The 141,347-nt window shown below is 45.2% G+C and overlaps 3 protein-coding genes across 5 annotated transcripts in view; all 3 read left to right on the top strand.

Moving 5' to 3' along the window:
* The first annotated feature begins 2,305 nt into the window (after nt 1-2,305).
* On the top strand, nt 2,306-18,591 carry KLHL36 (kelch like family member 36). 3 transcript variants are annotated; one of them, XM_008139723.3, is made up of 5 exons: nt 2,306-2,821; nt 4,966-5,044; nt 9,736-10,809; nt 12,304-12,461; nt 13,286-18,591. In XM_008139723.3, the coding sequence occupies exons 2-5, from the start codon at nt 4,982-4,984 to the stop codon at nt 13,839-13,841; spliced, it is 1,851 nt and encodes a 616-aa protein (XP_008137945.2). In that variant the 5' UTR covers nt 2,306-2,821; nt 4,966-4,981; the 3' UTR covers nt 13,842-18,591. The 3 variants fall into 3 exon arrangements, with proteins under 3 accessions (XP_008137945.2, XP_054565993.1, XP_054565994.1); XM_054710018.1 differs by lacking the exon at nt 2,306-2,821 and adding an exon at nt 4,421-4,484; XM_054710019.1 differs by lacking the exon at nt 2,306-2,821 and adding an exon at nt 4,518-4,695.
* Nucleotides 18,592-39,109: 20,518 nt separating this feature from the next.
* USP10 (ubiquitin specific peptidase 10) lies at nt 39,110-103,625 on the top strand. Its single transcript, XM_054710017.1, has 14 exons — nt 39,110-39,223; nt 62,387-62,455; nt 74,432-74,492; nt 77,836-78,876; nt 89,218-89,309; nt 89,794-89,903; nt 90,307-90,362; nt 90,595-90,698; nt 91,563-91,659; nt 92,346-92,523; nt 95,383-95,548; nt 98,852-98,996; nt 100,984-101,049; nt 102,615-103,625. The coding sequence occupies exons 1-14, from the start codon at nt 39,203-39,205 to the stop codon at nt 102,800-102,802; spliced, it is 2,394 nt and encodes a 797-aa protein (XP_054565992.1). The 5' UTR covers nt 39,110-39,202; the 3' UTR covers nt 102,803-103,625.
* A 36,316-nt stretch (nt 103,626-139,941) lies between these two features.
* The window catches only part of CRISPLD2 (cysteine rich secretory protein LCCL domain containing 2), a 69,631-nt gene continuing 68,225 nt past the window's right edge, over nt 139,942-141,347 (top strand). Inside the window, exon 1 of the mRNA XM_028142909.2 lies at nt 139,942-140,118. The gene's annotated coding sequence lies outside the window, so the exon portion shown is untranslated. The remainder of the gene's footprint in view (nt 140,119-141,347) is intronic.

Genomic DNA, 141,347 nt, shown 5'->3' with positions numbered 1-141,347 from the left:
AAATGAAGGAGTGCATGAATTTGTGTAATGGCGGAGATTTGTGTGTCAAGATACAGGCATAGAGCAAGATGTGGGATTTGCTTTGTGTAGGGTAGAGAGGGGTCAAGGAAGGGTCGAAAATGGGTAAGTAAGGCTTCAGAGTACAGGCGATGCCTGAATAAAGTACTGAAGGGTGAATGTGTGTTTGTCCCCATAGAAAAGGGGAGAGAGGTAGGGGACAGCAATCCAGGCAGGGACAACATCATTTAAAAGAGCCTCTAGGCCCATGGTCGGCAAACTGCGGCTCGCGAGCCACATGCGGCTCTTTGGCCCCTTGAGTGTGGCTCTTCCACAAAATACCACGGCCTGGGCGAGTCTATTTTGAAGAAGTGGCGTTAGAAGAAATTTAAGTTTTAAAAATTTGTCTCTCCAAAGAAATTTCAATCGTTGTACTGTTGATATTTGGCTCTGTTGACTAATGAGTTTGCCGACCACTGCTCTAGGTGATTCCAGGGCTAGTTTTATCCTCACTCCCTTTAATTTTTTTTTAAAAAAATTTCTATACTTTTGTTTCTGAACAAATAATGATATTTAATATAAACCCTAGTTGTCAAAAGTAAAAAAAAATCCCATAACTGTAACACTTTTCAGAGAGATGCAGGCTGTGGATGGGCAATGGACTGAACTAGGAATAGGAAGGCCAAGGAGACCAGAGCAGGATATCTGTCTTACCGACCCCATTCACAGAGGAGGACACTGAGGCTCGGAGGCAGAGCTCACTCAGAAGAAAGCGATGGAACTTAACCTGTGCCGCTCTGCCCCGTAGCCTAGAGACACACAGTCCTTCCCTCACTGCACAAATCCTTGTTGCATCCTTGCTTAGCACCCGAAGTGATCCATCCACACCCAACCCAGAAGGCAGCCTCCGTGAGTGGTGCTATGGAGATATGGAGAGGGAGGCGACAGAGCCAGCCTAGCCTGGGGGAGGGGGGGCGGCACAAAGTACCTCGCTGGAACCATCCATGGAAGGGGCTAAGTGGAGTGCTGTGTCTAGAACAGAAGGGACAAAGAAAGGCCTCGGGGATGTACCTGGTCGTGCTGACTCCCAGCCCTTATTTTTCCTTCTTTTCTGACACGTCTTCAGTGGCTGCATCTAGCCATGCTTTATGCAGCCCTGAAAGATGCTCTAGATCCCTTCAGGAGAAGACAGGGAATAGAAAAACAGGAAGAGAGAGAGGTTTTTTATTTGGTTTGGTTTTGTTAAAGTTTTATTGAAATACTAGAGGCCTGATGCACGAAATTCATGCAAGCGTAGGCCTTCCTTCCCTGGCTGCTGGCACCGGCTTCCCTCTGGCACCTGGACCCAGGCTTCCCTCACAGCCCCGGCTTCATCAGGAAGGACGTCCGGTCTAATTAGCATATTACGCTTTTATTATTATAGATAAGTCATATAACGCTCACCCTTTTAAACTGTATAATTGAGTGGCTTTTAGTATATTCACAGAGTTGTTTGATCATCAATAAATACTAATTTCAGAACATCTTCTTCATCCCCAAAAGAAATCCCTTATTCTTTAACAGCCACACACACATCCATATCCCCCCTCCCCCCAGCCCCTGGCAACCACTAATCTACTTTCAGTCTCTATGGATTTGCCTGTTCCGGACCTCTCATATACATGGAATCATACACATGTGTCCTTCTGCATCTGGCTTCTTTCATTAGGTTAGGTTCAAGGTTCATCTTTCTGTAGCAGGACAGGTTGATTGGTGATGGTTAGACCCATTCATTCCATAAATAGTCACTGAGTGCCTACTGTGTGCCAGCCCTGGGGGCTAAGCCAGAGACCCTGCCCTGGAGGGTTTCTACTGGCTGGGGGCGGAGGGGGAGGGGGCGACAATAAGCGAATGAAAAAGAACGTGATTTAAAATATTAGACGCTGAAGTGAAGTGTAAAGCTGGAAGCGAAGAGAGAGGGGATGTGGCTATGTAGAGCATGTAGAAGGTCAGGGAAGGCTTCACCCTGGGATGAACGCAGGGGGCTTTCCAGCAAAGACTGAGACGAGGTGAGAGCAAAGATGCCCTCGCGGTGCCCCTCCAGCCCTCAGCGCCTGGGCACCGTCACGTCCCCCAGGGGACCTCGCCTTGCCCGTCCACGCCGTGCGCCCGCGCCTGGCACAGTGCGCGACACCTACTAGGCATTTCGCGCGGCCGCGGCGGCCCCGCGCGCACCCCGCGCCCCAGGCGCAGGCCCCGCCTCGGCGCCGCTGAGCCCACCCCCTCCCGCCGCCGCCATTGGCCGCGCGCGCCTCCGCCCTCGGCCTCGCACTTCCTGGCGGAGCCATGGCTGCGCACCGGGCCGGCCCCGGGGCTGCGGAGCCCGCGCCCCGCCGCCCCGCCCGCCCGGCACCCCCGCCGGGAGCCCCCGCGCCGCGCCCGTAGCGCCTCCAGGTGGCCTCGGGCCCGGACCGCCGCGCGCCGCCGTCGGGGGGCGGGGGCGGGCCTGCCTGGGAGGACCCCGGCCCGGCCAGCGCCTCCCCGCCCGGCCCCCGCGGCGCCCCTTTGTGCCGGGGCAGGTGTGCGGCGGAGCGGGGAGGGGCGCCGCCCGCCAAGGTGGGACCGGTGCCGCCTGGGCGACCGGCCCGCGCGGCCCAGGTGAGTGTCCCCGCGTCCCGCCGGGGGCGCCGGTCCGGGTGGCGTCCCGGCTCCGCCTCCTCTGCCTCCTCCGCCTCCTCGCAGCCGGCTCGAGCCTGCCGGGGCGGCCGTTGTGCCGGCAGTTCCGCCGGGGGTGCCGGGTCCGAGCGAGCGACAGCAGCGTCCCCCGGAGACCCTGCGGGCGACGGTGAGTGCTGGCGGGCAGCCGTGTACATCTCCACGACGTGTGTTTGCCCGAGCGCTGAGGTCGAGCAGGTTCTGGGTCGAAACCCGGGGAAGAAGCTTGGAGAAGAGGCTCCCTGGGGACCCCCCGGTCCGGACGTGGCCGCGGCTCCCGTGTTTACGAAGACCTTGTAAGCATCCTGTCCAGGCGGATGAAAGCACGGAGGCAGCAGACACCCAACACTTGTAGAAATCGGCCCCAAGCCTCTTGCCCGGAGACAAAAGGGAACCTACACAAGGGGAAACTCTCTAGAAATCGTGGCCTAGAAAAGAAAGCTTTTCTCACGGAGCCTCGGATTGCCGCCTGGAGCGGGTGGCGAGAGGGACCTGCCGCTTCCTGCGGTGTGACCTTGGGTGAGCCCCTCCTCCACGGGAGCCTAAGTGTCAGAAGCGATGGTGCCACCTGCCTCGGGTGAAGGAGAAACAAGGAAGTCAGGGGTGTGCAGTAGGCACTGCATGAATGTGCTTTCCTTCCCTTCCCTCTCAGAGTCCTCCAGCTGCTGAGGACCCCTCGGGAAGGACAGGGGTGGGTACAGATGGTCATTGTCACAAAGTTGCTAATTTGTCAAGTTGTCCCTTCCTCCCTCCCGGGGAGCCGGACAGCGTGGACTGTGCCTGAAGTTATTCCTCCCTTGGGGTTACTGGAGCCCCCCTCTGCATGTCCCAGATTGTCTTGAAACAGTGCTGACTTCTTGTTATATTGTGTGTGTGTTTTTATTAGCAAAGACTGTTTTGTTCAGTAGGTAACAAATTGACTCTTTTTTAACTCGGCAGGAAAAAGAATTCTTCCTTAAACCCTCAGTCCCAGCATGTAACTTGTACCCCATGTTGCTGGCTCAGCCCCTCCTCTGCTTCCCCCGGCCCCCCTCCCCACCCCCCCAAGTCTCCCAAAGGCTGGCTCTGTGCTGTCAGTGAGTCGCTTGGCATTTCAAAGCTGGAAGAAACCTCAGTGTCACCTGCTAAACAGGCCCATTTCATAGACAAGACCCTGAGGTCTAGAGAGATTAACATGCTCCATGCTCGTTTATCCTGAATGTTCCAGGCAGGGCAAAGGCCCAGCAGGTTTCCTGCCCGCGCGGGCTTTTGTCTTGTCTCTTTTTTAATTTTTATGGCCAGGTGGAATAACCTAGGGGTTAAGTGCATGGAAGGCACTGTGGGTTGGAATCCCAACTCGGCCAGCTTCTTCCTGTGTGACGCTGTCTAGTTACTTCCCCTGCTGCTATCGGTTTCCTCCTCCACTAACTGAGGATAATAATAGTGCTGGCCTCATGGGGTTGTTGTGGGGATTAAATCAGGAAAGCACTTAAACCAGTACCTGTGTCTAGAACATGCTTTATATATGGCAGTCTTCACTGCACCACATCCTCAGCTTCACCATGGTATTTTAGAAGTATGACACTCATAGACTGGGTCGCATTCAGCAGAGCATCACAATCAAGGGCTCAGGTTTGGTTCCCAGCCATTTACCAGCCATGTGGCCTTTAACTCAGTATCCTCATCTGTAAAATGGGATATGTGACGTCAGCCTGGCCACAGAAAGCTTTTCTCACTCATGGCACACGGAGCCTCGGATTGCCGCCTGGATTGGTGGCGAGAGGGACCTGCCGCTTCCTGGGGTGTGACCTTGGGTGAGTCCCTCCTCCCCAGGAGCCTAAGTGTCAGAAGTGATGGTGCCACCTGCCTCAGGGGTGAAGGAGAAACAGGGTTAAATGACACAGCACATGGAAAGAAATCTCGTCGCTTGGTTCCAGGGTCATCGTCCGGGCTCTGAAATAACTCTTGTCACTATAACCTTATTCTAGCCAAGAGGCTTATCTATGTGAGATCAAGCATCAAAAGGTAGGTGTTTGTAGGAGGTGGTTTGGCTAAAAGACATGGTGTCAGATTTTAGATGCCAAAGGAACACTTGCTAAATGTGTCCGAACAACCTGATTTTTTTTCCACTCACAGCATGAGTTCTCTGTAGTACACTGCTTTCCCTCCCTCTGTCCTCTGTGTGACTGCTGTCACCGTTGTTGTCATTGCTGTGGTCGAGCAGAGCCTGCAATGAATGAATGACCTGGAGTCATCACTGCCCCTGTGTGCTCAGAAACCCTGTTCTTGTTGTAGGACTGTGACCGCTCTTATGATGGAGGGAAGCCGGCTGACGAGAGTGTCTCGACCCTACAAGATCAGCGAATCTTCAAAGGTCTGTGAATGGTCGCTCACCACCTGTGCACATTGCCTAGGAAGTGTGACGCTTTTCTGATGAGCTCGTTCTCAATGTATAGACTGGGTTTCTAGTGGTAGGTAGTGGTGTTAATCGCCTTAGAGGTAGCACAGGCCAGGAGTGGAAGAATCATAAAATCAGAGAGCTGGGAGGGCGAGGTATGGGAGAGACACAACTCAACTCATCTATTCTGCACCTCAACCCTGACATGGGTGGGTCAGGATAAAAGCCATGGGATTGCCATTCCCCACTTGGGGGCTCGAACACTCCAAGGACAAGTCCATTGAGAAACCAGCACCGACCTTGTAGTGGGGGCAGCACATTGCAGACCTGGATGTTAAGGGCCCAGGGTCTTCCCCCGACATGACTTCCTGGGGCCGTAGGAGTGAGTAAGAGTGGCTCCCCAGGGCTGGGCTACCAACCTGTGTCACACTGGGTGTATCAAAACCACCCTGGGAGAAGGTGAGGGTGTCCCATTAGAAATGCATGTCTGGCCCCACCTCGTGCCTGCTCAGTTAAACCCCGAGAGCTGGACCTGGGAATCTGTGCCTTCATCAAACTCCTCCAGGGCCTGGGAGCAGCCCTCTCCCCACAGCGGCATAAGTCAGGATTGGGGGCCTGGTTTTCAGGACAGTCTCCACTTCCGCCTGCCGCTTTGGACACGTCAGTACCACCCTCTTTTCTTTAAAAGTGGCCCTTTTTGGAGATTCAAGTTTATGGTTACCTTAGATCATTTTCAGTGAGGCCAATATTTTCCCCAAGGGGGTGGGATTGGTTTTTGGAGGTATGGAAAGACTCACTCTTTTTTTTTTTTTAAATATATTTTATTGATTTTTTTACATAGAGGAAAGGAGAGGGATAGAGAGTTAGAAACATCAATGGGAGAGAAACATCGATCAGCCGCCTCCTGCACACCCCCTACTGGGGATGTGCCCGCAACCAAGGTACATGCCCTTGACCGGAATCGAACCCGGGACCTTTCAGTCCACAGGCCGACGCTCTATCCACTGAGCCAAACCGGTTTCGGCAAGACTCACTCTTTTTATGATTAAAGCACAGCTGTGCATATAGTACACGCATGGACAAACAGAATGTATGTGGTGTTCACAATTTCATGGGGAATATTAGAAAAAAAATCTTAAAAGAAGATTGAAAAAAAAAGATTGAGAAAGACCACATTAGATAAAGGGAGTTGTGGAAAGACCCTGGATTTGAGAAAAAAAAATGAGAGAAAGCGGTTCTACAGATGTGCATACAAGAAAGCGGGGTTGTCATTTTCAGGAGAGGTCTGTCTCCTGAGAAGCGGTTTCCTATTTCCTTTTGCGTGTCCTGGGAAGGCTTGCCAAGCCTGGCTTTATCTACTGTGAAAACCCAGGAAGGTCTCCCTGCTGTCTCAAAGGGGCTTTGTTTCAGAGCTTGGCTGCGGAGACAGTGTCACTTTCTAAGTTTGATAGCGCTGGAAATCGTTCTCGCTGAAAGCCAGACTCCGAGTTGGTTTCTTTCTGAATCAAAGCTTTTAGGAGTAGGGTTCTCTACCCCTTGCTTGATTGCCTTTATAACAGAAATGCTATTAAGTGTACCTTGATTTTCTAGACATTAACACACCCATGTAGCCTGTACCCAGATTTAAGAAAAGAAAAAAAAAAATTACCAAATCTCTCCAGTCCCTACATTGCCACTCTCCGGCTTCCACCCCTGCAGGTGTGCCTGCCCTTGAACTTGATGTAAATGAACCAGAGGGCAGGTGCTCTTGTTGTGCCTGGCTCCTTGCACTCAGCGTTATGCAGCTGAGATTCTCGCCCAGCTGGTGTGTGTAGGGGTAGATGGTTCCTTCCCAGCGCAGTGGAGTCTCCTATCGTGTGACCACCGCTGTTCATTTAGCTATTCTAAAATGTGTCGGTCCATGTTGATGCTGCATTCTTCTATTATGAAATACCCCATACCTGCTGCGTCTGTCCAGTGTGAGCTCCCGAGTCCGTGTTTCTCCACCCACCTTGCCTGGCCTCTGATAAAAGCACTGACATGGAAAACAAAGGAATAACCGGAGTTAATATAATACCATCAGAGAATGCTGGAGATCGGGGCTTCAAAATCATACAAAATGCTGCAAGTCTGTTACTGATGTCCCTTTAAAACTGGGGAATCGTGTTGTCTGCTCTTTGAAAGTTCTGTCTGCAGCTACACCGAAATAACCAGGTACAGAATTAAATGCGCCTGCTTAGCACGGAGACCCGGTTTTAGGAGCAGCGCTGCCCTCTTGCCTGCCCTGGCTCCCTGCAGCAGATGGTGCCCCTCGGCAGCTCTCATCCGGGCTTTCCCCGATCCCCGCCCCTTGGAGCTGTTTCCCTTTTTACTCAGCAGCGTGGGGTCACGTGTGCCCCAATTGAAGTGTAGAGTCTCAGCAGCCTCCTCAGCGTAGAGACGACCAGGGGCCCAGGGTGGGCAGACAGCCCACCTGATGCCCCACACTCACTTCTCTCGGGACACCGAGCCTTTACTATTACAGGGGAGCCTGCTGCTGCCATGCTTTATAATTTCCCTCCTTCAGTCCACACCTGAGAGGGGCCCCAAGCCAGTGTGTGTTGGAGCCCAGACCATCCCTGCTTAATTAGAAGCCAAAACCAGGCCAGCCTGGCCCTCTGCTGCTAAGCAGGATACACAGAGCTATCCGTGTATGGGACCCAGGAGAAGCCGTCCTGGAACATGAGAGCAGTGAGTCTGGCTCTCTCAACTTGAATGGGAAGGAAGCTTTCGTCTGGTGTCCTCATCAGAATGCGAGGCCCCTGTCCGTGCCTGTGATGTAGGTGGAGCGCTTGATGTTGGAATTATCCAGGCAAGGCCAACAGGCAGGACCCCGGGGAAATAAGGGACCTCAATTACAAGTGTGTTAGAGGCAGTAAGGAGCAGATTTGGAGCGGGGGAAGAAATGAAAGCCACTGCTGTAGGATACATGTTGACAAGAACCTGTAAGAATTCGGGGACCTGGAAGCCAGTCACACGGCTGCTCACATCTGAGCCCTCAGTCCATCTTTCTCTTCTCCTTTTCTCACTTTCCCCTTTTCAGGCTTAAGTGCCCAGCCAGCCCCTTTCCTCAGTCGCCCTCAAATCGACGAACTCCCTAGTTGATGTTTCTGAAGGCCTGTTTTTCCCATATTGAATGTTCTTGTTGTTTTTACAGTGATGAAATAAGCAAGCATGCAGTATCCTGAACGCCCAAAGCATAATTAGTTCTCCAAGGATTTAGAAACTGTTGTCCAGGTCTGACATAGTTTTGTACCCTCAAAAGCACATGGCAGGCATATAGCACGGAATAAGTGTCTGCCGATCTGAATCTGTGGAATGGGTTCCTATTCATTATTCATATTAATTGATTTGTTCATTGTAGTGTAGCATGGTGATTACAGGTCTGGGCTCTGGAATCAGACCTACCTTCAAATCTCAGCTCTGCCGCCATCACAGTGGGGCTTTGGGCCAGTTTCTCAGTCTCTCTGGCCTTAGTTTTTCTCATCTGGAAAATGGGGATTATAATAGACGTTCTCTTGGAGGGTTTTCATGATGCTCGAATGAGAGTGCATGTCAAGTGCCCGGCACAGTGCAGGGTACACGTAAGCCCCCAGGAAAAGACGGCGTCTCTGCATATCACATTCAGTGTATCTCTTTCAACCCTGGCAGTGGCTGGGGAAGCCATGTTTCTGGAATGAGGGTCTCCAGAGCACTTAGTTTGGATCGCTAGAAATGGGGGTCTCTGTAGCATCGCCACGTGCCTTTCTAAGACACAGAGAAAGCTGTCTTCCCCGGCTCAGAGCCTCAGTGGGGATTGCTAATCACAGCAGCTTCCCTCGGGCAGGCTTTTTGCCGTGACACCCCCGCCCCTCGGCCACCTGAGTGGTGAGTATCCTCATCCTCACGTGTGACATGAGGACATGGAGGCTCAGAGCCTCCTCGTGGCTCAACCAAGATCGCATCGCTAGTAAGTGGCAGAGCTGGATGCAAACCTCGATTCTGTTTGACCTTAGAGTCTGCGTCCGAAGCCACTTCTCTATCCTGACAGGACAGCGTTTTTCAAATCTACTATGTGCCCCTGAGCCACAGGAAGGAAGGGAGGGAAGGAAAAAAAGAAACCTTTTAGGAATTTTATTTATAAAGAAGGAAAAGAAAGATAAGAGGAAGAGAGGAAAGAAGGAAGGGAGATTGATTTTAGGAATTTTATTTACAAAGAAGAAGGAAGATATATCCGATACACATAAACACCCTCGTTTCCTGCAATGCACTGTATTTTGTTTCCCAGTCTCCTTCAGTCCACTGTATTTATTTGTTAATCCTCACCTGAGGATATGTTTTCCCATTGATTTTTAGAAAGAGGAGAAGGGAGTGGGGGAAAGACAGAGAGAGAGAGAGAAGCATCTATTGGTTGCCTCCCACACATGCTGACTTGGGCTGGGGATCGAGCCTGCAACCCTGGTATATGCCCTTGACCTGAATCGAACCTGTGACCCTTCAGTCCATGGGTCAACGCTCTAACCACTGAGCAGCTGGCTAGAGCCATTCCACTGTATTTAACATGCTGGTTGTGTCCCACTAGATTGACTCCTGCAGCAGCGAGGGGCCAGGTTGGCATGCTTCCCCTCTCTGGGCCCGGGTTCGAGCCCCTGACACGTGCTCTCCCACAGGTGTACCGCTGGTCTGAGCACTCGACCACAGTGCTACAGCGGCTGAACGAGCAGCGCCTGCGTGGCCTCTTCTGTGACATCGTCCTGGTGGCCGACGAGCAGCGCGTGCCAGCCCACCGCAACCTGCTGGCCGTGTGCAGCGACTACTTCAACTCCATGTTCACCCTGGGCATGCGTGAGGCCTTCCAGAAGGAGGTGGAGCTGATTGGTGCCTCCTACATCGGCCTCAAGGCCGTGGTGGACTTCTTGTACGGCGGGGAGCTGGCCCTGGATGGTGGCAACATCGACTACATCCTGGAGACGGCCCACCTGCTGCAGATCTGGACTGTGGTGGATTTCTGCTGCGAGTACCTGGAGCAGGAGGTGAGCGAGGACAACTACCTGTACCTGCAGGAGCTGGCCTCCATCTACAGCCTCAAGCGGCTGGATGCCTTCATCGACGGCTTCATCCTGAGCCACTTCGGCACACTGTCCTTCACCCCTGACTTCCTGCAGAACATCTCCATGCAGAAGCTCTGCGTGTACCTGAGCAGCAGCGAGGTGCAGCGGGAATGCGAGCACGACCTGCTGCAGGCCGCCCTGCAGTGGCTGACGCAGCAGCCGGAGCGCGAGGCCCACGCCTACCAGGTGCTGGAGCACATCCACTTCCCGCTCATCCCCAAGAACGACCTGCTGCACCGCGTCAAGCCGGCCGTGTGCTCGCTGCTGCCCAGGGAGGCCAACTGCGAGGGCTTCATCGAGGAGGCTGTGCGCTACCACAACAGCCTGGCGGCCCAGCCGGTCATGCAGACCAAGCGCACGGCGCTCCGCACCAACGAGGAGCGCCTGCTGTTCGTGGGCGGCGAGGTCTCCGAGCGGTGTCTGGAGCTCAGTGATGACACCTGCTACCTGGACGCCAAGAGCGAGCAGTGGGTCAAGGAGACACCCCTGCCGGCCCGACGGAGCCATCACTGCGTTGCTGTGCTGGGGGGGTTCATCTTCATCGCTGGCGGCAGCTTCTCGAGGGACAATGGAGGGGACGCAGCGTCCAATCTTCTTTATAGGTATGACCCCCGCTGTAAACAGTGGATCAAGGTGAGATTAAAGCCAGATTCTTTCTTTACTCTTGAGGACTTTTGCTCTCTCTTAACCTAACCTTGACTGCCCCTCCCTTCTTTCTGGCCTTGACCCGTTCCTGCTTCTGAAGCAGGTGTGATGATAAAGTGACGAGCCACCTAATTCCCACCCTCCCCTGTGCCTGGTTGGGGGAGTGCGGGCTGACCTGCAGGGTCGGTCTAGAACTTCCTGCACCTAGAAACGCTCTAGGTCTGTGCTTTTCTCATGTAGTAGCCACCAGCTCTGTGTGGCCGCTGAGCTCTTGAAATGTAGCCAGTGGGACCGAAGGACTGAATTTTGTATTTGATTTCACTTTCATTTACCTTTGTGTGTAAATGGCCACACGAGGTTAGTGGCTACCCCATCGGCTATCGCCGGGCTAGAGATCTGACCCGTAGTTCAAACCTTCCTCCCGTGGCTCAGAGTCCCGGCCACGCTCCGCTTTCGGAAAGGTGTGGAGCTGGTCTGAGGAGGCCGTGGAGGCTCACGTCTCCGGCAGGTACGGCGGCCACTTCTGGGAAGAGCGTGGGTCTTGGCGGCAGACCTGAGTTCACATCCCCATCTGGCTAAGTTGCAGCTGGGAATTTCAGACTGGTCCCTTGCCTTCTCCAACTTTCAGCTTCTTCCTCTGGACATGGGTGGGAGAAGGGCATTGACCTTCCAGGTTCAGGGGTTGTATGTAGCTCATGTTGATTGGCCAGTGCCTGGCGGAGGTGAAAAAGTGTTCCTTTCCCCCCACAAACACCTCTCCGGACCACATCCATGACAGTCGGCCTCAGTCTTTATCCTCAGACCTCAGTGGCTCTCCGTAACGTGGTGTTGTTCTGAGCTCAAATCTCAGAATGGACTCTGCTGACCTTTTGATTTTATTCGCGAAAATCTAAAACCACCCACCACGGTGGAAGCACTTCCCGGCTTTGGAGCCCGTCCTCCAAAGCTCGGTGCCGGTGGCAGCCCGAACGATGGTCTCCTGCAGGACTGTGTGGACTTGTGTGTTCTGCTTGGATTATTTAAAAAAAAAAAAGTTGGGTCTTTTGCTTTTCAATTTCCTGTTGAGTTCCACTTTCTGCCTGTTAACACAATGGCAATCAGCATTCATTAAAAACCTATCTGAAGGGTTGGCAAGAGGAAAGATGAATGTTTACTTTAAGAAATCACTAAGTCAGCAATGATGAACTGTGTGCCCTCAGAATTCAAGTACATGAGGCTGGCCATGTGGCCAAACAAGTTTGGGGAGCTGTGTTCTCCAAACCCCTTTTGGGGATTCGCAATGTCTCAAGGGTCCTTGGGGACGGAGAAGTCCCTCCAGAAGGACCCTTCTTTCTTTAAGTTTAACTCCCTTCCGCCAAACTCACGTGGCCACCGCCTCCCTCTCTGGGCTGTGCTCCACAGAACCCCGTTGGGAAGTGGTGCTCGATGTTGATGCTGTCCAGGGTTTGGGGAAGGGAAGGTACAGGTGTCTCGCCTCCGCAGGTGGCCTCCATGAACCAGCGCCGCGTGGACTTCTACCTTGCCTCCATTGAAGACATGCTGGTGGCCGTCGGTGGCCGGAATGAGAACGGAGCCCTCTCTTCGGTAGAGACTTACAGTCCCAAGACCGACGCCTGGTCCTACGTGGCCGGCTTGCCAAGGTAGTTGGGGGTTTTGTGCGAACTCTTCAAATGGGACGACTTTTGGGTTACAGTTCAGTTCACCTCACTTTCTGGATTTTAAGGCTTCTAATTCCAGGACAAGTCTCCTGGCTTGTAAATAACAGAGAGTGGACCATGCGAGGCAGAGGGCGAGTCAGGGCTCCTGTTTAGGCTGACCTCGTACAAGTGTCAGCGCTGCCGTTAAGACAAAAGATCCCTCAGTTTCTGAGTCTGTTCACTTCCTGGGTTTCAGTGGACAGGTACCCACCATTACAGACCCACACAGAGTGGTGTCCCTGCCCTGAGGTCCCTTGTGCTCCACTGCTTCACCCCTGTCCCCTGCCTCCGAACTGCTGGCCACCACTGGCATTTCCTGTCTCCCTAGTCTTGACTTTTCAGAACCTTATGGGTGGAGTTGTACTTCACTTCATTCCCCGTTTGCTATATAACTTGATCAGGTACATGTGTGTGCCTCAGTAGCATGCTGTTGCTGTTTCCAGCCCTTACGAGAAGGAAAGCAGTCTTGTGATGATGCCCATTTCTCAGGTGGGGAAATGGAGAGGGGGCAGAGCTGGGAATTCTTGCCCAGGCGGTCTGACTGCACAGCTGTCTGTTTACCTCCTGTGCGGTGACAGCTGCCATCTCTAAGGCGTTCACGGGGTGCCCGCTCCCTGCATTAGCCCCTCAAATCCTCACAAGCCCCTCACAAGACGACAGGTTGTCCCCGTTTTGTTTTGCGAGGAAAAGACTGCAGCCTCGGCTCCCGGAGGCCCCGCCCAGGACAGTACTGAGCTCCCTCCCTGTCTCCGCCCACCCCTCCACAGGTTCACCTATGGCCACGCAGGCACCATCTACAAAGACTTCGTGTACATCTCGGGGGGCCACGACTACCAGATCGGCCCCTACCGCAAGAACCTGCTGTGCTACGACCACCGGACGGACGTGTGGGAGGAGCGCCGGCCCATGACCACGGCGCGGGGCTGGCACAGCATGTGCAGCCTGGAGGACCGCATCTACTCCATCGGGGGCAGCGACGACAGCGTGGAGTCCATGGAGCGCTTCGACGTGCTGGGCGTGGAGGCCTACAGCCCGCAGTGCAACCAGTGGACCCGCGTGGCCCCGCTGCTGCACGCCAACAGCGAGTCGGGCGTGGCCGTGTGGGAGGGCCGCATTTACATCCTGGGCGGCTACAGCTGGGAGAACACGGCCTTCTCCAAGACGGTCCAGGTGTACGACCGCGAGAAGGACAAGTGGAGCAAAGGCACCGACCTGCCCAAGGCCATCGCCGGCGTGTCCGCCTGCGTCTGCGCCCTGAAGCCGCGACTGGAGGACAAGAAGAAGAAGGGCAAGGCCAAGAGGCACCAGGACCGGGGCCAGTGACCCCGCCGTGCCTGCTGGGACCTGGTCCCCGCCGCCACCTCCCAGAGTGTCTGTAGACCAGCAGCGACTTCATAGAACCCTGGAAGCATTATGTATCCCTTAGCAGCTTTTTTTTACTTTTATGATTCGTAGTATTTCTATAATATCACCGTAATCGATTAAATATTCTACGTAACTTTACATATTATCTTGCTTGAGTAATTAAACCTCGGCCCAGACAGGAACTATCCCCTTATGTCTATACAGGGCTTCTCTCCACATTACCCATTTTGGGGGATCCTGCAAGCCACCCCCCTGAGAGTAGCTAGGGCAGGGGTTACGTAGAAATGTTTGCAGCGAAACTAGAGGCTTCGGTGGAACATTTCAGACCCTCCAGCCCTGAGCCTCCCCAAACCTGGCGGAGCTTTTTAAAATGCAGATTCCTGGGCCCCGCCTCAGAATGACTGCATCTAAAACTACCGGGAGTGGTGAAGGGAGTGGCTGGAAACTATTTAACCAGCTCCTGGAGTGACTGAGCATCAGCCCCATTAGGGAATCACTGGCAGGGTCAAGTGCATTTGTTTTTATAAGTGGGGTCACAGGGACCTGGAGAGGGTGAGAGAGTGACCAGGGCTCACCAGGTCAGCTAGGGGCACCTGGACTTCTCACCCGGGAGGTATCCCCCTTAGGATTTTCTTATCAAGTGACTGTTGTTTCTGCATACTCGGTTTTCCTGGTTAGTAATCTTCCTGAATTCTAAAAGGGTTTAAGTAATCAGGGAAGAAGGGAAAACAAGGCCTGAAGCTCTTTATAAACATTCTACAATTTGTGCTTTTTTTTTTTTTAACTTTCTCTTTTTCCTGGCACCCACTGTTTCTGATGTACTGAGCCCCCAAATCTACATTTATTTCTCAGGAAAGAAAAAGGCAGCACCCTAGAATTTAGCATTGTTCTCTGACTCCATCTCCTAGAAGCATTTCTTGAAAGCTTTTACATGAGTGAGTGCACGTTAACCCCTCAGAAGGTTGTTGAGTGTCTCACCAACTCAAGCCACAGGCCCTGGTCCCAGCCACCGGCTGCTAAGTAGTTTTGTGCTGCTGGGCAAATTCTTCAATAAGTCGTGAGCTGTTTTCCTCATTCATTAAGCAACAGGGTTAGAGGAAATAATGGCGAGGCTTCTCCCAGGGGTGAAGCTCTTTCCGTCTGTATAAGCTATTAAAATATTCAGCACCTCCTTTTGAGATCTGTGACCACCCTGCACTGATTTCTGCAGTTACTAGAGCATCAAGAGTGTGCCCTTTAAGAAGAGTTTGAGACTACTGTCCCAAGACACTGTGTAACACTAAGTATGATGGGAGGAAAGGAATGTGATCAGTTTTAATCATAGGCCAAAGGAGGCATTAATGATCTATACCTTGGCAGAGATGAGCAAATTTCAAGATGCATTGGTAGCATTGATGTTAGAATAAGAATCTCAATTAACTTTATTTTATTTTTGTCTCTTTACTGCACTTCCTTTCTTTCAAGGTTTTCCATGATTTTTATAGCCACCAGGAGAGCTGTGAGTGGACGTTTAAAGCTTCATTACCCAAATCATGGCCCTCTGTTGCTAGTTGGGAAAGGAGTCTGCATAGTTAGCTAGTTTCTCGTATATGGGAGTCTCTAGAGGCTTACACACTGTTGAGAAGTTCTGCAAGGCATGCAAACAAACCAAAAAACTACACTCTTACTGTGGCTTGACAACCCTTCTGGGTATTAAAGGCTCTGAGAAGTCCTGCATTAACTTAACATTCCATCAACCAGCATCTCCAAACTTCATTGAGCCTGGAACCCTTTTTTGTCTCATACCCAGTCTCAGCCCTCCACGAAACATATTTTGCAGAACTTTTACAAACGTTGGGATAGCTTAGCCCCTCCCTTTTCCAGGAAAGGGCTCATTGCTCAAAGACCCTTTAGGAGGCACAGAATCTATGGTCTGTTCTCCCTTGCTCAGCCCAAGTCAAAGAGGTGGTCAACCAGAACCCAAGGGCAGGAGGGGAAGAGCTCATAGACCCTTTGTGCCTTGGGAGACAGATGACTTTGACCTTGGGAGTGGCCAGCCATCAGTTTGGAGCCTAAGCCAGCTTGTTTTATTTTTGACCGCCAGGACGTGTCCCAGGATGCCGGCCTCTGGCCTCTGTTCTGACTTGTGCCTTGGTCTTACAATGTCCTGCACCTCATATTTTGTGACGTCTCTCCTCCCGCTATGAAGGCACTTTGTAATCCACACGGCTTAGAAGCTAATATGGAGGTGGAGGGGACATTTCTTTAAAGGTAGACTTGATAAGGAAGTGTCCTCTTGCGAACCAACTTCAAATAATTGGTGGTGGCTCCACTTACACTAAGAAAGTTCCTTGGGGTCAATGGCGGGGCCAGCATGGTTTTCGCGGTCCGTGTTTCAAGATGGAAATCACCGCTGTGCAGTCCAACTAAGAATGGAAGGAAATGGCTTTAACTCGGTTTGGCAGGGGGCCATTTGAACTGCAAAATCTTGAAGGCGTCCTTTCCAACCAAAGTGACAATTCTTGCAGGCTGCCGTCTTGAGACGAAAACAGCAACATTTGCCACCGTGTCAACAAATTGTCAGTGCTTCAGGCGGAACTGTGAGAGTATCTGGATCGTTTGTTTTCATCTTTCAAAATAAGTATGGTGGGCTTTTATTCAGATTTTGTTGTTTGTCCTGTTTTCCCTCATTTTTAAAGAACCAGAGTTTTAACTTTATATTAGTTGTAGGTTTTGAGTTTGATCCTCATCCCAGTTGGAACTTGTTTGCTTAAGACATAAATGGAATAATGGGAGGGGATAGAAAAGCTGGAGAAACCCTTGTTCCTTAGAGTGGTCTTTCTGCTGTCGAAGCTGTACAGAGACTGTCTCAGCAACCTGCTTGTATGGATGGCTCAATCAGTATTTTTAACATTCTGCTACGTTAGCTAGACTACCGGGTAGGACTTCCAGATTTTGATCTGAGCAGGAAACCCACGTGTGTATTATATTCTGAATGTCCCTCCCCTCACCCCTGACTGACAGGTGACCTGACCTCATGATGACTTAATAGAAACCCCAGAAGCCAACCCTAAGAGGTGTTCAGTTTGGGGTGGAGACCCAAATGCCAGAAGGGGGTGAAGTCCCTCCCCTGAGGTCCAGGGTCTCCCTGTGTGAGTTCAGGTGAGTTTGCCTGGGGTTCAAAGTCCCTGGCTCCAAGTCTGGGAGTGAATAACCTTTTGGTGGTTTGAGCAATGCGGGTTGGGAGAGGACCCCCCACACACACACAAACACCCCCATATAGAGCTACCAGCTTGTCTCTACCCTGGTCCTCCATGGCATGTGGCTTGGCCAGCTCCAGCCCAAGCAGTACCTCACAGGCCTTTTAGCTCTTGGAGTTTTTCGCTAGAATCTCAGACTGCTGGTCCCTAACCTGGAGAGGCAGTTCCAGCCATGGCCTGGCCATCCTCACTGTCTCTGCAGATTCTGAGTATCTTCAGAGGGAAGGAAGGGGGCAGTGTCCTGGCCTCCAGGACAAACTTCTGGAGCATAGGGCCGCTCCACAGGTACGTGGAGATCCTGCAGAGTGCGTCTGCCACGCCTGGCAGTTTTTAATGTTTTTTGAAATGTTTTGATACTTTTTGATACCATTTGCTAATAACCGTTTTGTAGGTTGCCTGCCGGGGTTTTCCACCTCACCCCCTGATCCCCACCCCCTTGACCTTGCACTAGACAGCAGATGTCCCGTAGTCAGTGCCAGGATACTGCCCGCCTCATGTGGCTTTGTCTTGGATCTTGCTGTCCCCCGTGGCTGTGGTCTGATACAACTCTTGAATTTTGTAAGGTCACACATGGCCAATGAATATGAACCATGACTGTCTTGGGCCCCCAACTGAGCAAGAGGGCACGGTTAGCCAAGAGGACACTCACTCCCTTAAGACGTCCCCTACTCCTTCCAAAGCTCCTACCTCAGCAGTGTGCACAGAGTCGAAAAGATACCTGAGGACAGATCCATAGATCACCTTTCTCATACGGGTTATTTCTCAACCCAGGGCATGGCTGGGGTCCTGATCCACTCTCATCCACCCATTCTTTGAAAGAAACTTTAGCATGAAATCCACGAAATCTGTAACAGTGAACCGTCTTGCACTTTATGGAATTATTGCCCTCAGCATTGGAGGTAGTTTTTTTTTTTTGTGGGTTTGTTTTTGTTTTTTTAACATGGGTAGAATTTGTGGCTTCTGATGATGTTTTGGGGATCTCAAGAAATTGTCTTTTGGTTGCCTTAGCTAAAAGAGTTGAGTGAATGTACAAATTTGGTGGGCAGCAGGGAAAACCCCTTGCAGGTTAGTTCTTTGAGAAAAAGAACACCCTTTCAAAGTTACTGGAGGCCATCTCTACAGGTTTCCTTGAAACTGAAGGACAAATAAAGTCCTTTGGAATCAATCGAAGTTAATCATTACCATCAGCCTTCTGTCAAAATTAGTAAGATATTTGACAATTAAGTAATTCATTGGGTATGTTCTGGCTACTAATGCTATCAAAATCTGTAATCATGTGCTTTTTTTTTTTAATTTGCTGCTTTTGTATTTGTAATTTTATGACACTCAAAGCTTTTCTGTGTCTTATTTCTTTATAATTAATTTCCTGCACGTTGATGTTTTTTCCTTTAATTCCATGGAGAGTATTCATTTCTCAAAACACATTAAAACGATTTGCCTGCTAGGATATGGCTTATTTTATAATTGCATTCGTAGTCTTGTGTGGTTATTGTAATGTTCTTTAGTCCTATTTTCTCTGCCCAAATAAAAAAGAGCCCCTTGAAAGTTGAGGCCAAATATAATTTGGCAATTACCAGACTGCCTTTTAGTGTTGTGGGGTGCTGGGACATTTTGATTCGGCTTTCATTGTTCTTCTAATTATTATATTTTGTGAGGAATTTCATTCAGATCCTTGATTGCAGCACTAAGTTCTGTGACCTGAAATGAAACTATTTGCTTAAATTTGTGTTATTTGGGGTAATTGACTAGAAAAGGAAACTAGAAACCAGAGAAACATAGTTTATGACAAGCAATTTATTATCTTTATCAGAAAGATACAATAACATCTCTATAAGAACAGAGGTCACCCTAGCCGATTTGGCTCAGTGGATAGAGTGTCGGCCTACAGACAAAAGGGTCCCGAGTTCAATCCTGGTCAAGGGCACGTACCTTGGTTGCAGGCTCCTCCCCAGCCTGGACCCTGGTCTGGACTCGTGCAGAAGCCAACCAATCGATGTGTTTCTCTCACATAGACGTTTCTCTCTGTCTTTCCCTCTCTAATCCACTGTCTCTAAAAGATCAATGGCAAAAATATCCTGGGGTGAGTATTAACAACAACAACAACAAACAAATAAATAAAGAGATCTATGGGTGTATAGATTTAGGTAGACTAGCCTAAAGCCTCTTTCACTATGCTGTCCTATCCTGTTTAATTCCTAAATTAAAAAAAAAAAAAAAAAGAACACAGGTCACCTTTTCCCCGCTTTGGGCCCGAGGTGGTGCCTCTGCCGTGTGGTTTTGCCAGGCCAGCAGACAAGCCCAGCCACAAGGGGCCCCTTTAGCAATTCAGCGTTGGGAGGAGGATGGAGCTACCTGCCACGCCCGTCACACCTGGAAACTGGATAAGAATTTGCCTCTGAGCCAATGGGCTGCCCCAAATGGGACACTGGCCGTCAGATTCTTTTATTTTAACCTCAGAAGAAGCTTAGGTTAGAAACGAGACATTTCGAGAGGAAGAATCCAAGGCTCGGGTTAATGATCTTACCCAAGCTGGATGACCTCCCCTACCCCGCTGGTCAGTGCTGGAATCGGTCCGGATTCTCTTGAATGTAGACCCTTAGACAAGGACTTGAAGGCAGGTGGTTTCTTTGGGAGGTGGTCTCTTCGGGGAGGTGGTCCCCAGGAAGCCCAAGTGAGACAAGGAAGGAGGAAAAGCTGATCAGAAGGTGCGTTAGCCCGGCCAGTGTCGCTCATTGGTTGAGTGTAGACCTATGAATCGGGAGGTTGCGGTTTGATTCCCAGTCAGGGCACATGCCTGGGTTGTGGGCTCAATCCCCAGGAAGGGTGTGCAGCCGATCAATGATTCTCTCTTCATTGATGTTTCTCTCTTTCTCCTTTTTTCTTCCTCTCTGAAATCAATAAAAATATTTTTTTTTTAAAAGAAAAGGAAAGAAAAAGAAGGTGCTTTATCTATTGCCAAGTAGTAAGTCATGGTTTTAAGTAGTGGCTTAAAACCATAATAATAAATTATTTTTGCAGACACATCTGAGGGTTGACTGGGTCAGCTAAGCAACTCTCACCGGGGACTCACGTCGACCCAGCTGGTGGCTCCTGGAGGCTCGCTGCACGATGGGGCCTGTGGGGGGACTGAAACCGCTGGGCTCAGCATCCCTCTCTCTCTCACTCACTCTCACTCTCTCCCCTTCCCTCCCCTTGGGTCTCTCTCACATGGTCGCTTTACCCAAATTTCTTATGCTCCTGCTCTGCTCCCAGAGCGAGGGTCCCAAGTGTGATTAGCAGCCGCCCCATGGCCTGGGACGTCACGGAGTGTCCCTTTGCTGCATTTCGCTCCTTGAGGCCATCATCACAAAGGCCCCCCAAATTCAGGATGGGGGACACAGATGGCATCTCTTGCTGGGGGAGTGTCAGCACATTGGAGCAGCAGGTGTGTTCCTGTGACATCTGCCAGAGGAAGGAGAGAGGACGCGTTTACTGGCCTCTGCCCTTGGGCAGGGCTCTCTCAGAAGCCTGGATGCCCTCTCCTCCAGGGGAGAGGGGGGGGGGAGAGAGATTGAGGGGAATGGGTAGAAGGAGGGAGACGCTCTTGTCAGGAGGCATCAGGAGGGCTGGGCTTTCATCTGGGCCTGGATGATACTGGCCAGGAGCAGAGACTTCCCTGGTCAATTCCTCCAGGGAACGCACCACAGCTGCCCCCAATACAAACTACACCTGGGCTTGGTGGACGGAGAGGACACAGCTGTTCAGTGTCTGAGAGGCCTCGGGGCAGCAAGAAGCACGGTGTGTGAGAGGAGGGCGCTGTCGGGGTAGCTGAGCCTGCCCTGTGCCCCCACTGTGGCTGTGGCTGGCATCAGAGGACAGCGGGCCTGTGTCAGACACAAGTCTGCCAGCTCAGACCCCTCTCTGTCAACTACTGGAAAGTGACCACCATTTAAAGTCCCCACGTCCCTCTAAGATGCAAATATGTGAGCTGAAGGGTTAACCAGGGGAGTCCTTAACTTTCACTCCACCATCAATTGAGATTGCTGTCCCCTAACTCAGAGATGGCAGAGAGGCAGCAGGTACCAGACAGGTAAGTCTGCATGGGGCTTGGGTCTGCAGAGAGGACCCAAACCCATCTGGTCAGAGCCCCCACGGACAAGGTCCTCACCACACACCGGCTGAGGCCGGGCCATTGTCTCAAGGACCTGCCCATATTCTTGAATTAAGACGAGCTCACATACCACCTTCTCCGTGGAGCTTGCTGGCTTTATATTCAAGAAGGTGACACATTCGCTGGGCGTCTGCTCTGTGCCAGGCAGGCGCAGCTGCAGATGCTGGGGATATGGTGGTGAACACGGCCGCAGGGGCCTGCCCGAGGCCGACTCCTCGCGGGGGAGAACAGAACCACAGGCAGGGCAGGTAGGGACAGGTGGTACGAATGGACTAAAACTCATCCAGCTGTTCCCTTTAGGTGAATACATGTTATGTATGGGAATTGCATCTCAACAAAGCTTTACGTTTTTTTCCTGTGAGGGGAGTGTGCACGGCAGGTGAGAGGAACCAAGGGCACTGGGCCTGAGAGGAAGTGGTGAGAAACGAGAGCTGGGCACAGCTCTCAGAGGAGGACCCGATCCCCTTCTTCCAAGGGAGGTGTCGTCTGCCCTTTCCTTTGTAGAGGGGAGGTGAGGGGCCAGGATAGAAGCCGGGAGACACTCTTGTCAGGAGGCCTCTGCCTTCATCTGCGCTGGATGATGCTGGCCAGGGGCAGAGACTTCCCTGGTCAATTCCTCCGGGGAACGCACCCAGCTGCCCCAGTTACAAACTACACCTGGACTTGGCGGCTCAAAACAACAATTTAACTAGGTAGGCGGGACCCAGCTAGGAGATCCTACTGCTCCAGCCGGCGGCTCTGAGGTACAGCTCCACTCAAATGTCTGCTTTGGGGGAAGGCTGCCTCAGCAGGGACCACTGGACACCCGGCCTTTCCCACATGGCGGTCTCAGAGAGGTCTGAGGAGTTCTCAGCTGGCAGCTCAGGGCAACCGAGAGAGAGAATGTTCCAGGAGACAGGAAGTCAAAGCTGCCCAAGTCCTTTTCCTAAAAGTTAAATAAGGAAAATGTACTCTGTGTGTGTTCAGGAATCTTAACAAAGAGCCAAGTCATTATTCACTGCAAAATGAAAAGCCCAGCAATGGGTGAATAGATGAGCAAAATGTGGTCCATCCGTACAGTGGGATATTACTCAGCCCAAAACAGGAACGAAGCGCTGACACAGGCTACAGCATGGATGAGCCTTATGCTGCATCAAAGAAGCCAGACACATAGGACCACATATGGTATACTTCCATTCATACGCAATGGTCAGAATAGGCAAATATATAGAAACACAAAGTAGATTAGCGGTTGCTTAGGGCTGGGGTAGGGATAGGAAGGGGTGAGGAGCAATAGCTAAAGGGTAGGGTTTTCTCTTCGTGATGATGAAAATGTCCTAAACTTGACTGTGGTTGTGGTTGCACATGTCTGTGATTATACAAAAAAATCATTGAACTGTGCCCTAGCCAGTTTGGCTCAGTGGATAGAGCATCGGCCTGCGGACCGAAGGGTCCCAGGTTCGATTCCGGTCAAAAGCATGTACTTTGGCTGCAGGCATCCTCCCTGGCCGGGGCCCTGGTCAGGGCACATGCAGGAGGCAACCAATCTGTGTTTCACATCGATATTTCTCTCTGTCTTTCCCTCTCTCTTCCACTCTCTCTAAAAATCAATAGAAAAATATCCTCAGGTGAGGATTAAAAAGAAAACACCCAACATTAAAATTGGGGACAAAAGGGTGAGAATAAAGGCAGCATTCATTTTGGGCCTACTGTGGGAGCGATTCTGTGTGTGCAGACCTCAGGGAGTCCTCCAGGGGCGCTCTAGAGCAGTGGTCCTCAAAAGGCGGTTCTAGAAATGGCCTGTTAAGCATCATAGGGAACTTGGTAGACATGCAGTTTCGCAGGCCCTACCCCAGAGATCTGCTGAATCATCCCCCAGCAATGTGTGTTTTCACAAGCTCTCCTGGGGAGTCTCAGGCATGCTCCACAGAGAACCACTGCTCACTAGGGGGTTCTGTCTCCCTCCTCCATCCACAGGCGTTTCTGGGCTAGGAGTCTCTGCCAAACTGCTAACAGCTGTGCCGGGTTTGCACTGGCCAAAACCTGAACCACAGGCTTCTCTCCGGCGAAGCACAACCCAGTCCAGGGGGAGCTGAAACTTTCAGCCTGAGAAGGCTGGAGAAGGTCTTGGAGCAAATCTCTGCAGGGGCCACACACCTGCTGCTTCCCAGAGAGAGGGAAGTGTGTTTGTGGACTTCCTGTTGACAGGGCAGGAAGCCCTTATGCGTGACCCAGCCCTTTGAATGGTCTCCAGCATCCGCAGGTGTGGCAACTTCGTGCTCTGCTCAATGCGATCATTTCGCCAGGCAAGCCACAATAGTGATTCATCCTCCCTGGAAGTCACAGCCCCACCCTTTCAGTCCTCTAAAGGTGCTAAAAGCATGTCATTCGTATACGCAGTTCTAAACTTCTAAGTGCAACGAAGCTGTGGGCCATTTTGGTTCCGGAATGAGATGAAGAGACCTGGATTCCAATCCAATGTTTATAACTAACTAGTGGCCCGGTGCATGAAATTCATGCATGGGGGGGGGGTGTCCCTCAGACTGGCCTGCACCCTCTCCAATCTGGGACCCCTCAGGGAATGTCTGACTGCCAGTTTAGGCCCGATACCACAGTCGGACATCCCTCTTGCAATTTGGGACCACTGGCTCCTAACCGCTCACCTGACTGCCTGCCGGCCTACTCGCCCCCAACTGCCCCCCCACTGGCCTACTCACCCCCAAATGCTCCCCTACCCCCCCCCCCCCCCCCCCCCCCCCCGCTGGCCTGATCTCCCTAACTGCCTCTGCCTCAGCCCCGCCACCATGGCTTTGTCTGGAAGGATGTCCAGAAGGTCTCCTGGTCTAATTAGCATATTACCCTTTTATTAGTATAGATAGCCTCAACCAAGGCTTCACTCAGTGTCTCTTCTATTTTCAGAATGGGGACCAGATCACATTTCTGTGATGTGGAAAGAGCATGGGCTGTGGGTCAGGAACTTGGATTTTAGCCTTGCTTCTGCTGCATGCTACCTGGGCAAGGCACCTCATATCTTAAATCTGTTTCTTAAGCCATAGAATGAGATGGTTAGAGATGATTGGTGGCCCTCAGAGTGTGACCTGCACAACCTTTGTCTCCTAAGCAGCTACCTAAAGGAGTTCTGGTCAGGAAAGGTTTGGGGGACTATGGAGGCAATATCCTCCCTCCTGGAGGTTTACATGAGGGTACACGTTTGTATATTACAACCTCTCAAAGTCCCATCAAAGATACTTGTCTAACTTTGGTTAAATTTATATTTCCCAAGCTTGTTTGCCCCTGGCCCTTCTCCCTTTCCCTCTATTAATAACCACAGAAACTGTATAAGACACAGTGCCATTTGGGAAATGGGAAGCTAAAAGATTTCTGTGTCCCATCAACTCTGACAGCCAATGACTCAGTGATTGTCCTATCGCCCACAAGGAAAGACGCCATGACGATATCAAAGAAGAGGGTTAGTTGACTTTTTAGGATATATTCCCCATGGAGGACTATGGCTTGATGTGGTTACTATGTTTTAAGGTCTGGCTTTCAAATTTGCAAATCAAGAATCTTGATTTGACTAATGTATCTGTGATGGTTAATTTCATGTGCCACAGTGTCCAGACATTTGGTCAAACATTACTCTGGGTGTTTCTTTTTTAAAAAAAATATTTTTTATTGATTTCAGAGAGGAAGGGAGAGGGAGAGAGAGATAGAAACATCAATGATGAGAGAGAATCATTGATTGGCTGCCTCCTGCACATCCCACACTGAGGATCAAGCCCATAACCTGGGCATGTGCCCTGACAGGAAATTGAACTGTGACCTCCTGGTTCCTAGGTCGACGCTCAACCAGTGAGTTGTGCCAGCCAGGATGCCCTGGGTGTTTCTGTGAAAGTGTTCTTTGGATGAGATGAACATTTAAATGGGTGGCTTTTGAGTAAAGCAGATTGCCCTCTAACATGTGTGTGGGCTTCATCCAATCCAGTGAAAGCCTTAATAGAACAAAGAAAAACTTCCCTGAGTAATAGGAAAGTTACCAGCAAATGGCCTTCAGACTTGAACCACATCAGCTCTTCCTGGGGTCTCCAGCCTGCTGACTCACCCTGCAAATTTTGGGCTTGCCAGCCTTTATAATAACACTAGTAGCCCTGTGCACGAATCTGTGTGCCCGTAGCTCGCCAGTAGATCGCTGCTGCCCTCCAGTAGCTCTCCGCCTGCTACACCCCTCCCCACCCCCCACCCCCATAGCTTGTTGCCCTGCCCCTTCCTGTAGCTCTCTGCTGCCCGCTTGTAGCTCGCTGCCCCACCCTCCTGCTAATCCATGATCTGGTCATTATGCAATTTGCATATTACATCTTTATTATATAGGATGAGCCAGTTCCTTAAAATCTCTCTCTCTCTCTCTCTCTCTCTCTCTCTCTCTCTCTCTCTCACACACACACACACACACACACACACACACACACACATCCTATTGGTTCTGTTTCTGTAGAGAACCCTGATTAATAGGGCATCCACAAGAAAACAGATTAAAAGACTCTGCACATGAGCCAGACTTTGAAGGACAGCATTTAGGGGAACTCCTCCCAAGAGGCAGACTTTGGCTGATGCAGCTGGCCATCCACTTTATGGAGAAAGAAAAGTAGGCTGAGATAAGAACGCGTATAGATTCATGGGCAGTGGCAACTTGCTTGACTGGTTGGTCAGAGACTTGGAAGAAAAAGACGACTGGGGACAAACAGGACTGGAGAGGAGGCATGTGAATAGGTGTGCACAAGTGGGCACAGAGTGTGTAGATCTTTGTACCACATGTAATATTCTCTGAAGGGCATTCACAATGCAAGAGGCATTGAGCAACTGAGTAAGCAGAATGGCATTGCCAGTAGATGCCAGCCAGTCGTCCTTGGCCACCCTAGTGCTGGCACATGGCACGTGAACAGAGTCGTCATGGTAGCAGGGACAGAGGCTGCGCGTGGGCTCCGCTCGCCAAGGCTCATCTAGCTGCTGCCACTGCCAGGGACATGGGCCAATGCTGAGTTCCAAATATGGCACCATTCACCACGGAGACCCACCTCCCACTTGGTGGCCAGTGGGTTACCTTATACCCCTTCCACCCTGCAAGGCTCAGCAATTCATCTAGGCTGGAATTGACAGTGCTCCGGGTATAAGTGTGCCTTTCCCCTCCACAGGGTCAGACTAGACACTCACCACATAGGTCTGCTCTCGGATTGGAGCGTACACCATCGGCTCCCCTGAGTCTCCAGCTCGTAGGCGGCGGCTAGTGGGACTTCTCAGCCTCCATAATCACATGAGCCAATTTCTTATAATAAATCATTGTATGTTTATATCTATTGGTATCCTATTGGTTCTGTTTATCGGGAGAACCACCCTGACTAATACAATGTGATAACTTGAAATGAGGAGAAGACCTTGGGCTTAAAGATGTTCATTAACATTCTTAAGAATGAACAATTAGAAACAATTTATATACATAAGACATGCACAGGACAGAATATTGTACTATCACTTAAAATAATGTTTATGCGTTTTTATTCTTAATAAAATGGAAAAATAACTACATTGATGTTATAGGAAATACAAAATCAGATATCCAATAGTAATAACAACAATAACATTCTCATTTCTTGAGCAGTAACTAAATGCCAGGCACTGTCTTGGGTGTTTAATATGCATCATTGAACTAAATTGAATTCTCACCATTATGTTAAATATATATATATAGCCCAGCCAGTGTGGCTCCGTGGTTGAGTATCGGCCTATGAACCAGGAGTTATGGTTTGATTCCTGGGTCAGGGCACATGCCCAGATTATGGGCTCAATCTCTAGTGTGGGGTGTGCAGGAGTCAGCGATCAATGATTCTCTCATCATTGATGTTTCTAGCTCTATCCTTCTCCCTTCCTCTCTGAAATAATATATATATCTCACCTTGGAGATTACACACCAAAAAGCCAACAGTGTTTGTCTTTGAAAATAAATGAGTTTTTTCTTCTTTGCCTGTCCATATTGAGCTTGTATAGCCTTTATGATTGGAAAGAATTAAAACAAACTGGATTTTTAAAAGATGGATCCTCAGTCTCCTGCCTCTGGCCCTTCATCCAATTAGTTTGAGATCATAGTACTATTGGGGGTAGCCTATGACCGGTGGTGGGTACCCGCCTCCCTCTCTTGGAAGGCTACTATCCCCAGAATCTTCTGTCGAAGTTAAATCCAAAATTATTGTATAACTAACCTATCAATAGTGATAACAGCAGCAACATCATCTTATATGCAAATCACTTTAATTGTAGAGCACGCACAGCATAGTAAGAACCTATCAAATGCCAATTACACTTTTTATTATTTTTTAAACTTCCATTAAAAGAAAGCATCTTAAATTGGAAAGAAATAATCCGTGTCACAGGCCAGTTAGTCAGACACTGTTTTTCTGTTTGGAGGTCCCAGAATGATCGTCATCACATTCACTCCTTATGAAACACTTACCATGCACCAGGCGTCCTGCAAGGTGCTTTGCATTTGATGTCTCAATCTGTATACCTCGCCGCTGTGCTGGAGGTTTGAGTTGTTATCACAAGATTACAGGGGAAGAAACAGACTGAGAAAAATCAAATCACTTGCTGAGCGGGCAAAGCCAGAATTCAAGCCTAGGAGCAGTGAACTCTGAAGCCGGGAGATCTGGGTCACCATGCTGCGTTGCTGGTGGCGACGTGTTCTTAAGCTCTGCTACGACGTTCACACAAAGGTGTGTTGATGGAAACGAAGAGAAAGACAAGACATAAAGGCTGTGCCTCCAGACCAGCACTCCCGTTCTCTTAGCTTGTGTTTCTGTCATCAGATTGAGAGCAACCGGGGAAGTTCTGGATGTAGTCAAATACCTCCTCCTAGACCAGTGATGGCGAACCTATGACACGCGTGTCAGCACTGACACGCGTAGCCATTTCTTGATGACACGCGGCCGCTGAGGCAGGCCGCATGCCGAGGATGAAACATTTGCGAAATAATGTTTTTCCTCAAAGTGACACACTCCCCGAGTTATGCTCAGTGTTTTGGCGAAGTTTGACACACCAAGCTCAAAAGGTTGCATCACGGTCTAGACTGTCCCGTCTACCCAGTCCAACAAATCAGAAATGTGGCCTTAGGTGAACATTGCCTCTCTCTCACCTCTCACATCGGCGCTTTCGGTTCTTTCCCGTTAACTAGCTCCTCTGCAGCAGCCGGTGCAGGATGGCTGCGTTGGGAAGTCTATGGACTTTCTTTAGTTTCAGGCATGGCCGTATCCAGGAGCCCAGAAATTGTCTCCAGCTTGGGATTCAGTTACAGGTTCTTAACTTGTGACGTCCTCCTGTCTCTTTGTGCTCCTCAGCCTCACCACCTTCCCACCTCACCTCCACTGGTTTCCATGCCAAATGCATGTTATTATCCCAAATGGGGACACCAAATGGCCTTCGATGTCGCCTCAGACTGCTACAGCATCGCCTTCACGTCTGACTCTCAAAGGCACTGGGAGACCCTGAGGGGACGTTAGGAGGAAACCGAGGCTTCCAAGCGCTGGACTTAACCCAGGTTCACCTGCTGCTGAGTCACGGGTTATTGTTTTTCTTCAAAATCTCTTGATTTTTGTTATGTTAACATAAAAACATTCAAACCTGTAAAGAATGTTTGTGTGTTTATTTGAGCCAGACTTGTCAACAATTGCGGGGAAGCACTATCTCAACAGATTGGGATAATGCTCCAGAGAATAGCAGGTTTTCATCTATTTTTATACAAAGCGATCAAAGAGGGGACGTAGGTGGGTTACGTGAAATCCATTGTGATAGATTAGAGAGGCGGGAGAAAGCAAAGCGGGGGTGGGGGGTAGGAGGGCGGGGAGGGAAGCGACCTCTGGGATTGGATAAAAAGTAAAATGATAGACACACACTTAGGTGGGTGCAGGATAGTTAATAGTCAACAATTAACATGATAACAATAACAATGAAGGAATTTGTGGTATCTGTTCTGGCGCTCAGCACAGTGGGTTGTGCCCTAAGGGGTCTGGAAAAAGGGAAGTTACAAGTTACCCAGACATTTCAAGGATATGTTATCATAGATGCAAAAAGACAGGCTCAGTTAAGGTAAAGGTTGACCCTGTCAGTGAAGATACCGGCCTAGGAGGTGACCACCCACCATCACTGCTTTTAGTTAAAGTTTAACTGCAGACCATCCGTTACTTTAGGTCTCTGAGTTTGGGAGACCACCTGCAGGCCTCCCCTGAGCTTGTCAGGGCAGCAAGTGGCCCCTTTCTTCCACAGTTATAATAATCAATCTTGCCTTTAGAGTAGCAAGATACTTGTTTTTGTAGGCTAGATGTGATTGAAAGAATGCTTCCCTCCCCCCGCTCCCCAGCTGTCTGTGTGGCAGAAAAGAAAAACCTACATTAAGTGAAAATCAATGAAAAATAAGAATTTCTTGGATGAATGGGAATGAGAAAGGTTTGGAGGGGTGACTAGATCAAGAAAAATGAAAGGGCATTAAGTAGCAATGCCGCCACTTTAACTTGTTAATAATGTGAATGCATTGCGGTTAATGGATCATTTTACGTGGTTTAAATTGCTGTCACATTCATCACCCCAGCTGGCCTCTGTATCTCCCCTATGAGGCGGGCAGGACGCATTGGAATCTCCTAACTATATAGGAACTGAGTGACAGAAAATCAGTGAATCTTCCAAGGTCTTAGACTGACGTGGAGTCAGAATTAAGAATGCAATCAAGACCCCTGGTACTTCTCAAACTGCCAGTTCCCGGGAATGTAAAGTACAGCAGGGGGAATACAGTCAATTATATTGTCATAATTGTGCATGGCGTCAGATGGGTACTAGACTTATGGGGGTGATTACTTCATGACGTATAGAAATGTCTAGTCACTATGTTGGACACCTGGAACTAATATAATATTGATTGCCAATTGTAATTCAAAAATGAATCTCTAAAAATGTTCTTAAAAAGACCGATGGTACTTCTTACACTTTCTTTACTCCCTTTCTTCCTTCCTTCCTTTCTTTCTTTCTTTCTTTCTTTCTTTCTTTCTTTCTTTCTTTCTTTCTTTTTTTTAAAATATATTTTATTGATTTTCCACAGAGAGGAAGGGAGAGGGATAGAGAGCTAGAAACATCGATGAGGGAGAAACATCAACCAGCTGCCTCCCGCACACCCCCCACCGGGGATGTGCCCGCAACCAATGTACATGCCCTTGACTGGGATAGAACCCGGGACCCTTCAGTCCGCAGACCGACGCTCTATCCACTGAGCCAAACCGGCTTCGGCTTTACTCCCTTTCTTTAGCAATTGTTCCCCTGGCCAAGGTCCTGTTAATGTAAAAAACATTCAAACCTGTAAAGAGTTTTTGTGAGTTTATTTGAGCCAAACTGTCAACAATTGCCAGGAAGCAATATCTCAATGGATTGGGATAGTGCTCCGGAGAATGGCAGTTTCTCATCTATTTTATACATTGCCATCAAAGAGGGGTCGTAGGTGGGTTACGTGACATCCACTGGTGATAGATTAGAGAGGCGGGAGAAAGCAAAACCCGGAAACCACTGGGATTGGATAAGGAGTAAAATGATAGACACATAGTTAGGTGGGTGCAGGAACAATTAACATGATAACAATGAAGGAATTTGTGGTAACTGTCCTGGCGCCCAGGCCCATTGCCCCAAGGGGTCTGGAAAAAGGGGAGTTACAAGTTACCCAGACATTTCAAGGATATGTTATCATAGATCCAAAAAGACAGGCTCAGTTAAGGTAAAGGTTGACCTTGTCAGTGAAGATACCGGCCTAGGAGGTGACCACCCACCATAACTGCTTTTAGTTCAAGTTTAACTGCAGACCATCCTTTGTGGTTACTTTAGGTCTCTGAGTTTGCAAGACCGCCATGCAAGCTTTTCCTGAGCTTGTCAGGTTAGCATGTGGTCCCATTTCATCCACAGTCCTTTTAGAATTTAGATGGTGGTGTCTGCAAGCTGGTATGCTGTCTGGGGACAGTGCTAGACCCGGGGAAGGACAGAGACAAGGAAATAGTGCAATGTAGAGGAGAGGAACTGCATTATACAGGTACTTTCCTTAAGAAGAGACTTCAACTATTGAGTTCTGCCATCAAAAATTAAAAGAGAGAGAGAGAGAGAGAGAGAGAGCGCAAGAGAAGGAGAAGAAATAAAAGGGTGAGCAATTCCACTCCACAGGCTATTCAGTGAGAGGTTGGGTCTCAGTGAGCAATCTGCCTCCCCTCCCCTCCGTCTGTTGCCTTCCCTCCCAGGGCAGGTTGTTGGGCTGAGTTTGAAGTCGATGTTCATCAATGAACAGATTTCAGATAGCAAGCCCCGCAGAGCTAGCCATAATTAGAGGCTCAAGTGGACAACCTGAGATTTGATTTGGCTCTGGATGAGAAACCCTCTGTGTTGTCTATATTATGTGACACAGAGACAGAGCCACACAGGGAAGAAGTCCACATGACGATGGAGGCAGAGATGAGAGTGATGAAGCTACAGCTGAGAAACGCCATGGACTGCCAGTAACACCCGAAGCTGGAGAGAGGCACGGGATGGGTTCTTCCTCAGAGCTTCCAGAAGAGCCGACACCTTGATTTCAGGCCTTTGGCCTCGAGAGCTGTGAGACAATAAATGTCTATTGTCTTAAGGCCCCCAGTTTGTGGTCATTTGTTACAGCAGCCACTGAGCGCTCACACAGCTAACTACCAGGCAGGCTATTTCCTGAGGCACATGGGACTTCTCTGCTGGGCAAACTTGGCTCAAGGACTCCCAGACAGCCATGCTGAAACTTTTAAAGACTGCACGTCTCTAAAGACTCTTCCTATCCAGCCCTCCTTCCTCCCCCTTGTCTTCCACAGGGGACAGCCCTATACTCTACTCTCAAGGCTCCACCAGCTGCCTCCCAATTTCCCACCCAGGTGGAAAGGAATTGATTCTCAGAGGACCTGAACTGACACTTGCATATCTCAGATTCAATGGTTGTCAGGATCTTGCCACGTTTGCTTCACCTATTATTTTTTTCCTGTTTCCCCCCCTCAAGTATTTTAAAGCATATCCCATGCAGCACGTCATTTCACCTTTATGTATTTCAGCAAAACATCTCTTAACACAAGAAGCCATAGTTCCTAGTATAACCACAATGCCACTAGCACGCCTAACACATTAATGGGTAAATAATTCCTTGGTATCCTTCAGGCCTTACCTAGACTTCCAGATTGTCTCAAAAATTTCTTTTCATGGTACATGGTTTGACTCAATTTCCAAGTACGATCCCAACTCTGCATTTGGCAAACCCATGTTTAAAATCCCCGTCTGTCTCCCTTATAAGAGGTGCAGTTTTAGGCAAGTCATGACTTAGGCAATCTTCTTTCAGTTTCCTCAGCCCTAACATGTGGAAACCAACAGCCTCCACCTTACTGGGTTTGGTGAGAATTCAGTGAGGTCATTCGTTCATTCATTTATTCTACAACTATTTACTGAGTGGCTGCCAAATGTCTGGACCTATCAAAGGTTCTGGAAATATATCTGTGGAAAAGGCTTAGAGTCTAGTGGAGGTAGGCAATGCCCACATAAGGTAACTACGCCATGACCTGTCGGCTAGTGAGATGTTCTGCAGAGAAAAATAAAGCAGATAACAGGAGGGAACGTGGTGGGCAGCCATGAGAGACAGAGTGGTCAAGGAAGTCCTTCCAGAGGAGGTGGCCACCAGAGAACTGAGTGAGCAGAAAGTTTCAGGCAGATGGAAAGGCACCTGCAGAGAGGAGCGGGAGCCTGCCTGGGGCCTTAGAGCTGTCACTCTCAAACTTCTTGGTCTGGGTTTTCTTTACATTTTTCAAAGTTATTACTGACTCCCAAAAGCTTTTGTTTTTGTGAGATAGCCGTGCTATTTACCATTTAGGAAGGAAAACTGAGACATTAAAATGTATGAATGACCATTTAGTAATCATAAACTCATTGTATGTCAGCACATAAAAACATGGTTTTAAAAAAATAACTATTTTTAAACAATTTTTTTGTGTGTGTGAAGGGTGGCATTTTCTTGTTTTATTTGTTTGTTTTTGTAAAACTCTTGAATGTATGGGAAACAGCTGGATTCTTCTATTGGCTACTGAAGCCAGTCTGTTTTGATGTTGTTTTGATTGAAATAGATGAAGAAAATCCAGCCTCACACAGATAACATAGTTGGGAAGGGAGGGAGGAGTACTTTCCTAAAAATTGTATTTCTTGAGAGGAATGGCCTTCTTAGACAATTGTGGATATTTTCCTTTGTTGTTCTGCCAAAAGAAGACACATTTCTTAAAGGAAAATTGCGAAGTGGAATGTAAAATCATATCAATGAACTTTTTGTACCCCCTTTGATCAAAATCCACTAGTCTATCTTGTATTTTGAATGGACCTTTTAATCATAGTGATTTTATAACATCCCACATGGGTCATTTGGAAAATATTGATTCACTAAGTTATGCAGATCTTCCAAATATTGAAACATGGCATTATTCATCATTTTTTAAAAATGTATTTGTTACTATCACCACTATCTCACCAGAAAAGTCTTTTAAGTGTTAGGAAGTTGCCCCGATCACAATGGTAGAGATGAGTTTCCCAAAAGTCTAATTTTTGTTTGAAAGCTTGAATTTTAAAACAAACAAACTGATTTTAGAGAGAGGAAGGGAGAGAGAGAGAGGGAAAACATCAACTGTTGCCTCCCACATGGGGGTCAAACCCACAACCTGGGTATGTGACCTGACTGGGAATCAAACCTGCCACCTTTTGGTGTTCAGGATGACACTCCCACTGAGCTACACTGCCCAGGGCTGAAAGCTTGAATTTTATCATGGAAAATAAATCTTGTCAAATGCCCTGAGCTGTTGCTGTGCAAATATTGCCTTCCTTCCCAAGAAGTCTGGGAATAATAATGATAATTTCCACCACTTAGTAGCTCTTGCTGTATGCTAAGTTTACATGTTATCTTGTTATTATATTTACATGTTACCTTTTTTTAAAAAAAATAAGATTGCATATCTTTTATTTTTTTTTTAGATATATATTTTATTGATTTTTTTACAGAGAGGAAAGGAGAGGGTTAGTTAGAAACATCAATGAGAGAGAAACATCTATCAGCCGCCTCCTGCACACCCGCTACTGGGGATGTGCCTGCAACCAAGGTACATGCCCTTGACTGGAATTGAACCTGGGACCCTTGAGTCCACAGGCCAACACTCTATCCACTGAGCCAAACCAGTTAGGGCTATATTTACATGTTATCTTGTTATTATATTTATTTTCACTACATCTCTGGCAGGTATAATTTCTCCCATTTAATAGATGAGGAAATTGAGATTCAGAGAGGTTAGGTAGTGGCACAAAGTCACACAACTAGTGGTATTCCTCTATGCTATCAGAGTTCCAGCAAAGAATTTTCCAGGTAGGATAGGCCTAATTGAAATACCCTGCCCCCTTGGGGCCAGGAATTAACTCCTGCTTGTCGGATCATGTACCATTGATTCAGAGGGCGAAATATGTACCCCTTCTGACAAAGGCATACTCATCAAGACTTAGCTCAAATGTTACCTCTTTGGGGAAACCTTACACCTTCCCTGGGATATAATAAATACTCTCTTACCATTTGTTGAAAAATGGTAATAAAACTCTGTTACCATTTGACAGGCACAATATTCCATGTGCTAGCCCCATAACTTCATTTCCTCCTGGCAACATGCTTGCAAAGTAGGTGGTATTAACCCCTGTGTTAATTTCTTATGGCTGCTGTGACAACAAGCACACATTTCCTGGCTGAAACCAAGACAAATTATTTATTTTACAGACTTGTAGGCCCCAAGATTCACTATGTTCATTTGGGAAGTTCTGGGAGAAAATCTGTTGCATTGCCTTTTCTAGCTTCTGGAGGCTGCCTGTATTCCTTGGCTCAGGGCCCCTCCCTCCATCTTCAAAGCCAGCAGCAGAGCATTTTCATCTTTCTCTTTCTGTCTCCTACTCTTCTCTCTCCATCTCCTACCTCTCCCTCTCCTCCTCCCTCTTCTTTCCTTTTTCCTCTCTCTCCCTTCTGCTTCTGCTGCCACAAATCATTTATCTCCTTGTATTGAAATCATGTGTTCATATCTCTGTGAGTGATTTAAAAGTTTGAACTGTGTCTTATTTATTATAATTTGTATTTTTTGTTCAAGTACCATTTTGACAAAAATCAGATACAAACCATCATAAGTCACTGGTTTTTCAGATCTCTTCCCAGTGTTTATCCATGTACAACATGGATGTTTCTGGGGTTGTAACCACAACATGGATACAATATTATATTCCATCTCCCCAGATTTTTGTTATAAAAAATTCAAACATACAGCAAAGTTGATAGTACCACTTAGATTCAACAATTGTTAAGATTTTGCATTATTTGCTTTCTCTTTACTAGTATGTATATTTGTGTTTACGTGATTTTTTTTTTGTTGAACCATTAAAAATAATAACTCATAGGTACTATGACATTCACCCCTAAATTCTTTAGATGCATAGCCTAACAATGTGAACATTCTCTTACATGAACACAATATCCTTATTACACTATGAAAATTACCAATAATGCACTAAAATTATCTATATCCAAGCCATACTCAAATTTCTACAATTGTCAAAAAAATATTTACTAGCTAAAAAAAAAAAAACACACACAACAAAACATACCAGTGTTCATCCAAGATTCACTGCATTTGATTTTTTTAAAAATTGATTTTAGAGAAAAACATCGATTTGTTGTTCCACTCATTTATGCATTCATTGTCTGATTCATGTATGTGCCCTGATGGGGGATCAAACTCACAATGTTGGCATATCAGGACAATGATCTAACCAATTGAGCTACCCAGCCAGGGTTCACTCATTTTATTTGATTATGGGTTTTTTTCTGCTCTTTATGTTAGAACAGTCTCTCTCCTGACATATTTTTCATGGCATCCCATTTTTTAAAAAGACCAGGCTACATGTCTTATGGAATGTAGGGCTAGATCTGGTGATCTCGCAGCACTGGGTCTGGCAATAGCAGACTCTATACATGTTTGTTGATAATGGTTATGAATAACAATCACAGTAGCTAATTTTCATTGAGGGCTGGCTCTTTTAGCCAGTGTACTCACACTCATCTAATTTGATCCTCACAGAAATCTTATGATATTTTATTAGTCTCATTCATAGCTAGGAAACCAAAGGCTTAGGAAAGAGAAGTGGCTTGCCTGACATCACTCAGCTAGAAAAGGGACCAAAGCAGATGGCAAACTGCCTAGTCAGAAAGGGGGCTCACTGTTTCTGACAGATCCTCCCTTCCCCCAACTGGTGGGCGGAGTATGACATAACCTGTACCTGCAGCCTGGACATTCTCTCTCGCCCTACGAACTCTGGACCTACTCCTTTGCCCACCCTCCTCAACACAACTTTCCATCTACTCTCTAACATCAATCCCTCCTTCTCTACATCCTGCTGGATTTGTCTGTCACCGGCTCGAACCCTCATCAGAGCCACTCCAACCCCAACCTATTGGACCACTAACTTAACTCATACCAGACCTCAACGCACCCTATACAACACCTCTCTCTTTAATACGGAAAACACTACCTGTTTAACAAATACCTCTCAAACCATTACCTCAACTACTCCTACACCTTACTACTGTGCACAATCTATAAATTTACCCTTCCCTTAGCCTGCCCTCCACTGGGTATTTTTCTCCTCTGTGGGACTACAGCCTACACGTGTGTCCTCCAGGACCTGTCACACTCGCTCTGTCTTGATGTCTTCCTAACCCCCAATCTTTCTATCAGAACAGAGGGAGAACTCGAATCCTCTCTTGGTCTTCTCAGACCTCGCCACAAAAGGGCAGCCCTTGTTCCCCTCTTAGTGGGTACGGGAGTCCTCACTGCAGTAGGGACAGGAGTAGGAGGCATTTCCTCCTCTGTTCATTTCTACCACAAATTGTCTGCTGAATTTTCAGAAGGTATCTCCATCATTAGCAATTCCCTTGAATCCCTTCAAAGGCAGGTAGACTCCTTAGCAGCGGTAGCCCTACAGAACCGGTGTGCTTTAGATCTCTTGACAGCAGAAAAAGGGGGTACCTGTGTCTTTTTTTTTTAAATATATTTTATTGATTTTTTACAGAGAGGAAGAGAGAGGGATAGAGAGTTAGAAACATTGATGAGAGAGAAACATCGATCAGCTGCCTCTTGCACACTCCCTACGGGGGATGTGCCCGAAACCAAGGTACATGCCCTTGATGGGAATCGAACCTGGGACCCTTGAGTCCGCAGGCCGATGCTCTATCCACTGAGCCAAACCGGTTTCGGCAACCTGTGTCTTTCTTGGGGAAGAATGCTGCTACTTTGTAAATGAATCAGGAATTGTCAAAGATCACATTAAATCCCTCTGGGACAGGATTGACCAAAGACGATGCAACCAGCTAGAAGGTGGGTATGCCATCTTTGGCTCACTTACCTCATGACTCCTCCCACTATTAGGTCCACTGGTATTTATTCTTTTAATTTTGCTCTTTGGCCCCTGTCTCATGCGCTGTTTCACTAGTTTTTTGCAGAACAGAATGCAGGTGTTCGCCAACCAGAAGGTGGGAGAGATCTATCTGGCCTTGAATTCAGAACCTAGAGACACCTATGTCACCAGAATCCTTGAGACCCCTAGTAGATGCCCCTGAAGACATCCCCTCTCAGCAGGAAGTAGCTATGGAAGACGGGCCTTCACCCCCTGACCTTGCCTGGACTCTCAATTTTTTTTAAACTATTACCAAAAGCCAGGAATGATAGATCCTCCCTTCCCGCAACTGGTGGTCAGAGTATGAGGTAACCTGCACCTGCAGCCTGGACATTCCTGAGTACCTAACCAGGCACCTTATATGGACTATACATTGAACCACCAATCAACACCTGCCAAATACCCTAAGCCCTTGTCACTATATGACCATACATTAAGCCACCAATCAGCGCGTGCCGAGTACCCTAAGCCCCCATACCTTCCCATTCCTCCCCTCAAAAGGCGTGTTCACCTCTGCACGTGTTGCTGTTCTCCCCTTGCATGACAGCCAGGCAGGTCCTTCTCCTCTAATAAAGCTTGTAGTCCTGGTTTTTCGCCCTCTGTCTGACCTTTCAGTTTCTTGAACCAATGACCCCAAAGCTGGTCTGTCTGGATACACATACAGCGGTATGTGTGTAATCGGTAGCACTGCTTACTAACTTTGCCAGGCCTCAAGTGCGTTTGCTTGTCTGTTTTTCAGTATCCTCCAATTGTCAAGTAAAAGGCATGGCAGAGTAGACTGCCAGTATTTGTGGAATGAATGAAAAGTAAGTGAATGAATGGATGGAAACGTAAGTGAATGAATGGATGGAAACGTGATCTTCATATACCAGAGGAGTCCTCTGGGTCTTCAGCGCTCACTCCGGAGACCCTGGCCCAGGGAGACTCTGGGGCTGGGGCTGGGGCTGTGGCTCCCGGGCACCAGACGTCCCGAGTCCCGCCCATCAATCACTTCGACAGCCTCCCACCAGGTGAGAAGCCAGGACCACCTTGGTGCTTTGGTGTTTTCATCTCTCTCCTCTGCGCTTTCCCCCTCCCGCCCTGCAGCGGGGCTCCGGTGGCTCCAGTTCAGGAAGGGCCGCATCCGCCCCACAGGCGCGGGCTCAGAGTCCACCCGGGGCCGGCTCCCGCCGCGCACGCCCACCTGTCCGCCGCGCAGGCGCAGCACGCGCCCGGCGCGCCCGGCCTCCCCGCGCCCCGCGGTGCGCGGCCAGTGCGCAGGCGCGGCGGCCGATGCGAGTGTCTATGTGCGGGCGAGAAGATGGCGGCGGCGGGGGAAGCAGCTTGAGGAGTCGGGCGAGCGACAAGGCTCATTGAAACGGGCCGCCATGGCCCTCCGCAGCCCACAGGTAGCTGCCGGCCCGTGCCCTCGGCTGGAAGGGGGCCCGAGACGCGGCGGACGGGCAGCGGGGCGGGCGGCGGGCGAGCGCCCGCACCCTGGCCCGGAGCGAGGCGTGTGGGAGTGGGGGAGGGCGCCGGGACACGCTGCCTGGGACTAGGCCCCGAGCCTCCCGCAGTCTCCGTGCCTCGGCCGCCCGCTGCCGCGGTCCGCCCCGCGCCGGAGCCCGCCGTCCCCTGCCCGTAGGAAGCAGCGGAAGCAGCGGGAAGAGGGCGTGGGGGGGGGGCGCGAAGGGGTTAAACCTCCCTGGCTGGACCGCGCCGACTATGGAAACGGGGCCCTTGTCACCCGGAGAGGCAGCCTGGGGGCTTCGGCAGGCTCTTTGGGCGGCAGAGCTCTAAGCACTCCCGTAGCCTCTCTGCCCCGAGCGAGCCACCAGATTTGGGGGTGCCCTGTTTCTCCCCCGTCTCCAATGGCTGCTTTCTCAGCTTGATTGACCACGGGGGGGCTTGGCTTGCTGGTTTCCTAGTTTTTAGACTCAAGTCATTAAGGAGCATCCTTAGGTTACTGTTGCAAAGAAAACTAAAAATAAGTCGCCAGGACGGTACTTTTACTCGCGAGTGACATCTTTTGCACGAATCCATGTCAGCCTGCCTGACACCATGCACCCTGTCACAACTGTATCTAAAGGTTATGGGATGTTTTTAATAATCCCATAGAGGAAAGAAAGTAAAATGCACCTTTCGATTTTAGGGAGATGCATGTGTAGAGTTGAGTTCGAGTCACACTCCTCCCCTCCCCCATTACAGATACTCTGGATAAAAAATCGGCATGTTATTATTTGTCAAGTTTGTCAATTCATGCTGATTTGTTAACATCTAATCCCTAGAAGTTACTGCACTTTTATACCGTCTCAATGTTCTTTTGTATTAAATATGGGGGAATGAAACAAAGTAGCTGTTCGGTAAACTGGTGGCCAGTAAATTCTAACCCTTTTAAAGTACTGGCTTTTGTTGCCTTTTTGGAAATGAAGTCGATTTTATTAACTGTTGTAATTAATGCGTGTTGTGGAATTTAAAACGTGAAAACCTTTTAAAAAATTAAATCCACAGAGTTGCTATTTCGTTAAATTATTGGTATGTAGTTAGTTTGCACTAGAAGTTTCTCCTTTTAACTTTTTATTCACGTGTACATCTACTCTTTAGTATTTAGTATTGTACTTGGTACAAAAAAGAGACTTAGTAGTTGAACAATTTTTACAAATGTGTAATTAAAATATTTTAAGAGATTGGTATTTGCTTTTTTCTCAACTTAAAATATGCATGTAAATAGCTTAATATAGTAAGTATGGACAGGTTCAAGGGCATTGTGAACTGATTGGTGATAAAATAGTCATGGTGTCCGGCTTGTGTGGCTCAGTTGGTTGGGTGTCGCTGAGCACCCAAAGGTTGCCGTGTTTTGATTCCTGGACAGGGCGATAGATGTTTCTCTGTCATCTATGTTACTGTCTCTCCCTTTTCTCTCTCTGAAATCAATAAAACAAAACTATATTCTAAAAGAAAAAATATTCATAGTGATTTTGAAATGAAAAAAGAATGTCAGGCACAATTCACTACCATTATTATAGGCACTAATCACAATGCAAAATTGATTGAAATGTTAATCAGCAGTGATAATATGTGAACCTAATTGTAATTTTGTTTTCAGTCATTGTTCTAGTACTGTATTTATGTTTTATACAACAATATGGCCTATATACATCTTTATAAAACCGGAGTGGCAAAAGTTAGCTGAACATAAATGCTAGCAGCACTTTGGGGTTATTCTTTTAAAGTATGGTGTAAATGATATTAAGTTCTAGCATGGAGAGTTTAGCAGTGGAAATAGTATGATTTCCCTCTTTTTTAAACATTTTTGAAAAATATATTTTACTGATTTTTTTACAGAGAGGAAGGGAGAGGGATAGAGAGTTAGAAACATCGATGAGAAAGAAACATCGATCAGCTGCCTCCTGCACACCCCCTACTGGGGATGTGCCCGAAACCAAGGTACTTGCCCTTGACAGGAATCAAACCTGGGACCCTCAGTCCAAAGGCTGACGCTCTATCCACTGAGCCAAACCAGTCAGGGCATGATTTCTCTCCTTTTTAAAGTATAGTAATGAAAACAAGTAATGAAGTTATATGTGGTGAGATTTAATGATCGGATCCTGCTTGAGTCAGGTTGAGCATTTTAATAAATTTTACTCAATTACCTGCTGTCCTAAAAGGTCCTTCAGCCTTAAAGGCCATTCATTCATTAATTCAACAAACATTGATTGAACCCTTACCCTGAGCTAACCACTATGATATGCATATTGCTTGTTTACTATTGGGAATAACAACCACAAATTAACAGTAAGGGTCCTGTTTATCTTTAAAAAAATATTTTTATTGATTTCAAAGAGGGAGGGAGAGGAAGAGAGAAACATCAGTGGTGTGAGAGAATCATTGATCGGCTGCCTCCTGCACGCCCTGCCACTGGGGATGGAGCCCACAACCCTGGCATGTGCCCTGACTGGGAATTGAACCTCCTGGTTCATAGGTCGATGCTCAACCATTGAGCCACACCGGCAGGGAGTAAGGATCCTATTTTAAAATTGAATTAAGGTTACAGTTTTAAAACTTTATATATATTATGTCTTATTTCCATACTGTTGATCGAATTCTGTTTCCTGAGTTGATATGAAACAGTGCAAAACTTGGAAACATTTCTGATGTCAATAGTTTTCAATATTTTACAAAGACAAGTGATGAACTTTGACAGTTGAAATATAAGTACCTCTCTATTTTATGAATATTTGTTGTCGAGAGGGAACTGATTAAATTATTTGGGATAATTAATTTGAATAGATTAGTTCTGCCTTAAACCAGAACAAATTTTTGTGATCATTGAAGTCATTTATAATGACATCCCCACAGTAATGCTTCCTATACCCTATTAGATATCATGCGGCTACTGCTGTCCTGGTCCTCTGCAGCAGGCTCACCTCAGTCTTTTCATTGCCTTGAAATAGTGGGGCCCCCACATTTTACACTAGGGAATATTTGGGATCCAATTTTACAGCACATGGCAGTGTTACTACAGGATGTCCCCCCAAAAGGTATACACTTTGAATGATTATAAAGTCAGTGTTTATTAACATATAGTTCATTTTTAAAATTTGAAAGAATCTATAGAAATAAGTGTGTGTACTTTTTTTTTGCGACACCCTATATATTGATGAATATCTTTATATCTGACAACTGTATTAGTAATTCTTAAGAGACATTTTTATTCGAGTCTTACATAGGAGCAACTGAGGTATATAAAATTATTTATATATAGGATACTTGGAGATACCTTTTTTCCTTTGCATACTGACAGCAAAATATTGAGACATATCCTAAGACTAGTTATGCTATTTAAAGTTTGTGAGTTGATGGTTGATGCCTCAGTGCCGTGGTCGGCAAACTGTGGCTCGCGAGCAACATGCGGCTCTTTGGCCCTTTGAGTGTGGCTCTTCCACAAAATACCACAGCCTGGGCGAGTCTATTTTGAAGATGTGGCGTTAGAAGAAGTTTAAGTTTAAAACATTTGGCTCTCAAAAGAAATTTCCATCGTTGTACTGTTGATATTTGGCTCTGTTGACTAATGAGTTTGCCGACCACTGCCTCAGTGGCTTCTACAGAACAGCGGTGCAGGTGAATGGTATTCAGGGCCTTGCCCTCATGCTCTGGAGCCCATATTGTTGGGACCAGAGTGTACTGAAATTATAGTGAATAATAAATGGATCTGCCTCGTTCTAAACTCCTCTTAGAGCAAAAGTTAGGATATATATTGCAGAGCTTTTTTTAAATGTGGAACTGGCATGATATAATAGTGTTCACATAGGAAAACTTAAAGGAGGAAATGATTACAAAGCTTAATGGTTATTTACTGCCAAGCCTAGTGACACATTTACTTTGTGCTTTCTTTGCTCAGAAGAGAGTATTCAAATACTTGAGAAAAGTTGTATCTCTCTACTTGAAGTAGTTACATCAAGGTTATTTTTGTTTGTTTTAGTGTTTTTACAGATTTCAGACATGTAAGTACTTGCTAATAATGGATCTGGTTTTTCAAGTGGCACATTAAAGGTGGTTGCTGAGGACATTTCTTACTTTCTTAAATACCAAGTATGAAAAATAGGAAGAGTTTGCTTTTGAATTTGTAATTAGACTTATATTTCTATTAACTGCCACACATACAAAAATCACTGTGGCACAAAACAGATAAATCCGTTTGCAATGGAATTTACTGGCCTTAGGCCATTGGATTACTGTCATTTGTCTCTTTAGTGCTATTTCAGCAGTGTAGATGTTCATTTTCAAAGACTTACATGTGCTTGGACTGCAGTTTTCCTGTTTATTGAATTGATCTTCCAAAAAGTCTTTCTATGACCATTTCTGTCCACTGGCTGGATTAAGAATTTGTGTAGGTATACTAAGTAATAAAGGTAGCCCAAGGGGTATGTTCATAGTATTTGTTTCAAGACTCAAACATTGTAGAATCTATCATAAACCTAGATGTGGAGTCTTCAGAATGTAGACTTTTCACGAGCTGGCTACTTTGTATTTGAAAGCTCCTCAGCCATACCCCATTTTCAGCAGAAGTCCTGAGAAACCAGAAGCTGCAGTCAGTTAACTCCATTCTGCCCTCTGTCTTGAAACATGCCCTGCTGCGGTTGTCTTCTCCTGTGAATAGGGTAGGTGAGGTATTGAGGTAGAAGTGTGGTTTGGGAATGAGAGAGAGGCATTGTGGAGAATTAAAGCATGTATTTCTAGACTTTTTCTTTCTGGCTTACTTGAAAATTGTTAGATGATGATATAGCCCAGTGCCTGCCACCAAGTGTCTACACACTCATGATGACTAGTCTTCTGATTTTTAGGCTCATCCCACTTGGTCTTTGCAGCTTTTTTGGTTGCCATTCTTTAGATCAATTCTCAATTTATTTTTCTGGTATCAGCTCGAGAGCCATTTCCTAAGACTGCACTCTTACTCAAGTAATAGAAATGTGTTAGAAATGAAAGTGCATCCTAATAGGCTGGGGTCCCCACTATTCTGCCTTCTTGATATTACATTTAGTCCCTGGCTTCCCCCCATGGTCCATGAGGTCCGAAAGGTTGGCGACCGCTGCTCTAAATATATTCACAGGTAAGGATGAAAAATAATAAAAATAAAATAAAGTATGTCTTAAACAAAAAAAAGACTGCCCTTGTTATTGTGGATGGGAGTCCCATGAATATTATAGCACCCGACCCCCACCTGAGCTGTAGTCCTTAGCTGAGATCAACTGATTGCACTGCAAGTGGTGGGGATTGCTTTTGGACCACTTTCTTAACTTTAGTCTTCTCACTGTTGACAAAAATAGAAGTTTACCATTGTGATATGTGTCAAAAATCTTCATTTTTATGTTTAATATATTGAGTAAAGCTGGATATCAGTATAAATTACATTTTGTAAGCCATGGACCTTGTGAACTAGAACTGCCCAAGAATATTTAATATATGGTTCTGCATAGAAAATTTTGATTTGCCTTTGGTCTTAACGAGGTGTTACAATCTGCATTCATTGTTTTCACGTAAACATGATAGTGTCATAGTGTCCTTTGCGCAGTGTATTTTTATTTTATATTCATTTAAATTTAGTCAGGACCAATTAACTTGTGAATTTATTTGGTGTTCTGATAACTGTCAGGAGGATTTCTCATGTTTTTTTTTTTTTTTGTGTGTGTGTGTGTGTTTCTCTTATTGTAGACAGTTTATAACTCTAGAGGAGGCAGCAATGCCTCTCTTTTTTAAAAATATATTTTTACTGATTTCAGACAGGAAGGGAAAGGGATAGAGATAGAAACATCAATATTAAGAGAATCATTGATTGGCTGCCTCCTGCACGCCCCCTACTGGGGATCCAGTCCATAACCAGTGCATATGCCCTGACTGGGAATGACCGGGTTCATGGGTTGAAGCTCAACCACTGAGCCATGCTGACTGAGCCAATCTTTTTCTTTTTGGTAAGAGATGTGGAAGCTTTGGAGGAATAGAAGAGAATTTGAAAATGACATTTAATTCTAGAGTTTGGGGAGATGTTTGCCCAATGTGGTGAATGAACACACACACACACACACACACACACACACACACACACACAGAATCTCTTAACCTTTTGCACTCGGATGTCGAGTGTGACTCGACATGGTTAGCATCGGTAGCAGCTTGTATGTTGAGCCACACTCGACACGTAGTTTCACCGCGGGGGGAAGGGGGATTTTTGTCTATTTTTCCAGTATCTTTTCTTGTTTTCATTAGCATGAAAGGACAAGTAAAATGTAAATGCCGTCTCAACTGATGCCAAAAAAGAAAAAATGAAAAACCGATAACGCATGTGAAATTTATTAGGAAACTAGTACATGATCTTGTTGGAGAATTCAGAGATGGTACACTAACTTCCAGGGGTAGATTATTATCCACTAACTTAGAGCAACGTTTAGATGGAAAGCTCCATATAATCACACCTCACCCTAACAAAAAACACAAAGATTGTGTTGTTTGTTCTAACAGAAAAATCAAAGGAGGAAGAAGAGAGACGATTTATATTTGCGAAACATGTGAATGTAAACTAGGTCTTCATGTGGGTGAATGTTTCAAAAAATATCACACCATGAAAAATTATAGAGATTAAAATTACTCTTTGAATGTATCAATAATTTGAAATATAAAAAAATCCAAATAAATAAGTTTGTATGAAAAGAAATTTCAGTTTTTTATTCTACTGCTGCGCTTTGTAAAATCTGGGGTATTTAAAAAATTAAATCCCAAGTAGAATAAAGGAATTGAGAAAAAAGCAAGCAAGTGCAAAGGGTTAAATATTGATATTTAAGTAGAAATTCCTGTTAAATGGCTGCCAAGATATGTACATTTATTTGAGACCTGGGGTTCACCTTCTGGGTTGATCTGATAATTGGAAAAGCAAGAACACCCTACCTAATAAAATAGTAATATGCAAATTGACTACACCTTCGCTACGCCCAAGCCACGCCCACCAGCCCAAGCCACACCCACCAGCCAATCAGGGCGAGTATGCAAATTACTCAACAAAGATGGTGGTTAATTTGCATACGCTGAGAGAGGGAGGAGTGAAGACTGAAGACAACTTAGAAGGAAGAGGGAGGAAAAGCGGAAAGCAAGGTGGCTGCCAGAGGGAAAGCCCGGGCGGGGCGGGGCAGGGCGGGGCGGGGCGGGGCAGGGTGGAACAGGGTGGAGCGGGGCGGGCGGCAGTGGCGAGCCGGTGCAGGCACGGTGGCGGCAAAGGCGGCAGCAGCGCATGCGGCCGCAACAGCCGCTTGCAGGATTTTCCTGCAAATGGGCTACTAGTGTTTATTATAAAACATTAAGGATTCAGAATTGACGTGTGGAGGATGTTGTGCAGTGTATAAACTACATGGTTTATAAAGTGCCAAGGCTGGTTTGACCCTTGCAGCAACTCTGTTACATATTGTTATTACCATTTTACACAAGTAAAGTGAGACTCAGAGAGGCTGTGACATGGCTTTTAAGTGAGTAATCAAGGACTTAAAAGCAGGCCTTTGAACTTTTAAATTCTTTGCCTGTTTTACCCTACCAAGTTGCTTTTCTAGAAGAGATTGATAAAAGGATAACATTTCATATTATGACTTACCATAGTAATTCCTCAATGAATGTTTATGATGGACAAATGAATGAAATGAAGATTTAGCCCTAGCTGGTTTGGCTCAGTGGACAGAGCATTGGCCTACGGACTGAAAGGTCCCAGGTTCGATTCCAGTCAATGGCACATGTCTGGGTTGTGGGCTTGATCCACAGTAAGGGGACGTGCAGGAGGCAGCCAATCAATGATTCTCTCTCATCATTGATGTTTCTATCTCTCTTTCCCTCTCCCTTCCTCTCTGAAATCAATAAAAATATATTAAAAAAGATTTAAATGTTTAAAGATGGAATATGTTACTATTACTGTTACTAGTATGTTAATAATTATTAATTACTAAATACTGCATGGGATGCATGCTAGTTCTAAAACATTCAAACAATATAGAAGTATGTAAGTTAAAAAATGTAAGTCAGTCTCTTCCTCTCATCCTTAATCTTCAGTTTGATATATATTTCTATGCTTTTTTTCTGTTAGGGCATTTATTTATTGGGTGATATGTTCTATTGTTCATAATACATACAGTCAGTTCTAAGCAGATAGTCATTGAACTGAACTTTTTGGAGCAAATCTTATTTTTAAAATTACTGAAGGCACCTATTTAAATATAGTTTGCTTATTTTTGCCCAATTTTGTAAGGGAATGAAGCAGATATACTGGAGGTATAAGTGGCTCATTGGGACCCAGTATACTGAGGACTATGGAAGTGCTGTAGAAATTTCTGAGTAACAAAATGTCTAAACAATGTTTTTCTTTAAAAGAAAGGATATTTTGAAGACATTTAGCCCCTTAATTATAGCAGTTATATTTGCCAGTTTTTCTGTTGTAAGAGAGTTCTGATTTAAATTCAAATTATTGTTGATGGGTCACCACTGCACTAGAAAAGATTACTGAGAGGACAAACCTTTTGTTGGAGAGATTGTAGGTCACCAGCCTGAGTGAATAGTGGGGAATTGGGTAATTAACCTGGGTATATTTCTATCTTCTTCAAAATCAGGTTTTCTTCTCCGCTCCCTTTTGTTTTTATCAAAATACTGCAATGGCAAAAAAGAAAGCACTCTCCTCCCACTCCCCACCTCCGGTCCACCTCCCCAGAGACAACTGTATTCAGCCATCCACTTCTGACTAATCAAATGCAAAATCAGGCCTTCTATGGTAGCATTCCATTTCATTTGGAATTAATTTTTAGGACATCAGACCCTATTCAGAAGTACATATGAAGGACTGTATATCTTGTGTGGTTCAAAAATATTTGGTGGCTGGGCATTAGCAATATAGAGTTGAAAAGAGAGTTTCTGTGCTTTAGAAATTCACTGAATCGTGGGGAGAGAAATCCGGTAATTGGTGAGTCCTGTTTAGGGTTGTAATTCCCGTAACAGGTGTGAACAGCATAGTCAAGAGCATTCATTCATTCATCACATAGTTATTGAGTGGCTCCTGTGTACCAGGCACTGAAGATGGAGTGATGAGCAAAAACAGTCATTGTCCCTCTTTCAGGGAGCTTGCTATCTAGTGAGGGAGACAGTGCTCCTCAGATAATCACAGTAATGCATGTATTATTCCTAACAGAAGTGTGTCCAGAAGGAAGGGAACACAGTCTGTTGGCATGGCCTGGGGAAGTCAAGGAAAGGTTTCCCCAGAATTGGTGCCTTAGCTGAGAGCTTGAGACAGTGGGAACAACATGTGCCTTGTCCCACCGAAACCGGTTTGGCTCAGTGGATAGAGCGTCGGCCTGTGGACTGAAAGGTCCCGGGTTCGATTCTGGTCAAGGGCATGTACCTTGGTTGTGGGCACATCCCCGGTATGGGGTGTGCAGGAGGCAGCTGGTCGATGTTTCTCTCTCATCGATGTTTCTAGCTCTCTGTCCCTCTCCCTTCCTCTCTGTAAAAAATCAAAATATAAAAACAACAAAAAAAACCAAAACAAAAAAAAATGTGCCTTGTCCCTGTGACTGGAGTGAGTTAGGAGCGTTTAAGGAACTCAGGGAAAGCCAGTGTGTCTTGAGCTCAGTGCTGAAGATGGGAGGTAGACAGCAACCTTGCATCCTTTCTTTCTTTTAAAAAATATATTTTATTGATTTTTTTACAGAGAGGAAGAGAGAGGGATAGAGAGTTAGAAACATCGATGAGAGAGAAACATCGATCAGCTGCCTCCTACTGGGAATGTGCCCGCAACCAAGGTACATGCCCTTGACCGGAATCGAACCTGGGACCCTTGAGTCTGTAGGCCGATGCTCTATCCACTGAGCCAAACCGGTTTCGGCCCTTGCATCCTTTCTTAGAAGATACTGTCTACCTTGAGAAAAATGTGGAAGAGGGCATTGTATAGCACTTGACCACAGAATCTCAAAATCAGATTGTATTTTGGCTTATACTCTCACTGCCCTATGTAGAATAGACTTAGCAGGGTCACAGTGGCAATAAGATCAGTAGGAGGATTCTTCGAGTTTTGACTAGGGAGGTTGTAGTAGACAGAAATGGCATAATCTAAGAGATAATTGGGTGTACCAGTAAAATGGTTTGGAAAAAGGAGAGTGTAACTGTGTGTCAGGAGAAGCTGGGAAGATGTTTCTTCTAGAAAAGTGACATTTAGAGATAGAAGCATGAGGACAAGGGCACGTAGGAGAGAACATGCAGAGGAACAGTCTCAGAGCCTGCGGTATGTTTGGGAACCCGATGAAGAATTATGACTGACTGATGTATAGGGTGAAGTGATGGGACAGGAATCGGAGGAGAGGCGAAGGAACTTGGTAGTCCAAGCCAAAGACTGTGTTTGATCTTGTAAGCAGGTGGGTGTCTGTGGGAAACCACAGGTTTTAGGAATAAAACCACAGGTTGTAGGAAGTGGGTAGGTAGTTCCATGCTGTGTTAGCATTGCTGATTGAGATGATTGCTCACGGGACTCGTGCGTTGTTAAGGCTATCGTTGTCAAGGCTATCACTCTTCGGGCTCTCCTCTAGGTCTGGGAATGAATTCTCTGCTTACCTCAGCACCTCAGACATCTCAAACCCCAAAACTTTAAGGAGAAAAATGTAGGGCATTCTGTTGGGGACATCTGAGGGAGATTAATGTCAGGAAAATAGCCCTTGAGTGTCATCAGTGATAATTGGATAGATTCTTTAGGGAAGGTCATTTGGGGACATGATTCACTTTACATTTTTAGGGAGGTACCTTTAAAAATAAGCTTTTTCTTTTTTCTTTTAATGCTCCTAGAAAATAAGAAAGCATGAAAAACGCATCACCAGTTATATTCCATGACTTTGAGATAACTGCTGTTAATAAAGGTGTGGGCCAAAAAAAAAAAAAAGGTTATAGTTCATATGGAAAAAGACATGCAGGTTATGATTATTACAGTAGCTTTATTAACTCAAAAGAATGTCACGATAATAAAACAAGTAATATAATAATAAATGTGTAATACAAGATAATAAGACAAGTAATATAATAATAAATGTGTAATACAAGTAAACTCCGTGTTTCATTACTCATTACAACTGTAAACCTACTTTTGCCCATCCTGTATTTTGAAATGCTTCCCTTGAGTACTTTTTGTAGTAAATATTAGACATTTGGGGTCATTTTATATAATAGTATTTAAATTATGATCCTTGGTCATGGTCTTCTCCCAAGATAATCACCTGGCACGGTGATCATTATCCAGACATGCTGATTAGAGATCCCTGTGACCAGGCCCCAAATCTGTGTTTTGGATGACTTCTGCATGTTATCTTAGCCACACTCAAGTTTTAGAGACTCCATATGGTTTTTGTTGTTGAAGTATTTTTCCATTGATTTTTAGAGAGGGAGAATGGAGGAGAGAGAGACAGAAAGAAAGAGAGACAGAGAGACACATCAGTCAGCTGCCTCAAGCATGCACCCCAACTGGGCTCAGGGATTGAACCTACAACCCAGGTATGTGACTTTGACAGGAAATCAAACCTGTGATCCTTTGGTGCAAGCGCCGATGCTCTAACCAGCTAGCAATGGCTAGGGCTCCATCCATATGGTTTTGTTTACATCTTTTTCCACTTAATCTGTTGACCACTTTCTATTGAATGGCATTAACTAAATCATATTTTGAACAAAAATTTTTTAATTTCTCCAGTCTAGGTTAAGTGTGAACAACAACCAAAAATACAGGTTGTAACATTCTGAGAAGTGACATTATCTAATTTTAGCATTGAGTGGAATGAATTGTGGAAACAGAAGCAGCTGAAAAACCTGAAAGTTTTGAAGATCCACCACATTGGATCTTCACAATGAGATTTTAGTTTTGTTGAAGTTTATTAACTAACTGATTAATTCCTTCTCATCAAACTCTTTTTAGCTCTTTCTGTATGCTGGAGTGTTTATTGGGGTTTGTAAGTTGTAAAACGCAATTACAAAAATATACGTAAGTGTGAAAATGTTCCCCAAAGCTACAGATGCTTTGCAGATGACTGCTGTGCTCCATATCATGAAACAGGACCTAATGATCAGTATGGGAGCAGTGCAGACTCCACCACAGCTCATTTTAACCGTGACTGTCTGATGTCCCAGAGTTGGAAATAACTTTCTAATTCACTCTGAAGACGGGTTGGGTCAAAATCTCTTTGGGGATGTGTGTACACAGCCAGCCAATTTGCCATCAGAAGTTCTTGCTGCTTTATTTGGTTACTGGTCATGGATTTATCATTGTAAGAAATTTTTGCCTCCAGTTTTTTCACAAACTGGTGCTAAAAAAATAATTGGTCTTGGTTCTTTTTTAAAAAAATATTTTTTAATTGATTTCAGAGAGGGAGAGAGATAGAAATAGAAGCATCTATGATGAGGGAATCATTGATTGGCTGCCTCCTGCACACCCCCCTACTGGGGATCAAACCTGCAACTCAAGCATGTGCCCTGACTGGAAATCGGACTGTGACCTCCTGGTTCATAGGTCGATGCTCAACCACTGAGCCATGTTGGCTGGGCTGCTCTTGGTTCTTATAGAACTCTTGGCTTTTCCATGTAATAACTACACAGTGTGAGGTAAGTGCCAGGAGCATAAGTTTCTTTTTCATCTGTGACTAGAGTTCTGTTTAGTGAGAAAGGTAAGGGGAAAAAAAAAATCTTAATGTGCTCTTCAGTTTTGGCTGGAAGCTTAGCTGAATATAACTTGAACTTGACACAGTGATTCTGTAGCAGTATTCTAGCAATGACTAGACCTGGACACAGAGTTACCAGGACTGAGTTTGGAAAGAGTTTGCCTCTCATCCCAAAGTACATGTTGAACAAATGAGTGTTTTTAAAAAAATATATATTTTTATTGATTTTAGTAAGGGAGAGGGAGAGCTAGAAACATCAATGATGAGAGAGAAGCATTGCTTGGGTGCCTCCTGTATGTCCCACACTGGGGATCGAGCCCGCAACCCAGGCATGTGCCCTGACCGGGAATCGAACTGTGACCTCCTAGTTCGTAGGTCAATGCTCAACCACTGAGCCACACCAGCTGGACCAAAGGTGGAAGAAAGTTAAAGTTCCAAGGTGGAAGAAAGTTAAAGTACCTTTTGTTTCTTTGCCATTGATTTCTTCTTGGGTGATAGATTTGAGTTAGCTCTGTTAATTAGTTCATCACTTCTCTATGAAAAAGGAAAGGAATCCCATGTATGTGGCTTTGAGGGCCCTTTGATTTTGATTCTGTAGGTGCTTCACCTTTTCTCCTATGGTCAGTTGGCCATTCGAGAAGGCCTGCAGCCTGCTGGGCCTGTATTGGGCCCCGTGCCCAGGGTGGTGAAAAGAAGACATGGCCCTCCTTGGTGAAGGTAACACTGGACAGATGGTCGTCTAACTAGAGCTCTGACAGGTGCCCTTAAGTAGGAGTTCAGGGGCCCTGAGGGTGATCTGATGGGCCCAGGAAGGTTTTTTGAATATGTGTGTTCTGGTTCTCCTCCAGTGCCTCCACTGCCCAGCACAGCATCTTGCCTTAACTGTGTGTCAAATGGATAAGTTAATTGACAGAGGGACCAGTTGAAGGAAATAAAGAACACACCTGGTTGTCATTCAGTATGTTCAGAGTTGTATGTGGGTTTGTTTTGTTGTTTCTGGTTCTGGCAATGAAGAACAGGACCACAGCATACAGATCCATGATTAAGGAGAGGTGGGCTGCTATTCTTATTTCAGATTGGTGATAATTTCTGCAATAAGAATGCATGGGTGACCTCTAATCTTCCTTTAAGATTTTTCATGGCTCTCTGTATCTCTGTTATGTAGTTTCTTCAATCCAGGTGCCTGACCTGTATATCAGATATTTCTCTCTGTTTTGTTTCATTCTCTGGGCTCTTTTTGAAAAATGTAGTTCTGAGATCATAGGATAGTTATTGATGCGAATAAAATGTTTTCACCATAGCTTTCCCATGCTCAGTTGGTAGGCCATGCAGTGATCCTTTGTTGACATGGCAAGAACAAATGCCCTTATCCCTTAAATTTGAGAGCCAAGGAGATGTCAGCCTTCAGGTAGAAAGCCTGTGTGTCAATGATGAGCTTGGAAAGAGAACTTTTCAGTTGGCTTACCTGTTATTTTTTATATTTGCCACCTTTATCACCGTAGATATCCCAGCCAATGTCATCATTAACCCACTAGTTTTTTAAAAACATTTTCTTTCATTTGTTTAATTTTTTTTTTTCAGTTTCAGTTTACATTCAGTATTATTTTGTATTAGTTTCAGGTGTATGGATCCATTTTTTTAGTTGTTTCTGATTATGAGTTGATTCTTTTCTCAGAGCTAATTAAAACACAATAGTAAACTGAAGGATAAATGTCTTTTAATTCATTAATTATTTTGGAGGCATAGCTGGAGTTATATTTTGCTAAGTAATATAGAAGAATAATTCGTATTAATTGAAAACACTACTTCCTGCCCTGGCCGGTGTGGTTCAGTTGGTTGGGCATCGTCCCATGCACCGAAAGGTCACTGGTTTGATTCCAGGTTGGCACATGCCCAGAGTTGGGGGCTCGATCCTAGGTAGGGGGAGTGTAGGAGGTAGCCAATCAATGATTTGCTCTCACATACATGTTTCTCTCTCTCTCTCCTCCCTTTCTCTCTCTAAAAATCAGCAAAAAAATCTTTCAAATACTTCTTCATCAGTGTGACATGGCAAATCCTTAGCTATCAGCATCCGTTTTTCATTCTTTATTTTAAGCAGATAGTAATTTTGCATCTTTTACTGCTTCTAAGTAACTTTGGTTTTCATTAACAACCAAAGCAACTCATTAAGGGGAACATTCTGTACTTCCTCCTTAAAATTGGAAGGAGAGGGGTGTATGTACAACTAACGTAAATACTTCTTGTTAGGCAGCTCTAGAGTTTCCAAGGTATTTGAAGACACCATTGGCAAGGGCCAGCAAATCAGAAGAAAATCATTTATGTAGAAGCTCTGATTTAGTGATGCACCTTCCTTTCTAGCAGGTGGCCTTCGTAGCCAAGCTTTTGTTGGTTTGGTTCCAGCATATTTCATTAAGTGAGAAATCCTGTAGAACAGATGCGTTTACAAGTTTTTGCCCGTGTAGCACTCTGTTTAATGAAACACTGGAGTTTTGATTCAGTGTTGTTGGCAGTAGTTGTCCATGTGTGCAGTGTGGGGTTTGAGTAGGTGGTCAGGGGATTCAGGCAATTATAAAGGCTGAGCTGCGTGCCAACGATCTGAGGTGGTAATTGAGTGATGATGACACAGAGGCTTAAATAAAGGCAGGCACCCTTACAATGATAGCATGGAGCAAAATACAAATACGCACAGTAGTTTAGGTGGTGTTTGTTGTGTATCACCAGTAAGAATGTTTGGACTAAGGAACATGAAATCTTAAAAAATAAAAACAAACCCAAATCTGAGATCATAGGACAGTTATTAGATGTTTACAAATACAGAGTACTTAAGAATTCTATTTATGTAAATGAAAGATTAATTCTATGGTCATTGGTATACAAGAGCTGTTTTATAACACAGCTTTATCCTCATTTGTAGACGTGCATCAGTTAATTTGATTTTGCATGAATTAAAAAAATCAATCTTATTGTGTTATACTTTAGCAATAAATGCACCCATTTTAAGCTTGCAGTTGACTTTTTAAAACATTTTTATTGGTTTTTGAGAGAGTGAGAGGGAGAGATAGATATATCAATGATGAGAATCATTGATTGGCTGCCTCCTGCACGCCCCCTAGTGGGGATCAAGCCCACAACCCAGCATGTGCCCTTGACTGGAATCGAACTTGGGACCCTTCATTCTGCAGGCGGATGCTCTATCTACTGAGCCAAGCTGGCTAGGGCTAAAGTTTTCTTTAAAGCTTAATTTCCTTGATGATGTTTAATTTAAAAATTAGATATAATATCTTAATTATATTTAAAGATTATACTTAAAAATGAAAACTGTGCTCCTGGCTGGAACATCTTTGGTGATGGTTAAAAACAATAAAAACCAGCCAGCAGCAGTCAAGTTAAAATTTTGTCAGCCCGCCCTAACCGGTTTGGCTCAGTGGATAGAGCGTCAGCCTGCGGACTGAAGGGTCCCAGGTTTGATTCCGGTCAAGAGCATGTACCTTGGTTGCGGGCACATCCCCAGTAGGAGGTGTACAGGAGGCAGCTGATCGATGTTTCTCATTGATGTTTCTAACTCTATCCCTCTCCCTCTCTCTGTAAAAAATCAATAAAATATATAAAAAAAAATTTTTTGTCAGCCCACTTATGACTGGGTGTCTAAACTACCATTGTGAGAATAAAGAGGTTATCATTCCTTATCCCTAGAACTTTATTTGTTGTGGTTTTTCTCTTTTCTTTTTCCTGAATTCACTTGTTCAACAAAGTATTTTAAGCACCTACTACTATATGCCAAGTACTGTATTAACTGTTCAGGATACAAAAATGAATTTAACTTGGTTCCTGTTTTAGAGACATCTTATCTAATAAAGAGGGAATATGCAAATTGACTGTCATGCCGTAACAAGATGGCTGCGACCACAGCAGAGGCCGAGTTCCCATAACCAGCTTTAACAAGCAATCAGCTGGGACCTGAGGCTGCATGGCATTGGGCCGGGGCAGGGGACCTGAGGCTGCGCCCCTCTGCCTTGTGGGGCTTGACAGGGAACCTCAGGCTGCGCCCCCTGCCCCGGTGCCGGGCTGGGGGAACTCAGGCCGTGTCCCCCACCCCGCGGAGCTTGACGGGGGACTTCAGGCCGTGCCCCCTGCCTGGTGGGACTTGAGAGGGGACCTCAGGCCATGCCCTCTCACCCATCGGGGCTTGATGGTGGACCTCAGGACATAGCCACCCCGCCCGGCAGGGCTTGATGTGGGACCTGAGGCCGTGCCCCCCACCCAGCGGGGCTTGACAGGGTTGGCGCCGGCCGGGTCTGGATCTAGCCCAATGCGGGTGGGGCCGGCCTGGTCTGGGTCTCTGGTGATTTCAAGGCCCACGTGGGTGGGCAGGGACTTAACTCTGGTTCCCATGGCACGCCCCAGACTCTGACAGGAGGAAGATTTTCATATAAATTTTACTAATTTTCTTTCATCTCTGACACTTCTATTACAGAGAAAGGGCAAATAGCAATATTAAAATATTTCCTCTAATTAATTCCCTTTTAATGTGCACAAATTTTGTGCACCGGTAACTAGTAATAGTATATGTGCAGTGAATTTCACCCATTTAAAGTACATTGTTTATCCGAAGAAACCAGAAACACCAATCAGAAAGGATATATGCACCACTATGTTCATAGCAGCACAATTTACAATAGCTAAGATTTGGAAACAGCCTAGGTGCCCATCAGCAGATGACTGGATCGGAAAACTGTGGTACATCTACACAATGGAATACTATGCTGCCATAAAAAGAAGGAATTCTCATCATTTGCAGCAACCTGGATGGAATTGGAGAACATTATGCTAAGTGAAATAAGCCAGTCAATGAAAGAAAAATACCACATGATCTCACTCATTTATGGGTAGTAAAGAACATTATAAAGTGATGAACAAAAAGATAGATACAGAGACAGTAAAGCATCAAACAGATTTTCAAATTACAGGGGGAAAGTTAGGGAGAGGTGGGGGAGTTATAAAATCAAACGAAGGACTTGTATGCATGCATAATAAGCATAAACAATGGATGCAAAACTCTGGGGGGGAGGGCATGTGTGGGTGTGGGGTGGGGGGGGTAATGGTAAGATATGTACACATATAATACCTCAATAAAGTACATTGTTTGATGAGTTTTAACAAATGTATATATTTGTGTAATTACCTCCACCGTTGTGTAATTAACTCCACAGTTAAGACAACCATTTCTACCATTTCCATCACTCCCAAAAGCTCCCCAAAGTTTCCCCTGTGCCCCCTTGCAATCTGTCTTCATTCATCCCTGGCCCCAGCAAAGATAGAACTATGGTTGATCCTTAAATAACTCAGGGGTAGAGGTGCTGACTCCCATAGTAAAAATTTTGCATATAATTTTTGACTTCCCAAAACTTAACCCTATCAGACCGCTGTACCGATTTTTCGGTAATTTCTGAATCTGCCGCTATACCGCTGTACCTAATTTTTGGTACTTTGCCTAGACCTATTTTCTACAATGTCTCCAAGTTGCATTTTATTCTAACCACTTGTTTGCGTGTAACTAACATTTTTCTATATCATGTTGATTTTTTCTCTTTAATGCTCAGGAGCCCAGGTATAGGGGACATTTAGGTTCAGGGCCTCAGGTCTGGTAGGTTTAAGTTGTCCCTTGCCATCAGTCAGCCCTCAGCATTTGAGGACTTCCAACCATGGATCAAAAACGGTACAGGTATTTATTTAAAAAAAAAATTCATGTAAGTAGACCTGTGCAGCTCAAACCTGTGTTGTTCAAGGGTCAAATGTACTGTTTCAGTTTTCTTTTGTATTGAGTCTTTTTTCCTTTTTCTCCTCCCCTCCCTTCCCCTCCCCTCCCTTCCCCTACCCTTCCCTCCCCTCCCCTCCCCTCCCCTCCCCTCCCCTCATTTCTTCCCCTCACTCTATTTAGCACTTAGGTATTTGTAATGGTTGTGAAAATAGGTAGAATCTTCCCTAAAATTATCAGCTGTGTTCCATGTGATAAAAATTCTATATAGCAAGTTATTGAATAATGAGGGTTGTTTCTATTATCTTGCTGTTTAGTACTAGTTTAGCAAGTTAAAATTTAACTGCCATTGTGTAATATAACTAATTCAGACATGGGACTGGAAAGTTGGTAAGTTGGCTTTTCGTTAAATGAATCAGGTTCTCCAATTTGGAGATGCAGCCTAAAAACAAGTTTTAGCCCAGAATCTCCATGAAAGCACTTAGAGTATATTAAAGCCAACCTATTAAAAATCTTACTTTGGAAGGTGAGAGGATATCTTCTGATAGGACTTGAATAGAATAAAATACACAAACCATGTGAAACTAGACACTAAATTGTAGTGCTTTGACATTTGAATCCTAAGGAGGGTTGCTCTCTGTGGGTGTGACTTTATTACACAATTTTTCCATTTTCGGGACTTCTCTGCTCCAAGAAAGTAAAGTAGAATTCTGCTACAACCCAGTTGGTTGAGGAATAAGCCTGTCTCTGCCTCCCTCTTTCTTTTCTCTTTCTCTCTCTTTTTCTTTTTTGCCATTTGTAACACTCATTGCAACTTGCAGTACACTTACTTGCACTGTTACAAAACTGAATGTCACTGTGTCCTGAACCCTGTGTTTGTCTAATTCAAAGTTTATTCTCATAATCGAGTACATTTCACTGTGGATAGTTGGGGCTCAATACACATTGTTAAATCAACAAAATTCCTGCTGTGCTTTGACTGTTTAAACAATGTCATCCCCAGATGCCCTCAAAACCACCCACACGGCTTTCCAAATTAAAAGTGCCTTGTGACTGCTACGAGTTAGCACCCATCAAGTATGGGACTGTGATCAATAACATTTAGTAAATAAATTAAAATGTTTATTTTTATGCAAGTACTGACCTGATATTTTTTACTTCATTTATTTTGAGATATAATTCACATACCATAGAATTCATCTATTTAAATAAGTGTACTAGTACATTTCAGTGGTTTTTAGTGTGTTTGCAGAGTTGTGCAACTGTCATCACAGTCAATTTCAAAAACCCCAACTATCATCACTCCAAAACCCCAAACCTATTAGCAATGGACTCCCCTGCCTTTACCTCCCCCCCCCACACCCCCCCCCCCCCCCCGCCCCCGGCCCCTGGCAACCACAATCTACTTTCTGTATCGAGGGATTTGCCTTTTCTGGACATTTTATATGAATGGAATCATACAACATGTGATTCTTTGAGTCTGGCTTCTTTCACTCAGCATCATGTTTTCAGGGTCCATCCAGGGGGTAGCCTGAATTAATAGTAGTCTGAGAATATTTCCAAACCGGTGTTTCTCTTAGTCTTTGTTAGATCCAGGAGATCCTCTGGAACTGGGAAGGACTTTGGAGGTTGTCTAGTCCAGCATCCCCTCATTTTAGAGATGATATTAAGGCGTTTATTACTCAAAACAGTTTATTAGTTCTTAATATTTCTCATAGCCCAAATTCAGTTTCCTTGGGTCCGGAAACCAGGGAGAAGACTGCATTTCTCCTAGGTTTCCTTTTATCTGTGATTTGGTTCTGTTCCTGAATAGTTGTCTGACTGCCTTGGAACCTGTGAAGTACGATGCACATGCAGCAAAGTGTGTATTGATCACTGCCTTTCTATCTTAATGTTTACCTCAGAGTCTGATCTCCTGTTTCCATGAGTTTTGGAAAACGGAGAACATTGATTGGGTAGCACCCTGCACATGCATTCACACTTCTGGAGGTGAAGTTTTGGAAGCTTGATTGAAGACTTAGTATGCTGTACTGCAGTGCCTCCTGGTGCCATGCTGTAGTGGTAGTCCTCCATTTCTGCTTTCAGAAAGTGGTGTTTCTTGTGGACCTTAGATCTGTGGAGAAATGAGAAAAACAGCAAACACCTCTCCTCCATCTTCCTTGGGCGGAAAATCTTTGCTTTTCCTTTAGCACAAACACTGGTATTTTCAGCTTTGCCCAGCCCTGTCCCTAGGGTTTATAGACCTGGGTCCTCTGACGGGTTGGCTCGTCCAGCGCAGCTACACCCAGGGGCTGTGCATCAGGGAGGTGCCTTGTTTCCATCCTGTGTTGTGGACATGCCCCCTTTTTCTCAAGTATTTCTTATATATGCATTTTTCATGTCCTCCTAGAAAGGATGAGAAAATCATAAGACATGAGAACAGTGGGAAGGAGTTCTGTAAGCCTGAGCTGGGGTCAGTTGGACCTGAGGGAAAACGGAGCTTTCTTCCTTGTGGGGGATGGTGGGAGTGGGGAGAAGAGTCACCCTGCCTCCTAGGCTCGCTTCCTTATGGCGCATGGAGAGGTTGCACGGCCTGGTGGTGTGTTCTCCTTTCCTGTGGGCGTCATGGCAGTTGGGAAAGGAACACTTGATGTAGCTTTCATGACTCCATTATTCACCTACCCCTGGTGGGAATTGCTTGAAACCTAGAGCAATTTCCAGTTTTGCCTTGCTTTATTTGATGCAGCAATTAGAAGAGATGCGTTATTAACGACATTCCTGTAATGTGGTGTGACCAACAGAGGAGCTTCAGGCACTTTCTTTTGTTTCATCCTCACAGCACCCATTTGTTGAGCATCTGTGCTGGTGTGTGCTAAGCCCTGCACCAAGCTTTGGAAATGCACTTGTTTGTTCCTCCTGTTTAGTTTCCCATGCAAACTTAATTGTCCTATGTTTTAACTCACTCTGCTCTTACAGAACAAACTAATTCATGTGGCCAGTGGCATTTTCTTCCCCACTGATTATAAATCCTGTAAAATCAGACACAGAATCATCTTCGTCTTTTTTTTTTTTTTACCCAAACAATATTTTCCCCCTAAAAATCAACTTTAAAAAATCCTCTAAAGGAAAGAGAATGTTTCACGCTTACATAAATAAAGAGATAAAGGTTTTCCTTGACAGTTTCCATGGCAAATTTCTGGATCTGTTTGAGTGACCTAAGGCCATGCTTCTTGAAACCCACTCCCTGGATGTTCTTATGAATGTTGGTGGTGGTGTCTCTGGTCACTGCCTCACTGGTGGCAGAACGGCCCTTTTCTCACCACCCTTGGAGGGAGCTATCCTGCTGGGCCCAGGTTAGAAAGGAAGCGCTTCACAGCATCACTTTCAATGCATAGTTTCTTTGTGGACTTTTGTATGTATATGTAAATTATTATGTCAAGATGTTTTTGTTTTTTTAAAATATATATTTACAGTTTTGTTAGCTACTGCAAGAGAGCCATCCAGAAATGTTTTTCCCCAGAATATCAATGCATTCTTATCAACAGGCTGTGAGAGTTATTTATTCACATTTACAACAATAATGTGTAATATCCATTCATATAATACTTGGTTACTGGTTATTTTTGAATCACATGCTTGTAAATTTCCCTGCAAGTTACAAGATTGTCAGCTTTATTATAGCAGAGGATCCACAACTCTGTTTTATCATTTTTATTCCTAGTACTGATCATGGTGCAAAGCACTTAGTAGGTGTTACTTTCCAATTAAATGAATGAGTTATCAGTGAGTGATTGTCTTTTGTAGAAATGGAGTCACATTTATTCTTGTCAGTGACTTATTTCTTGGCGCTCCAGGGAGAATATGAATTCCCACTCACTTGTTAAACTTGCTTCCATGCAGTTTAACCATTTTTTTCTTTGTGTGTGTTTCTTTTTTTCTTCTTTTTAAACCATTTGTTTTTCCAGAAAGTCACATTCAGAATTCTATGCAACGAGGTTACATAATTAGGTTTGTGTCCGTCAAGTAATGTTTATCTGTGCATCAGGTGTCAGTGGATTTTTAAAGATAATTGCATACATACTGGTATTTTAAAAAAATCATTAAGATCATTAGTACTTTCCTTTTTTTTGATTTTTCTATCTTCCCATTTGAACCACATTTTCTGCTTTTCTTTAGTATGTATGGCAGAAAAAACTAAAATGGAAGTGGTAACATGAGTCAGCAGAAAGGTAAATGGAACTCCAATTGGAAATGTTTGTGAATCAAAAAATTGTCCTGCAAGCAGGACTCTGCTTATGAGTTTGGTGTACAAAACTGACCTGTTTCAAAATAAGCATTAACAACTTCAGAGTTTTCTTTGACAGTTTTGTAGAAAAGGCTAAGTAGTATTTTCTTGTTTGTAATTGGAAAATAGGACCCCTAGTAATCTCACTTTATAGACCTTTGATTTAATGAAGGAAGGATCTTGGGCATTCGAGCTTGAATATATCATAGAATTGTTTTAATATATGGTGGTTTTTTCTGAAAGTATATAATTTGTATAGTTTATGTGATCAATGACTGTCTCTCTCCCTCCCTCCCTCTCTCCCTTCTCTCTCTCTCTCCCCCTTTTCTCTTTCTCTCTCTTCCTTCAGTATATTTTTGGAGATTTTAGCCCTGATGAATTCAATCAATTCTTTGTGACTCCTCGCTCTTCAGTTGAGGTAAGACAAAACTTTATTTTATTGAGTATATGTGTAGATGTAGTAAATGGTTATGTTTTAGTTTTGATTTTTTAATTATTCTTTTTGATAAGGAATTCCAGGGTACAGAAAAGTGCAGGAACTAATATGAGAAATGCCTGAACCCACCAACCAAAAAAAAAAAAAAAAATACTAGTATACACACTTTGAATAATTATAAAGGCAGTGTTTATTAAAATAAATTCCATTTTAAAAATGTAATAGAATCAGGTGTTAAAATGTGTATTCATTTTTTTGGGACACCCTGCATTAACATTTAACTATATTTATAAATAGCAAAACATTACAGATAACAGTTGAAACTTCCATTATACCCCTTTTTCATCTCATTCCCCTATTCCCAGAAAAACGACTCCGCTGAAATTGGTACGTATTGTTTTCTGACTGTGGTTTTTAACCATTTACTACATGTGTATATTATCAACAGATAGTGCATTGTATTGTTTTATATGAAATGTCACATAAATGTTTCATACTATATTCATCATTTTATAGTTTTATTTTAATCTTTTGCACTCGGATGTCGAGTGTGACTCGACGCGGTTAGCATCGGTAGCAGGAATCGAGAAAAAAGCAAACGAGTGCAAAGGGTTAAGCTAATGTTCTTTAGATTTATCTATGCTGATGCATTTTGTTCTTGTTCTTTCATTTTAATTGCCAAATACCATTAATTGAACACATCACAGTTCTTGTTGAGGACCATTTAGGTCTTTAGCTCTTCCCACTATTACAAAAATGTTGCAATAAGCATATTTGTCATGTCTTCTCATGCTCCTCTGGGTTACTCCAGCATATATTCTAGGAATGACACTGCTGGGTTGTGCAAGTGATAAACATCTTTAGTTTTACTAGCGACTGCTTATCTGCTAAGTGGTTTTTTGTTTTTGTTTTTAATCCTCATTCGAGGATTTTTTTCCCCCCATTGATTTTCAGAGAGTGGAAGGGAGTGGGGTAGGGTAGAAAGAGAGAGAAACATCAATGTAAGAGAGATACATCGATTGGTTGCCTGTCACAGGGACCCCAACAGAGGCTGGGGATGAACCTGAAACCCAGGTATGTGGCCTTGACCAGGAATCGAACCAGCGACTCTTCAGTGCATGGGCTGACACTAACCACCGAGGCATGCTGGCCAGGGCTCTAAGTGGTTTTAACATCAGCAGTGCACGAGACTTTTCTCTATCTCATTTAAAAACAAAAAAATCTTGCCTAATTCTCAGTATAGGCATATTTAAGATTTTTGTTAATATATTTTAATTTGATGGATTATAAATAGATTGTCATTGTTTTAATTTACATTTCCCACATTACAAATAGTTGAGCACTTTTTATTATTTTCATGTCTATTGGTGATATATTTCTACTTCTGTGAATTACCCGATCTCTATCTCTTGTCTGTATTTTTTATCAAGTGGTTTTTCTTTTTCTTATTGACTTACAGGGTTAATAATCTTGGTTTTGCATGTTACAGGTATCTCTCCTAGCATGAGGGCTTTTAAACTTCATATATGATGCACTTTTTTTTTCTGGGTAAAGAGAGCACACTTTTCACTTTAATGTCTAATATATTGACTTTTTTCCTCATGGTTTGTAGATTTTAGGTTTTCAAAAAAAATACCTTTAAAGAAATTTTTTTCTTAAGGTAATAAAGACATTTATTTTCTTCTAAAACTCTTAAGGTTTTTGTTTGTACTTTAGCATGTAATACAACTTAAATTGAGGCATTGATTTTTGTATGTGTGTGAGGTGGGGAATCTAATAACCCCTCTGCCATGGCAGTAGAAGTGGTCTCAGCACCATTACATAGAACTTGGCCCTTAGATGTAGTACCACCCTGTCAAGTCACATCTCCATATATGCTAGGTTGATTCTGGGTCCCCTGCTCTGTCTCAATACCATATGTTTTAATTGCTGAACCTTGTCAATCTTTCAGCAGGGCACACACCTTCTTCTTATACTTAGAAGTTATTTTGGCTTTCCTTCATTCTTAATCTTCCTTAGGAATTTATGATTAGCATCGCAAATTCCATGAAAAATCCTGTTGAAATTTCAATTGGAATTGCGTTAAAATTGTGGATGAATTTTTATTATTATTTATTTATTTTGTGGATGAATTTGTAGGAGAATTAACATCTTTATGATAATTTTCCTAAACATGATTGTGGTATATTTCTCCATTTATTCAGGTCTCCTTTTATGTTCATTCTTTATGTGATTAATGGTTTCTGTTTTAGTTTAATAAAAACTTACCTGGAACATTTTTCCAGTTTATATCTATACTGATAAAAGGGTAACATGCTAATTAGACTGAGTCAACTGGCTATCTTCTATATGTCCGATAAGGACAAAGCCATGGTGGTGGGGACCGAGGCAGAGGCAGTTAGGGGCGAGATCAGGCTGGTAGGGGGTTAGGGGCGAGATCAGGCTGGCAGGGGAGGGCAATTGGGGGTGACCAGGCCAGCAGGGGAGGGCAGTTGGGGGCTTTAGGCAGGCAGTGGTCCTGAATTGTGAGAGGGACGCCTGACTACCCGTTTAGTTGGACATCCCCCTAGGGGTCCCAGATTGGAGAGGGTGCAGGCCGGGCTGAGGGACAACCCCCCCCCCGCCCCCTGCACAGATTTCATGCACTGGGCCTCTAGTTTTAAATACAAACACTGTTGAGCCCTAGCCGTTTGGCTCAGAGGATAGAGCATTGGCCTGCGGACCAAAGGGTCCCAGGTTCAGTTTTGGTCAAGGGCATGTACCTTGGTTGCAGGCTTCTCCCCGGCCCAGGCCCTGGTCAGGGCTCGTGCTGGAGGCAACCAATCGATGTGTTTCTCTCACATCGATGTTTCTCTCTGTCTTTCCCTCTCTCTAAAAATCAATGGGAAAATATCCTCTGGTGAGGATTAAAAACACACACACACACACACACACACACACACACACACAAAGAAACCTGTTGAAATTGCATTGAAAAGGAAAACTGCCCTAACAGGTTTGGCTCAGTGGATAGAGTGTCGGCCTGTGAACTGAAGGGTCCCAGGTTCGATTCCAGTCAAGGGCATGTACCTTGGTTGTGGGCACATCCCCAGTAGGGGGTGTGCAGGAGGCAGCTGATCGATGTTTCTCTCTCATCGATGTTTCTAACTCTCTATCCCTCTCCCTTCCTCTCTGTAAAAAATCAATAAAATATTTATTTAAAAAAAAAAGAAAAAAAGAAAAGAAAAGGAAAACTGAGGGAGAAGTAAGTATACAGTATAATCTTAGTTAAGTCAAGTAAAATCTTAGTTAACTTTTAATGAAACCTAACTAGCTTTTTAGATCCCTTAATTTTAGGTCATTAAGTAAATATACACAGTTGTACATTTGCACGCATATTAAGTATTTATGTACTAGAGGCCTGGTGCACGAAATTTGTGTACGAGTGGGGGTGGGAGTGGGAGGAGGAAGGGTCCCCTCAGCCCAGCCTGCACCCTCTCCAATCCGGGACCGCTGGCTCCTAACCGCTCACCTGCCTGCCTGCTTTATCACCCCTAATGGCCTTTGCCTGCCTGCCTAGTCACCCCTAACCTTCCCCCACTGCCGGCCTGGTTGCCCCACACAGCCTGCTGTTTGGTTGTTGCATGAGGGCGTCCCAACCAATTTGCATATTCCTCTATTACAGGCGTCCTCAAACTATGGCCCGTGGGCCACATGCGGGTGTTTTTGCCGTTTTGTTCTTTTACTTCAAAATAAGATATGTGCAGTGTGCATAGGAATTTGTTCATAGTTTTTTTTAAACTATAGTCCGGCCCTCCAATGGTTTGAGGGACAGTGAACTGGCCCCCTCTTTAAAAAGTTTGAGGACCCTGCTCTATTAGTATAGATGGTGTTGCTTTATTTGGTAAAATGGGGCAGGAGAAGCTAGTTCCTTAGAATAAGAGTCAAAAGGCCAGGGTTGGGGTCTGGCTGGACCACTTACACATGACCTTGGCAAGTTTTTTACTCTTCACCTTGGCTTCTTGCATTCTGAAAAAATTTTAGAGTTATGGCAGTGGGATTAAATAGAACACATTGAAAGTATTATTTTAAGCTTAGAGATGTAAGAAAGATTTGTTACTTGTTTTCTTCTCTTTCATTTTAGAAAAAAGAAAGAAAATAAAACATCAGGTTTCATTTTAGAAATGCATATAGTTCACTGCCATCTCTATTTCTTGTATTCATTGATGTTAACAGTTACGATTTTAAGGAACCTTAGGATACGAATAGTGAAAGCTAAATATATATTGTATTTCCTAAAACTATACAATGTATCTATGCATTTTAGAATTCTGTAGAATTTAAGGATTGAAGTTTAGTGTTTTCTGATAAGAAAATAGTTAACTAGGAAAAACATAATCAGATCCCACATTCCCTAAGCATTAGTGTTAATTGAGGTTCTACTCTATATACTCTACCAGGGATTCAAGTTTTAAATAATTTCTGTCCTGAATCATAGTAAAATATGGTGGTGCTTGCCACAGTCTAACAGTCCTCTCTGCAATTAAGGTTTTAAAAAACAATAAAGCCCAACTTCTGTACTTTATGAAAGCTTTTCTCAGGTGTGTGCATATGTGTGGGGTTTGTGGATGTTTGTTTGCAAGTAAGTGTTGGATTGAAAACTTGGGTTTTCCTGGTGATATGAAAGTGGAAAATGTACCATATTTCAAGTCTGAAGAGCTGGGTTCCTTTCTCACTCTGCTACTTACACAGACTCAGTGGTCTTGGGCAATTTCCTCCATTTCATTCTTCCTTTTTTTTTTTTAAATTGAAACTGGAGAATACTTATTTACTTCAAAGAAATGTTGGAAAATCATTAATGTATGGTGTGATACCTAGTGTGTAATAAATGTTAGTGGATATAAGGATGCTGGTGGTAAAGTTATGTCACATTTTTTTTTTTTTTTAAAGAATAGTTTATTGATTTTTAGAGAGGGGAAGGGATTGGGGGAGAAGGAGGAGGAGCAGGACAGGTTGGGGGGAGGCAGTGGAGAACATCAATGTGAGAGCACAATGTGGACCAGCTGCTTCCTGCATGACCCCTACTGGGGATTGAGCCCTCAACCCAGGCATGTACTTTTGACTGGGAATCGAACCCAGCAACCTCCTGGTACACAGGATGATGCCCAACCAACTGAGCCACACTGGCCAGGGCTGTCAGACTTTATTTGCAAAAGTAATGGCTGTGTCTCATTAAAATGCATTATAGTAAAAAATCATAGTGTGTCTGGGCCTATTCGGGGGTCTTTGTTTTTTTTGTTTCTTTTGAGCATGCATGGGGGTAGGATATAACAAGTGTTATCTATCAAAATCAAATGTCCAATAACCTGTAAAAGGGAAATACAGGTTAATTAACATGATTGGGCTGAGTTATTGTCCTCAATATATAACTATTAAAATTTGGGGGCTTGTATGATAGTAATATAGTCATATAGGACATGGACTGTTTAATGTAGGGATGCATGGTTGGAACAGTGGGTGTTATCTCACTTCTGCATAATCCTTTGTTTGGCCCTTTACTTTGTAGGTAAAACTGCACCTCTTATCTGTACTGTTTCTACCAAGTGCATAAAGTAGAATCCAGCCCTGTTCCTCATATATTTTTTTGGCTATTAAGAACTTGATAAACCACTGCGAACCTGGGGCCCACAAAGCAACACTCGGCTTCCCCCAAGTGGGACACAGACCCCATCACCACCCCGGAGTGACACCCCACCAAATCGCAACCAATGCTGCCAAGACCCTATGGCACAAAATGTGGCCCACAGCCCAGCCTAGCCCAGCCCAGAAATGGTCGCTGTGGGCACTGGGTAATGACGTCACATAGCAACATCCGGCTTCCTCTCCCTAGCAACTAGCCTCCTTGCAGTTTCTTCAGCCCAGGAACACGGCTTGCTTTATAGCCAGGTGCAAACATTTTACACTTTAACAAGTTAAGCGCCCAGTCAGTCACCGGTGACTGACACTAGACTTTCTGTCTGGAAGACCAAACAGGCTGGGCGCTTAATGTGTTAACCAAATGTCTGTGAAGCGTTTTCATGTGCCTCATCTCATTTGATCCTCACAGAAGTCCTGGAGTAGGTAAGATAGGAGACTTGGTAGAATCCTGTATTTTTTGTTTGTTTGTTTTTCATTAGCTGGAAAATGGAGATTTAGAAAGTTTAGAAACTTGACCTGACTGAAAAGAAGTAAATGGTGGAACTTGAAAATGACTTCAGGTTTTCTCACTGCATAGAATATAGTCAAACACTGCTGCAGTTAAATATTTCACCCTTTGTTCTCCCTGTGTGATCTTCAATAATAATCTGCTTTGTGTTGATATTTACTGCTGTGTTGCTGACAATTACCTGAAAGAGAAGTTGGGGTGCTTCACTGGGCTGGAAAACGTTTAGCTAAATCAGAAAGCAGGTCTAATGAAGCAAGTTTATCTGTTTATAAAGCTCTTGCTGGCGCCAATCGCAAGCATGTGTTTCCATCTGTCATTGTTGATCATGAATTTGGTTGACCCTTCTATTATAGAGAAAGGGTGAATAGCGATATTAAAATATTACTTCTAATTAATTTCCTTTCAATGTGCACAAATTTGTGCAGTGGGCCTCTAACGTGAAATATAAAAACAATTTAAAAAAATAAATAAAAATAAAATTTTAATTTAATTCAATTTTTAATAAATTAAATTATTAAATTAAAATATGCAAACATTTTTCTACAAAGCATCATTCCTCTCAGCTGAGAGTTTGTCTCTCTCTTAGTTTGCTTGTTTGAAAGCTTGCCACTGACAAGATAGGGTGGTCAGTACTGCAGTTTAACAGAATTGGAAGAAAAAAATTCAGCTGAGTGATCTTAAAGCCATACCTTGGAGATATTGCAGGTTCCCTTTCAGTCCACTGCAACAAAGTGAATATTGTAGTAAAAATGAGTCACACGAATTTTGGGTTTCCCAGTGCAAATAAAAGTTAACAGTAGTCGGTTAAGTGTGCAGTAGTATTGTCTAAAAAAGCAAAGTATATACCTTAATTAAAAATACTTTATTGTTAAAAACCATTAACCATTATCTGAGATTTCAGATAATAATCTTTTTTGCTGGTGGAGGGTCTTGCCTCAATGTTGATGTGCTTTCTGTAAAGAGCATTTGTAAAATGAAGTGTAGTAAAATGAGGCATGCCTATATCAGTTTTTTAAAGGTAATTTAAAAAATACCTTTCTAAAGCTGTGTTTTAGTTTAGAAGCCAGGGTTATTTAAAAATGAATTTCTCCAACTGGAAAAAGTAGTCAGCTTATGAATAACTATGTTATGAACCCCAGTCATAATCATGTTATTGGTGTTCAAAACAGGGATAGAATGCTAATTCTTCTTGAAACTTCCCAGACGCTCATCATTAGAGACAACACATAGACCTCAATCAGCTACTGAATAACAAGACTGTGATAGCATTGGGTAGGCTATACGTGCACAGCACATGCATGTGTGTGGGGGTGGGATGTTAGAATTAGGACAGTTATTCTCAGTGGTTTGGTGTCTTAATATTTCAGAGGAGAGACTTAGGGTTTATGAGGGTCTTTTAGACAGCAGAACAAATGGTGGCAACACCAAAAGGATTTTAAAACATTACCTTATCAAAGGTCCCAAGTCCTGTCTTCACAAGACTGTTAGCACTTTTTCAGATTAAGGTGATTTGACTGTATCTAATATAACTAGATTTTGGTTTTTCACATTGCTCAGTTTACTTTTGTGTGTGAGATTTTATGCTCTTGCTTTGGTTTTTATATTTTGTTTCTTATAAATAGCTATATAAAGAGGGAACTTTAAGCAAACAATTATTACAGTTTATTCTGCTGTATATTTTTTAAAATGTATTTTTATTAATTTCAGAGAGGAAGGGAAAGGGAGAGAGAGGGAAAAACATCAGTGATGAGAGAGAATCATTGGTCGGTTGCATCCTGCACGCCCCCTGCTGGGGATTGAGCCCACAACCCGGGCATGTGCCCTTGACTGGAATCGAACTTGGGACCCTTCAGTCCGCAGGCCAATGCTCTATCCACTGAGCCAAACTGGACAGGGCTATTCCTCCTGTGTATTTATTATACCCAATTACCACAGACTGAAGGACTTCTTGTGAGTGGAGGAGGTTTTGTTGAATTAAAGGTCCCATGTGCTGCTAGAGTAAAAAAAGACACACACACTTCTGGGCCGGAACTCATTCCAGCATTCAGTAATTCCCACAATTACACTCTTAACCAGATTTGTATATAGTAAGTGTTCTAAACACACTAACAGAAAATGGTAGTATTGCCCTGGAGTCTGCTGGGTGATAGCTTTTCAAATTCTGCTTCTACCACTTAACTAGATTCTGAAATACAGGGACATTAAAAAAACACACACACAACTTCTAGTGACTTAAAATTGTATCAATTTCTATCACCAGGGGGCACCCCAGAAAAAGGGAAGGCATTCTGTGTCTGGGATTCTGCTAAACTTCTTTTGTGGCTGCAGAGGAACATGACCCCTATTTGTGGCTTCTTCAAATGCACCTTTTTTCCCCTTATGTTCGCACCAGTGGTAAATGCTAGAGCACTTGGTGCGAGTGTTTGAATGGTGTGTGGAATGAATGGTCTTTGCACTTCAGGTGCAAAGCCAGTGTAGCACATCTCTGGGTACAGAATGCTTTCTCCCTTTGTGTCAGTGTGAAGATTACTGGGGTGCCCCCACATAGTGGAAATATGTGCAGCTCTTAAATCCTGAAAGCAGTCTTTTGCTTTTGAATAACACTGCATTTTCTTAGCTTCTTATTTATCACTAGCTGTACCCGGCCACGCGTTGCTGTGGCTCAGTCTGGTTAAATGGAAAAGAAAGAAGAGAGAAAGCACACGTTTCTAATATGTTTAATTTCACAATGCTTGTGGGTATACAATATTTTTTGTTGTTCCATTGTCTGTGCAGATATAGAGATTGTCTGGTTTGCCGACTCTAGAACACGCAACATATAATTGTCCATGTGAGAAGCAATCTGTGTCTAGATAGATCTAAACTGCACAATTCTAAAGATTGGCCCTGAGTTTTGTTGATGGTGATTGCAAACGCCAATCGAATTGGGAATTGCAATCTGTTAAATTGAAGTGGCATATCGGTTGGAATCATAGGAATGCGAGGAATGAGGACATCTTCACCTTTGAAAGGTCCTGTCAAGATTGTTGCTTCTACTACATTGCTCATTAATTTTTTTACTGCAAGCCATGTGCCGTTGCAAAGCTTTGGCTGGTTGATATTTTGCAACATGATAATTGGCACACCGATTTTCAATTGCAGTACGTGCGGTGGCATCCCTGGCAGATCAAGTGAATTCAAAAATTATGTTGGATAATTAACCACTTCATCTGCTTCCACAACAGTGTCGACAGACTTGTATGTGACTGCCTCACTTTGAATGTTAGACTGAAGAATATTGTTAAGTTCATAGACGTCTTTGTTCTTGGCCGCAAGAATAGCTCGTTCACTCAGCCAATCGTGATTCTTATAATTGGTTTGAATATTGGGAAATACTTTTTCAACCAATTCTTCTTTTGATGTCACTAAATTGCAGAAGTTATGAGGCAATGAAATTCGTCCTGAGGTCAGATCAACCGGCACCTTTCTGTTCCCAATTTCCAGCAATTGATGTGAGAATATCTCAGCCGATCGATGGTTTTGCAGCTGGACACGAATATTTGTAGTTAATTTTAACGTCTTTACGTGTTGCCACAAAGTAGAGTATTTCAGGCAAGCATTTATTTCGTCCACTGGTGTCGATCGAGGAATTACAGGTAATGTTTGCCTGAAATCTCCTGCAAGCAATATTAATGCGTTCCCAAATGGTCTGATGTTTCCACGCAAATCTTGCAATGATCAATCAAGAGCCTCGAGGATTTTTTGTGCGCCATTGTGTATTCATCCCAAACAATAAGTTTGCATTTCTGTAATACTTTTGCCATGCCGGATGCTTTGGAAATGTTGCACGTGGAAGTTTCAATGAATTGCATGTTCAATGGCAATTTTAAAGCGGAATGAGCAGTTCTTCCACCTGGTAGCAATGTCGCAGTTATTCCGGAAGTCGCAAGAGCTAAGGCTATGTCATTTTGGGATTGAATTGCTGCCAGAATCAAATCTAATTAGGAATGTTGTACCAGTTCCTCCTGGCGCATCTAAGAAGATTTCTTCAACCGCGTTATTGACAGTTTGTGCTATTTGATCGTAAATGCCTTTTTGCTCAAGCGTTAGCTTAGGAATATTTGATTGCACATACGACAAAAGATCACCCGTGTTGTAATTTTGTTCACGACGCAATTCTACATCGAACAAAGCAGCAGCAGGTCAATTCGGTGATGGCATTCTCAATTGATTGAGAACTTTGTTTGCGATTTCTAAGCACAAATCTTCAATCATTATCAACATTGAAATGGAATCGTAAAACTGGAAATTTGGAAATCGTAAATGGATCGTAAATCGGAAACATTGAAATGGAATCGTAAAATATTTAGTATAGCGTGTGTTGCTTTTACATCCAACAGATGGCGCTGTTTTTCAAAACACATTTTTACCTGTCACAGGTGTGACATCTATATAATAGTAGGTATGAGGTATATAAAAACGCACGCATATTCGAATGCAACGTTGTGTCAAAATTTCAAAGCAATTGGTGAAGAACTTTCAGAGATTTGAGATTTTGAACAAACGAACATTTACATTTTTATTTATATAGATTAATTCTCTGGCGAGAGAACTTACTCAGTTACTTGGAGCGATAAGCTTTTATCTTTGATTATTGACTTGACTTCCTAAGAGTTAGTTGGAAAAATCAGTTGAGGAAGCCACTTAAGCAGTAGTTCTCAGCAGTAGTGGGCATGGGAATCACCTGGGCGCCTCTGAGTATTGCAGACTCTGGGACCCCACGCAGATGTGGGGCCATTGTACTGCCAGTGCTGCAGCAAGCAGGGTTTGAGAAGCATTGTGATTTTTGTTCTTTTGTTCTGCCTTCAGGTAATAATTATTTGTCTACTTCCCTTGCCATCTAAACTTTCTTATCTCAAACATACGCATTTGAAACATTTTCAGCTCTTAGATATTATGGAATAGCTGGGAAGGAGAAAAAATTGATGTACCATATTTTCTGGCGTATAAGACGACTTTTTAACCCAGGAAAATCTTCTCAAAAGTTGGGAGTCTTATACACCGGAAAATACGGTACCTGTATCCCCCCCCCCACCCCCCCCCAAGCAACTGTCCCAGTGCTGGAGCTGAGAGTGAGTACCATATTTTCCAGCATATAAGACCCCCGACTTTCGAGAAGATTTTCCTGGGTTAAAAAGTCGTCTTATACGCCGGAAAATACGGTATTTATAATAACTTTCTATAGACACTTACCATTTTGCTTGATCTTTTCCAAACAAGGAATGTGATTTCTAGCTATTAATTTGGTTATTTAAAGCATTGTATTAAAAAGGAAGCCACAATTCAAAGACTTTTCTTTCCCAGTGGGGCTTTCTCTATCCCCTACCCATAGGCCTGGCAGTGCTGACATGTAGTGATAGTGAACACGAAGTGCTGACGGTCACTAAGTCATCTTTACCAGTGGACAAAGATAGGGGGCAGTGGTGTTTATGGGCAGTCATCAACATCCTGTGAAACAAAGGATATAGCATAAGCATTTTATTGAAACTGATTTACTTGTCAATTGGAGTTTTGTGGGTTTTCTTTTTGCTTTATTTTTGGATCTATTTAATAACAAATATTTTAAATTATTCCTATGATATCTTTTTCTTAAATGAAGATGATTTACTGTCTTTCCATGTGTATTATTTTGGTAAAAATGTCATGAAAAGTTACATGGATAAAGTTTTAATGAAGTAGCATGTGTTGGGTTTTAACATTTTGTTGCATTAAAATTTTTTTGATTCCCCATGCAGCTTCCTCCATACAATGGATCAGTTCTGTGTGGCACACAGGCTGCAGATGAACTACCTGATGGTAAGCTTGTTCTCCTTTATTTCCCCGGTGTGGATTCTGGCCATATGTGCTGAGCCGGCATGTTACCTGGAAACAGTGTTTTCCTCTTTGTTCATGCTTTTTGAATAAACATTCCCTTACAGCTTGATGTTTTGGCTGTAAACTGTAGTAGATTTAATCCCTGAACTACTTTGATTAGTGAATTTAAGTTTATTCTATGCTTCATAGTGTCAGACATTCAAGGTTTAGTTAAGAAAGTAGTTGTTCAGTTCTTTTTTTTTTTTTTCATTAGCAATTCATCATAGCCAGTGCTTTTTGTCAGAGTTCTTTCAGTCTGGGTGCAGAGGCTGCTGGGCCCTGAGCTGGCAAATCTCTGAGCATGTGCTCTTGGTATGGCTCAGTGGCAGTTTGAATCTGTTCCTGCAGTTTTACGTTTATAAAGACCCTGTCTGTCCCGAATGTTCTTGGAAATTCAGGTAACCTCTTTACCTTCTGACTTGTTACTTGTTTTTGATCTGTCACAGACAATGAACTGATTCCTGAAGATGAATCATCGCTTGTTGAGATGTAGCGATTTTGTATTAAGTGCCTGGTGTTCAAATAACAGCAGGGCCCTTATTGCAGGCTACCACTGCACAGGTCAAATTTGTCTAGACCATTTTTCAGTTTGGTTCACGTCAAAGGCCCTGGCTGACCTTGGAGAAGCTGAAAGCTAGACCTTTTCTTTCGTTCCCTGTTTTGTTAATATGATCAGACCTGTGAAAGGAGTTTTATTTGTAATTTAGGTTTAAATGTAAACATTGAAAAGGCTATCTAAACTATTTATAGTAAAATCAGAAAGTGGTTATATCTAAAATTATCAGCAATTTTATAAGAAATAGTGGTACAGGAAATCATAAGGGAAAGAACAGTTCTAATGATGGCTTAGGTTGAGAATAAAATAAATGAAGCTAGAGGGACCCAAAGGCCCTTGCCCTGCTGCCCAGCCTCTGGAGCAGCGTTTTTATCTGTGTCAGTTGGATTTCTCTGTGACTATATACTTTGCACATAGTGAGCATGCTGCAGGTGTTGACTCAGTGCTTTAAATTGTTTCATTATTTTCCTTTCGTATTATACCTTTGTCTCTAGTTCAGTTAGTGGCCCCGCCATCTTCACAGTGGCATAAGAGATCGGAGGCTTCACTGTGAATGCAGTGAACAGACTTCAAGAAACGCCATGTGAGGATGTAATTGTTTTCTTTGAGCTGGGTTTCCTTATCCCAACAAACCACGGCATGCCTGACCTGAGCATTGAGTTCCCATGGACCCATTATATTGACTGGATTGTTCAAAGAATTAGTTTGTAGGACTTCTTCCAGTCTTTCAGTTTGACAGGGCTTTGTGCTAACCTCTCTACCTTGCAGTGCAGTGTACATGTGTGTCCATGCCGAGAATTCCTGAGTAAGAAAAGGAACTGTTGTCCTGGTCAGGGGGCTCAGTTGGTTGGAGTGTCGTCCTGCATACTAAAAGGTTGTGGGCTTGGTTCCCAGTCAGGGCACATACCTAGGTTGTGGTTCCATCCTCAGCCAGAGCATGTACAGGGGGCAACCCATCAATGTTTCTCTCTCTCTCTCTCTCTGTAATTGGTGGCTTTATATGTAAACTTGCTGTTAAATGTAATTATTGTCAGTAGTCATTTTTCAGGAACTTTTTGTTGTTGTGCAGGCCCCCTTAGCCCCCGCCCCAATCCCAACCCCAAGGAAGGGGTGTTTTGTCAAAACAAATGAATTAGGAGACTAGGCCCTGCCCGAACTTACTGGCACACAACTGGCTTCTCTCTGGGACTGTTTTTTCCTTCTATAAAAAGACTTCCAATATATTTAGTACTCTGTAATGGGACATAATTCTTTTGGTACATATTATGCTTTTTTTTTTTTTCTTGAAATACATGCCTTGAAAAAAGTTGACCTCTTATGCTAGACTTGGAAAAATCTTCAGTTATACACTAAAAATGAATTATAAGGCATATGTTCTTTTCTTAACTGCAAAATTTATTTATAACTATTTTATCAGTTATAAGCTTACATTGATGCTTGGTGTCTGTTAAAAGACACAATTGATTCTAAACTTAATTTTAGAGATAAAAACTATGAAACAAACACACATCTTAGAATGGATGGAGTATCTAGGATGTCAGCTGGGAAGAAGTATTGAAGGGTTCCAAAGACATTTTTAAAAGTTCATGGCCTGATTTTTATCTTTTGGTAATTTTGGCGATACCTTCACCACTCATGGACTTAATCCAATGTGAATTTATTTAGTGGACAATGAACGTGCATTCATGCAAGGCTATTTTCAGACTTCAAATTAAAATTATCAATGGGGGAGTTCAGGAGATGGATAATTTTAAAAAGTGCTTTTGAAATATACCTTTATGTAGAGGATGAATTCTTGGTATAGTTTATGCTTTTTGAATTATTAACTTACACTAACTAGAGAAGCTATATATATATAAATATATATAGCTCTCTCTCTCTCTATATATATATGTGTATATCTATATATATATATATACACACACACACACACACACACACACACACACACACACATATATATATATGTGAGAGAGAGAGAGAGAGAGAGAGATATTTTAAGTCTCTATGTTAGTTGTGATTTTCTTTTATTTACTTGTTTTTTTAAAATTCTCACCTGAGGACATGCCTGGGGGGCGGGGGAGGAGGAGGGCATCGATGTGAAAGAGAAACATTGAGGGGGGGGTTGATGACAAATATGTGATACCTTAATCAATAAAGTAATAAAAATAAATAAATAAAAATGGAGAAAGAAAGAGAAACATTGATCAGTTGCCTTCCCTGGAGATTGAACCTGCAACTCAGGTATGTGCCTGGACGGGAGTCAGCCGGCGGTAACCTTTTAGTGCACAGAATGATGCTGAACCAACTGAGCAACTCTGGCTGGGTGTGATTTTCTTTTGATTGTCTAAAAAGCTTATACTTTACTCTCAGGCATAAAGAAAGCTAGTCAAGTCAGATTTCACTGAGGAGTGTTTTTAGACAGGCATAATATTATTTGCTTTATATTATAATTTTAATTTCTACCCTCTGGAAGTCCCAATAAGCTACCCTGAGAGTAGAAGATAAATTCAAGCTGTTTTTCATATCCCCAAATTAAATATAATCTTATAGTTATAATTTTAGCAAATTACTTATTCATCAGAGAAATGAAATGTCAGCTTTGTTCATTAGAAGAAGACTTTAGTGTTTCAGTTTTCAAAGAGAAAAATAATTATTGGCATTTTTATAGTTTGCATAGCTGTATTCTTAACTAATGGGATGTTTACTGACTCTTTTCTTTCTAAATAGGACAAGAATATCAGAGAATTGAGTTTGGTGTTAACGAAGTAATTGAATCCAATGACACTTTGCAGAGAACTCCCAACTACAGTATTTCAAGCACATTGAACCCTCAGGCCCCTGAATTTATTCTTAGTTGCACAACTTCCAAAAAGACCCCTGATGACATAGATAAAGAAGCCAACTACAGCTCCATTGACTGCCAGTACCCCGGCTCTGCCCTTGATCTGGATGGCAGTTCCAACGCAGAAGCGGAAGTTTTGGAAAACGATGGCACCTCGGGTGGTCTTGGACAAAGGGAGCGTAAAAAGAAGAAAAAACGTCCACCTGGATATTATAGTTACTTGAAAGATGGCAGTGAGGATAATATTCCCACGGAAGCCCTGGTCAATGGCCATGCCAATTTAACCATCCTGAACAGAATATGCACAGAGGATGTAGAGTTGATGGGCAGTATGCCCTTGCTGGGAACACCCAGGACTTGTAGCAGCCCTCAGGACTCCACAGACTTCGTCAGTGGTGCTGTGCCTGGAGGTTCTTTTCCTAGGGCCCTGGACAGTGATGCTAGGACTGCAGGGCAACCTGAGGGCTGCCAGGGGCCTGACTTTGAACAGTCCTGCCTTCCTGCAGAGGCTGACAGGGACAGCCTGTTGAGGACAGCTGTGGCTCACCCTTACGTTGGGACTGATACTACTGAAAACCTTGGCGTTACTAATGGACAAATACTTGAATCCTTGGGTGAGGGCTCAGCTGCCAATGGGATGGAGTTGTACACTGTGGAAAGCACGGACTCGGACCCAGCTAAGGCCGAGAGCACTTCCCCTCCCGCCGAGGCCCTGGCCTCTGTGGTGGGCACCACTCCTGTCAGTCAGCCTAAGTCATGGGCCAGTCTTTTCCATGATTCTAAGCCCTCTTCCTCCTCGCCTGTGGCTTCTGTGGAAACTAAATATTCCCTTCCTGCCACATCTCCCCTGGTCTCTGAAAAGCAGGCTGAAATCAAGGAAGGGCTTGTTCCAGTTTCAGAGGATCCTGTAGCCATAAAGATTGCAGGTATAGTTCAAAAGATACAGGTCAAAAGTGAAGAGGGGAGCAGATCTCATCGCCTGTTGAGTGAGAAGTTTGCGACAGTCTGGGCTTATAAACTGTGGTGATAGATTTTTACCCAGAGCAATAGTAGATTACCTGTTTGTTAATAGGAGTTTCTGAAGAATGCCTGTGCCTTACATGTTATCTAAAATAATTTATAAACAAAATGAGAGGGGGTTGTCATAGCTTTATGTTAATTGAAAAATCTCTGTTACCAGTCCTTTTCTATTGACAAATGACATTTCCATTTCTTGCCCTTTGATCAAGTACTTCTGTTCCATTGTGACTTGTCCTATCTGTTACACCTGTTGTACACCTTTGGTATAATTCCTGATTTGGACTCACTTTGCATTGTTTCTATATATTTTAAAATACAAGAAAGCATTGGGGATTTTTTTTTTAATACCTGTTTTGGATTGAGTAAATGGATTTTACTTAGTTTTAACACATCAAAGTTAGCTCTTGACACAAAGAAAAACTAACAGTTTGACTCAAAGTTAAGGTTTTATTTTGAAGTGGTAAGACTTAAAAGTGAACCAATTCACAATAAAAATGTAAAGCTGCATAGTTTGCAACTTTTTAAATAAAGGTAGAAAGTCGTAAATACAGAGGAGCATGTATGTTTATATGTATCTAGGAAGCCAGAGCTATTTCTTCAGGTTTCATCTTACCATGCTTAGTAGCCTACTTAGCTTCTTACCCCATTAGCCGAGTTACAATAAGCTGTCTTATTGAGGCTTCATGTGAATCTTCTGATTTAACATTTTGGAGCACCTGACCGCATTACCGGGGATGAGGATGAATGCAGTAGCAAGCTCTAAAATGTATACCCTTTTATGAATGGTCAGAATTCCATCAACTATAACTATTCTTTTTTGATGGTCAGAATTCCATGAACTATAAACCTTTTTTATGAACTGTCAGAATTCCATCAAATATAAAACATTCTTTTGATGGCAGTAAGATGACAGCAAGCAGTACTTTTTTTTTAAGTGAGCATTTTATTCCTTATACAAAATACATTATATACTCTTGGTGTCTGCAGTTCTCTTAAAATAAGGAGATAATTGATAGGCCAGTCATCATTTTGGACTTCATACCTATTTTTAAAAGCCAGGTTATTTTTTTATTATAACTTTTAGAATGTATTCATTGCAAGAGAATGCTGTTAACAGGATAAGACAGTATAAGTTTGTATAGATTAAGTTAAAAGCTTATTTTAACGTATAATGCATGGTAGGATGCTTTTAAAAATGTGCATTCTAAGTTGAAAGCCTTGAAGTCATTGTAGTTATACTTTTGTTCCTAAAAATTACTTCACAAAGGAAAACCTCTCATTTCTGGGGAATTTTCTTAATCTTTAGTTTACAATAAGAAAGAAAAGCTTCATTTCAAATGTTTTAAAACATTATAGTCATATAACTTTAAGTGTGGTTTGATACATAGTTTGCTTTGTTCTACGTGTGTTAAAGTCTACTTAACTTGCTAAATCTAATGTTAATCTGCTTTGTAAAATGCTGTGTATGTAGGAGCTCTTAGTTACTTGTATTAGTGGAGAGCATTGCTACAATCCAAGTAATTATTTTTGAATGAATGTGATGTGTCTCTCTCCTCCTGCTCCCCCATTTTATTTTCTTAATCCTATTTTGATTAGGCCACTTACAAAGATGAGTTAATTATCTGAGCAAAAGTTTAGTTCCTTTTAAAATACTTTATTTTTTTGAGCCTGTTTATTGAGCCTTAGAAATATAGAACATGGTTTGCTGACAGTTCTCAGTATAACTTTCTGTAAGATAATGCAGTGGTAGTAGTCACACTAAATAACACTTGGAATCATATAGAGCTTAGGTAAAATGGTATTGTTTGGAATATTTTTCCCTTTGTCATATTCTCCTACTTATAGATTTACTTTATAAAAGTGATAAAAAATGCATTCAATTTGCTATGTCAGATTCACTATCACAAACTGGCCTTACATGGGCATTCCTTTAAGCATAGGCCCACTATTTTAAGCAGCATTTAACTGAAATTCTAGCTCCATTAAAATATCTGTTGATTTTGGTTATCATAGCATTTGCTGTACATTAGCATCTAACTGGTTCTACTGAGAGAGTAATTTTTATGTTTATCATTATACTTACTAGCTTTTGGGAAAGAGGGAGAAGAGAACAGTTCAGACATTGTCAACTGTTTTTTGAGTTCTTCACATTTCTGGATCATCAGCCCTGTCATTAAGTCTCTGTTTAAAATGCCAGTTAACTTTTGTATAATCACAAGTGAGATACTAATTAGGATACTAATTAAGATCACATATAAGAACTTTTGAAGTGGAATACAACCAACTCTTGATTATTCGTAAACTGTTTAACCATTACATTAATGGGTTCTGCTTTCAACTTCTTGGTGGCAGGGCTGTCTTCACAGTGTAGATTATTTGTGAACATTTTGTTCCATTGGCTGTTTCTTAAATAAAAACTCTGTGTAACAAGGAGATGGAAGGGAAGAACACTTCAACTGAAACACCAGTAATGGAGAGAGCAAGAAAATTATTACAAGTTGAATCTGCTCAGGAAAATGAATTTCTGTGTCCATATTTAATTGAAATGTAAACAAAAATTTAGCCTTTTATTGACCTTTGTTTTGGTGGTTTGTAAATCATATTTATATTCACCCACTTCCCTTTGGGAAATTACTTCTTAAGTAGTTTGCATCTTCTCTTCAAATTCTCCAAAGCAGCGGTAATGTAGCATGCCCTAAGCTAAAAAGAGGTACAGCACTTGTTGGCAGGAATCCACCTTGTGGGTTGAGGGTTCAATCCATATCTGATTCGATATGTATATGTCCTCACTGATATTTATCGTATGTCTCTCTTTTATAGAATTAAACTGAGAGCCCCTCCACTAAATAAAAACACAAGCCGATCTGTAATCAGTGGCACACTTGGGTTGCTTTGCTGTCCTCCACATGATGAGATAACCAAGATAGCATATGTTCTTCCATAGTGATGTAATGAGGAAAAGAGAAACTTTTGGATAATGTTCTGGACCCGTGGTCGGCAAACTGCGGCTCGCAAGCCATATGCGGCTCTTTGGCCCCTTGAGTGTGGCTCTTCCACAAAATACCACGGCCTGGGCGAGTCTATTTTGAAGAAGTGGTGTTAGGAGAAGTTTAAGTTTAAAAAATTTGGCTCTCAAAAGAAATTTCAATCGCTGTACTGTTGATATTTGGCTCTGTTAACTAATGAGTTTGCCGACCACTGTTCTGGACAATTAGGAAGATGTCAGAAAAATAGGTCAACATATCAGAACGTCAATTATGGGGCCAATTATTGAGTGAAAGACTCAATGAAACTTCTGCACCTTGCATTTTCATGGATTATAAATGGTGGTAGGACCTCTAAATCCTAATTTTAGGAAAACAAAATTTGATGTGTAAAATGTGTATGGGAATAATCATAGCTTATATTGACTTAAAAGTTTACAATGCTAGTATTGCCACTGAGTTTAGAAATCATTTCATTTAAATGGTATGTTGCAACATGCAAGCTCCTGTATATGTCTTGTAAAATACAAGAAATGATATTAGCCACTCATTTTTTCTGTATGCCAGATTTCACAAAGTTGAACTTTAATCCAGCCAATTAGTGTTTGAGCTATTACAAAAGTGAAGACATCAGTTTCAATTTCTCATCTTCTATGTGATACGGAGTCCTTCTGGCATTTGTTCCATTCCAGTAACATTGTTTTGGGGAGGCCCACCAGCTGCTGGGGGAAAGGTGGGCTGGGGAAGCCATTTAGGAAAGGTGCTCTCTGAATGGGTCTGAGTAGTAAATTACACCAACAGTGATGATCGAAAAGAAGGGAAAAGTTCGGCATTACAGTAAGCTTGTGATTATTTGCTAAAAAGAAGGGAAAATAGCTTATTAAAAGTGCTGACTTGGGACCACTAGTCAGATTTAAAGTTTCAGTTTTAGGAAATAACTTTGCACCCTCTCCTTTATGACTGTCCTTTCTGGATTTGATTCTTTTTACTTTCATAATTGTAGTGCTTACTGGACTTTAGGCTAGGAATGAAATAATGAAGGAAATGGTGATATTGTTAGAAAAGGAACTTAAATAGAGCCATGAGTTATATGAAAAAATTAAAAGCAGCATTCATACTGGCTTGTCTGCAAGTCATGAATAATTGACTTTTGAATTATAGAAATAGGATTCATTCATTTTAATAGGATTCAATAATAGTGACAGGTGACTACAGGAATTAGAATGGTCTTGCATCTGTGCTATTTGACTAGGAGGGAGAAGAGGAGAAGCGCACCAACGAACTTCATCAGAAGTTCGTGTCTGTCTCAGTTTGGGGTTATTTAAATTATTTGGGGCAAAATGCTCAATGTGCAATATGTTACAAAAATGAACCTTTAAATTATTTAGATATTTGGCTTTAAGAGAATCCTAATCAATAAGAAAATTGTAATTTTTTACAATATTGCAATCTTTTTGAAATGGAACTTTAAAACAATTTTAAGGAATTTAAGCTAACATTTCTTGGCGTACTGAAAATTATACTCTAAAACTCTTCCATAAATTAATATTAGCGCTTTATCCTATATAATAAAACCCTAATATGCAAATTGACCGAACCGCAGAACAACCGGTCGCTATGACGCGCACTGACCACCAGGGGGCAGGTGCTCAATGCAGGAGCTGCCCTCGGGAGATCAGTGCACTCCCACATGGGGAGTGCCGCTCAGCCAGAAGCCAGGCTCACTACTGGTGCAGTGGCGGGAGCCTCTCCCACCTCGAGGCAGCGCTAAGGAACAGTGAGCCCGGCTTCTGGCTAGCAAGCACAGCGGTGGTGGCGGGAGCCTCTCCTGCCTCTGCAGTAGCACTAAGGACCCTTCAAGGGATGTCCACTTGCTGGCTTAGGCCTGCTATCCGCAGGACATCCCCTGAGGGATCCTGGACTGCGAGAGGGCTCTGGCCGGGCTGAGCCTACACCCCGCCACCCCCCCCCCCCACCTGCATTGCACGAATGTCATGCACTGGGCCTTTAGTTTTCTAATAAGGATTATGGAGTGTCTGTAATGAGCTGACAACCCTGCCAGGAGTTTTCTGTACATGTGTTACATTATCACACAGTAGCCTCCCCATGTCTGATCGTGGTGTAGTCTGTTACAGGTGAGGACGGAGTGAAGTCATCTGCTCCAGAGTGTGAAATGAAGTGAAGTGGCAGAGCCAGGGTGTGAACCCAAGTGTCTGGTTTGTCTTCCTGGACCCTTGCCTTTGCCTGCCTTTCCCCAGGGGCGCTCCTGGAGGCTTACTGAACTATATGATAGAATGACCTTTGAAGTTTACTGGGTCATTTCTGTCCAATCGGAATGCACCCATTTACCATAACCAATAACTTTAGTCTCCTGATGGTTAATTCATCCCATGCTACTGTCTAATACAGGGGTGGGGAACGTCCAACCCGTGGGCCATATAAGGCCCATGAAATCTGGCTTGGCCCTGCCAAGGCATTAGGGGTGAGTTAATTAAATGTTAATTAAATATAGCAGGCTAATTTATAAATTTTGTATGGCCCGTGAATGATGTGATAAGTATCCAAGTGACGCTTGGCAGGAAAAAGGTTCCCCATTCCTGGACTAATATGTACTACAGTATGCCATTCATTAGGTCAGTGAGTAACAGTTGGCCTTGCCTTGAGAGTTGTCTACGGAATAAGGTAGGAAAGGAACAGATGGCAGCTCTGATTAGCAGAAAGAGAAGGAATCATTTGTGAAAGATGAGGAGACTTGATGTAGCCAATAGAGATGACGCTATCAGGCTTGTGACAGGCCATGAAGTCCTGTTACCCAGGACGGGGAAGACTCGGCCTAGTACTTAGCAGTGTAGTACTAGGCCGAGGTGTTGTCTATAAAGAGCTGCCTATTTAGGGAAGGAACTACACCCCCCACCCCCACCCCACCCCCGATACAAGGTAGCCAGTGATAGTGTCTGTTGCTAGGGAGATACAGTGTGTAACTTAGATGCCTCCAAGGAAGACTGTTTCCAGTTGTTAGTTAATTTTACTTTAGAGTAGTGTTTAGGATCTTTGGAAGATAGTAATAACACAATGGTTATGTGTTTTAGCTTATGGAAGACTTGGCCACAGTAGAGAAAAATTTTCTAGAATAAGAGCTTAATCATTAAGGAAGCTCTAGATTGTTCAGTGTCTCTATTTCTTAAATCTGTAAAGACTTATTAATCTACATTTATGGATATTGTACCGGAAGTGTCTTTCAAAGAATGCTAAAGACTTAAACTAGTTTTGTACATTTGCTAATGAATCCTTTGGTTCTACATTGTTTCAGAGTTTTTGCCTTTTTAATTTTATAGATATAGTAGAGGCCCGATTCACGGATTTGTGCACCGGTGGGTTCCCTTAGCCTGGCCTGTGCCCTCTCACAATTCAGGACCCCTTGGGGGATGTCGGAGAGTCATTTTAGGCCCAATCCCCGCAGGCCAGGCTGAGGGATCCCATTGGGCCTCCAGTATGCATATAAGATTTTTGGTTAATCTCTTCCCCCTCTCCCTCCCCCTTTCCTCTGAGATTCATCAGTCTGTTCCATGTCTCCATGCCTGTGTGTTGAGCGTCAGCCCCCTGGTGGTCAGTGTGCATCATAGCGAACAGTAGAACAGTCGCTTAGGCTTTTACATATAGTATACAGACTAGAGGCCCGGTGCACCGATTTGTGCACCAGTGGGGTCCCTCGGCCTGGACTGTGGTGATTGGGCCTAAAATGACTCTCCGACATCCCCCGAAGGGTCCTGGATTGTGAGAGGGCGCAAGCCAGGCCAAGGGACCCCACCATGCACAATTGGGGCCGGAGAGGGACTACGGAGGGCTCCAGGGAGTGTCCGGCCCATCTCGCCCAGGCCCAATCGGCTGGACCCCAGCAGCAAGCTAACCTACTGGTTGGAGCATCTGCCCTCTGGTGGTCAGTGCGCTTCATAGCTACTGGTTGAACAGTCGCTTAGGCTTTTATATATATAGATGTCTACTTGGAATGTTCTGTTGCAGTTATTGGAGAAACCACTAGGTGATGCTAAGAGACTTGAATTTCAGATTGTGGAAGATCAACAGTGAAATGGCTTTTTTACCTGCTTGCTCCTTAAAGTACACAAACCAAAAGTAATGGCTAGAAGTTGGCATCAGTTCAAAGGGAGGGTTGATTAGAAACTAAAGATTTCTGTCCAACCAATGCATGCTGTTTCCCAGCTGAATGTTGGAAGGAAGTCAGCTAGTAGTCAATTTTAAGTTGAATCTGTTCTCTTAATTCCAGAGCGTTTGAATGTTTCATTCTTCAGGGGTGCAGATTATTCTGGGTGTGTAGCTTAGTTAAGAATATAAGAGGAGATGATCTTTCAGTGGATCTTAGAGCAGTTCATTCTTGATGTTTTTGTATCTGCCTTTTCAGAGTGAAGTTAGCCTTGTTGTAAATGATTTTTTTGTCTAACGATATGAATTTAAAGTGCTTTTGATTATCTATAAATATATTGGTTATTTTGTGTTTTGAGTCTATTAAAACAGTTGACATGGAAAGGAAGTTTTAGATCTTTTATACCTGTCCCTGGCCATTTTCTTTCCATTTTCCCCCAGTGTCTGTATTGAACAGGAATTAATGTTGTCAAGCCCCTTCTCCACCTCCCTCTTGGACCTTCACCCCAAACCCTCACCCTAAAAGACTTTGCCTCCTATGCCCTTGAGACCCTGAAACCTGCTTCTGTCCCCACTACTAGTTCAAATTCCCTGTCCTTCTGGATCACTGTTACGGGTTCTTCTGGCCTGTCGCGTAGACATGGTGCTCCTTAGGGTTCCATCTCTCACCCATTGCTTCTCTTGCTGCATGTGTTGTCCGAATGCACACTTCCAGCCCAAGCTGCAGGGGCCTGTGTGTATGTTAAGTATAGATATGTACTTGCTGATCTGTGATTGTAAGTTTACTAGTTACTGGTGTCATCTGGGTACCTCTTCTCAGCACCTCTAAAAAGTAAACTCATTATCTCATCACAGTACAGAACAAAAAGTAACCCACTCATCCTGTTGTATTTCTTCTGTGGGTAGAAGGCACTGTTACCCCAGCTGGGGATGTGCTTCTGGTATCAGCTGCCATTTGTTGTCATCAGCTCTGGCTGCCTCAGGGTTTATCCAGTCCTTGGCTTGGGCTGAGCATCCCTTCCACTGATCCCTTTCAGCTTCGCCTGCCCTGTGATGTCCCTTCCTCACTGGCTGCAAGCTCTCCTGCAGCCGGGCCGCGCTCAGCCATTTCCATCTCTGTCTCCGTGCCTCCAGCAGTTGTCGCCCAGACAGGGCTCTGCAAAGGGCAGGATGTTGTTTAACAGAGGTCCTGTGTTAGGAAGGCAGTTGATTTTGAGTCTTACAGTTCTGTAAAAACTTAATGGGTTCTAGATATAAAAATACCATGACAAAGATTTATAGGTATCATGCTGGGTGTTATTTGGGATTGATGCTTATTGGAAAATGCAGGGGGTTTTGTAATGTTTATATTAACTAATTGCCATTCTGAGCACACATTGGAAATTAAGACTGTTGTGATAATATGGCTCTAAGACAAGATGTGAAAATCTGTTGTAAGTAGACCTTAACCTCTGGAGAAAAGTTAGTATCTGAAACCTTAGAGTAAAAGGATTTTAAAGTGGAACCCGTTGTCTCATGAGAAGAAAGAGCCCAGCTTCTGGAGTCAGGTAGACCCAGGTTCACGTGTCAGTTCAGTTATGTGACCTACACCAATTACCTGACGCCTCGACCTCAGTTTTCTCACCTGTGAAATTGGAGTGATTCTGCTGTTTGCTTGATAGGGTTCAGATGATTATGAAAAATACAAATAAAACAGCCCAGTGTCTGCCACATGACCGCTACTGTCTGTGCTGGGTGTTATCACATGGAGGCTCCTGGTTCAGTTCTGTAAATGACCCATTACTCATCGAAGGCACAGTACTGTTCCCTGTAGTAAGAGAGGTGAGAGGAGTTTTGCAAGCTTAGTCCAATTGAATAGATTCCATTGGGTTCTCTTGAGCCTATAATGTTTTCCTTTTTATAAATGGGAAAATTATTCCCTGTGCTTCCTCAGTTAGAGGAAAGAGGGCATTTACTCTCACAGGAGAAATGGACGGAGTGTGTTGATGTTAGAATTTTGCAAATTAGTTCCTTCATTTAATGCTTAAGTCTGGGACCAGCCAGAAAAGGCTGCTTTTGTTTGAGCAATGCCTTGGAGGGATGCTGCCATTAAATGTGTGCTCACCTAGTGCTTCTTTCCTGGTGCACAATGTAAAAGGAAAGGGAGGCTGTGTGGTCCGGCCACACAAAGACCATGCATTTCAGGTGCTGGATGTGCTAGTGCTACCTTGCTCCTGTGTGATCACAGGCAACTATTTAACCTTTCAGGGCCTCAATTTCCCTATTGGTGAAAGGGGATAGGGGTGGTACTCCTGGATTAATAAGGAGTAAGTACAGCCAGTTAACATATGTAAATTGTAAAGCACTTGCTAAGTATAGACAGTGTCCATAAATTGTAGTTGTCACTGTTACAAGTTTCAAAATGACATTTCTGAAAAAAATATTTAAAGTATTTAATTTTAAAAATCATTACAGCATTGTATAAGGATGGCATTTAAAGCTATTTTAAGACTATGAAGCAGGGAGATGTCCATGGGTGAAACCCAAAGATAAATGGAATAAGGGAATTCCGGTGTACAAAACAGTCCCTAAACTCGACTTCTAATGAAAAATACAGTTCAGTTAGTAGAAGATAGTAGTCCCCCAAAAAGCAGTCATTGAGCACCCATTGTGATGTGTTGTGTGCTGGAGTAGTTGCTGGTGATTCGTTCAGACATGGAGGAGACTCAGGCTCTGCACGGAAACCCCTTTATAGCCAGCGTCTCCAAGACCATGCTGTTACCAAGGCAGGCCTAGCTGTCTGTCAGTCTTTAAGAGGAAAGGCTGTGTTTTTTAAATCCTCTAATATGACATTTGTTCCTTATTAAAATAGTTATCATGCTTCCTAGTTATATTCCCACAAGAAGACAAATGATGGTGTTTGGGAGAACTTTTTAAAAATTTTAATCATTAAGTAATGTACATGATGTTGAATGGAGTGAAGCTTTAACCCCATATGCCTTTTCTTTGGATATGTGCTTTATTGGAGGGGTTTTGAACACTCTCCCAGATAGAGCATAAGAATTTGCTTCAGTGTTACTCACTAGATGTCATTAACTTCTTAAATATGCTTCTTTACTCTTTCAGAGTTACTGGAGAATGTAACCCTAATACATAAACCAGTTTCATTGCAACCCCGTGGACTGATCAACAAAGGAAACTGGTGCTACATTAATGCTGTATCCTTCTTAGATGCTGTTCCAAGGCCGACTTACTAGAGTTTTCTCATCCTCAGCCTCCATGGGGCATCTACCCTAAATTTTGAATCCAGAAACGTGGTTCCTTAGTTTGCCTACCTTGCTTCTAAACAGTGTTACTCCTCATGCTCCAGGAAGATTTGTTAATCTGGTAATGACAGAATCAGGCAAGTTTTCTTAATAGAGTGGTCCCAAATACTAGGGCAGAGTGACCATTTACAAATGGAAATTTTGTTTTCGTCAAGTTCTTGTATGTAAACTGCTGACTGCAGAGTAAACCGTTAAGTGGGTATCAAAAGGCAGTTATCCCCATGGTGATTTGGTTCATTCCCTTTGTGTTTACATATCTAAGTTGTTCAGGGTCCTTGGCTTATTTAGTTTTATGTGCTCTTGTGCTTGATGTGCCTTTTGGAAAATTGGTGTGTCTGTTTCCTTTCCTTTACACTTCCTTACTGCCAATATTTAGACACTGCAGGCACTAGTTGCTTGCCCTCCGATGTATCACCTGATGAAGTTCATTCCTCTGTATTCAAAAGTGCAAAGACCTTGTACGTCAACACCCATGATAGACAGCTTGTAAGTAAGGTGCTTAAAAATGTATTGAAGGGGAGTGGGTTTTTTCCCCTCTGATTATTAGAATTCAAATAGTTTAGCAAAGTTTTGATTTCCTGCAAATGAGCCCTATGCTATTTAAAAAAAATTTGGTATTCATGATTTTGTATGGAAGTTAACCAGAAATGGAATTGGAGCATTGTTTATATGTTTTCTTTAGATTCTGTGAGTTTACCAGCTTATCACTTAAAATATACCAAAAACTTACATAGAAAAGATTTAAGAACTCACTAGCTGTTACAGCATTGGTTGCCTAAAATTTGCTATCTTCATACTAATTAATATTCTACTTAGCCATCAAGGCTTTTTAATAAGAGCATTTCTTATAAAATAATGTATTTCTAACATTTTCCTCCCTCATGTTTAGTGTTCGGCTAATGAATGAGTTTACTAATATGCCAGTACCTCCAAAACCCAGACAAGGTGAGTAAAATGAGCTCTTCTGATGAATTACATATTGGGAGTTTGAAGTCAGATGACTGAATTTGATAAATTCAGTCTTATTGGGAGGAAAAAAATTTAAAAAATAGATGTTACTATACCTATGCAATTTTCAGCATTGGGTGGGTGTGGGAGGGAATTTTGATGATTTTGCTTTTTGTCATTTTTAGGCTTCCTTTTTGTTATGAAAATCTATGTTCTGTTTCCATTGCAGCTCTTGGGGATAAAATCGTGAGGGATATCCGCCCTGGAGCTGCCTTTGAACCCACATATATTTATAGACTCCTGACAGTCATCAAGTCGAGCCTGTCTGAAAAGGTTTGGGACTCCTCTAACGTGGCCACTGGAGTGTTGCCTTTTACTCCATTTTATGCCTTAACTATTGCTTATTCAGGGCTTGCCCTCTTTGTAAGTGCTGTGATGGGTGGGTGTGTTCCGTAGATTTAGGCTTGTTATGGAGTCAGTTGGTTGGATTAATTTAAAGAGGTTGGTGGTAATCATAATTAGAACCAACTCACGTATCATTTACTGTGCACCAAGTATTGTAAGTTCTTCCATATATTAACTTAACCTGGCGAGGAAAGTATGATTATTCTCTCCTTGTTATGCTTGAGAAGAGTGAAGTCATTGCTTAAGGTCACACAGCTTATACATGGGCAGAGCACAGCTTTAGCTTCAGCTCCTTAATCCCTGCCCTGCACTGCCATTCGGGTCCAAAGGAAGCATTTGTGGCTGCTAATTTCAGGACTCCCAGTGTGAATGAAAATCCTGGGCTTGTGTAGGGAGGTGGCCCTAAACAACTAGTTCTTGTTCTTCTATTTAGTTTAACAAAACAACTTTTAAATAACTTTTCTTATAAAGGCAATGCATATTGTAGAAAATTTCATAAATACAGAAAAGCATAATTTAAAAAAACCCATTAGTTCCATCACTTGGAGATAACTGTTTAATCTGTCTCTCCTTTCCTCCATCCTCCCCTCCCCTCCCCCATCTCAGCTGTCCAAAGAAAAACTCAAATGTTTTGGGGGTGGGGGGGGGGTGGGGAATACTTTACATGAGATTGTGTTGAAAATTTAAGAGGAAGCATAGTTTGAATATGCAGGTAATTATATTCCCTGCAGGTGTTAGATAGTGATCATAGCAATCGGTTGGAATTAATGTGGTCATATTTACCCTTTTCAGGGTCGACAAGAAGATGCCGAGGAATACTTGGGCTTCATTCTAAATGGACTTCATGAGGAAATGTTGAACCTAAAGAAACTTCTCTCACCAAATGATAGTAGGTTATGATGTATTTGCTACAAAAATGTGTGAGAATATTTTCTTAAGAATTATTTATTTTGCCCTAGCTGGTTTGGCTCAGTAGATAGAGCATCAGCCTGCAGACTGAAAGGTCCCAGGTTCGATTCCGGTCAAGGGCACATGCCTGGGTTTCGGGCTTGATCCCCATTAGGGGACGTGCAGGAGGCAGCCAATCAATGATTCTCTCTCATTATTGATGTTTCTATCTCTCTTTCCCTCTCCCTTCCTCTCTGAAATCAATAAAGATATATTTTTTTAAAATTATTTTATTTTTAATTCTCACCCAAGGGTAGTTTTTTTCCATTGATTTTTTGAGAGAGAGTGGGAGGAAGGAGTAGGGGGAGAGAAAGATACATGGATTAGTTGCTTCCTGTATGCACTCCAGCCGGGGCTTGGAATTGAACCTGCAACCCAGGTAAATGCCCATGATCAGGAATCGAACTGTGACCTCCTGGTGCATAGGTCCACACTCTATCACTGAGCACACTGCCCGGGCCATTGTGTTTGTTCTTGGTGTAGAGTCTTGATGTAGAACACACCTTGATTTTGTTCATAAGACTATAAATGACAAATCTGTGTAGGTGATGTATGTAGAACTTTTTTTATTTTAATGTTTTTGCTGTTCTTGTGAAGAGTATCCTAAGCAGGCTGTCTGTTTTCCAGAACTTCCTATTTCCAATGGACCCAAAAGCTACTCAGTGAATGAGGAAGAGCAGGAAGAACCAGGTGAAGGAAGTGAGGACGAATGGGAGCAAGTGGGCCCCAGAAATAAGACTTCAGTCACTCGCCAGGCGGACTTCATTCAGACCCCAATCACTGGCATTTTTGGGGGACACATCAGGTTCATGTTTTTCTGGAATATTTTAGTATTTGCCTTTTTCAAGGTTTTGAGATTTTGTTAAAGCGGGGAGGTAATAGATTTATCCTAAGACATTTTGACTTGCTGGTTTCCCTCTACACTTCTGTGTACTCTCCTCTTGGACTTCTGATAGTTCTCTTGCCAGCCACCACTGCTTTCACACTACCCATTGTGGCCTTTCTGTAGAGGGCGCTGTACCCCAGGCACCTGTCTGCCCTCCATCAACATTTACATTCCCTCAGCCCAGCTGTTCACAGCTAGGTTGGAAGGGAAGAGAAGAAATTATGTATCTCATTGGAGGAATTGTAGGCACTGGACCAAGTGAGTTTAAAGTTAAGGGAATGTGGGGGAGCTACTTGTACATAAAGGAGGACCTGTGACCTCGCCCTGGAGTACCTGGCACCTCCTGTGCCCCAGTTCCCTAAGCCAGCTGCTTTACATGCATTCACCAAATTCCCCTAAAAGGCTTTTATTTATATAATTCAGCCATGTAGTACTACCATGATGTTGAATTCAGTAAGACTCATTCGTCTACAGGGAGATTTACTCATCTGGTCTGAAAGGACCTCATTATAGCACATTTCCTCCCCTAAGGCCTCACAGCAGAGCCTACCAGGGTGGTGTATTAGTGAGACTCTTAGTCTTTCGTTGCCCCAAATACTGTGTATCCACAAGAAATAATACCCTTTCCAGGCATCGAGGGTTAGTTCAATCCCTGCTCTAAAACAACTTAGATTGAGTACCTTTCAACAGGCTAATGAAAACCTCAGAAAATGTGCACTGACTTCTCACAAGCTAGTCAGTGATGCTGGAGGACTGGATTTAGAAGCCAGTTGTGCCATGTGACCTTGAACAAGTCACTCTGCCCTTTGCTGCGAATTACTTCCAGGGCCCCTTTCTATTCTGGAGTCTCTCCGTGTCAGCCTGTGGTCATGTGTGCTCTGGGGAATGCCCAACCTCCGATCGCTGCCACTGTAACTTGTTTTTGCCAGATATGGCTCCTTGGGTTGGGCCATGTTGGGAGAAGAGAGCAGGGGTCCAGGTCTGTGAACAGCAGTGAGAAGAGACTGAGTGTGCCCTGGGCTCTCCATTGGACCAGCAGCCTGATGTTAGCATTCTTGGGGCACTCACTCAGGGATGGGAAAGAGGGTGATGTGTAGACAGAGCATCATATTTTTGCCCAGGTGTAGCATCAGAATATGGCCACTGATGGCCAACGTACCCAAGTTCCCAAATTTGTGCGAGAATGACCCATGGGAAAAGCCAGAATCCACTTGTGGCATGTCTGGCTTGGCCTGAATGGCTCTGCCATGGTCCCTTGCCTCAGGCTCTGGGTTCTTTGTGTTGAAATTGGTTATTGATACGCCTTTTTGAAAAATGGCAAAGGAAAGGAAAGGAATTGCTTCTTATAATTTAGGAACTTTTCTTTGCATAGCAGCCATCAATCAATCATTTGAATGATTCTCTATTCAAACAAGTGGAAAGGTTTTCTTCTAAAATTCACCCTGTTCTGATGGCTTTTCAGTTTCCACAGAAAGAATCTTTTTTTGTTTGTTTTTTAAATCTTTATTGTTGAAAGTTTTACATATATTCCCTCAGAAGGAATCTTTTTCCACCCTTTTCCCCCGGGATGCTTTTGATTAACTCGAGGCCCTTTGAACCAAGAGGACTACTTTTTGATTTCTTCCCCAACTTCAGTTAGTGGTTTCCCCACTACTCCTCTTTGGAACCAAGGGAGGGGACGAGTGTGGACATGCTTCCTCAGACTGTGCTGGGAAAGCAGCGCATGAAAACCAAACCCTAAGCAGAAAAGCTCTCAGCTCACTCTTCATGCGTCCGCTCTAAGAAGTCTGAATATCCAGCCACACCCGTTTTATTCCGTCTATAAACTAGGTCACTCAGGCTGCAGAAATAGAATCCCTTGTTGAACTCTTGGAATATTTCCTTGCTGAGGCTAAGTGACAGATGGGCCCAACACACAATTTTTACTCAGAAAAACTTAGAAAAAGAAAAATGAAATGAAAAACCAGCTAAGAAAACAAGGTTGAATTGGCAGCCTTCTTCTTGAGGGAGGTAGCCCTGTTTCCTGGAATGTTAACTTGTTTTTTATTATACGCACCCTGCTCCTCTTCTTTGTAAGTCATTTTTATAGGGGAAAATGCCATTAAAAATATTCTGTTTACCTTGAGGTTTCCTCTCTTTTATTAGAGCAGGCTGTGATACTTTGAGAAAATGAAATGTGTCAGCATTTTGAGACCATGCTAGATAGTCACATTTATTAACTGGTGTATTAAATAAAATATGGAGTGGAGGTGAAGGAGTTTGAAGGTGAAATATGTTTTCTTCAGAGCCCTTGAATAGGAAATTGTCAACTGCTGGATTTAGTTGCTAGAAATACTTAGGAGTGGCAGTCAGCAGAATTATTATTTTGTTGTTGTTAATCCTCACCCTGAGGATATTTTTTCATTGATTTTAAGAGAGAGTGGAAAGGAGGGGGAGAGAAACATTGATGTGGGAGTGACACATTGATTGATTGCCTCCTTCATACACCCGACCAGGGCTGGGGATCAAATGGCAACCAGTAGGTGCCCTTGACCAGAATCGAACCAGGCACCTTTCAGTCCATGGGCTGACGCTCTATTCTCTGAGCCAAACTGACTAGGGCCAGAATTATTTTTAAATTCAATATATTTTTGGCTTTTCTGTTCTCGCTGGTCTTCTGAAGGTGATTTTGAATAATCTTATTTTCAGTGTTTATTCCTCTTCTCCTGTTGAATAATCTTAAGAGAAAGTGGGAAGGAGTGGTCTCTTAAGTTTTTTGTTTTCGTTTTCAATTTTTAGGTCTGTGGTTTACCAGCAGAGTTCAAAAGAATCTGCCACCTTGCAGCCATTTTTCACGTTGCAGTTGGATATCCAGTCTGACAAGATCCGTACCGTCCAGGATGCATTGGAAAGCTTGGTGGCAAGAGAATCTGTCCAAGGTTATACCACAAAAACCAAACAAGAGGTATATTCACGGTTGATCTTGAACCTGTCTACTGAGGCACTCGAGTATGGTGGAAAGAACACAGAATTAGGAATGAGGACAGGTGGATTTGAGTTCAGCCTCTTAAATCAGTTGCTTAACTTTTTTGGACTGAGATTTTTCACATTTTTAGATGAAATGGTTGAAACAGATGATCCTAACAATCTCCTTTAGCTCTGAGTCATGTAGCACAAGGGAACAGTCTTGCGGATTATTTATCCTGAGTTGCGTTTAATTTTCTGGCTATCTAATCATGGCACCACAAAGTCAGTGCTACCCCTATCAGAGGCTGGTGGCTTGTTTACATTCCTGATATCATAGAGCAGTTTCATGAGATTCGTCAGGACATAAGAGATTCATAGCACATCTGTTTTGCATTTGATTGTAGATCTTCCAGGACATTGAAGTTGAGGAAGTCATTGTTCTAGTGCCTGTTGCCCTTTGATTTGATCTGGAAAAGATAAAAGTCTTTCAGACTTCAGGAGTGGAGACACAGACTGTAGCTTAGTGTGGTGCACCTGTCAGCTCAATCTGGAGAGATGGGTAGATTCTGCTCTTTGAGAGCTTCCTAGTTCCTGGCTGCCCAGATGTACCAGTTTATGCCTGTTTCCAGCTCTTCAGTTGAGAATGTCTTCTCCATTATTCTCCTAAATTGTGGCAGTGAATTCATACACATCTGTTGGGAAATGAGTGCAGGCTAGTGATGGGCAGTGCTTTTGTGAACAGCTTGTAGTATTCCTGTGAAGCTTGATTGAAATAATAGTGTGTAGTGACTGCAAGGTGAAGAATGACGTCCCAGTGTGGAAAACGTGTCAGCTGCCTGCATCGCTGAGGTGGACATACCCTTGCCTTGTGACCTGTGACCTGAGTGAAGAACAAAAGTCGGATGTGTTCCTCTGGGGACTTCAGTGCATCTGGGGTCTCCTGCATTGGATTGGTGAAGCCAGCTCTTGGGGATTTGCAGAAACTATGCCTAATTCTCTACCATATTTTCTGATTCCTTCTCCTGGGCAGTTTTGTTTAAAATTTAAAAGGGGTGGAAGCCAGTGTCAGAATCTTGGCAGTTGGCTTTGTGAATAAGCTAAGGAGATTCTAGTGGTGGGACTTAATGGAAGAGAAAGCTAGTGGGTACTTGTTTCAGGGAGGTTGCTTTGTGTGGCAGGAATGTGGACTTGGTTGTGGGGACTGTCCACAGCTTGTTCTCTGGCAGCTGTGACTCCAGAGGTGGATGCGCTGTCCTGGCCACTGGGCCACTCTTCCTGCGCTCTTCTTTGAGCCAGCTGTGCGGGTCTGCCTACTCGTCCTGCTGCGGAGGCAGTCCCTGGGCTATCGGGAAAGCCCTTTGTGATGTATCTATTGTTCCCTCTGTTGCTTCTGCTGCAGTTAAACTTGGAGTTTGGGGAGGAGGTGGAATGGGAGGTACGGATTGAGATAGAGGTGGTTATTGGACTATTGTCAGAGAGTGCTAAGGAAAGATGATTTGTTCTGGGCTGAGAGAAAAGATTCAAGAAAGAAGTGGTGTTTTGGCAGAGCCTTGAAGGTTAAAAAGAACAATTCTAGCTGTTCTAGCTCCATGGTCATGATGGTGTGTGGTTATCAGATAAGAGAACACTCAGAAAAGCAGATACTTGAGGAAGGAACGTTTTGGACAACTTGTGATATCTGTAAAGAGCAAATAACACAATTTCTGTAATGTGGTTTTTTAAACTTTTTAAAATACCAAGTTTTTTTTTTTAATGTTTTTATTGATTTGAGAGAGAGAGAGAGAGAGAGAGAGAGAGAGAGAGAGAGAGAGAGAGAGAGAGAGAGAGAAGAAGGATGAAGGAGAGGAAAAGAAATTTCGATGACACATCAGTCGGCTGCCTCCTGAATGCTGCCACTGGGGATTGAGCCCTCAACCTGGGCATGTGCCCTGACCATGAATTGAACTGGTGACTTTTTGGTCCATGGGATGACACTCAACCAACTGAGCCATTTTGGCGAAGCCCAAGTTTAATTTTATTATACTTTTAGGTAAAATGTCTTTGTGTGTGTGTGTGTGTGTGTGTGTGTGTGTGTGTACACGGGATGATGGTTCATGGGAAAATGTGATTAGGGTCTGCTTTTGTTGAGTGATAAAGTGTGCCTCCATTTGTCTGGAAACCCAAAAACACATTTAAGAATTTCAGATTAGCCACCTAGTGAACTGCCAAGCGTCCAAAATGGAAACCATCCCCACACAACATGATTTAAAAAAATTTTTTTAAATATATTTTTATTGATTTCAGAGAGGAAGGGAGAGGGGGATAGAAACATCAGTGATAAGAGAGAATCACCGATTGGCTGCCTCCTGCACGCCCCCTACTGGGATCAAGCCCTCCTACTTGGGCATGTGCCCTTGTCTGGAATCGAACCTGGGACCCTTCAGTACGCAGGCCAACGCTCTATCCATTGAGCAAAACCAGCTAGGGCACGCCACGATATTTTGAATTTAATTGCATCTATAGATGCTTATGGCGTACAAAAGGTGAAGGTAAGAATGACAGGTCTCCACACTGAGAAGCATCCCAGAGACACTTCAATCCAGCCCTCTCAATTCTCAGGTGGGGAATCTGGAGCCATCATTCCTAGTTTCAACTGTTGAGCGTGGTCACGCTTTTCATTCAGTCACAGATTCTGTTAGATACAGAAACACTTGAATACAAAGACACGGTGGGCATGTTATCTTTTCTGAAAGAGTTTATAAGTATAGAGGACAATAAAGGAATGAAGTATTGTTTGTGAAGTTGCATTTTAATAAGCATTCATTAGACCTGTGAAAGTATATATTAAGTTGCATTTAATAAAAAGCATTTATTAGAAGCTATGAAAAGGTTAGAATAAGTAGATTTAGGGTTAAAGCATCTAATTCAAGAAACACATCAGCCTCAGTTTTATCAACACTATGAGAGTTATTAAAAAACAAGCTAATAAATATATAATTCAAGATACCACTAAGTTAGCTTTTTTATGGTTATGCCAATTTGTCATTAGTGCCACAGAACAAAGATTGTTAACATGAGCTCACAGATGGGCTCAGGCACCCAAGGGATCCTCTGCAGTTGTGTTTACAAAGATACATGCGTTTTTCTAAGAAGGACGCCAGTAGCTTTCTAAGGTATTGAAAAGATCTCACAACCCCGGAAAGGTCCAGAAGCTCTGCCATGTACTGTAAGGAGTCGGCCCTTGAGGTCTTTGAGTGGAAGGGGCGTGGCCTTTGCTGCCTGGAGTCAGATGGCCGCTGGACCTGTGTGCTTTGTGTCCCAGGTGGAGATTAGTCGGAGGGTGACCCTGGAAAAGCTTCCTCCTGTCCTTGTGCTGCACCTGAAACGATTTGTTTACGAGAAGACTGGCGGATGTCAGAAGCTGGTAAAAAATATTGACTATCCTGTGGACTTGGAAATTAGTAAAGGTGAGACATATGTAAGGCAACAGCGTTTATGGTGACAGTACTCCTGGAAACCAGTGGGCATTTGACACATGGGCATTTCTGTAGAAGGTCAAGATGAAGGAATTTCTTGACTTTTAATAGACCTTTTTTCAAATTCTCATTAAAATGGCTTTTTAAAAATAAAAGCAAAAATAAAACATGTAATCTTACTAGATTAGAAAAAATAGGTTTTATCCATCAAAATGAGTATCAATTTATAGATTAATGGTACAAAATAATTTTTCTTATACTACGTATTAACAACTGTGTGGATCAGCCTGATTAAGTGGACTTTTTTTTAGTGAATTGGGAATGTTCCCTACAGACCACTGGGGGTTTCTCTGACCCAGTTGCAATAACATACCTGTTAGGTTTGTGTGTTGCCACGAGTCTCCATCAGGTAACCTGGGCTTAGCAGCAGCGGCACATTCTGGCAAAGGCACCAAGTTCAAGTTGTCTTGCTATAAGTACAGCTTGAAGCAGCTTTCCTTGAGAGCTTCAGAATTTGTGAAAAACGTTTTCTGATAATGAAGCTTGATCAGGAGCAACACAAGTTAGAGGTGATTCTTCAAATAATCAGAGTGTCTGGAAAACTGGAAAGAGGACAGGGGATGGCGTCTCCAGGTTGGGTAGAGCTCTGGGTCCCTGTCACCTTCCCTGCCTCCCCCCCTCCCTACAGCACAGCACCCACTTGCCCTGCCTTTTGGGCCAGGTGACTTAGGAACTGGTGGGTGGGAGCCTATGCTTATGATCGGCTTCTACACCCCAGGGATGTTCCATTTCTTCCTGTGGCTGAAAATTTGGACTCCTGTGCCAGTTTATGGTCCTCTCCTCCTCATAGTGAGCTGCTTCATTCCTAGGCAGCATGTTTTTCTGATCCCATCTGAGGACCAGAACAGGGAAGAAACTCCAGCCAAGAATCACATACTGGGTCATCGTCCCAATCTGCATGGCTTTCAGGAAACAGCACGCCAACAGTGACCCACTCTTGCACCTTTCCTCACCCCCAAATTAACCACCTAGTTGGACTGACGTGTGTGGTTTCCTACAGACACTATTTGCATGGCTTTTCTTGTTACATGTATTTTTATATCAGCTGCCACCTCAGATGCTTTCTAGAAAGAGAAATGACAGAGCTGAGAAATAGAGAAGGAGCCAGTAATCTCCAGGTGAACTCTTTTTAAAAAAAAAATAAATTTTATTGATTTTTTACAGAGAGGAAAGGAGAGGGATAGAGAGCCAGAAACATCGATGAGAGAGAAACATCGACCAGCCGCCTCCTGCACACTCCCCACTGGGGATGTGCCCACAACCAAAGCGCATGCCCTTGACCAGAATAGAACCTGGGACCCTTGAGTCCGCAGGCTGACGCTTCATCCACTGAGCCAAACCGGTTAGGGCTCCAGGTGAACTCTTCTCAGCATCTGAGTGGTGCCTCTGTAAAGGGGAACTGTGTGCTTTAAGGATGAGAGGGCCTGGCCTGGACCAGCTGGTAGTCGGAACCTCTGTGGAGAAGCCATATCACTGTTGTGTAATTGAAGTTTTGTGTCCTGACTCCCATGTAAAATATTTTACTGCCTAGGTTTTCTAAGACTGTTTTGGTTTGTTTTTGTTTTATTTTGTTTTTGCCTTTAAGAGGGCAACCCCCTTTTCCCCCATAAACCCCCCCCCCCCACACACACACTTTTTAGAACATCTGCTTTTAAGGGGTTTCTAGCATGAGTTTAGTAGTTTCAGTATGTTACTCATACTTCTTTGATGGATTGGTTGCTGATTATGTCTTTTACTACACTGCACGGCTAATTTTCTTCATGGGTCACTTTTTATGCAAATAAAGGAATGGAGTTTTGTTTCCCTGGTCCACCAGGTAGTTCTGTGAGTGGAGACTTGTTAGTTCTTTGCTTCTGTTACTCTGAGACTCTCTGTAAGTGCTTTTATAGATCGGAGATGTTGATATTTTGTTTTTCAGAGCTGCTTTCTCCAGGAGTTAAAAATAAGAATTTTAAATGCCACAGAACCTATAGACTATTTGCAGGTAAGTAATTTTGTACACTAATTCCCTATTAAAGCAATGATAAAAGAGTTTCTACTCAGGCATAATTTTGCCATAATGCCACTTAACATAAAGAATAGATTTCACTATCGGTATTGCTATGGAATTTCTAAGTCAGGCAATCATTTGGAAATGTGTGTTTTACCTGAAATTTGGTGCTTGGAATTTGACAAAATACCCTCTTGGCTCTAAACTGAGCCCAACATAAGACCTTGTTTGACATGATCATTTCTGTCTCTGAGACAGAGGAGTAGGTTTCAGCCGCCAGGCTGGCACGTTGAGAATGTGACCTTTTCCTGCTGCCGTGTGGTACCTGTAGTACATGGTGCTTGGAGTGGCTGTGACATGGAGTCACCCAGCTGGGTTAGGAGTCCCAAACTGTTCATATATGGCACTGTCAGGTGTGAGTGAGAAGGTAGCCTGAGCTCACATGCTTCTCAGTCAGTCACGGGAATCCCCCTCTGGGGTGGGTAAGGCGGCTGCTGGACAGCCCTGTCCCAGAACCAGGAGCCTGGAGCTCCCTGTGGTTCCAGCTTGTCTCCTAGGCCTTTTTTCCCATTCTTTCTCTTCTATAGCCTGAGTCTCTTGTGCCTTGGAAGCTTTATATCTCTTTTGATAGTTATTTGCTACAATTGTGTTTGCTTTTCTGGCTGTCTTTTTTTAGCATTTTCTAGCTTCTTTATCATCCTTCTGTGTTGCCTTCAGTGAAGTAGGTACTGTGAGTCATCATAGAAGACATTTCATAGAAAACTTAGGATTCTCATTTTTTCATGTAATATAGCATATTCCTATATCACAATCAGTTCCATGAAAATTCCACTTATCCTATATAATAAAAAGCTAATATGCACATTGACCGAACAGCAGAACTACTGGTTGCTATGATGCGTACTGACCACCAGGGGGCAGATGCTCAACGCAGGAGCTGCCCCCTAGTGGCCAGTGCACTCCCCCCCCTCCCGTTCACGAATTTCGTGCACCAGGCCTCTAATTGTAATATAATTCACTAATTCCTTCTAGTGGGTATTTAGGTTCTTCCATTTTTTCATAGTTATAAAATCTGTGTCTAAGATTCTGATACTCTCTTTTAGAACAGTCTTGAAGTGGACTTGGCTAGATCTTTGTAGGTCTCTGGGTGTTTTTTCAGATGTTGATTACTTTATACTGTGGCTCTGTGGGGGTATCTTTCATGTTCTAATTTCCAATGTTCTCTCAAAAGTATTAAATATTCAGCTGGCTGATAACCCTTGCCTAAAGGGCTGACAAATGGAACAACTCTATTTTATGAGCATTTGTTTTATTGTTTGTGACGTATTGAACATTTAAAAGATGTTAAGATGTATGTGTATACCTTTTTATTGTAAATTGTTTAAGGTCTTTGTGTTTGAATAAACTGCCTTGTGTCATTAAGTTCTCTCTCTCCCGCCTATTTTGGTAAGTGTCTCACAAGACCGACAGCTTTTTTGGAGGTAGTCAGGCGGGTGTGTTTAAGCTGTTGGTGTGCAGTGCTTGTCTCACTGGGCCCCCCACCCGGCCCTCTCTTCCAGTGGTCTACCATCACGGCAGCAGTGCGACGGGTGGTCACTATACTACGGACGTCTTCCAGATTGGTCTGAATGGCTGGCTGCGCATCGATGACCAGATGGTCAAGGTGATTAACCAATACCAGGTGGTGAAGCCCGCTGCAGACCGCACAGCCTACCTCCTCTATTACCGCCGAGTGGACCTGCTGTAACCGCCTGTGTGCTGTGTGTGCCGACACCTGCTTGTAGAAACCAACTCTCACTGACTTCCTTCCTCTCTTTAGTGGCTCTTTAGAGAGAAACTCTTCCTCCCTTTTGCAAAAATGGGCTAGAATGAAAAGGAGATGCCTTGGGTTTGTGCACAACATAGTTTATGGTGTCTTCTAACTTCCAAATCAAAATCACTTGGTTGAAATAGACTGTTGCTTGATTTAAGAAAATACACAAAAATCCATAATTTTGAAATAATGCTGATTCCTGAGTTGGAAGGGAACTTGCATTTGATTCCAAGTCTGATTGCTTAGTAGGATGAATTCTGCACCAGCAATGACACTTGTAAATTTGTGAAAATGAATTTTATCTTTACTTAAAAAATGAATTTTTTAATCCATCACACTTTCTTCCCCCACCCTTTAGTTTTTGATAAATGATAAAAATGAGCCAGTTATTGGAGAAGAAATAGTTCTTCAAAAGAAATAAACACAAAAAATGAGTTGCTGGTTCCTATAGGAAAAAAAATACATTTTAATAATTGTGTGACGAGACACATTACAGATCAAACATTTGGAGTTAAGGTGTTAGTCACATAGATGGGTGATTGTAACTTTATTGCCATTAAAAGATTTCAAATTGCATTCATGCTCCTGTGTACACATAATGAAATATGGGCAAAATAATGAAGATTGATCTTAAGTCCACTCTGTTTACTTTTGCTGCCTGCTCTTCTCTAATGCTGCGTCTCCAGTTGTACACAGTTTAGTGATGCCTAGGATATCAAGTTGTTGCCCATCAATAAAAATCACTAAGTTGGTCTAACACTGTGCTTGGAGTTTCTTTGACTGAGTGCCTTTTCCAGCGACTGGGATGCAGGCTGTTGGATCAGCTGACGTGTGTGAGAGAGCCGCGCCAACACTCAGGCTGTGCTTGTTTAATGTTTCCCAAGTGAGAACTGGAGTGATTTGCGTAAATGGGTTTGAATCTTCGAATAGCAGAAAAGGGGAGGTGAAGTCTCCCTCAGTTGTTTCTGTGCCTTATCTAACCCCTGTCCCCGTCCCCCCGCCCCCGCCTTATCAGCGTCACCAAAGTGCTGGGTTTTGATGGACCTAGCATCTTTTGTGTGCCACTGGGGCATCCTGGCCCCGGACGCCACCCTCGCATTTGGAAAGGAAGCCTTCCTGGACTGAAGAGGTGGAGAGGAGGGACGGCCGCCCTCGGGCCACCCCCGTGGCTCCTGTGCCACTAGCGCCCTGCTTTCGCTCATGCGAACAATTCACAGAAATGTCCCTGGGCCTCCAGAGAAGGAGCCTGCTTCCCAGGCTCTTCCTCCTGCCACCTGGTGTTCCCTGTGCGCCGCCCACATTCAGAGCTTACACTCCTCTCGCTGGCCACGGAGCCTACTCACCCTGTTGTAACCCTACTCCGGTTCACTTGGCCAACCTACAAGTCATGTAACCATTAGCTTCTCATGAAAATAACGTGCAAGTGTTTGGAAGCCAAATTAACTTTGGGGGAAGCAACCCACACCAGCAGTAACTTGGCTGAAGATGAAATGAAACCCATTTCTAAAGCACTTCATTGAGTTCAGGGTTGTCATGCTGTGAGCCAGGTCCTGTCTCTCCTGTTGGGAACGCTTACCTGCCCTGAGCATGCACTCAGCCTCCATCGGTGGTGCTGGCCATCCTCTCGCAGCAGGATAACGTGGCTCTTCAGATGTGAAGTTACTAGACTGACGCCCTCTCCAGAACAGGGTCCTCTGACCGGAATGCCTGTCACAGGAATTGAACAAGAGGCCAAAGAAGTCTATTATTGCTACACAACCTGCTTCCAAGTCTTAAAACACATCCTGTGTATTTATTTTTACTTATTTAAAAAATATATATTTTTATTGATTTCAAAGAGGAAGGGTGAGGGAGAGAGAGATAAAAACATCAATGATGAGAGACAATCACTGACCGGCTGCCTCCTGCATGTGCCCCGACCGAAATCAAACCCGGGACCTTTCAGTCTGCAGGCAGACGCTCTATCCACTGAACCAAACCAGCTAGCGCACATCCTGTGTATTTAGATGAGGAATTTTCCCTCAAATAGGGGTTTCTACATAATTTTTAAATTGCTACGGTGTAGATGTCAAGTCCAAAATACGATGGAAATGACTGAGATATTGAGAAACTTCCTTTGAAAGGTCTCAAGTCTCTCAAAAGTGGTCGAGATGAACTAAGACCAGTGGGACATTCGGTGTCGGTCAACATGTGCTGTGCAGTGACACTGATCCACTTTTTTTTTAAAACTCCAATTTTATTGTGGACATTTTTAATATCCGCTTTCGGAGTTCCAACTGAATCCACAAACTCATTTCTTTCTCTTTTTCTTTAATATATTTTTATTGATTTCAGAGAGGGAGGGAGAGAGAGAGAGAAAAACATCAATGATAAGAGAGAATCATTGATCGGCTGTCTCCTGCATGTCCGCCACGGGGGAATTGAGCCTACAACCTGGGCATGTGCCTTTGACCGGAATCGAACCTGGGATCTTTTAGTCCGCAGGCTGATGCTCTATCCCTTGAGCCAAACCAGCTGGGGCTGATCCACTCCTGAGTTGCTGTCCCCACTGGTACGCCCGGACTTTTAAATTCAGCCATGTGGTAGCCAGCAAAGGGCTCCACCGTTACCTGCATGTGAGGATGCTGGGTTTGAGAGGTGAAAGGTAGCTTTGTTTGCAAGAGAGCCTGCATACCACTTAACAACTCCAATTGTATTTAGACAGATGTAGCTTCCCAGTTTTGCTTAAGCTGGATCAGCACACCCAGCTGCAGACAGAAGTGCATAACTCAGGAAGGGACAAAATACATAGTAAGGAGATGCCGGCCGGGGAGTAAGAATTATCTGCATCTGGTCCCTGGGGTGAATGATTGGCTTGTGGATAGAGAATCAGATGCTAGTAAACCCAGCATTTCCTAGGGTCCCGACGGAATGGTGGGCTTTACCCATGTTATCCGTTCTTAAGACTTTGAACTCAATGTTTAGTATTTTGTGCTGCAATGTGTAGGTTTTTTGTAAGTTTCATAGACTTTCTCTGGCTTTAGGTCATTTACATGTAGAACTTTGCCCATTAACCTTGGTGTTGCGCATATAAATTTAATTATTTTCCTTTATTAGCATTTGATATGTCTTTATAGATAGCTCTTAAACTAATGTGAATGCTGAGTTATCGTCAGAAGTATATTATAGAGAGATTTTTCTTTAATATGTCATTTATTACAAGACTTGGAAGTTCTCTTACAGGGAAGAATGTAATGAGGTTTATCTGATTGGTGTATTGTTTGTCCAATAACCAAGAAAGTGCGTGAGCTACTCTGGGTTCCATTCAGAATTAAAAATGGCAGTCATGCCGTGGTCCTTGTGGCTCAGTCAGTGGTTAGAGTGTCAGCCCTCGAACCAAAGGGTCACAGGTTTGATTCCTGGTCAAGGGTATGTACCTGGGATGCAGGCTCGATCCCTGGCACTGGTCAAGGCACATGCAGAGACAACCAATCGATGTTCTCACATCGATGTTTCTCTCTCCCTCTCCCCCTCCTTCGGTCCCTTCTATTCTGTCTAAAAACCAATGGGGGAAAATGGCAGTCATTTCATTGTCCTATTTGAATAACGGTAGTTCAGCTGCCCAAGTGGCTCAGAGCAGCGTTGCGCTTTTATTTTCAGTGTAGTCACCTCATCATGATCTAATGTGTGGGCGACATGAGCAGGAACTTTGTAATCAGCAATTGCACCATTTATGTCTTTTCCTTAGTGGAAATTTCCTAGGCTCTCACTGGCTGCTTGTACTTGGCCAGGCCAACTGGTTAGAAAACAGATTGCCATGTAAGTCAGTTGCTTTGAATTGACCAATTAAACCAGTGAGTCTGATCTTGCACAGCTCCCAGCTAACTTGCAGGAATCGGTGACCATCGGTTGTGTGGTCTGGCCATCTCCCTCAGGGGAGCCGAAGACCCACGGCTTTTCTAACACTTCTCCAGCTCAGCAAAGAACACGACCTCGTGGACTGTCCCAGGGAGGGCAGTGTGCGGGGCAGTGGACTTAGAAAACATTAGACAAAATCTGAGTGGTTTAAAGATAGTTCTGTCTGGCAAGGCCACACATTAACAGCAGCTTCACATGCAACGTTGTGTTTTTCCTTTAAGTTTAATCATCGCAGATGGGCAAGCAGGCATGCTTTTTCCTCAGCAAACGCTTCCTCTTGCTTCTTAGGATTTTTTTGGTTAAGTGTTGTTACTCATCTTCTGGTCTGACCATTCCCATCTTATTTCTGTCTTTTGGAGGAAAATGTATTTGCTTGAAACATGAAATTCACTTCCTAGCCCTTAGCTTCACCTTGTGATAATGTTTGTTTTTTTCAGGAATGAACAAATGAACCAGTGAACAAATGCTTGGTTCCCTTTTCCGGTCTTTCTCTTTCCTTCCCTCCCCACCCCCTTTACGTGAAAGGGTATATTGTTTTAGCATGTGTGGGTTCCTTTAATGGGATTTAATTGTGAGTTTATTTCTCACTAGTACTTGCATTTCGCTTCACACATTTGGTCATGTCTCCCGCCGTACACTCACTGATTGTAATTGGGTATAATTGACTACAGATTTGCTCAGCATTTTGTCAAGTGGTCTTTCCTCCGAGACACGGGAAGTGAGCTTTTAAGTCACCGTCTTTGATTAAAGGAAACAACGCCATCCTGGCTGCTGTGGTTCGAGGGAAGTATTTTGGTTTTGACTCGGGTTTCACACTGATGTCGTCTAAAATATTTTCATTTTCTTGTAAGCTCCATTTTATAATAGACTCCCACTTAAGTCTTACTTAGCATTCATTGTATGTTTCCTCACAAGTGAAATGTTGAGGCAGCTTCACGTATTCTACCAGATGGACCGGTGGAAGGCGTGCCTGCATCGGGAGAGGCCCTGGACAGGCTCTGGGCATTTGGGAGCGGATAAGCCTCACCCTACGTTTCTGATTTGTGTGTTGTTTGTTTCTCAATAGAAGTTTTTTGTTGTTATTGTTTTGTGGTTTTTGGATTGTTTGTTTTTAACATCTAAGCCCATCTGGAACGTGGTTTCTGTTTTCTGTTGTGGGCCATCTGCGTGGTTTTCAAAGTGTTGGTGGCCCTGGGATTACCGGGTTGGGTCTGGTGATCCTGACCTTGGGCTTCCCATCTGTCCTTCAAAGAAAGCAGATCTCTTCACATGCTTTTTGGGTATTTTGGGATTCTCTATGTGATTTAAAATGAACATTGCTTTCTTTTAAAATCCTCACCTGAGGATGTTTTCCATTTGCCGCCCTCAGCTTCTCTGGCTTCCCCGCCTCCTGTCCGCTCTCGGGGACATCGTTTCTGCTTTGCCTTAGGGCTTGGCGTGTATTCTTTTTAAGATCTCCACGGTGGCTAAGACCTAGGGCTTCCTACAGCCCTGGCTGGTGTGGCGCAGTTGGTTGGGTGTCATCCCCTGCACCAAAAGGTTGCCGGTTTGATTCCCCGTCAGAGCACATACCCAGGTTGCAGGTTTGATTCCCAGTTGTGGTGCGTGTAGGAAGCAACCGATGGATGTTTCTATCCCATTGATGTCTCTCTCTCTCCCTCACTCTAAAAAATCAATTAAAAATGTTTAAAATGAAACAGCAGGGCTTCCTACAGACCAGGCCCACTTCTGAGCTCCTTACAGGCACGCGGCCCTCGCAGCGCCGTGGGTCCCTTGTCCTGTGTGCAGCTGGGAATGGGTGCCGGCTTCAGTCTGCCCGGAGCCCTGGCCCTGCTGTGCGAGGTGCTCACCCTGCATCCCCGTGCCTGCCTGCTTGCCCCTCTCAGCTCCTGGTCCTGGGGAGTAAACTGGAATGGCAGACGGGCTGGTGGGTATTGCAGAGAAACCGAAGGGGGAGATCTGGGTGAACTGCTAATGTTTGTAGCATTAAAAAAAGGCAACAATGTAATGAAATGATGAAAAACTGGGTGCAGAAGCCACACAGCCTGTGTTCCAAACTCCTCTGCAGTCATCAGCCACGTGACCTTGGGGAGGTGGCCCTGCCCCTGCTGGAGGTGGCACTGCCCCGCCAGATCGGACAGGATGAGGCTAGAGAATGGGTGTGGTCTGTTAGCAGCACAGTGTGGGGCTCACCGAGCCCTGGAAACTGGTGGATCCTTTGGTGTCATCACCGGGCCTGGGGCTGGGGGCTTGTTGCTAGCAACTCACCTTGTGAATTTTTTTCCTGCCTTGACCTCTGACCTTGCTTGCCCGTCCCCTCTTTGTCCCCTCATTTGAATTTCTGTATCTTGGTAGTCCTGGATGTTTCTGTGCAATTCAGACAGCTGGGCTTTGTCTCTTGCCTGGCCAGGGCCACCAGAGTAGAGCGATGTTTGCTGCTGGCTGAATTTCCGCTAAGAAGCAGGTGTGCCTGGGTGGTGGGTGACCCGGCAGGACTGCCACAGGGCGCGGTCCCGACTACCCAGAGGACTTCACTCCTCCCACTGTCTTCCTGTGATTCAGCTGCACGACCTGGGGCGGCTGCGCCACACGCCTGTGTTTTTCTGTTACTCCTCTTCACAGCCATAATGGGACTTCGATTAACAACTACAGCCACCGGTGCAAGGACAGACAAACCGGTCGCAGACAGGTCCACCCCAAGATTGCATCCAACCCAAGATCTGGAGCAGCCTAAGGTTTGTTTTCAAAGAAGTAGAAATATAAAACTTCAACTCACAATACAACTGAGAAAGAAAGCTCGCACTTAATTGAATAAATACAGCCAACGACACGATGCTTCAGTTCCGTGTCGTGACCAGTGAAGAGCACAGAGGGTAGAGGAGATGGAGGAGAAAGGGCGGGACGTGCCCCGGGGAGCCCTGTGGTCCAGCCTGGTCCTCCCAGGGACACAGCACAAACCGCGATGGGGCCTCGGAGCACCAGGCTGGCCTTGGTCACCGGCAGCCACTGAACAGCCTCTCTGACACCAACCCCCACCTCCCCAGGAGTTCCGTCTCTCCTGAAACAGTGTTGACTGCGGCTCTGAAGGTCTCCGTTACTTCTGTATGTTTTGCGTTTTAGAAATTCGTTTTGGGAACTTGGAGTTGTCCGTCTGCTGGGCCTGCGCGACGCCCACAGGCTGCGGGTCGCCTTCCTTCTCGGGGTAAGTCCGCAGGGCTTGACGCTTGCACTGTGAACCCACGTGGACGCTGACTTGTGAGCCTTGTTCTTCTGCAACCAAATCCATTTCAGTGTTTCGGTCCTGCTAGTCCTAATGGCGACAGGACATAATTCGAATCAAAGGGAAAATAAGATTCACTGTAAAAAATAGAATGAAGAGGCGGACAGTTCTTCATGGCTTGGCTCAAGGCCTCAGAGCTCACCCTTCCTGGAGCCAGAGCCACAGCAAGGTATCGGGGCAGGGTCTGGCCAGAGCGTCACTTCGACGCAGTCCTGGATGGAATTAAGTCGTGGCTCAGAACTTGAGCACAAGCCAGCTGACCTCCTGGCCCACTGAGCAGGTGACCCATTGGTCTCTGAACACCCAGAAATGCTGACACCCCCCCTCCCCCCAGCAGGTTTGCGGTTGATTGAGCAAGAAGGAGTGGGCCAGGTCCTGCCCCCTTTTCATGGAAATGATGAGCTCTCGGAGTTGGGGTGCCAGAGCAATAAAACCTGGGGTGGGCGGGGCCGTGATCTCCAGATGCTGTGTGCCGTGGTTTGGAAAATATTGTGAAAAAAACACACGAAGTGGCTACCATGAGTCTGCACGTTCATATGGTTCATATTTGACTTGGAATACCCGAAAACCAAACCCTTTAATTTCCCTTGAGTAAAAGTGATACATTGACTAAAATGTCTCGTCCTACTTAAGTGGGAGCGGCGGCGAGGATGATGATGTAAAACACTTACCCAGGAGTCGTGACTGTGCTGGAGCGCGGGGCTGGGTTTGGGTCCAGGGGGTGTAGGTATGGCTTACATACGGGGAAGCGCACAAATCGTAAATAGTAGCTCCATGGGTTTTGCATATTTATCCATGTAAATGTGTACAGCATTTCCAGCACCCCGGGCCCCCGAGCTCCCTCCCTGTCACTACCCCCATCCCTAAGGGAGACCAGTACTTGGCGTTATTATACATCAGTTTCTCACCCTCAGCACTGTGGACATCTGGGGCCAATAATTCCATGTGTGGGGGGCTGTTCCCTGAATTGTAGGATGTTAGCAGCATCCCTGACCTTGACCCACTGGACGCTGGTATCATTCCCTGTCCAGGTGTGACAATCAAAAATGACTCCATACATCGCCAGATGTTTCCTGGGAGACAAAATCACAGCTGGTTGAGAACCGCTGCCCTAGATCATTTTGACTATTTGGAACTTGGTGTAAATGGCACCACCCAGTAGGCACTCTTCAGATCTTTCATGCAGAATTATTTCTCTGAAACCCACCCATGTGGTGATTTGTCCCAGTAGTTTGTTCTTTTTCATTGCCGAGCAGCACTCCGTTATACTAATAGGCTGCAGCGTATGGATGCATCCTACTGCTGATGGACCCTGTCGTTCCCAGTTGGCGCTGTGATGAGTAAAGCTATGAAGGTTCTCCCTCTTGTCTTTGGTGCACGTGTGCCCTTGTTTCTCTTGGGTGCACATTAGTGGACTCTGTCACACAGTTTTCCAAAGTAGCTGTTTCCACTCCCACCAGCCAGGGGAGGGGAAGCCAGCCACGGGGCCTGGTCAGGATGAACGCAGTCCTTTTGATGTCTGTCCACGTCACTTTGTATTGAAATTCACAAAAAGGGGATTCAAGTTCACAGAGATATATGCAGAGTTTGCCAGTGTTAATAGCGGTGTATCCACTAATAAATTATTTTCAAAATGATAAATCTCAACAGCTGATGAATCTCACAGCTGCACCTTTCATAGTTTGGAACGATGTAAAGCCCCGTTCTTCCTGATTACCATTTACTAACTGCCAGGCAGGTAACACTGAGTCTTGGCACAACAATGTTTTCCCAGTCCTCACCAGAATCTTAGGAGTGGGGGGCTGTGGCGGGGGGGGGGGGGGGGGTTGGTCCCATTTATAAATCAGGAAACAGAAGCTTAGCTAGTAGTTTGCAGTCACCACGTTTTATCCACCACCCTCTCTCCCCTAATTTGCCCCTATTTTTACAACCTCTGTGAGATGTGCAGAAATTGGTGCCCACATTTTCTGGAGGAAGTATGTGTGAGTGACAGGTGCATCTGGCAGGAATCCTCATCCTGGTCTCCAAGTCCCGCCCTCTGGCTTGCTCCTCCTCACCTGCTGCCCAACAGGAGGGCCACCTAGCCCATCTCAGGGCCTGAAGCTTTACCTGAGAGGCCAGCTGCTGATTCATTTCACAGCTCCCCCTTTCATGTCACACATTTGCCACCTTGAAGCCAATTCCCAAAGCCCAGGGCAGAAAACCCCGAGAGCGGGTACCCTCTGTTGAAACATCACCAGGGGTTGTCTCTGTAGGTTATTCTTTCTCGTTCTTTCCAATCTTCCTATTTGTATGTTCCAACTTTTCAATACTGGGCATTTTTTAAATCTACATTTAGAAATATTTTCTCCCTTTTGTCTCCCCTGCTTGGTATTGCCAGCCCAGGGAGCTGCTGGAGCCCCTCCTACCCTCCACCAAGGGTCCTGGGTTCTCCAAGGCCCGCAGTTTGGTCCTGTTGCAGGTCAAGGAAGGGCTTATCTCGATTCCAATAACCGAGGGACACGTCTGCCAAGTCTGTTCCCTCTTGGAATGCAAGTACTGGTTGGAGAATGTGAGGTTCCGTTGCATGCACCCGAAATGCAAGGATCTAATTCCACTTTTAAAATACAGAGAGCGCAGGCCGCCGCGGCACCGCGCACCATTCCATCGCAATGAGTTCATCACTCAGATCCTAAACCTAAGGATTAAATTCTCTCTTAAATATGTACGGTTTCCAGCTTCTGGGAAAGCATGCCTGGGAAAAATGTCTTTGGGGTTTCATCAAACACTTGGAAAATAATCTGAAAACATTTTTCCAAACCCTGAGTGGTTCCAGCCTGGATCCTAATTGATACTTAATAAGCATGTCTACGGGACCTTCTCAGCCTGCTCTTATTGCTGTAAATGGCGAAGGAGACCTCTCTGTGCTGAGGATTTATCGCCAGGAACGCGGCTCTGGCCAGTCTGTCGCCGCCATCACAAAACAGCCTTGTCTCCCTCTCCCCGCCTCTCGGAAGTACTTGCCCCAAGTCTGCTATTAATCTTGACCAGAATCAGATCTTGGGTCCATTTCAAGTGTATTTATTCATTTGTTAGACTGTCATTGAGCATTGACTCGGTGCCCGGTTTTCTTGTAGTTGCAGGGAGATAAAAAACGAGAGGAGGTGAGAACTTTGACAAGCCCGGTGGAGTTCGTGGTCAGTGGGAGAGAGCAGGGCCCCATACAGCAATACTGTGGCGAGGGCTTGAGTTACAGAGCATGCAAAGTAAAACACACAGATCATGCACACGTTCTGTTAGGTTTCTACCTGTAGTATTTCATTTCGGGGGAGCTATTGTAACCAGTATTATTTTTAAATTTTCACTTACCAGTTGTTTATTGCTCGTATAAAGAAATATGATTGATTTTTGCATGTTGACCTTGCAGCCTGAGACCTTGCTAAATTCATTATTTCTACAAGCTTCTTTTATAGGCTCCTGAAGCTTCTCTACATAGACAATGATGTATGCAGAGAAGGATAGTACCATTTCTTCCTTTTCGGTCCTAATGCCTTTAAATTCCTTTTTCCTGTAACATTTCATTGGCTTCCAATAAAATGTGTTATTGGAATGGTAAGAATGTATATACTTGCCTTGTTTCTGATCCTAAGGGGAGGCATTTGGTCTCGCACCATTGAGTAGAATGCTAGCTGTGGAATTTTTATAGATATCCTTTAGCAGATTAAGGAAGTTCCCTTCTACTCTGTTTTTTTATTTTATTTTATCCTCACTGTTTTTATTGATTTGAGAGAGAAAGAGAGAGAGAGAAGAGAGAGAGAGAGAGAGAGAGAGAGAGAGAGAGACATCGATGTGAGAGGGAAGCATGGATCAGTTGCCTCCTGCATACGCCCCGATCAGGGATCAAACCCACAGCCTTTTGGTGTATGGGAGATGGTCCAACCAACTGGTCCACCTGGCCGGGGTGCTTCTCCTCTCAGTTTTTTGAGAGTTTTTATCATGAATGGATGTTGCCTTTTGTCAAATGCTTTTCTGTACCGATTAATATGATCACGTGTTTTTTTCTTCTTCAGTCTATTAATATGGTGGATGGCATTGATTGATTTCTTTAATACTCCATCAGCCTTGCATTCCTGGGATACACTCCATTTAGGCCTGGTGTAATATATTCTTTATCTAGAGCTGGGTTCAATCTGCTAGTACTTGTTGAAGATTTTGGGGTCTAGGTGTATGCTGTGCTCTGGTCCGTACACATTTCTCTTTACTGTCGTCACATGGCTTGGGTCTCAGAATACTACTGGCCTCAGAAAATGAACTGGCAAGTATTCCCTGCTCTTTTATTTTCTGAGAGACACTGTGTAGGATTGGTCTTATTCTTCTTTATATGTTTGGTAGAATTCACCAGCAAAATCTCTGGGCCTGAGGATTTCTTGTGGGGAGTGGTGGTTTTTAACCGTGTGTTTAATTTCCTTCGTAGATAAAGGGCTGTCGGATCATCTCCTTCATCTTGAAAGAGTTTCGGTCACCTGGCTTTTCAGGAACAGTTCTGATTCATCTGTGTTGTTGAGTTCATGTTCATGGAGATGCTCATCGTGTCCGCTTATTCTCCTTTTAATGTCCGTGTGGGCTTCTCTGGGGGTGGCACCTTTTTATTCCGGATAGTGGTCGTTTGTGTCCTCTCTCTGTCCGTCTTGCTAGAGGTTTGTCCAATCGGATTGCTCTTTTCAAAGTGTCAGATTCTGGTTTCATTGATTTTTCTCTTTTTTTTTCTGTTCTCAATGTCATTGATTTTTGCCTTCATCTTTATTATTTCCTTCTGTTGGCGTTGGGTGTATTTTACTCTTATTTTTCCTGGGTTCTCAAAGTGGGATTGTGGGTTAAGATGTAATAGGAATACCTATTTTTTCTTAATGTTTTTCAAGTGCTGTAAATTTCCCTAGAAGCACGGCTTTAGCTGCATCTCACCAATTTTGATGCTTGGTATTTTCACGTTCAGTTCAACGCCGTTTTCTAATATCGTTGAGACTTCCATGCATGTGCAGCTCAGGGGTGAGCCTGGGAGTCCGGGTACCACTTCCTTGGGGTCGCTTTCTTGAGTGCCTCCCCCTCTCCATCTCCCCTAACAGATGTCCTCCTTCCCCCTTCGGTGGCCAGAGGGTGGGGCCCCGGTGCCCTGCCCTGCTATGTTCTTCCTGCCACTGTCTGCCTCCAGGGCCAAGTGGTAGAGTACAGAGTGTGAGAAAAGCTTCCAACCCGCATAATCTTGGGACCGCAGATGTGTGATTAGAAAGGAGCCTTCCACTCTTTGAAGTCTCAGGTGCCTGCCCAAGGCCAAGTTCACTATCTCCCTGCCGCATTCTGTGGGGAAAACAGCAGGAAGGAAAAATAACCGAGGGCATCCCCTCTCTGACTCATCAGAATCTCCCTTTGGTGTTGCTTGGCCCAGAGACAGAGGGTTCTGTTGGAGCTTGCTCTGCCTCACGTGGTGCATGGTTCACAGTTCACGGGGAGGTGATGGTGGGCTCAGCACACTGCCCCGGGCGCTTTGAGTCTGGTTCCTTCCTGTGTGTCTGCCTCCCTGTATTTCTCAGAGGCCCCGAGAGCGGTGCCCTGCATGCCTCAGGGGTCGTAGCTGCTTCCTTGGAAGAGCCGGGAAGGACCCCGCTCATCCATCTTGAGAACCCACAACTGCGCAGGTTTATTTGCAATAAGGACGGCCTGTGGGTCTGAGCGCATCCTGCTCGCAGGGACCCAGGAAGTCCATCACATTTCAACTGCGAAAGCCGTTTTCCTTTACCAAGTGCACGCTTCCACCCAGACTTCCGCTTCTCTGGGCACATGTGTCCTCAGCCGGACGCCACGTTTTGCACGTTGAGCTGAATGTTCTGCTCTTCACTGGAAAAGTGGAGACGGAGTGGAAGAGCTCTGAGAGAGCTTGTCAGGTCCTGTCCTGTTCCAAACGGAGACACCAAGGTCCAGGGAGGGAACGAGGCAGAGCTGGGAGTCCCCTGCCTCCCAGGCCCTGCTGTGATGTCACTGGGCAGTGGTGTGCACGAACCCCCGCTGACCTGAGGGGCGCTGTGTGCGGGGCTTGGGGCTTGGCTCACGGCCAAGACTGTGATTCATCTAAATCTAAATTGGGTCAAGTACACACAGCCGAGAATCTATAATTTGAATACGAAAAATAAGAGCTGCCATTTCTGAAATACTGACCGTTAAACACCAGTTACTAAGCACTTCATAATCCTCTCCTTTATCTCTACACGGCCCTAGGAGGTAGACCATGCTTAACCACCCTCATTTATAGATGAGAGGAGTGAGGCCCAGGGCAGGGAGCCCACTTTCCCAAGGGCACACAGCACGGAAGTGCTATGGCAAGGATTCGAACCCAGGCCTATTTTACGGTGTGTTTTAGCCAGGACACGCCTTCCAGGTAAGCACAGGGGGCTGGCTTGTCTTTCAACGACGTGCTTTCAGAATTTCAGTCTTCTGCGGATCACAGCTTCCTGAGGAGGAACCCGCCCGTCAGCCAGCGTGTCAGCCAGCGCTCCTCACAGAGACCTCATCAAGTGGCTCAGGAGTCAGCGCTCGCTCAGATGACTTTAATTTATTGGTGGGAAATGTTAGCAAAGAACAGTTACCCTCGAAAGGTTTGTGCGTTTATGGTGTTCTGTTTTGATTAAGAATTCTGGGAAGCCGGAGACGGCTTTCTGTGAAGAGAGCTGCCATTTCCCTGCCAACACTGGCTCCTTCTCAGACGGAGCAAGAGCGCGTCACTCGTGGGGACTTCGTGACCTTCCCTTCCGCTGACCTGTTCCAGTCTCGGTCAGCAGAGCTGACTCAGAGGTCCGAATTCCTGCCCCTTCCTTAGCGCTTGTGAGGAGGTGGAATCTCCCCAGTTCCCCATCATTTTGATTAATCTCAGAAACAGGCCACAGGGGGGCTGCCCTGGGGCCCCATTCAGGCCGTGGGTGTACACCCAAAACACGTCATCCTGTCGTTGCTGGCACGCTCGCATGGCTGCAAGAGGTAGGTTTGGTGGCGGTTTTCAGTGACTGAGCAGATAGCAATAGCTCATCTACCCTCAGTTCATAATGAGGCAGACCCCTCGGCTGTAGGTGTGCACTGTTTCACAGGTGCGTTCCTTCTCCAAGTTCACAGGATGCCCTGTTCTTCCAAGTCATCTGGCAGCCACTGTCCCACCTTGGACAGAGCCCGAGAGGCTGGGGCAAGCTGGGGGCTTACAGATGCCGGGCAGTCCCTCCTCTCTCTGCTCTACAGGATTCTCCATCGGATGCGTTTCCTTCCTCCCTTGTTTTCCTTCCTCTTCCCTCGCATATTTCTTTCTTGTTCCTGCTGTGCACATTTCCCCCTAGAGTAATACATGCTCATTCTAAACATTTTTAAAAAAAATATATTTTATTGATTTTTTACAGAGAGGAAGAGAGAGGGATAGAGAGCTAGAAACATCGATGAGAGAGAAACATCGATCAGCTGCCTCCTGCACACCCCCTACTGGGGATGTGCCCACAACCAAGGTACATGCCCTTGACCGGAATCGAACCCGGGACCCTTGAGTCCGCAGGCCGACGCTCTATCCACTGAGCCAAGCCGGTTTCGGCTCATTCTAAACATTTTTGATGGGCAGGGAAAAAGCAAAACAGAAAACCATCAGCTCATCATTCACATTTGTACATATTTAGTTTTTGTCCTTTTTACATTCCCGTCTTTATTTTTAAAAAAATATTTTTATTGATTTTTAGAAGGAAAGGAAGGGAGAGGGAGAAAGAAACATCGATGTGAGAACAGAACATAGATGGGACGATGCCCAACCAACTGAGCACACTGGCCAGCGCTCCCTTCTTTATAAATTCAGGACTGGACCCTGATCCGATGCTGCTTTCTTCAGTTTTTGCTCAGCGTATTGCCCCAGGCCACGGCAAACACCATCACCCTTAGTGGTTGTTCTAGGGATTTCAATGTGCATCTTTAACTTATCACAACCTACTGAAAGTTAATATTAAATTACTTCAGGAAGATAAAGGACCCTTGCAACAATATATTTCCATTTACTCCTCCCCCATACTAAATGTTGTTGTAGTCACATATATCATTTCTAGACACAGTGTAAACCCAGTAACTCAGTGTTATAATATTTGTTTATCATTTTGTTCTTTTATGGGTTGTACTTTTGACATTGTATCTAAGAAATACTTGTCTAACCCAAGGTCACAAAGAGTTTCTCCTATGTTTTCTTGTAGAAGTTTTATAGTTTTTGGTTTTACATTTAGGTCTATGATGTGATTGAGTTAATTTTTGTACATGGTGCAAGGTATAGAACAAAGGTAATTTTTTGCATAAGAATATACAGTTTTTCTACCACCTTTTGTTAAAGATACTTGTCTTTCCCCATCGAATTTGCCTTTGCACCTTCGCAGGAACAATTGACCATATATGTATGGATCTATTTCTGGACTCTCTATTCTGTTTTATTGACCTATTGTATCTCTTGATACCAGTAACACACGATTTTGCTTTGTTTTCTAGTAACAATCTTGAACAGGAACGTAAATCTAACTTTGTTCTTTTTCAAAGTTGTTTTGTATTCTTTGTATTTTCATATGTATTTTAGGACCAGATTGCTTGGATTTTGATTGATATTGCACTTAATTTGAAGAAATACTGAAATTATCGTTCATGAATACAATGTATTTCTCCATTTATTTAGGCCTGTAATTTCTTTCAGCAACATTTGTAGTTTTAATGTATAGGCTTTGCTCATCTTCTGTCAGATTAAAGCCTATGTATTTCATATTTTGTATACTATTGTAAATGGTATTTAAAATTTTAATTTTTTAATATATAGAAACACAATTGATTTTTGTATTTGATCTTGTATCTTGCAATCTTGCTACACTTACTTATTAGTTAGGGCCTTTTTGTAGCTTCCGTAGAATTTTCTACATAGGTGATCATGTTGTCTGCAAATAGAGTCCTCCTTTTCCTTTTCCAATTCAGATGGCTTTTACTTCTTTTTCTTGCCTTATTAAACTAGCTAGCATCTCCATTACAATGTTGCATAGTAGTGGTGAAGTGGACATCCTAATCTGTTTCCAGATGTTAGGTGGAAACATTGAGACTTTTAGTGTTAATTATGATGTTAAATGTAGACTTTTATAAGTGCCCTTTATTATGTTGAGGCAGTTTCCTTCTATTTCTGGTTTACTGAGAGTTTTTATCATGCTTGAATGTTGAATTTTGTCAGATGCTCAATCTATTGAAATGATCATCTGGTTTTTCTTCTTTAGTCAGTGGTTTTCATGAATTATATTGATTGATTTTAATAAGTCTTTAACTTGAAATGATTTTAGATTTTACAGAAAAGTTGAAAGATAGTGCAGAGAGTTCCACTATACTTTTTGGATTATAATCTAATGCTACCTAATTTTGTTTTTCATATCATTACAGCTTTGGTCATAAAGTCTTTGAAATTGTTACTGTGTCCATTGTGGACATGCCCCTATCCTTCCCCCCCCCCCCCCCCCCCCAACACAGCAATATGTTTTAAGCTTAGTCTTTTTATCATTATGATAAGTTTCTCTTTATCCCTGGAAATGTTCCTTGTTCTGAAGTCTACTTTGTCTGGTACTAATATCACCACTACAGCTTTCTTTTGATTAGTATGTGTAAATAGTATACATTTTTCTATCCCTTTACTTTTAACCTATTTATATCTTTACATCTAAGATAGTTGAGCCTTGCTTTTTTATACTATCTGACAACCTTTGCGTTTGGATAGACATTTTAGGCTATTTATGTCTAATATCAATATCAGTATAGCTGGGTTAAAACCTAGAATTTTGCTATTTGTTTTTAATTTTTCTTATCTCTTCTTTGTTGTCCCCTTCCCATTTTTCTTGCCTTCTTTTAGGTTAATTGAACAGCTTGAATTGTCAGTGGGAAAGGACTGGGACTGAGGCAGGTCTGCCCTGGTATAGTCTGAAATGTGTTAGTTCTTTTTTTTTTTTTTTTCCTTTCTTTTTTTCTTTGAAATGTGTTAGTTCTTGACTTTGTGCAGGAAAGATTTCACGATACAAGTCCAGGTGATTTTGAGAGTACATTTATGAAAGCTGGGGCATTGAAACCAAGGAATGGTTTAAGATCGAAGAGGCAAGATCGTAGCAACAGGAGTGAGCCTAGGTGAGGCTGCCTTGGCCCTTTAGAAGGGAAGTCACAGAGGCAGAAGAAGTGAGCCAGCTGGGCTGTGTGGACTCAGGAAACAAGTTACAGAGGCAAAAGGAGGGCCTTTGAGACAGGTTCAGGGGGTAAACTTGGGACGAGCTGCTGCTGCCTACTGCTCCCCTGATTGCAAGTCTCCTGGGAACCTTTAGAACTTAAGAGAAAGAAAGCAAAGATACATGCCTGAGGAAAGAAGGGGTTGGGGGGGGGGGGGGGCGGAGAGGAAGGTGCCATGCCTTAGTCTTAAGGGTTTTTATCTGTTTTCTAAAGGCAGGAATTCTAGAGGAGATCTCAGGGGAGGATCTCTAGAATATTCATCAGCTTTTCAGATGTGCCCTTTCCAGATGATGAGCTGATTCATCAAAATGAGCATATAGGGTCAGGGTCATTCTCTGGTCAGTTTAGACTATAATCCAGTGCTACATAATTCTATCTAGCAAAGTGGGAATATGCAAATTGACCGTCACTCCATCACAAAGATGGCAGCACCCATACCCACAAGATGGTGGTGCCCAGTCCTCTCAGTCCCGCCAGAGTCCCCCAGTCCCAGGGGGGCGGCCGCTGAGAGCGGGCAGCATGAGCGGTCTGGCGGAATGCTTGCTTTGTCACCGTGGTGATGAGGCAAGTGTTTCACCCTGGCCATGGAGGGCCTCTAGGCAATGGGTATGGAGCGGCTGGGGGCAGGGGGTGGGGGGGAGTAACACTTGCATTGTTGCTCCGGCAACGAGGCAAGTGTTCTGTGCCTGGCCGCGGAGGGCCTCTGGCCAGGCCGGGCGTGCATCATTGCAGGCCGGGCTGAGAGAGTCCCCCTCCCCTGTGCACAAATTTTGTGCACCAGGCCTCTAGTGTGTGTGTGTGTGTGTGTGTGTGTGTGTGTGTGTGTGTGTGTGTGTGTATTTGTAGTAAGGAATGTTTTAGAGCATGAAATATGCAGCTCTAGAGAGACTCCAAAGAGTGTCACCAAAGAGGGACTGGAACTGAGGCGGGTCTGCCCCAGCATGGTCTGGAATGTGTAAACTATTCGCTCCTAAGTATCCTTGGTTTCTTAGGAAAGATAAGACCTTGCACAATTTATCTGGCTGTAAATTGCTCAGCTGTTTAACTATCTGTCTCAGTTTTCCTCATTCCACTTGTCAAGGAATTTTCCCAGCTTCTTATTCTGATTCCTGCCTTATTCTGATTCCAGTTTATCTTTTTTTATTTGCTTGCAGGTATTTAAAAAGTGAAAATTTCCTTAGGGATGTATAGGAAGTAGAGGTTTTCCTAAAGTAATGAGAGCCATTACCAGATGACTGGTTAAAGCAAAGGTCGAGAATAATAAAGCACATTTGAATTTGCCTCTGTTTACCAGTAGGAAACAGGAAACCTGCACCAGAAGTTGAGTGCATTTAATCCCCTAAGTTCACAGTTGTGTTGCCTCTGACTCGAACCATCAGAGGAGTAAAGTGGAGAGTTCTAGAAATGCGGGAGAAATGAGGTAATGGGCTGACAGCCCAGCCATCTGGAATGACACGATCACCTCTGCTCCCTTTCCTATGCTTCTCCTTCCCTCCCTCATGCTAAGCCTTTCTCTCTGAGCTGCATATTTCATGCTCTAAAACTTTCCGAGCCAAAGGACACCTCCCCTTAACTAGTACTTTCAGTTCTTACCTTTGTTAAGTACAGTTCTCGGATTAGCTTACCTCTCTCCAATAGATCGATTTTAGGTAGTATTTTTGGGCGGGGGAGCTAGCAATGTGCAAAGCAGTATACTCAGAGCTTTCCCTCCATTAGTACATTCACTCCTCCCAACAACACTTTATAGTGGATGAAACAGGCTCAGGCCTTTAAGGAAGCTGCTGGAATTCAAGCGGGGCTGCCCGGCGATCAGAACCCATGCTCTTAACCCCTAAGCTGTCCCAAAGAAGCCCATCATGCTTGGACCTCCTACGTCTGTCTTTTCTTCTCCATGGCTGAAGTGAACAGCACGTTATTGCACAAGACTTCCTGAAACATCTTTCCCTTCAGATATCAGCCCTGGGGAGACAGAGGAAGTGAGACATGGTTCCTGCCTTATAGATGCTTGTCATAAAATGAGGTGATGAAGCCATTGTAACAGTTTGCTCTTGCCACAGTGATGCTGAGTAACAAACCACAGATAACTGCTCCTGTGTCTGCAGATCAGCTGAGGCGAGAGGAGTGGTGTTATCTGACCTATGCCAGGTTCAGCTGGACTGGCCTCCAAGCTGCAGGCTGCATTCAATTCTACTCCCCACATCTTCGTTCTGTGCCCAGTCCTCTAAGGCGGAGCTGGCCATGGCAGAAGCCCATTGATCAAAGCCAGTCACATGGCCAAAGTCAAGAGGTAGCAAGTACTCTCTTGAGGCCATGGGAAGCCCCAAGGCCATTGGGCGTAGAACATTCTTCTAGCAGATTGAAGAATTATGGACCAATCATTCAACTGACCTCTTCCATTGGACAAGCGGATAAAGTAATTTGCATGATACACTTGATATTGGCCAAAAGGCCTCAAGAAACTGTGTGTAATTTGCATAATAAATGCAAAAAAAGCGAAAGATGCTATTAAGGAAGACAGAGATAGAAGCAGTTGTGACCTGCCAACCACATCTTCTCAGAGGAGGCAGCATTTGTGCTGGGTCTTGAGAAGAGGGGTGTGCATACGCAAAGGCCCAGGGGCACCAAAGGCCCTTGTGAGCTCAGGGACCATGAGGCTGACACGTAAGGTGGGTGGGGGCAGGGAGTTGGCAGTCGAGGGAGCTGATCCCAGAAAGCAGTCAGTAATGGAGCTAGTGAGGTGTCTTGGTCAGGCTTGCGTTTTTAGGTGAGCATTCCGGCTGCAAAGTGGAGAACAGAGAGTAGGCGCAATAGTGTGACTGTCATTTATAGGTTTTAAAGTAAGTAAGCACTTAAGAGACCTAATTACATTTGAATCTCATAGCAACCTATTGAAATAGGTATTATTTTAACATACAAATCAAAGCATTTTTATTTCTTTTGAAGTATTTCCTCATTGGTGAAGCTTGATGAGTTAGAGGCTTGAATGTGCTCTCCTGTAGGGGAAGGGAAGGGTCAAGAGCAACTCTTAACATGCCATATGATTCCGTTAATGGGACATTCTAGAACTGGCAAGGCAAAGCGGGGGGTAGGGGGGTGGGGAGGGGTGTATGGGAAGTGAGGGAGGAGTGGGGGTAGACCGGGGAGGGGTATGAGGTGGTGGAAACATTCTATAAAGTGATTGTGGTTGAGTTGGTGTAGATGTTTGTTGCAGCTTATAAGGCTGTGTGTACTTTATTGTAGATTGCCTGGCTGGTGTGGCTCAGTGGTTAAGCATCGACCTGTGAACCAAGAGGTCACCAGTTTGATTCTCTGTCAGGGCACATGCCTGGGTTGTGAGCTTGATCCCTAGTAGGGGACATGCAGGAGGCAGCCAATCGCTGGTGTTTTTCTCTCATTGATGTTTCTATCTCTCTATCCATCTCCCTTCCTCTCTCTCTAAAAATCAATAAAACATTTAAAAAAAATTAAATAAATAAAGTCCACCAAGTGATTTAAAGGTTGATTTAAAAATGTCTCAAGCCCTGATTGGTTTGGCTTGGTAGTTGGAGTGTTGTTCTGCGCACCAAAGGATTGTGGGTTCGATTCCCAGTCAAGGGCATGTACCTCAGTTGCAGGTTCCCTAGCACATGCAGGAGGCAACCAATCAATGTGTCTCTCTAATGTAGATGTTTTTCTCTCTCTTCCCCTCTTCCCTCCCTTCTATTCTCTCTAGAGGTCAGTGGCAAAAATACCCTCGGGTGAGAATTAAAAATAAATAAATAAACAAACAAATAAATAAATAAATAAATAAATAGAAACACCTCTGAAGCCTCCTGCTGGTGAGGTTGGGTCAGTGTGGGCAGTTAGTCAATGAAAGAGGACTGAGTTTTTACAACACATGCATGTGCTTTCCTCTTGCATTCCGGGGTATGTGACCTTTTCCTTTATCTGCCTTTGGGGGACGAGGATGCTCGGCAAGAGCTAAGCAAAAAAGGAGTTCGAGTTTAGCTTTTAGAGTTCTTACTGAGTTGATAGTCCAAACTCAAAAGGGCTTTCTAGATTCCTTTAGCTCTTACGAATCAAGCGTCAGGCCTGTGGTACTTGACCTTCAGGCTGATTATCAGCGAGAGGGGACATAAAAGTCCGTGCTTCATGAAAAGGGCACCCTCGCAACACAAGAAGGCGGGAAATCCTTCCACCCCAGCTCCAGACAGGTGAGGCGGGAGGTTAAAGAGGTGTGTGTGTGGGGTGGGGGGGTGGGGGGAGGGGACAACAGGTCCTGAGCTGCCCCCTCCATCTGAATCCTGGAGTTGAGGGAGGGAGCAGAAGGCTGAAAGCAGAAGGGCTGAGAGCCACCCCCCAGTGTGGAGGGGACCCCCGTGCATGGTGGCCCAGCTCCAACGTGGATGGCATGGAAGCCCAGGCGCTGGTGTGTCCTGGATCGGAGAGAGTGACCGGAGTGAGCCCAAGCTTGATATAGGGGGTGGATGGGGCCACTTAAATGATGTTTCCCGGTCCTGACCCCAGAACCTGTGACTGTGACATTCTGCACACGTGACCAAGTAGGAGATCTCGAGACGAATCCTCTTGGTTTCCTTGGGTGAGTTCTAAATGCAATGAAAAGTGTCCTTGTAAGAAGAGGAGAAGCCATTGAGGACGGAGGCCACCAGGAGCTGGAAGAGGCAGGAGGATTCCCCCCTAGACCCTTGGGAGGGGGTGTGGTCCTGCTGACACCTTGACTTCGGACTTCGGGGCTCCACAGCGGGGAGGAGCTAATTCCTGTTGTCTTAAGACCAGCGTGTGGTCATTTGTCACGGCAACCCCAGGAAACCAATTTAGGCTCCTGTGTCTTGTAAAGGGATCTGGGGGTGCGGTGCGCTCCCCGCTCCTAGCAAAACCACACAGACCCTCCACTTTCCTTCCCACCATGCGGCATCTGAGGAGGGGGAGAGTGGAGGGGACACAGCTGTGAGAGGCTCCAGATGGCACATCCGAGGACTAGTGACCTGAGACTTTCCAAATGAACAGAGATGATGCCAAGTGAGAAACTGAGACGCTGCTTCTTGTCAAGTTTAGGTGACGCACCGCTCCCCACACCACCTCCCAACCGCCCTGTTACAGAAAACAGATGCACATCCCTGAGTAGCTGTGGGTGTAAAGGTAACTGCTGTCCAGGGAAATGAGAAACGCCCGCAGGAGGACAGCTTGGGGAGACACAGGATGCGTTGGCCTCGGCCACTTTCACGTGTAGCCTGTCAGAGCGTCTGCAGCGTCCCTGGGCTGCCCACCAGGGACACTGCGGCTCTGAGAGCATTGGCGATGCCGCGCCGGCCGCTCGGGCTGAAGTACCCACCGAGGGCCACGTGTGGACCCCCAGACCGCGCAAAGTCTGAGACTGGCTACTGTCCAGTTTGTGCATCTGGAAAGTGTTGCTTGATTGCTCAAAAAATAATCGGGATGAACCCGGGGCATTTCTGGTAAAAAGGCTGTGAGGAGCGCCTCTCGGAGCCAGATGAGTCAGGGCTCTGCCGAGTGCTGTGTGGTCTGCGAGCGGCGGCTGCCTGGAAGCGTCCGTGTCCGCGCTCTGGCTGATTCACAGCGGTTTCCCTTGGAAGGGCAGCACCGGGGCCTGCAGCCCAGCTCTGCAGCGCCCCCCCCCCGCCCCGCCCCGCCCTTCTGCAGGGACAACTGATCATGGATCCGTGTTCGTGTCCTGTGGCTGCTGTAACAAGTGACCACAACCTTATAGGTTCCAGGAGAGAACACATTTCTTGGCGTTTGTCAGCGTCTGGAGGCGGCCTCCATTTGTTGGCGCACGGCCCTTCCTGCACCTTCAAGGCGCATCACTCCAGCCTCCACTCCGCCATCACCTCTCCCTGCTCTGCCTCCCTGCCTCCCTCTTATATGAACCCTTGTGATCACATGGACCCACGGGATAGTTCAGGATAATCTCCTCATTTTAAGCTCCGTAACTTAATCACTCCAGCGAAGTCCCGTTGACAGTGTATAGAGGGGTTGAGTAGTGTCCCTCCCACCCCCAAATCCATGTCCGCGTGGACCCTCAGAATGTGACCTTATTTGGAAATAGGGTCTTTGTAGATGTAATCTAGTTGATGTCATACTGGACTAGGGTGGGTCCTAATCTAGCCATCGGTATCTTTGTAAGAAGAGGGAAGTTTGCTCACAGACACACAGGAAGCTAGTCAAGTAGAGATAGGCAGAGATTGAAGTGACATGACCGTATGCCAATGATGCCGCAACCACCGGAAACTGAGAGACCAGCATGGGGCCAGTTCTTTTCTAGAGCCTTCGGGGGGAGCAAGGCCCTGCCGACCCCTTGATCTTGGACTTCTGGCCCCCAGGGCTGTGAGAGCACACCTCTTGGCTGTGCTGGCCTCCCCGTGTGTGGTCCTTTGTTACAGCAGCCCGAGGAAACTCACATCCACGTGAAGCTCCAGGGATGGGGCTGTGGACGCCTTTGGAGGCCCTTAGTCAGCGGGGGGGACTCAGACTGCTGGAGGCTGCGATGTGGGAGGGGGCCTAGCCGTGTGCACATGGGGAGGTTGGGCAGCCTCTCTGGGCCTCAGTTTCCCCACCAGTGAGAGTGGGACAAAAATAACACATACCCCCGCAGAAAGCGTGAGGATTGACCGGAAGACTCCATGGGCTGGCATACTGTAAGTTCTTTCAAGATGCTGAGTGAGCTCAGGTGAGCTCGGGCTGGAGGCCCACCTTGGCCCTTGGGGGGAGGAAACGGTTCCTCCCGAGGTGACAAAGCAGGGCTTGAGCTCAGGCCAGTGCAGATCTCCACGCACAGGTGCGAGGAGGCGGAGGCAGCCTCGGCAGAGCTGCTGGACGTTGCGTGGCTCGCTAGGGCTGCCATGGAGTTCACAGGCTGCCGGGCTCCGTCGGGAGATGTTTCTTCCTGTTCTAGAGATTACAAGTCCAAGATCAAAATGTCCGCAGGGCTGGGGCCTCTGGGGCCTCTCCCCTCGGCCTGTAGTCATCCGTTCTGTCCCTCTGTTCTCACAGGGTCTCCCCTCCGTGCATGTCTGTGTCCTGATCTGTAAGTCTGTTGGATTAGAATGCGACCTCATGACCCGGTGGGCCTTCGTCACCTTTTTAAAGACCTGTCCCCAACGATGGCCATAGTCTGAGGTGCTGGGGGTTAGAACCTCAACACAGGAATTGGGGGGACACCATTCAGTCCATGACAGAAGTACAGAGTGTTCTCAGGATTTTTCACTGGACAGTTAGCTGTTTGGAGGGACATGTATGGCTTTCTCTCCCTGTCAAAGTTTATGGTTCCATGACAAGATCTGTTCATTGGCCTTTGCTGTGGAACAAACATCCCAAATTGTAGGGGCTTCAAACAGTGACAGTCTTATCCTCATGGTCTCCGGGGTGGCATTCTGGCTGGCCCTCTGTGATCTCGCCAGGGCTCACCCATGCAGCTGCATGCGGGTGGCTGGCAGCCTCACTGGGGCCGAGGGTCCCAGGCTGCCCGCTCATGCTGGCAGTTGGTGTGGTTGTCAGCTCAGACGCCATGATTTGCCTCCATGGGTCCTCTCATCATCCACTGGGCTAGACTCAGCTTCTCTGTGCCATCTCCTCTGGGGGTCTGAGGGAGAGCAGAAACTGCAGACCTCTTGAGTCCCAAGCTTGGAACAGATACCCCATCCCTTCCGCCATAATCTATTGGCCAAAGCAAATCACATGCCAGCCCAGGCACCAGGGGGCAGAGAAATAGTCTCTACCTGTTGACAAGACGAGGGGCAAAGTCACTTACAAAAGGGCCAGGACCCGGAGGCAGGAGTCACAGGGAGCCAGCCTCATCATGATCTGTCACGTTGTCAGGACTCCTTCGAAGAGACATTTTCAGCTTTGGCTTGAGTTGAAAGCAGGACCCAGTGAGCAACAGACCGCAGGCGTTCAGTGGAAGACAATGATCAGGAGATGTGCACACAGGATGAGGTCATCCTTGCAGTTGTCCCCAGGTCAGAGCACCCACTAGGACTTGCGCAGGGACACGTCTCATGAATTCACTTACTCACCCAGCCAGAGCCTGCCATGACTCTGAAAGGCCTGTCTTCCATCAGGCACCAATGTGGCCTATTTAACAGCAACACTGAAGCCACCCTACTGTTTGAAAAGAAACATCTCAATTTATCTTGGTTTACTCAACAGGGGAGACAGAGTCCTGGCATGTTCTGTTTAACAGATCATTGGGTATTCAGGACTTTTGTTGTTGCCATTGTTGAGCAGTTTCTTGGGAGTCAGAAATGATTCTGTTTCAGTCAGCAAACACTTGGTGAGCGCCTGCTGTGTGGCCAGCACTGACATAAAAACAAGGAACCGGTAGATCGTTCCTGTTACCTGTTGCTACACCCTCCCCGCTGACCGCCCCCCCCCCCGCCCCAATTTAGTGGCTTAGCAAAACAGCAATGCTTTCTTCTGCTCACGTATCAGGGGGTCTGGAGGACCCATTCCGGATGGCACACTCTCATCACTGCAAGTTGGTGCTGGCTGTTGGCTCCTGTCCACATGGCAGCTTGGGCTTCCTCACAGCATGGTGGTGGGCTTCCAAGAGCAAGTGTCCCAAGAGGAAGAAGTAGAAGCTGCCAGTTTCTTAAGGACTAGCCCAGAGTCACTTCCACCATATTCTTGGCCATGCAGTTCAAAGTCAAGAGAATAGTATCTTCCCCAAATTCATGTCCTCCTGGAACCTCTGAATGTGTTCTTACTTGGAAATAGGGACTAGTGGGTGTAATCAGTTAAGATGAAGTCATACTAATCCAATATGACTGTGTCCCTATCACTAGAGGACACAGTTATGTAAGTTATGTTATGTAACGTAACGTAACGTAACGTAACGTAACGTAACGTAACGTAACCTACAGGAGCAGATCAGAAGCTGGAAGAGGCAGCGAGGATCCTCTCCTACAGGCTCCAGAGGGTCCTGTGAGAGAACACGTTTCTGTTGTGTTCGGCCCCCAGTTGGTGGTCATTGGTTCCGGCAGCCCCAGGACACTAATGCTCTCATTTACCCCGCTTTTCAAACTGTGAGCACAAGCTATACCTATCTGATTGCTTTCTGGGATGGGGGTGACTAGGGAGAGTGTTCCTGGGTGTGATGCCTGTCAGGGACAGTATTGACAGAAACAGGAGAGGTGAGAGGTTGGAGAACAAAGATGGTAGGGATGATACTAAGAATTCTCAACAGTGAACTCGTCTACTACAATAGCACTAAAAGTGTGCCTGTTATTACCCCCATTTTACAGAGGAAGAGCCCGAGGGGCTTGGATTCAAGGCCCAACAGGGGATCAGGGAGCTCAGTGCCACGAGGAGCTGTGTGAGGGCCCCTCTCCAGCAGGAGGGATGGTGTGCTGTGACACCCTCGCTGGGGAGACCAGTTTCCATTCTGCCAGTCCTCTCCTCCCCCAGGCTGACAGAAAGGTTTAGAATCTCCTGGAAACACCACACCCTGGGCATGAAACCCAGGGCCCAGCCTCCCTGGAAAAGGCCGATTGTCCCCCAGGGAGGAAGCAATCACCGTGGCAGCATTTGGCAGAAGAGCTGAATTTTCTGAGGTATCTCCAGTGTGAGCAAGGAGTTTCTTGTGAAACTTAAATGGAATCTCCCCATTTTTTAAATTGATTTTTTTTAGAGAGAGAGAAAGGGAGAGGGAGAGAGAAACCTCTATCAGCTGTCTCCTGTACACTCCCTACTGGGATCAAGCCTGCAACCCAGGCATATGCCCTGACCGGGAATCGAAATGGTGAGTTTTTGGTGCATGAGACGATGCTCAACCAACTGAGCCACACTGGCCAGGGTAGAGTCTTTCAATTTCTAAAGATATCATCACCCTTCCATTTTATCACTTTCTCCCAAAAGGAAGAGGTGCCAGATGGATGATTCAAAGGAGAAAAAAGGAAGAAACAATAACAAAACATTTTGTTATTTATTTATTTTAATTAAACATTTTAAAAAATATATTTTATTGATTTTTTCACAGAGAGGAAGGGAGAGGGATAGAGTTAGAAACATCGATGGGAGAGAAACATCGATCAGCTGCCTCTTGCACACCTCCTACTGGGGATGTGCCCGCAACCAAAGTACATGCCCTTGACCGGAATCAAACCTGGGACCCTTCAGTCCGCAGGCTGACGCTCTATCCACTGAGCCAAACCGGTCAGGGCTAATTAAATTTTTCTATTTTTAAATATTTTTTATGGATTTCAGAGAGGAATGAAAAAGGAGAGAGAGATAGAAATATCAGTGATGAGAGAGAGTCATTGATTGGCTGCCTGCTGCATGCCCCACACTTGGGATGGAGCCTGCAACCTGGGCATGTGCTCTGACTGGGAATTGAACTGCGACTTCCTGGTTCATAGGTCAACACTCAACCATTGAGCCACACTGGCTGGGCAATAACAAAACATTTAAAATCTAACATCAGATCTCTATTCACTTTTATTTTTATTTTATTTTTTTAAATTTCTTTATTGATTAAGGTATGACATATTTGTCCTCATCCCCCCATTCCCATCCCACACCCCTCCCCACACATGCCCCCACCCCCCTGTTGTCCTTAACCGCTGGTTAGGCTCATAGGCTTGCACACAAGTCCTTTGGTTGATCTCTCCCCTTTACCCCCACCCTCCCCTACCCTCCCTCTGAGGCCCGACAGTCTGATCCATGCCTCCTTGTTTCTGGGTCTGTACTTGTTCATCAGTCTATGTTGTTCATTATTTCCCCTAGATGAGTGAGATCATGTGCTATTAGAATCTATTCACTTTTAAACTGAAGAAGTTACCAGGATTAGCTACTATGAGGAACAAAGACCGTACTCCTCCTTTCCACCTAAACAGGAATAGAACTTTATTTCTCTTTTATGCAATAGAAGTCAGATCGAGGTTAGTGGGACTGATGTAGAGACCTACACTGTCATGGACTAGGTGTCAACATTTACGGGTTCTGCTCCCAAGGTACCTCATGGTCAAGATGGCTGCTGCTCTCCAGCCATCAGACCCATATTCCAGGTTGGAGGGAAGAAGGAGAACAATGAAAGGTGAATCTCCCCCATCCTATAGGGAGACTTCCTTGAAGCCAGACACAACTCTTAAGCTGAAATGTACTTCAGTGGACAGGAGAAGCTACCAGGCAGGCTGGGAAGCAGAGTCTTGTAGCTGAGTGACAACCTATTAGAATGTAAGAATCTCTCTGTTTTTAAGAAAGGAGATCATTGAGCAATTGGTGCCACTGCTGGGGAATTGCGTGGCAGAAGGGACCCGGCACTGAGATGGAGACTTGGGAAGTGGGCATTGTTGTCCCAGGGCGGGCACAACTGTGTCACACCAGGTGTTGATGATTGGCATCGCTTTTTAGAAACTTTCCCTTGGCTGAGGAGGAAGGATTTGCCAGCGTTCCGGGATCATTGTTTATACTTCAAAGCCATAAAAGCATTTCCATCCCAAGTCCTGTGACAAGCTCCCTGAATGCTCCAGTACTCGCTAACCGAAGAACTCAACAGGATGCCCTCCGGGCCACCCCATCGCCTCGACAGGTATTCCTCACGAGAGGAAAGCTCACGGCTGGAATTCAGGACTCAGGTAGATTCAGAGAGAGAGAGAGGGACAGACCTGCATCGGACCTATTAACATTTAATAAGCAGGTCACAATATTGTTCCAGTCTCAGGGTTTGGAGCCCACGGGGCTCACACGGAGCGATCCTGGACAACATGCATGTGAGCCTGTTTTCCTGGTGTGATGGGGAGGCAGTAGGTCCCACCTCACAGCATTGGCATGAGGCTGTGATGCAGGATTCCTGTCGCGTGCTCAATGGACGTTGAACTTGGGGTTTCTGTGTGCTCAGGGCTCACCGGTGCCGAGAGGAAGGGAGCTGTTCTGGGGGCTGTGGCCGACCGTCCTTTTTGGTGCCAGGAGCTCTCCCCGAAACATTCCAGCTCCCCACTCAGGCTGCCCTCCCCACGGATGCCCACCATTTGGGAGGCTTGCCTTTTGGGGGCTCCCAACTCTCTCCCTCCAGGTTAAAGTCTGCACTGCTCAAGGCTCTCACCTCCCCATGACTTGTCCCCGCTTGCACACGCCCAGGTCCAGGCTTCCGGTCTTTGCATTCGCTGCCCTCTGCCGAGAGAGCCCCGACCTGTCTCCTGATCGCCCATCTAGACCCATCTGTCTTGGCTGTCTCTCTGCCTGGCCCCCATTCCACCCACTCCTGTCACAGACTCTTGCTGCCCAGGCTGGTGGGTGCGCCAGGTTAGCCCACGCTGAGGTCCCGTTCCCCGCCACAGGCTGCTGGCCATGGCTGGGGGTCTTGCTTTGGGTTCCCTCCAAACAGACTCGGAGACAGGATGTGAGTGCAAGTAGTTTCTTGGAGGAGATGACCCCAGAAATACCAGGAGGAGGGTACGTGAGACAGGGACAGGGAGGACTTACTAACATACGGCTGTTGACCAGCTACCACTGTGGTCCCTGCAGCGGAATCCCCTGGGGCTCTGGGAGCCAGTGTTGTCTCGCCTGAGAGGGGAGGGGGTTGGGGTCTCTGTACTGCAGTTCTTATTAAATTACCCGTGGATGCTGCTCTGCGGGGTGTAATTCCATGTCGCGTTTGGCCTGCCCTGAAGTCCTGTGCTCAGAATAAGCTCTGAGGCAAAGGAACGCAGGTGCTGGCAGCTGGAAGTCAGGCTGCCGTGTACGCAGCCATCATGGTTAGAGGACCAGGACGGGCATGAAGGCATCTGCCAGAGAGGGCATGTGGCCTGGGTCAGGCCAATCAGGTCTTTCCCTGGGATTTTATTTCTCAATTTCCAGTGCATGAAATTCGTGCATGAGTAGGGTCCCTAGGCCTGGCTGGCGATCAGGGCCAATCTGTGGGGCAACCGGCGGGGCGATCAGGGGCCCCTGCTGGCACCTGCCTTGGCCGGCTTGGTGCGTCCCACTCACCGGCCCTGCCCCCCCCCCCCCCCCCCCACCGCCACCAGTCGCCTCCCTCTGCGGGGTGACCAGTGGGGCGATCCTGGCCCCTGCTTGCATCTGCCTTGGCTGGTCTGGGGCCTGTGGAATGGGGGCAGCTCCTGCATTAAGCGTCTGCCCCCTGGTGTTCAGTGTGCATCATAGCAACTGGTCATTCCACCAGTTGCTCGGCCGTTTGGTTGATTTGCATGTTAGGCTTTTATTATATAGGATATGTAGCCAGGTGGGAGGTGCCGGCCTGCTGAGTCACAGAGCTGGGCAGGGTTGAATTGTGGCTGTCAGTGGCAACCTCCTCTGTTGGAGGAGTAACAGGAGGGAGCCAGGCAGAACCCAGAGAGGAGCCAGGAGGTCCGGGGAGGGGCCAGAAGAAGGTGTGGTCCTCTCTTAGAGGTCCTGGGCCCAGATGTGCCTGAAGTTCTTCTCCTGACTTCCCACTTACAGAAGCCGACACATTGCCTCTTTCTTCTGGAGTCTGTCCTAATGAAATGTCTGTAACAAGCAACAAAAGAGTCCTGGTTAATGCACTGGCCCTGCTCACATCTGTGACGCCACAGTCCACCCCTCGGTGCAGACACCGCCCCTCTCCTGGGCTCCTTGGAACCATCTGATGCCTCTGTTATTGCACTCAGCACAGAGGGCTGCATTGATCGTTCACTCAGGGTCCCGCCATTAAAAGGCTTGTCTCATGTCTGCCTTATTCATCTCTTTTTTCCAGAATGCCTGGTCCAAAGAACGGCCTCAGTAAATGTCATCAAATAGAATCAAAAGTGAGCTCCAGCATTCATTTATTTTTAAAAACCTATTGACATTTTCTGCTTGTATTATTTCTTGTGGGATGACCCGAGTTGGGTAAATTTGCTATTCACTGTTGGATGAAGAATTTGTCCTAAACCACCTCTCTCAAACTTTAAGAGGGTGCCCATCATATTCTGGGATTTGGTGTCCACTTTTCCTACATGAGTCATATTTTTTTTTTTTATATAGTTAAATAATTCCACAGCTAAGCCTTAGCTTACCAAACTCCTCTTGTAAAAAGCCTTCCTCTCTTTATATGGCTGTTTAGACCTTGTCAGTTCTTTACTATTTTTCTCCTATGCTTGTCCACATGTTCCATGGCATGTAGTACATGCTCGATACATATTCAATGGATAGACGAATGAATGAATGCACAGGTCTCCCAGGAGGATAGAGTGATGCCTGGGACCCTATCCCCGAACTTCAGGGTCCTTGTCTTCGTTTTGGTTTCCAGAAGCAGACGCTGTCCTGAGGTTTTGAGGGCAGGCGGTGCATTTGAGAGGTGCAAGGAATAGAGGAAAGAGGTGGGTTAGTGAGACAGGGAGAGAAGGAAGCGGATAAACGGAGCATTATTAAGGCAGCTACCACGCGGCCGACGGGAGAATTTTCCTGAAGCTTCTTAGCTGAGAGATGGGACCTGGGGTATTTATATCTTCAACCCTGTTAGCCGCTGTTAGCTGATGCCCTAGGCACTCTGAGGACACCACGCTTGTGGGCTAAGGAGGTTCTGACAGCTGAGGGGCAGCCCTCCACAGATGTAGGTGTGGCTTGTGGAAGTCAGGCTTGTGCACGGAAATGGTTGGGGCTTCTGGGGACATGCATGGGACACGGCGAAGTCTGCTTCAGCTTCACCTTAAGCTACTGTCCCCCTGACGCCTGGCCTGTGCTGGCTGTTCCTACAGATTCTTTGCTGTGGATCATCCCCATCCATCCGGCCTTGGGGTGTGTCTGCAACGTGCAGTGCCGCGCCATCACGTTCGTGGCGCCTGGCTGTGTCCGCTTGGTCTCATTTGATTGGCCAGGGGGAGACATCTCTCCTCACAGGGCCAATTAGAGTGTCTTGTTAGGAAGTTGGAAGTGGGGTATGGCTGGGCGCAGCCTGCGCTGGTTCCCGTGCACCCCAGGCTGGTGGGATGGTCGTGTCCACCGGGAATAGGTGAGGCCTGGCTACAGAGGGAGAAGGAAGGGACCCCTATACCGAGAGGTGGAAATACACGGTACTGCCAGGATGCCGGGCACCCTTCCAGGACTAATGCTAGTTCTTTTCTGTTCTATTTTATTTTATTTTTGTAATTCTAGTTCTTTGAGGGTCTTGACTACCCTTGGATTCCACAATAACCAAGCATCCTACCCAGAAGCTCCCCTCTCTGCTTGCACTAACCTGAGTGTGTTTTTGTCCCTCACAACTTTAGCCCGTTAGTACCTTCCAGTAAGTCAGGCAAACCCTTCCCCCCGAGATCCTGGAGGATCACACGATGGGCGTCTGTCAGGGCAGAGGTGCCACCATCTTTCTTTTCCTTTTTGGCTCCTCTTTCTAAGCCATGCTCATCACAGAAAGATGCCCTGTATCTCCTTGGCTCAACGTCTTCACGGTCTTTGAAGCCGAGTTGAGGCTGCAGCTGCTGAGTGGGCGGGTCAGGAACAAACAAGAAGCTGGCACGCCCCGGCCACGGCTCTCGATGTCCAGCTCAAGAGACGGCAGGGAAAACAAGAGGCGAAGAAGATGTTGGTGCCATCTTCTCCTGTGACCCTAGGCAGACTCCGCGATTTGATCAAGGGTATGGCAGAGGGATGCCAGCCCTGTGGCATCCACCTTGAGACAGGAAAGAAAGACCTTGGTCTTTGCTTCAAATGATTGAACCTTCAGAGCACCTGGTGCAGCCCCACCCTTCTGCACTCAGCGTGTGTGGTCCTGCCGTCAGCCCACCTTGGTTTCGCGAGAGCAGGTGGCCGAGGGGTGGGACCTCTCTAGGAGGTCATGACGAGGCCCACATGTTCCTTCATTCAGGTTGGGCTTCATTACGGTTCTTCAGAAGGGCCTTTTCCTTCGTCTCAAACTCTCCATGACTTAATTCCTGCCTGGGAAGCAAATAGGGAAATCCTTTGCTGGGATTTCCAAGGATATCCGTGGCCAGTCCCTTCCCATGAAGATTCTTGGATGCATCTTGGTCCTTTCCCATGCAGGACCTCCCAGGAGCCGATGTTGCCCATGACACACCATCTTATTCCAAGTCAAATGTTAATTTTTGGAAATCTAAGATTACACAGTGATGGAAAAGTTGATTAAAGTTAAACTTTTCTGTGTCTTTATTCTGTTGGCTCTATTAACAATGATATTAACTAATACTTGCTATGTGCAGGTATTATTCTAATTTTTCTAGTTATTTTCTGTATATAAACCATTTAATATTTTAATAACAGCCCGGGGAAGAAAGAGGCCATTGCCATTTTACAGATGGGGAGCCGAACACAAGGCCAACAGCTTGGAAGTGGAGAAGCCAGGATCCGAACCCAGCCCGACTGGTTCCAGACAATGGCAGCAATCAGCAAGCTATGGACTCAGTCCTCCCCTAGGGTGATCCCGCCTGGGAGGCAATTGTAGCTCAGAGAGGTCAGGTCACTTGAACAGCTGGTGGCTGGTGGAGTTAGGATTCAAACTCATCTGTCTCGACGCAAACAGAGTGCTCCTTCCACTGGACTAACTTGGCCCGCTATGAAGGATGAATTGTCTTTTATTGAGTGCTCCATGCCATGCACTGAGCTATGTGTTTTTATGTATCTTGTCTACAAATTCTTTGATCTCTACCTGTTGAGAAGTGTCCTCTCTCCTTTGACCCTAGGCAGTCTCTGTGACTTGACCAAGGGTATGGCAGAGTGATACTCTAAGATTTCCAATGACAGGTCATAAAAGGTCACGCAGCCCACCACATGGGTGAACCAGCTCAGACGCCCAGCTCAGTCCAGCCTTTGGATGTCTGCAGCCCCACCCAACATCTGACTGCAACCTCGCGAGAGACCCCCAAGGAAGAACCATCCAACTGGGCCTGTCCCAAACTCCTGACCTACAAAATTATCATCAAAGTAGAGTGGTTGTTTGAAGCGACTATGTTTAGGAATAATTTGTTACACAGCAGTAATAACCATAACATCCCATTTGAGAAATGCTAGCCCAACTGGGCTATTAAAGAGAGAGAGATGAAATATCTCAGAAATGCCCAATGGGTTCACACTACAGCAAACCCAAACTCCCTAATCCCTTCAGGACATCTGGTTTAGAGGTCAAGATCAGGGGCACTGGGCTTGGACTGCCTGAGTAGGAGTCCCAACCCCATCTCCCAGTAGCCAAGTGTCGCTGGGCAAGTATCTTCGTCTGCCTGAGCCTCAGTTTCCCCATGTATAAAACAAGGCCAACAATAGCCACTTCCCTCACTGGGTTGTGAGAGGGTCACAGGCCGCTGCTGGTGGAGCCCCCAGCACAGCGCCTGGCACATGTGAGTGCTTGCTGGAGTCAGCAGGCAGGGGTGGGCATAGCCAGATGCCAGGCCAGGGAGGCTCAGCGGGGTAGACAGAAGCAGTGAGGCAGATGAGGAGAAGACCACAGAGGGAGAGGCAAGAAGAAACTGAGGGAGAGAAGTGGGTGGGGGTCTGGAAGGTTCTGTTGTGTGCAGGTGCTGGAGCAGTGGCTGCCAGGCCAGAGGGGAGTTGGGAGCCTGGCCGGGGAGCGACATGGTTTAGGTGCCCTCAGGCTGCAGCTCTGCCAGTGGGAAGAGTGTCTGCAGAGCTGTCCTGGGTCAGCAAGGAGCCTGCAGAGTTGCCATAAAAAGCATCATTAAGGAGGTGGAGGTCCGAGTTAGCGTGTGACAATTTCAGGCCTGGCTACAGAGGGAGAAGGAAGGGACCCTTATACCGAGAGGTGGAAATACACGGTACTGCCAGGATGCCGGGCACCCTTCCAGGGCTAACGCTAGTTCTTTTCTGTTCTATTTTATTTTTGTAATTCTTTAAAGATTTTTATTGATTTCAGAGAGGAAAGGAGAGGGAGAGATAGAAATATCAGTGATGAGAGAGAATCATTGATCAGCTGCTTCCTGCATGCCCCCTACTGGGGACTGAGCCCGCAACTCAGGCATATGCCCCAACTGGGAATCTAACGATGACCTCCTGAAGGATGCTCAACCACTGAGCCACATGGGCTGGGTTGTGCCCAAAGTTTAATGGGACACAAGGTGGTGGCAGTTCAGTGGGCAGGAGTGTGAGTTCAAATCCCGGTTCCTCCACCTGGGAGCTGTGTGGCCGGGGGAAAGTTCCTTACACCCTCCGTGCCCAGTTTCCTGATGATTACAGCCTCAGAGGATTGCTGTGGGTGGACAGGATGCTACCTATGGGGCTGGGTACCTGAGAGGCATCTGTTAGTAGTACCAGGTTTGCCCTTTTGTCAAAGTGAGGACTGTTCTCGAACAAGCTGGTTCACCCCTGAATACATCGATGCTTGGAACAGAGCCCAGTACATAGGTGCTTGATTAAGTATTGGATGATTGAATGTCAAGCTGAGAATGTTTCAAAAACTGAGAGAAGAAAAGTAAAAGAAATGAAAAAAAGGTAACAGAGGATGTCTACATTATTCTTTATCTGCATTTTAGCTGCGCCAGAATCTTAGGCAAGAGTTTCCGGCTTTCTGAATCCATGTCACACATGCCCCACCAGTCACGGAGGCATCTTCCCTCATCCCTGCCCCAGGCGTTCTCCAACTGTATTCCCCTGTAAGCTCTGACCCATCTGGGTGCCCCAGGCCCTGAGATCCCAGAGGGGTCTTATCTGAGCCTGCTCACCACTGCATAGCACAGGGGCCGGTGCGAGTGATTCAATGGGAGTGGCAAAGGTATGAGTGATGAATGAGCTGATTCCAATGTCTTCATGCGGCAGCGGGACAGGCTATGTGACGGAGTGGGGAGCACAGAGAGGGAGCCCTTCCGCTTCTCCAGCCTTGGGCTTACATGCTTCAAAGGCTATTTCTCCTTGGCTCCAAATTGTTCTGTTACAGCAGTAAGAGCAGAGTTTGAACCTGTGCTGCTGCCCCCTAGCTGTGGGACTCTCTTCTCCAGGCCTCAGTTGCTAAATCTGTGAAATGGGATACTCTCCATCTCCCTGGACTCCTGTGAACATGTATTTGGGTAATGAAGGTAAAGGCACTTAGCCTAGAACATGGGTGCGGGGTTTTACTGTTCTCATCCAGTATCATCTCCTAGTCTTCGTTTCTTCATTTGCACTTTGAGAAGAGAGAGCGAGAAAGAGGGAGGCAGTGAGGGAGGGAGGGAGGGAAAGAGAGACAGAGACAAAGACAGAGAGGAGACAAACACGGAGAGAAAAGACAGAGAGGCAGAGACATTGACGTTGAGTCGGGGTGGCGTGCGTGAAGTTCTACCCATGTGCAGAGGATGGGAGTAAATATAGCAAGTGTGTATTCTGCGCCACAGTTTACGGAGCCCACGCCCTTCCGGATTTTATTCGTGCAATCCCGGGAGGTCACCTCCCGATTCCCATTTTCCAGTAGAGAAGGGATTTTGGTAAATTTGCAAACCTCTAGTGGAAAGCGCTTGGCTCCGCGCCGGGCCCCTAGTAAGCCCTCAGTGGAACCGATACTTTTATGGTCACGATGAGGAAACTGAGCGCGTCCTCTTCTCAAAACGAGCTCCTAGGGTGCGGGTGGTCCTGGACGCTGGTGGGGCTCGCGGGGCTCGCAGGGAGGGGCGGGCTGGGGCGGGGCCTGAGGGGCGGGGTGCGGCCCTATCAGCTCCGCCGGCCCCTGGGGGGGCGGGGCCTCCGGGCTCCGGGGCAGCGTACAAGAAGCCGCGCTCTGGGTCCCCGAATCCACAGCTTCCTTCGGCTGCCGGGGTGTCCGGTGCCCTGTGACCGGCCTGTCCCGCTGTGCCCGCGCTGCTGCTGCTGCCACCGCCGCTGTCGCCGTCGCTGTCGCTGCCGCCGCTGCACAACGCGGGAGACGCCTACGAGCTGGTGATTGGAGCCCAGATCGGTAAGTGGGACTTCGATTCCTTTCCTCTCTCCAAGCTTTGATCCATTCCGTAATCTCCGAGTGGAAGTACCCAGGGCAGATGCCAGCTCTCAGGGCTTACCGTGTGCAAGCACCAAACCGAGCGCCTGCCTGCATCCCAGAACCGGGCTCAGCGGCTGGCCGAATCACGGCTGGAGAAACTGAGGCTAGTCGAGCGCAAGTCAGTTGCCCAAGACCACACAGCCAGGGAGGGCGGGAGCCGGGACTCCAAGCCAGTCTGGCTGCAGATCCGTGCCCCTGGAGGCTGTGCGCCCTGGCTGTCCTGTGCCGTTCGCCGGCATTTGTTGTGCAACTGTGTACGCGCGGGGCGTCCGTCAATGGAAAGCTGGTGGGGTGGAGGTGGCAGGAGGTTCGATGTGTCTATACACATGAGGACGCGGGGGTGATACTGACGGTGTGTGTGCATTTTGCTTCACAGTTTACAGGACCACACCCCTTTGTGTTGCTTCAATTGCAACAAACCTCTAGGTAGCCTTCCTCTTCTCATATTTCGGATGAAGACACTGGGGATTAGAGAGGTGAAGTGAGTTGTCCAGGCAGAGCCAGGGCTGAAACCCAGCTCTGTCTGCCTCCAACGCTCCGGATGGCTGTGGATGGCTCCAGGGCTGGGGCATGTCAGCGTTCCTGGGTACCTCCCGCTGGAGTGGGCATCGGCATAAACTCCTTGTGTGGAGAGGATTCTGCTGAGAGCTGGGGGCTTGGTTCTGCAGTCCCGAGGAGATGGGTTGCCCTTAGAGGGACAGAACCAGGGCCAGCCCCTCATGTGGGCATACCCAGAGCCTCCCTTGCCAAGTGCTAGGCTGGTGGACAGGCCAGAAAGGGCTTAGCCGATGCCTGCTCATTGAAGTCTAACTTGAATTGGGCATCTTTTAGCCAAAAGGTGAGTAGCTGCTCTGGTCGAGAGAAGCAACTGGGGGTGGGGGGGTGTCTGTGCAAACACCCAGCTTGTCTTGCAATACAGAGTGGGTTTGTGAGTTTTTACCTTGAGCATTTGAGCCCCTTATTCTGGCAGAATAGGGTGAGCCACCTTTCCCAGCTGGGTCAGGGCATGTAGGGTGTAAAGTCTGACAGGGTCCTGCAGAAAAAGATGAGGGCCAGGTCCCCTCCCCAAATAGACTGAGAGGGCTCTTTGTGTTTTGTGTACCTGCCTTTCTGCTCCCGCCTCTGATCTGACTGTTATCACATGGGAG

The sequence above is a fragment of the Eptesicus fuscus genome, chromosome 21 (genome assembly GCF_027574615.1).
Source record: "Eptesicus fuscus isolate TK198812 chromosome 21, DD_ASM_mEF_20220401, whole genome shotgun sequence".
Classification (NCBI taxonomy): Eukaryota; Metazoa; Chordata; class Mammalia; order Chiroptera; family Vespertilionidae; genus Eptesicus; species Eptesicus fuscus.
Note: the sequence above shows the minus strand (reverse complement) of the source record. Positions and strands in the feature narration are given on the sequence as shown.

Bases quoted from the DNA above. Each gene is read 5' to 3' on its own strand.
- KLHL36 (XM_008139723.3), top strand. From the start codon at position 4,982: ATGATGGAGGGAAGCCGGCTGACGAGAGTGTCTCGACCCTACAAGATC. The intron at 10,810-12,303 runs GTGAGATTAAAG...TCGCCTCCGCAG, and splicing joins GCTGTAAACAGTGGATCAAG to GTGGCCTCCATGAACCAGCG. The intron at 12,462-13,285 runs GTAGTTGGGGGT...ACCCCTCCACAG, and splicing joins TACGTGGCCGGCTTGCCAAG to GTTCACCTATGGCCACGCAG.
- USP10 (XM_054710017.1), top strand. From the start codon at position 39,203: ATGGCCCTCCGCAGCCCACAG. The intron at 74,493-77,835 runs GTAAGCTTGTTC...CTTTCTAAATAG, and splicing joins TGCAGATGAACTACCTGATG to GACAAGAATATCAGAGAATT. The intron at 101,050-102,614 runs GTAAGTAATTTT...CCTCTCTTCCAG, and splicing joins AACCTATAGACTATTTGCAG to TGGTCTACCATCACGGCAGC.